Source organism: Dendrobates tinctorius, unplaced genomic scaffold (genome assembly GCF_039654945.1).
Source record: "Dendrobates tinctorius isolate UK_male_01 unplaced genomic scaffold, ASM3965494v1 ptg000230l, whole genome shotgun sequence".
NCBI lineage: Eukaryota > Metazoa > Chordata > Amphibia > Anura > Dendrobatidae > Dendrobates > Dendrobates tinctorius.
The window spans coordinates 6,159,316-6,281,211 of record NW_027361897.1 but is presented as its reverse complement, the minus strand read 5'-3'; the positions used below and the strand labels follow the sequence as shown (position 1 = coordinate 6,281,211).

Genomic DNA, 121,896 nt, shown 5'->3' with positions numbered 1-121,896 from the left:
TATGATAATAAAGCATTATTTTTTGCTTTGTTTTTTATTTTTATTTTTTATGGGGTTCGTTAAAGGGGTTAACTAATGGGACAGTGTTATAGGGCGGTAGTTACAGATGCGGCGATACCAAATATGTGTACTTTTATTGTTTTGGGGGTTTTTTTATTTCCAAAAAATGAATTTATTAGGGAATATTTTTTTTAATTTTTTTTTTAAATTTATTTAGCGATTTTTTTTTTTTTTTTTTTTATAAATTATTTTTACACTTTTTTTTTAACTTTATTACAATGTCCCAGGGGGGACATAAGTGTTATGTGACAGATCGCTGATCTGTCACATCACAGATCGCTGTGACAGATGAGCGATCTGTCACAGGCAGTGCTGGAGGCTTCCTGCAGGCCCCTGAAGGTCCCCGCCGCCATTTTGGATCCGGGGACCTGCAGAGAAGGAGGCCCCCGCAGCAGCGCTGCACATTGCGCTGCTGTGGGTGTCTCAGGGAAGCACGGAGGGAGCCCCCTCCCTGCCGATGCTTCCCTAAACCCCCGGTACACTGCGATCGTGAGCGCCGCTGATCGCTATGACGTACTATCCCGTCCATGGGCATAGGGGCCCGGGTCCCATGGACGGGATAGTACGTCAGATGTCAGAAAGGGGTTAAATGTAAGTCCCCTGCCGCCTTCATCCGTTTGTAGCCTGACTCCAGTAGGTCTCCAGTTTAGTAATATATTACTTATGCCTTGTGTATTAATGTGTTGCCCTATGTTATGACTTGTGTTAACTTGTAATGTATTGCTGTGTTAGTAATGCTTGATAATACTCACTATGATATTTGCCTGTATGTTAGAGACAGGGACAGAAGGGGTTAACCCCGGGGGTTGGGTTAACAGCCCCAAAAAGGAGCAGGAAGTTCCTGCTCCTCAGTTGGAACCAGGCTTGCCTACGGCAGGCTGTGCTCCCTCGTGGGGGAGCTGACCAAACCCCAGGAGGGATTCGCGGCGGATACTGCGTCCACACTCCACAAACCACCACGCAGTGGGACGGCTTCATGTGCCTCCTCACAGGATTGGTCTATCTCACAAAGCCCAGTCACTAAGAATCTCACAGTACAATATATCGTACATTGATGAAGGTCCTAGACCGAAACGTCTGTGTATGTATGTACTGTTGTATAATTAAAAATCACCTTTCTGCATCAGAAACCTTTGGTGTGTGCCAAGTTTATATATATTTAGTTCACGGATTGGGATCCTACTTGGGCACCACCTACAATTCTCAGGGTTGTGCCAACGGTTTTGTTCTTACAAACCCCAGGAGGGACTGCTGCCCTGGACCCATGGGCAGAGAAACGGGCATCGGGACTGAATAGTGCCCCGCCGAGGACTATAAGCATCCAGGAATCGGCTAAAGGACTGTGACTGTCGCCACGGCTGCCATTGCTACAGCCATTGCTGCTGTCGCTGATTCAGCAGCAGAACTTAAGGAAAGAGCAGGAAGGTTGATTGATTTGCTACAATTACATTTTTCTTCCTTCTACTTATTACTACCTCCTCTACGCATTCAATAAAAATTTATCTCTGTTGGATTTTAACTAAGTCCCTGGATTCTGTTTGCCTGTGCTGCAGCGACTGCAGAGAAGAGGTAATTCGTCTGGGTTATATCTGTCCTGTCCATTTCATGTGCAAGGGGCCGTGGTGCTCCATTTCTGTCTGCTCGGTGGACTCTGTTGGTGGACTGTAGCTTTAAGTGACTTGGCTAGGACTACCACCCCGTGCAACCTTGTTACACGTGCTCAGCTAACCCCTTATCCCAACACGTTTGCTGAACACTAAAGAGCATCAAACCCCTTTATCCTTGTAATCCTGCAGTCTGGATACATTAGGGTCTTTTTTTGCTGTCCATTAATTTTCACATGTATAAGTAAAATTAGAATTAAATGAAAGACTCTTATCTAGTAAAAGGATAACAGTGATTAATGCTTTGCTGATGAAATATTGATTGAGCGAAGAACACTGACTTCCTGGCTTGGCAGTCGCTGATCTGTGTATAAGCTGAGTGAGACTGTTTCTTCTCGGAGTGATGGAGCGTGCAAACTAATCATCCTCCTGCTAAAATCCTTCCACTCAGAGACTTTCAAGGGGAAGCAAAGTCCCTATACCAAAGTAGTGTTGCACAAGTGACGGCCCTCCTGTAGAAGTTTACATACCGAGCCCCAGCAGAGCAGTTTCCCCAAATTATTGACCATAGTGCAGAAGAGCCCTGATATATTCTCCCTCCTGCACCATGGGTAGGAGACTCGCAGCAATAGGTTGATAAGAGCAGCCACTAATTTACCTCTCACTTTCTACTAGAAACAAATATGGTAGCTCCAAGTCATGAAAAGTTAAGGATGTTCTAGAGCACAACTGATATTTTGACAATGCATCGTGTATATTGTTCTGAAAGGGTGTGGACTATACTGTCGCATTTTACAGGTGCAAAATGTCAAAAAAATCCTTGGCAGTAAAAGAGTTAAAGGGAACCTGTCATGTCGGAAAATGCTATTAGGCTTAACCTGCCGGAACAGAGTGGCTAACTGAAAGTGCGGCTAAAGGAAGAAAATGAACTTCTTTCCACCCATGGGGCTTTCAGTTATGGTGACGTGTGTGGAGCCACTGCAGTCACTGCTCACAATACTATAAGCGCGCCAGCACTTCGATTGACAGGTTGCTTTGCCCCGATGCACTGCAGAGAGAGCTGTCACTCAAAGTTTCCAGGGCGCGCTTACATCCGCTGCTCACTGTATACGGAGTGGTGACTGTAGCAGCTTTGTGCACACCGCTATGACTGTAAACCGACCGCTCCTTTGAGGAAATAACTTATTTTTTTTTCTTGGTAGTCACATCTTCACTAAGTTTGCCGAGCAGCATTGCAACGCTCTTTACCTGCGGATTAACACTATATCTGCAGGTAAATACTTTATTCAAAGGTGACAGGTTCCCCTAAAAGGATCTGGAACTTCCAGATACCATAGGACACCATCGGAGGTCCTTTTCTCAATGGGTTCAAACTGTTTTGGGGGCACAAAGAGGTTGCGTGAATCCTCAGATCTCCTGCTTGCGAGGGGGGCACTTGCGATACTGCTTGACTGACAGTTTGGGCTAGTAGCAGTTGCGCCGTTGGCCCAAACTATACACTCTCCAAAACTGCAAGCAAAGGCAAGTTTGCCTCTGCAGCAGCGAAGCCGTGTGCACCAACAATTCAGCAATCTACAGAGCAGTGCAGTGGAAAGCAAAGTGGTGGCCGGTAACCTAGGCAATGAGCAGTATGCAAAATAAAAAAAGCACTCCATTCTTGAGAACAGAGGACATTATTAATAAAAAGTAAATTGCAAATGTCTTGTTTTATAGGAACCTAGCAATTTTACCCTTTAAAATTCCTGCCAATGCTTATCCTATACCAATCGGGGGCAGCCAAATTGTCTTGATATTGTCTCCCCATTGTGATTGTGAGGGGCTTACCGCTTTGACCCTGACCGGTCCTGCGAATAAAGTTGCCACAGAGCTGACTTAACTCTATATACTTTCAGTTTTCTTGTACTTTGGTGCTATTGATTATTTGCTGAATGTATGAAAAAAAATGAGGTGAAACTAGCGAGAGTGTTAGGCTATGTTCACACGCTGTGGTTTTCCTGCGTTTTTTTATGCAGTCAAAACCTGTTCTCTTGGCAGTAAAAAGGCTACTTATAAAAAAGTAGGTTTTGCTGCATTTTTCAGAATCCCAAAGTTCAGCTTTGCTTCGTTCACAGAAGCATTAACAATACAAGGTGTTAGGTCACCAAAATAAGACATATGTGAAACCTCAAAACCATTTTGGAAAAAAGGGCAATTTGGTCAAGTTATTTAGTGGAAAAAGAGATTGTCTGAAAAAATAGTGACTATTCTGAAAAAAAAAGTTCATGAAAAATAAACAATTATAAAGGTAAAATCAGTGTTGGAGGTGGATTGGTCAGGAATAGTTGACCTAAGACATGGGCAGAACATTGATTTTGTAGGACACTGTTTACTTTTACACTTTGGTCTGCCCGTGAGTTGGTCAAACATTATTCAATTTCCCACCATGGTCGGCCGATGTTTACTTTACACGCATCACTAATTTGATTAAACTGTACTAATCCCAATTGCCTTTCTCAGGGAAGGAGACCAAGACATTATGGTTTAAACTTGGGAAAATCACAAAAATAAATGGGTTTCTCATCCTGCTGTACCTGCTTTTTTTTTTCACTATTAGCGCAGCACAACCTTATACCTACATTTTTTTGCTGGTTTTTTCACTTGAAAAAATGCTGCTAAAATGCTGAAAGTGACACCCTGCAGTTTTAAAAAATGTAGCAGTTTTCCAATTCAGTCAGAAAAAAAGTGTGTTCATGAGATTCCTTAAATCTCATAGCTTTTGCTGGTACTGTAAAACGGAGCTTAAAATTTGCCCCAAAAAACTAGGCAAAAACGCAACGTGTGAACATAGCCTACACTGCTCTATCTATCTCCTTATGCGTCGCAAAATCTCCTGTTCCAAAAAGTTAATTCTCGTTTGATGCTTACTTTTTTTTTTAGTTGTTTGCGATCTGTGCTTCTCCGATCCTACTTTTTGACCTAAATTTTGATCAAGAGAACGCTTACCAACTTCGGGCAAGTTACTGTTGTTGATGACCAACTAATCAAACTATGTGTCACTTGTTCTGTCCAGGGCTGCTGTACTTTTTAATAGTCTAACAATGTTTTCTATTGATGGCTTCTCCCGTCTCCTTCATGCTGTCAGATATAATGCTCTGTCAGGCATTTTCTGTGATCTCTTGAAAGCTCCGACAATCAAGCTGACAAATAATACTTTCACACCAATAAATGGAGATTGTAGAAAAGAGAACGGTTTGCTCTTTCTTTATTGATTATTTATACCCTATTTATCTGTTTGATGGATGGAATCAGCTGCCATGAGTTTACTACACAGAAGAATACTTTAATGATGTTGTTTCCTTTACAGCTCCAAAGATGAGAAAAGCCGAAAACGTTTTATGAGAGAACACATTGGTGGCCTACCCTACAGATAGATGATCAAATGTGATTTTTTTTATTCCTCTATTTGTATTGTAGTCGTTTTACATTCCTCAGTCTCTTGTCTATCACATGTGACCATAAGTCCTTTTCTTTATTCAAACCTTATTATGAGTCTCCTAGGCTTAAATAGGTATTCCCATCTCCAAGATCCTATCCCAACATGTAGTAGGTGTAATATTATTATCAGCAAATTCCTCCAATTAGAAATGTAGTATAGTTCTTCTGATTCACTATATCACTTCCTGTGCAGGGCATTGCAGTCGCTTAGCTATCCATGGATACGACCACTAACAACTAACTGTCACTATATGAGTGGTTGTAACCAAGGATAACTTAGCGACTGCAGTACCCTGCACATGGAGTAAGCGATGTAGTGAATCAGAAGAACTATACTACATTTATCATTGGAAGTATTTGCTAGTATTATTAACATTACAACTGCCATATAATAGGAGAAGATCTTGGATATTGGAATACCCCTTTAAATAAAATGTACTTCTTGTCGACTCTGGTGCAGTTTTATCAGAATTGTCTACCAGAAAAAGGGTCTTTGTTGCCCACATCAACCATCCACAGTGCACCTTTTATTTTATCATAAATCAAAGCTGAGCCCTGATTGGTCGCTGTAAGTAATAAAGACAGGTTTTCTTTTAGACAGTTTTGATTAATGAGATTAGTGTGTGATCCGAATTATCAAAAGGAGATTTACAGCGACAAGCAAAAGGTTAACAATGTTTTGAACTTCTGACTTTCAGCCTCCGTTTATCACCAGCCACTATTGCCTCAAACTTGAGACTATTTCGCTTATGATTAGTCATGCAGATTCTTATCATGTCACTGCATTGTTACTGTTTTGCTTTTAAAAATCTAAATTTTTATTTTTATTGTTAGTATTTTGTAAATGCACCTTTGGCGTTCAATATTGCCTGAATCTCGTGCTCTTGATCAGGTTCAGGCATGTCTTGAAAGAAATCTGATCTCCAGGTCTCCTCTACATGTTTCCAAAGTTGCTGCACACTGATCGACTTGCTTGGGTATGTATACAGTTTTTTCATCAACTCTACCCACAAGAGTTTGATTGGGCTGAGGTCCAAATCCAGCACCTCTGCTTCATTGTCATTGCACCATTTATTCGCCAGTCTCAAAGTATGCTTCTGGTCATTGTCCTGCTGGAACACTATGTCGTCCATTTCCTACCCATAGTACTCGAATGTACAAAGTTTGTCTTGTTGGATACAGACATATAGCTCAGCATTAAGACCACCATCGATCCTGGTCAAGTATCCAACACATTTGGCTGTGAAACCACCCCATATTAGTGACGTGCTTCCGGTGCGGTTGTGTTAAATGCCGCTGTCAGATTGGCAGTGGCATTTAACAGGTTAATGGCAACGGGTGGATTGCGATTCCAGCTGCGGCTGTTAGGGGCACATGTCAGCTGTTGAAATCAGCTGAAATGTGCCAGAAAAGATGTGGGCTCAGCGCCGGAGCTCACATCAAAGGGGGAGACCCGACATGCGCCGTACACATATAGTGCATGTCGGGAAGGGGTTAATATAAGTTATACTTTGGCGGGGGGGGGTGTTCTCGGTTTGCTCTGCCACCTCAGCCTTTCTTCACATTGTGTGGATTATATGTAATGTTTTTATTTTATTTTTTTCTATATGTTTTCTTACCATGTACCAATAAAGTATATTAAGTTTTATGATGATATATGGTCATAGTCATACATTCTTAGTTAGGATATCTTGTCATAAGTCTGATAAGTAGTAACGTATTTAAAATATTTTTTATCCTTTTGTGTTCTAATATAATTCATGGTTTTGAGATTTTCTTTGGTTTGTGGTTGGACAAAAATGTCAGTTATGCAGATTAGCAAGTTTTGTTTAGGTTCCAGAGAATACATTGAGGTTACCGATGAGTTCTCCCATATTTCACCATAGTGCTCTTCTGCACATGCTCAGTCTCACACTTTCACTTTCTATTTGAATGTTACATGTAAAGTGGCAGCCCGTCAAGTTTAGTCGTCGATCAGAAAACTCTATTTGTTTTTAACTCCAGTTATCAACATTTTGGGCGAGTCAAGAAATAATGGAAAACTTTTTAAACTACTTTGGAAATAGTTTGAACCCTTGAGCTGCCTTCTGGCATGGACTTTGAAGCCGACCTCTCGCTTGAGCCGGACATGGAGCTTTTTACTAGTGAAGGTATGCTATTGTATGCCTGCGTCTCACTATGACAGCTCTGTGCAGGGTTATGGATATGCTTGATTGATTTATCATTGTAACAAGCTGATTATCTGGGCATTGATACACTGCTGATTTTGCAAGTTTTCCCACCTACAAAGAATAGAGAGGTCTATAACTTTTATCGTAGAAACACTTCAACGGTGAGAGACAGAATCTTAAAAAAAAAAAAACCTAGAAAATCACATTGTAGGATTTTTACATAATGAATTTGAATCTTATTGCACAAAATAAGCATTTAATAGAGTAGAAAAGCAGAACTTAATATTTGGTGCAGAAACCTTTGTTTGCAATTACAGAGGTCAGATGTTTCCTGTAGTTCTTGACATAGTTTGCACACTCTGCAGCAGGGATTTTGGCCCCCTCCTCCGTACAGATCTTCTCCAGATCCTTCAGGCATTGGGGCTGTCACAGGGCAACTACTCCCTCCAAAGATTTTCTATTGTGTTCAGGTGTGGGGACTGGCTAGGTTTCTCCAGGAACTTGAAATGCTTCATACGGAGCCATTCTTTAGTTGCCCTGCCTGTGTGTTTCAGGTCATTGTCATGCTGGAAGACCCAGCCACCACCCATCTTCAATACTCTTACTGAGGGAGGGAGGTTGTTGGCCAAAATCTCCCGATGCATGATGCCATCCATCTTCAATATGACACTGTCCCCTTTTCAGAAAAGCACTCCCAAAGTATGATGTTTCCCCCACCATGCTTCACGGTTGGGACGGTGTTAATGAGGTTCTACTCATCCTTCTTCTTCCTCCAAACACGGCGAGTGGAGTTGATACTATTTTGGTCTCGTGCGACCACATGACCTTCTCCCATGCCTCCTCTAGGTCATCCATATGGTCATTGGCGAACTTCAAATGGGCCTAGACATTTGCTGGCAATGAGCAAGGGAACCTTGCACATCCTGCAGGATTTTCATACATGACAGCGTAGTGTGCTACTAACGGTAATGTTTGAGACTGTAGTCCCAGTTGTCTTTAGGTCATTGACCAGGTCCTCCCGTGTAGTTCTGGCCTGATTCCTGCTCATTCTTAGAATCATCCTTACCCCATGAGGCAAGATTTTTAATAGAGCCCTAGACCGATGAATTTTGACAGTCTTCTTGTGTTTCTTCCATTTTCTAATAATGGTGTCAACAGTTGTTGCTTTTTCACCAAGCAGCTTGCATATTGTACTGTAGCCCATCCCAGCCTTGTGCAGGTTTACAATTTTGTCCCTAGTGTCCATAGACAGCTCTTTGGTCTTGGCCATGGTGGAGGTTAGAGTGTAATTGATTGAGTGTATGGACAAGTGTCTTTATACAGGTAACAATTTCAAACAAGTGCAATTAATACAGGTAATGAGTGCAGAGTGGGAGGTCTTCTTAAAGAAAAACTAACTGGTCTGTGAGATACAGAATTCTTGCTGGCTGGTAGGTGATCAAATACTTATTTCATGCAATAAAATGCAATTTAATTATTTGAAAATCTTACAATGTGATATTCTGGTTTTTATTTTACGATTCTGTCTCTCACAGTTGAAGTGTACCTATGATAAAAATTACAGACCTCTCCTTTCTTTGTAGGTGGGAAAACTTGCAAAATCGGAAGTGTATCAAATACTTATTTTTCCCCACTGTAGATGTGGGAAGGTGAACACAGATTAGTGAAAAGTATTTATAATTTGTGAACTTTTCCATATTTTTTCACATTACATCCACAAGCTTAAATGTATTTTATTGGGATTTTATGTGATATACCGACACAAAGTAGCAAGTATTTGTGAAGTGTAAAGGAAATTGATATGTTTTTTTAAATTTTAGAATGAGTGCTAGTATTTTTTTTTTAATTATTTTACTCGCTTATGCAGCGCCATTAATTCCACAGTGCTTTACATATATTATTTGTACACTGTCCCCATTGGGGCTTGCAATCTATATTCCCTATCAGTATGTCTTTGGAATGTGGGAGGAAATCAGAGAACCCAGAAGAAACCCATGCGAACATGGGGAGAACATACAAACCCTTTTTCTTTAGTTTTTTGCAGTGCTAGCACTCCCCCTTTTTCTTAAGAAAAGGTTCTTTACCAGTCACGCGCCTTAACAGCGTAGAAATACATCTGCATAGTTATATTGAGCTGTGCTGCACTTCCCTGCACATTGTTCAGTGAAAATCTGTAAAGTGGTTGCAGCGATAGTTTAGTTTTTGGTGCAGAGGTGATCAAAGTGAGATAAGACCTCACTTTCTGGAAAAAGAACACCACCTTTACCTGTTATCTGCCGTGCAGAGTGGTGCGTAACACATCATGGAACAATGCCAGCAAGTGCCGAGCTCTGCAAGCGCTGAGTATGACAAATAGCTGTAAAATACCTCCTGGAACATGGAGACATTTTTATAAACCATTAAAGTGAACCTGTCCGCAGACTTTTGCTCAGTAAACTTCATTTTATTTAGACAAAGTTTTGTTGTAAAAAAAAAAAAAAAAATATCTTGATCAAAATGGAGCCGGCGGCCACGCCTGCGCAGTAGCAGCTAACATGTTTCAGTAGATGCTACTGTGCAGGCGCCACCGGCGCCATCTTGATGGAGCTTTTTTTTTTTCGACCAAAATGGCGCTGGTGGCGGCACCTGCACAGTAGCATCTATCGGAACGTGATTGATGCTACTGTGCAGGTGCATCCGCCGGTGCCATTCTGATTAAAATATATATATTTTTTATAACAAAACTATATGTCTAACTAAAATGAAAAGAGGCACCTTATCCTACTACAGCGCAGGCGCCTGTCTGATGAATGTGAATTTTTTTTTTTTCAAACCATAATTCTATGCAGTATGTAAAATAGGGGGCAGGTCAGTGAGGGATCAGTGAACTGTAAGAAGCCATACAGATTAATACCTAATCAGAGCACCACATGAAGACCCCTACAGGCTGCCCCAGAGCACAAGCATATCATTAACTCATAACTGAAAATAAAGATTAAACAATAATACGAGACAGATGTCATCAACCAAGGTATCATTGTAATCAGTATAACTGTGCCGACCTGACACTGTGTGTAGGTTACTGTGCCCAATCCTGCTGACAGGTTCACGTTAAGTCCTTTGTGACATGAGCTGTATGTATATATGTCACTGCTGCAAAGGGGTTCAGAAAACTTCCAGTACAGTATATTATTATACCTCATATATATATATATATATATATATATATATATATATATATATATATATATATATATATATATATATACATATACACTACATGGGCAAAATTATTCAGATACACCACTTAATCATTGAATTCAGGATTCTTATTCCTTCCCATTGTCACAGGTGTACATATTCCAGTCTCTCGCCGGGCCATCTGTTTTTACTAAAATTTGTGAAAGATTGGGTCATTCTAAAGAGCTCATTAATACCAGCGTGGTGCTATAATAAGTCACCGGTGTAACAAGTCAGTTCATGACATTTCTTCCCTCCTTAGTTTTCCACCACCTTAATTGCTGCTTTGAGATGTGGTAACAAAACCTGGTGACAAATTCCCTTTAACAACTCCTGAAGGTAGTGAGCAGTACAGAATGTATAAGTTGCTCCATATTGACTTAAAGCACCACTCCAACATTTATTTAAATTTTCCTCTGGAATGGTACTAACGTCTGTTCCCTGCCCTTAGTAAAATATTTACTAGTTAGCGTTTTCAGCTCTTCCTGGGGCTGCTCCTGTCTGGCTCCGCCATCTCCAAAATTACCAGAAGTCAGAAGTAATGGTCACAAGTTCTCAGTGTCAGTCTATGTGTTGGCAGCAGATTATTCAGGATACTCTCCAAGCATGTGACAACAGAGCTTCTTTATTCAGGAACAATATGCTTAATAGATCAGGAATAAATCATTTGTGTGTCTCTATCTGTGCAGCATCTACAGCAGGATGCTTCTCTCACACACAGACACAGGAAAAACAGGAAATACAGTCACATGCTCTCCCTCTGTGAGCCTCTGGGAGGTTTTTTTTGCTCTGACTTTATGATCAGCATACAAATCTAGCATATAAACACTTATAGACAGGAATGGAGTTGTTGCACCAAACATATTCCAACACCCCCACTCAACAACTACTTATCCTGTTAGTCCCATTGCGGTTCTGAAGTCCACAAACTTGGCTCTTGATAATGGCTTTGTCATACCATCAGCTATTTTCTTGTCAGACTTGCAATAAACAAACTCGAGTACACCACGTTCCACTAAGTCACGTAAATGGTGATGTTTTACATCAATGTGCTGCCTAGTCCTTGCACTAATCTTCTCACTGCTGGCAAGTTTAATGCATCCTTAGTTGTCCTCATAGATAAAAGTTGGTTGAGCTAATGGCTTGCCGAAATCTTCCAAAAGTTGTTTCAACCAAATTACTTCTTGACTTGCATAAGAAGCATATATTCTGCTTCTGTACAAAATAATGCGACTGACACTTGTTTTCTGCTGGACCAAGAAATTGAATTTTCTCCTAACTTGAACAAGTAACCACTTGTTGATTTCCAATCACTTGAATCTCAAGCCCAATCTGCATCCACATAACCTCTGAGAGTGAGATCTCCTGATGCAGATATCTTAAGATTTAGCCTTTGAGTTTCCTTAAGGTATTGAAGAATTCTCTTAATTGTATTCCAGTCTCTTTGTCATGTCTTGCTTACACATCGACAGAGAATTCCTACTGTGGCTGTGATATCCGGACGAGTTGTCGTTACTATGTACAGAAGCTCCCCCACTGCTTGTCTGTAACTCTCATTGCTGGGTAGCAGATCTTCTCCTTCCAACTTTAAGTAGGACGAATCCATTCTGGTTGACGCACCTTTGGCTTCTGACATTCCAAACTGGTTTAGTATTGTGGAAATTTTAGAACTTTGGTAGAGAAGAAAAATCTTCCATCTTCGTCTCTTTGGATTTAGATTCCCAAATAATATGTCACATTTCCAAGGTCCTTAGTATAAAAGTGCTGGTTGAGAATTTCACCTAGCTTTGCAATTTCTCTTTCATTGTGGTAGCTCAGTAAGCTCCCTTTTCTGGAGTTGGTGAAGGGACTCCATCTCTTCAATAGCAGCATTTATCAGCTCCTGTTTCTCGTGGACAGGCAGTTTTTGCATCTCTTGCCATGACTGTGGCTCTGGTTCAGGAAGTGTTCTGACCATATAAGGCTGTGTGTGCACGCTGCAGATTCTGCTGTGGTGTACAGTACCATTATTCCCTATGGGAATTAAAAACCGCTGTGCAGATGCTGCGGAACTTTCCACGCGGATTTTGCTGCGGTTTCAAATCCGCAGAAAGAATTGCATGTCAATTCTTTCAGCGGATTCCGCAGCGGTTTACCATCTCCTCCATTGTGGAGATGATAAGCCACAGGGCAAAACCGCAGGCCAATCCCCAGATAAACCGCAGGTCTTTTGACCTGCGGATTTATCTGCGGATTTTGCAAAATCCGCGCGGATGAATCCGCAGCGTGTGTGCACACAGCCTAAGAAAGACATCTAACTGGGATACCTTTGTTTGGCCTTTCTGATCTCCTGACTGGAGGTTGACTTGGTTCTTCTGTGTCTTCCTTGGTGGCTTTAGAGCTTATCCACATGTCAGTGTTTTCCTTTTCGGTGTCTGGGTTTGGTGATTGAGATTCTTGTTCTTGCTTCTTAAGTTGAATAACTGATGTAACGTCATGGAATTTGAGCGATACAGAGTTTCCATCAATCACTACATCTCTACTGATTGTTACTGTGTTGGTCTCTGGGTGCAGGATTTTGAGTTACACTATAGCCCACCAGGACTCCTTGCTTTGCGTGTGATTCCCATTTGGAACGTTTTTCTTTGGGAACATACACAAACGTTTTGCTTCCAAATATCCTGAGGTGCTTCAGGTTAGGCGTCTCGCAGTTCCATAGCTCATATGGAGTTTTATTTGTGGCTTTACCTGGCACTCTGTTTTGAAGATAGCAAGCTGTCATGATGGCTTCTCCTCAATACGTTGTAAGTAGATTAGCATCAAACAACATACTACTTCCACTTTCACAGAGAGTATGGTTATTTCTCTCTGCAATGCCATTTTGTTTTGGGTTGTATGGAATGGTAGCCTGGAACACGATTCCATCCTTTTTCCAAATGGTTTCCACCTTACCACTTGTATATTCGGTTCCATTATCTGCACGCAGGGCTTTTGGTATTCTTCCAAATTTGTTAAACACTACAGCAAGATATTCTTCAAGTATCTGTGGAACTTCATCCTTACTGTGAAGCAGGTGGGTGTCTGTATATCTGGAGTAGCCATCAATAAATGTGAGAAAATATCTCTTCTTGCTAGGAGTTTGAACACTCTTTGAACCACATACATCTCTGAACCACATACACTCTTTGAACCACATACATGTATCAGATTCAGTGGCTGTGCAGACCTAGTAGTGCTTATTTTAGGAAAGGATTTTCTGGACATTTTCAGATTAAGACAGCTAGTGCACTTCATCATTTGACTACACTGGTTGATTTCAATTCCCATTCTAAGTTGAGCTAGCTTCCTTACTGCTTCTGGGTCTCTGTGCCCAAGACGTCTGTGCCATACATGTATACAGTTCTTATGTAGATTTTGTCTAGCACTGTACACTCTTTCTTTGCATTTTATCTGATAAAGTTCATTGTGGATTTTTCCATCTGTAAGAGTGTGAGCCTTCTTTAAGATAATGCAGCTGTTATTTTTAAAAGTAACTACAGTACCCTTTTGTGTGAGCTTCTTTACTGACAGAAATTTGCATTCAAGGCTGGGAACATGGAGAACATACTTTATTGGGATCTTTCTGCTTTGTGCTGAGGAAACTGGACAGTGTAGGTAGAAGTCTCCTACTCCTTCTGAAGTAATATAGTGACCATTAGCTAAGATGACCTTTTCTGACTTGCTTTCATTAAGGTCAGTTAAGAAATCCTTGTTATTTGTCATATGACTGCTTGCACCAGAATCTATACACCATATCTGCTTTGCAGATTGGCCTGTACTGGTATTTAAATGCAGTTTGAACACATGCAGAATCTTCCTTTACAGCTGTTTTAACCCTTTGATGACTGTTCTGCTTTTTACGCTGACTCATTCTTGCTTTCCAAATTTTGCAGTGTGCTTTAAGGTGACTGGGTTTTTTAAAGACAAAATATTCATCAGTTTATCTTAGATTGCTCATATATTTAGGGAAATCCTGTGTCTTAAATGCGGTTTCTGCTCTGGATTCATTACTACTGATTGCATGCTGCATTTTTCTCTTGGATTCATCCACAAGTTTGCCTTAAACATACTCTAGTGTCAGTCGTCATCTGGCCATGCATCTAGTGCAGTCATGAGTGTGTCATAACTCTCTGGAAGACCACTTAATAGAAGTGCAGCAACATGAAAATCTTTAACTTCTTCTCCAATACCCCTGAGACGCTCCACAATATCTAGGGTGTTTATTATATAGTCCTGCATGTTCGGTCCATCACTAAGCTTAGACTGATACAGCTTTCTCATGAGATAAAGCTTATTGCTGAGATTTGATCTTTCATGCACTTTCTGTAACTCATCCCACATCTCCTTTGCAGTTGCACACTTACATATATGCACAATCTGATTATTATCTACACTATGGGAGATCGTGCTTTATGCTTTCTGATCCTTCTCTAGCCAATCATCTGGTAATGGATGAGGCATTTGTTCTTGAGTATATTTCCACATACCATCTCATATGAGCAGCATCTTCACCTTGAAATTCCAGGACTGGTAGTTCTGGTTAGTGAGGCTTGGCACTGAGAACTTGACAGGATTGCTGTTAGTGGACATCATCTCTGTTGCTCTGTGCTGCTTTTGCTTTGGGCTTCTGTTGCTGTGTTACTCTGGGGTTCTGTGTCACTCTTGGCCCATAACCTGTTGGCAGCGGATTACTCATGATACTCTCCAAGCGTGTGACAACAGAGCTTCTTTATTCAGGAACAATTAGGAGCAATATATGATAAGCTTAATAGATCAGGAATAAATCATTTGTGTGTATCTGTGCAGCATCTACAGCAGACTGCTTCTGTCATACACAGACACAGGAAAAACAGTCACATGCTCTCTCCCTATGTGAACCTCTGGGAGTTTTTTTGTTCTAACTTTATGAACAGCATATGAATCTAGCAACTAAACACTCATAGACAGGAATGGAGTTGTTGCACCAAACATATTCCAACACTATGAGACCTTCATTCTGGCTCTCATAGACTTACATTGAATAATGACTTCTGGCTCGCCCAGCAAACACAGGAGCAACCAGCAGAAGACCGACCGATAACAGATAAAAGACTGCGGCTAGTAAGTATTTTACTAGGGGCAGGGACATGAATTAGTGAAACCACTAAGATGGTGTAATAAAAATATTGGTGTTGTGGTGCTTAAAGGCAACATAATTTATTTGATCAAAGTTAGTGTACGTGAGAGATTGTGCATTCTGCGCCTTCACATGCTTTGCACTTACTCCATACTTGGAAACTTTTTGTAATAGCTTAGTGGGATGGGTAAACAGGCTATTGCCCTATTCACTCGCCCTGAATGTACATCTGAACATGAAGTCTGTTTGGTGACCTGGCATGCCTGCATTATAAACAGGAAACCTCCTGGGAGCTTTTCTTTCCGGAGGCTTTTGCATCTCATTGGAGATTTCACAAGTTTTCTGGGACTCTCCTGGACAAAGTTGTGACCTACCGTATATACTCGAGAATAAGCTGAGGCACCTAATTTTGCTACGTAAAACTGGATAAGCTTATTGACTCGAGTATAAACTGGGCATGCATTGTCCCCTCATCCTTGTCCTGGTATGCGTGGCTCCCCCCGTCCTGTCCTTGTATGCGTGGCTCCCCCCGTCACTGTCCTGGTATGCGTGGCTCCCCCAGTCACTGTCCTGGTATGCGTGGCTCCCCCAGTCACTGTCCTGGTATGCGTGGCTCCCCCAGTCACTGTCCTGGTATGCGTGGCTCCCCCGTCACTGTCCTGGTATGCGTGGCTCCCCCGTCACTGTCCTGGTATGCGTGGCTCCCCCGTCACTGTCCTGGTATGCGTGGCTCCCCCGTCACTGTCCTGGTATGCGTGGCTCCCCTGTCACTGTCCTGGTATGCGTGGCTCCCCCGTCATTGTCCTGGTATGCGTGGCTCCCCCGTCACTGTCCTGGTATGCGTGGCTCCCCCGTCACTGTCCTGGTATGCGTGGCTCCCCCGTCACTGTCCTGGTATGCGTGGCTCCCCCGTCACTGTCCTGGTATGCGTGGCTCCCCCGTCACTGTCCTGGTATGCGTGGCTCCCCCGTCACTGTCCTGGTATGCGTGGCTCCCCCGTCACTGTCCTGGTATGCGTGGCTCCCCCGTCACTGTCCTGGTATGCGTGGCTCCCCCGTCACTGTCCTGGTATGCGTGGCTCCCCCCGTCACTGTCCTGGTATGCGTGGCTCCCCCGTCACTGCCCTGGTATGCGTGGCTCCCCCGTCACTGTCCTGGTATGCCTGGCTCCCCCGTCCTGTCCTAGTATGCGTGCCTCCCCCGTAGCTGTCCTGCTATGCATGGCTCCCCCCATCAATGTCCTGGTATGCGTGGCTCCCCCCGTTGCTGTCCTGGTATTGCGTGGCTCTGCTCATTAAGGTAGTGAATATGTGCTCCACGCCTATGGGAGTGGAGATGCGTGCATATTCATTACCTAATGAGCGGTGCCACATGATCGCTCAGCACATGAAGAACTGCAGGAAGCCGGCACCACAAGATGCTGCGAGAGCGTCGGGACTAACGAGATGCTATGAGGGCACGCTGGAGGGTGTGTAGGGAAGGTAACCTGACAGACGGACTTGTCTGTAGGGAGAAGGGACGGTTTGTGCACTGTAGACGGATGTTTGTAATGACAGAAGGGAAACAGCTGGGGAATATGGAAAAGGACTGCAGTACCTAAGTTTGACCACAAGATGGCAGGAGGGAGCATGAGAACAGGACTTGACAGTAGCTTAAGGCTACGAAGCTTATTCATGGGGGCGGGGAGACAGGAACACAGGAGGGGATTTCCCGAGCAGGGAGATAAATAGGACAGGACAGGGTTTCAGAGAGTTCCAGTCCCAGGAGGAACTCAGGAGGAGAAGAGACAGTGAAGGAGAACGAATAGCAGTGGAGAGCTCGACCAGGGGACTGAGGAGAAAAGAAGTCAGGGGGGTGGCCCCGACATGAAGAACCGCAGAACAGACGAGGCCCCGGGGGTACCAAATTGACGACCTCGGACTGGTGAAACGCTGGCGGTAGATAGGCCTAAGGCAGCCCCAGTGAAAGAGCTGTGAGGAACGTCACAACGACAGAAGGCAGGTGCAGGTACCCGGGCCTGAATACGGAGAGCTGTAAAGGTGCTGCGGTGTATGGTTACAGTCGTCAGGAGGACGACCAATAAACTCGGACCTGTTGTACCCGAAAATCTGCCTCCGTCTCGTCTGTGTCGTCTGTGCGCGGTAAGCAGTGGACCACCCCCCAATCTGGGCCCCTACTACAGGTGAGTAGGATCGGATGTCTTCTGGAAGCCAGTGGCTGCCGCTGTCACTGTACGCACTATAAGAGTAATGAATATTCATTTCTCCTTAGCAGCCGCACAGGCTTTAGCCACAGCTGCCGGCTCCTGCCTCTGTCACCCACTGCTCCACCGCTCCCCCTCCCCTGCCGGCTTTCTGGGACAATGACTCAGATTGGCCGAGAGCTCTTGTGCTCTTCTGTGAGAGAGACGCTGCCAGACATCTCTGGCAGTGACATATCTTGGAGAGGACACAACTAATGGATGTTGGGATCCAACAGGTTAGATCCTTTACTCCCTCGGCATCATCTGTTGCGGAAGAGTATATGACTCCCCTTATATACTACAGGATATTGGTGGGTTTATCCTTATTCAATCCACTGTGTATTAGGGGTCTTTACTCTTGTTAACAAGAGCTCATATTAATTGTCTAATACAAGCATATGCTTTAGTGATTTCCCAATAATACTTATAGTAATTCTCATGGCTCTTTTTCCTGATACAAAATCGTAATCTCTGTTCTTTATCTGACCTCATATTTTTATAGTTCTTTACATAATTTGCATTCCAGCATTAGCTTTTTTTGTGGTTGATGGAGTTGGAAACCGAGACTTCAGCACAGACTGAGACCCAGGAGAGCTGACGATGGAATTCGTCAGCTTGTTTTTGTCTGGTGCTCTCTTTGTGTTGTAATGTCTGGCTGCTCAGCTAAAACCTTCGTTTGCTCACAGAGACAGGTAAAATAGTATATGTTATCCGTAATGGGTTGCGAATGATCACCCCGTACCTTTCATTAGTAGACACTTTCCATGTTGCATTTTCAAGATGTCTTGTAGGAATTGTCAGAGGCTATTAAATCTAAAGGCAGCTGGTATCTGTATTTGTAAGCGCGAATGCTTTTCCTTAAAGTTTTTATGTACTAACTTTTAGTAACTTGAATATTTTCTTTTATTTCTGAAGATCTTCCTAATAAGACTGTCACAAGATCTGCAAATGAAATCAAGAACAAGTGCACATCCAAGTAAGACCAGAGATCATATATATACATATACACAGTGGCTTGCAAAATTAGTTATCCCCCTTGGCATTTTTTATGTTTTGCTACCTCTCAACCAGGTATTTCACTGTTTATGTTAGGGTTTTCATCAGTTCATGTAAAGAGCATGCCTACAACTGTCAACGTTTGGTTTTCTTATTATTGTGAAGCAAACAACACATAGGACAAAATACTGTATATACTCGCGTATAAGCCGAGATTTTCAGCCCATTGTTTGGGCTGAAAGTCCCCCTCTCGGCTTATATGCGAGTCATATACCTTGGGTCGGCGGGGGAGGGGGAGCGGGGTGTCAGAGATCATACTTGCCCCCCTGGCGCGTCTCTGCAGCCCCCCTGCTTTTCCCACGCCTTCCATCAGCGGTCACGTGGCACCGCTCGTTAAAGTCATGAATATGTGCATATTCATGACTTTAATGAGCAGTGCCATGTGACTGCTGAAGGAAGAGCTGCCGGAGACGCAGGGGCTGCAGAGACCGCGCCAGGAGGGGGTAAGTATATGCGATATTCACCTGTCCCCGGTCCATCGCTGCACGCTGCTCTGCCCTCCCTGTCCTCTGTCAGTGACGTTCAGGCAGCAGAGGGCGCGATGACAGTTAGTGCACGCTGCGCCCTCTGCTGCCTGAATGTCACTGACAGAGGACCCAGAAGACAGTGCGGGCGCAGCGATGGACCAGGGAAAGGTGAATATCGCAGGTGCTAGGGCCCTGAGCCGCCTGCTCAGGACACCGGCACCTGTCCCCCAGCGACGAGAGTTCAGTGTCATATTTTTTGTAATTTGCAGCAGCGTCATATGGGGGCATAATCTATTTAGCATTTTATGGGGCATCATATGGGGGCATAATCTATGGAGCATCTTATGGGGCATCTTATGGGGGCATAATCTATGGAGCATCTTATGGGGCATAATCTATGGAGCATCTTATGGGGCATAATCTATGGAGCATCTTATGGGGGCATAATCTATGGAGCATCTTATGGGGGCATAATCTATGGAGCATCTTATGGGGGCATAATCTATGGAGCATCTTATGGGGGCATAATCTATGGAGCATCTTATGGGGCATAATCTATGGAGCATCTTATGGGGGCATAATCTATGGAGCATTTTATGGGGGCCTATTCTATGGGGCAGCATATGGGGGCATAATCTATGGAGCAGCATATTGGGCATAATCCTTGAAGCATCTTATGGGGGCATAATCTATGGAGCAGTTTATGGGGGCATAATCTATGGGGCATCTTATGGGGGCATAATCTATGGGGCATCTTATGGGGGCATAATCTATGGAGCATCTTATGAGGGCATAATCTATGGAGCATCTTATGGGGGCATAATCTATGGAGCATTTTATGGGGCCATAACCTTTATGGAGCAGCATATGGGGCATATTATTCTATGGATCATCCTATGGGGCCATTATTAACCTTTGTGCAGCATTATATGGGGTGTATTTTGTATGGAGCATCTTATGGGGCCATTATGAACTGTATGGAGCATTATATGGGGCTTCTGATTCAATATGGATATTCAAAAACATTTAACCTACTGATGCCTCAATTAATTTTACTTTTATTGGTATCTATTTTTATTTTTGAAATTTACCAGTAGCTTCAGCATTTCCCACCCTGGGCTTATGCGCGAGTCAATAAGTTTTCCCAGTTTTTTGTGGCAAAATTAGGGGGTTGGCTTATACTCGGGTCGGCTTATACACGAGTATATACGGTAACTGAAAACTTCAGTGTGCATAACTATTCACCCCCTTAAAGTCAATGCTTTGTAGAGCTTACTTTTGTGGTAATTAGAGCTGCAAATCGCTTTGGATAAGTCTGTCTGAGTTTTCCACATCTTGCCCCTGGGATATTTTACCATTCCTCAAGTCAAAACTGCTCCAGCTCCTTCAAGTTAGATGGTTTCCTCTGGTGCACAGCAATCTTCAAGTCTGACCACAAATTCTCTGTTGCAAAATACAGGAATATTCTTAACCAAAACTTCTTTCTGTCTGTCAGCGATTTGAGACTGGGACGGAGGTTTGCCTTCAAATAAGACAATGCCTGTAGATAATCCCCCGATGTAACCTGAAAGATAAGAAAAATGAGTTAGATTATGCTCACCCGGGGATCCGGTCCAGTCCGATGGGTGTTGCGGTCCGGCACCTCCCATCTTCTAGAGATGACATCCTCCTTCTTACTTCTGCCGCGGTTCCTGCGCAGGCATACTTTCTCTGCCCTGTTGAAGGCAGAGTAAAGTACTGCAGTGCGCAGGTGCCGGACCTCTCTGACCTTTCCCGGCAGAAGTATGAAGGGGGACATTATCGCATGAAGATGGGAGGCGCCGGACCGGACCGCGACACCCACCGCAACCGCCCCCGCCCCCCGGTGAGTATAATCTAACTTGATTTTCTTATCTTCAGGTTACATCAGGGGCTTATCTACAGCATTACAGAATGCTGTATATAAGCCCCTGATGGTGGCCGCATCTTATAGGCCAAAAATGGGGTGACAGATTCCCTTTAATGTCTGGTCTTTACTCCAACACATTCACATATTTCTCTTTAAAACACTCGATTGGTACTTTAGCAGTATGCTTTGGGACATTGTCCTATTTGAAGGCAATCCCCAGTCCCAGTCTCAAATCACTGACAGACAAAGAAGTTTTTGTCAGGAATATTCCTGTATTTTGCAGCATCCATCTTCCCCTCAATTAGAACCACTTTCCCTGTCCCTGCTGCCGAAAAACATCCCCATAGCATGATGATGCCACCACCATGTTTCACTGTGAGTATGGTGTTCTTAGAGTGATGAGCTGTGTTGGTTTCCTGCCAGAAATAGCATTTACCTTGGTAGCTGAAAAGGTCAATTTTGGTCTCATCTGACCACAGCACCTTCTTCCAGACATTTGGGAAGTCTCCCCCATGTTGTTTGGCAAACTGAAAACAAGGCTTACAATTTTTTTGTGTAACAAAGGCTTTTTTTCTGCCCACTCCTCTATAAAAGCCTCCTCTATGGAGTGTATGGCTTATGGTGATCTTATGAACAGATATTCCTGTCTCTGCTTGGGAACTCTGCAGCTCCTTCAAGGTTACCTTTGGTCTCTGTGCTGCCTCTCTCATTAATGCCCTCCTTGCCCGGGCTGAGAGTTTTGGTGGGCGATCCTCTCTTGGCAGGTTTGTTGTGGTACTATGTTCTTTCCATTTGATGATAATGGATTTGATGGTGCTTCAAGGGATCAACAGAGATTGGGATATTTAATTATAACCCAATCCTGACTTGTAATTCTCAACAACTTTGTCCCTGAATTGTTTGGAGATCTCATTGGTCTTCATGGTGGTGTTTGGTTAGTGGTGCCTCTTTCTTAATGGTGGTGCAGCCTCCGTGGCCTTCCAGAAAAGGTAAAGTGTATATACTGACAGACCATATGACACTTAGATTGCACACAGGTGGACTTCCTTTCACTAAGCATGTGACTTATGAAGGTAATTGCTTGTTCCTGAATTTTTTAGGGCCTTCAATGCAAAAGGGGTGAATACATGTGCACATGCCAATTGTTAGATATTTGATCCTACAAATTTAATTTATGTCCATATTTTTCTGTGGTTTTTTTTTTAAATTACTTTCTGTTGGTTATGAGTGTAGTAATCACTGAAACTAGGGATTTAGCTGAAGAATATATGAAAAATATTTGCAAAAATGTTTCACATGTAGTGTACATATAACTCCTTCCTCTTAGGCCATGTTCAGTATTTGGTCAGTATTTTACCTCAGTATTTGTAAGTCAAAACCAGGACTGGGTGAAAAATACAGAAGTGGTGATGTGTTTGTATTAGGGTATGTGCACATGTTGCGGATTTGTCTGCAAATTTTTCCGCACAGAATCCGCATCTCTTGGCAGAAAACACAGGTGCGTTTTTGATGTGGTTTTTCATGCGCTTTTTTCATGCAGATTTGTATGCGTTTTTGTAAGCTAAATAAAGATATGTTATTTAACAAAAAAAAAAAGATTTGTGATGTCATTTCTGTCCAAACTCCTCATTTACCTTTGTCTAAACCACATACACAGATAGATAGATAGATAGATAGATAGATAGATATCGGATAGATACATAGATATATCTATCCATATATCTATCTATAGATATATCCATAGATGTATCTATAGATGTATCTATAGATATATCCATAGATATATCTATATCTATAGAAATATCTATAGATATATCTATGTCCGTAGATATATCCATAGATATTTCCATAGATATATCCATATCTGTGTTTATTAATGAACAATATGTTTCATTTAAAAAAAAATGAAAAAAAATAATGGCGTGGGCTCCCGCAAAATTTTCTGTGCCAAAGGGGGAAAGCCGACGGCCGGGGGCCAATATTTGTAGCCTGGGAAGAGGGTGATACCCATGGCCCCTTTCCGGGTAATGAAAATCAGCCCGCAGCTGTCTGCGTAGCCTTTACTGGCTATTAAAATAGGGGGACCCCAAAAAAATGACGTGGGGTCCCCCTATATCTTATAGCCAGAAAGGCTATGTAGACAGCTGCGGGCTGATATTCATAGCCTAGGAAGGGGCCATGGATATTGCCCCCCCCCGGCTACAAATACCAGCCTGCAGCCGCCCCAGAAATGGCGCATCTCTAAGATGTGCCAATTCTGGCACTCAGCCCTTCTCTTCCCGCTCCCGTGTAGCGGTGGGATATGGGGTAATAAGGGGTTAATGTCACCCTGCTATTGTAAGGTGACCTTAAGCCCGGTTAATAATGGACAGGTGTCAATAAGACACCTATCCATTATTAATCTTCTAGTTTGAAAGGGTTAAAAAAACACACACATAAGACTAAAGTATTTCAATGAAATAAAACACAACATAGTTTTCATATTTTTATTACACGCCCATATCCGAGCGACGCCCACGGTTTCCTGTAAAAAAATAAACCAACTGTATACTTCCTGTCCGACGCAGTCCATTTAATAACGAGTGTCCCACGACGATTTCTCCTATAGAACAGTGACATCAGGTGATGTCACTGCTCTATAGGGCCTCCCAGTGATGAACTGACAGGAGACAATGGCTCCTGCAGTGCATCACTGAGGTTACCTGAGTTCAGGCTCTCACTTTACACCTGATGTCAGTGTTCTACACCGAAGATCGTTGTGGGACCCTCATTATTAACTGGACTACGTAAGGTAAGTATAGGTTATTTTATTGTTTTATTTTTATTAAAGGAGACGAGGGCTTCGGGGATTAGGTGATTGGTAATTATATACTCTATGTTATGTGTTGTATGTTATATGTATGTTTTGTATGCTATATGTTGTATGTTCTGTATGTTTGTTTTTTTTTTGGGTTTTTGTTTTTTACATTCAACACATTAGCCGGATGATGGGACTACTACTGTTCCATCATTGGCTAATGTGTCACTCACTCTCCTTGTAGCAGGCATAGCCCGATGGGACAACAGACCCCCAGACAGCCCCGCAGACCCCCCGCATAGCCCTGCAGACCCCCCCCGCACAGCCCGCAGACACTCTGCACTGTCCCATCAGACCCCCCGGACAGCCCCACAGACACGCACACACACATACACGCAGTCACCGCCTACACACCATACATGCACAGTCACCGCCCACACTCTTTCCTCCTCCCAATCTGCAGCGTTTCATCCGCAGCAAAACCGCAGATCTCTTTTAGACCTGTGATTTTGCTGCGGATGTGCCCGACTCAATGCAAGTCAATATGTGCAGAAACGCTGCAGATCCGCACGAAGAATTGACGTGCTGCAGAAATGAACCCTCAGCGTTTATGCTGCGAATTTTTCGCAGCATGTGCACAGCGTTTTTTGTTTTACATAGAATATAAAGGTAATGTACAACGCAGAAGATTCTTCTGCTGATCTGCAGGGCCAAATCCGCTGCTGATCCGCAGTAAAATCAGCAATGTGAGCACATACCCTTATACTTTTACTGTGATTGTTACGCTCCTGGTGTTTGTTTATATATACTGATGTAAAATACCGAATGTGTGAACGTGGTCTTACTCATATAACCTCTGCAAACCCTGATGCCATATGAGTTTTCGTCATAATTCATCAAATTAATTTCCTTTCAACATTTGCTCCTATATATTAATATGTTTGCACTTTTTTACATTCCTTTTAAGAGACATGAATCTACGATATATATTAATATCTTTTATATTAACTAAATATAAAAGTTTAAATCACCCGTCCTTTTTTCTCAAATGTGAATACAAAAATTTAAAAAATGTACCCATTTGGTATTGTTGTATGTGTAATTACCCAAACTAATAAAATATGATCATGTATCCCAGAGCAGAGCGGATGCCATAGAAAGTCATAATCCTGTCTCCTAACCTGTGCATTTCTAAGTGGTGGGGTTCTCAGGACCCAGACTCACACCAATGTGCTCATAATTAATGAAGCTAAAACATGATATATCCCAAAAGTTAAAAAATATCTTAATTATTTAATAGTGCTACTGCCTGCGCCTCGTCAGTACTGTGGTTCCTGCATGGCCGCGCACTCATGATGGCTGGTAACAAAAACTCCTAGTATATCCTTACCATTGTTAAAGACATACTGGGAGCTGAAATTTCATGCAGCACAATTGTATATTGGGCTGACTAGACATTGCAAGTGCTCGTTGTACTAAACTTAGTGATGTACTAACGATGGTTCTGGTGATGTAGTTGTGTACCGACAGTGGTTCTGTTGACGTAGTCATCTAGATGTAGCAATATTTAATATATTAGACCTGATAGTAGATCATTATAGGGTCAGCGTGCCAAACTAAAAATATAGCTGTCTGAATGAAGCTATATATGTCAGCTGAACAAGTATTTGTCTAAAGCATCCATACACTATAGACAGCGGTCCCACCATTTGGCTGGCAGCTATCTCACCCAACTCTCCCATACACAGTAGCTCTTACTTTGTTGAGCGCTCTTGTGTTCCCTATAAGAGAACATCTCTGGTGGTGTGCTTTTCTTTTACAAAGCAAAAGGATCCGCAGTCCCAAATCGGACATGCTGGATCCTAATCTCCCTTACAATCATTAGACTTTCTGTCTATCTCTGGGTTCTGCCAACTTTAGTATAATGTGTATGAATTCAGTAAAGTTCAGCTTCCGTACCGAACACCTACCGTTCGGCCACTGACTTCACCAGGAAGTCCGTGTTAAATCTGCTTTGGCACGTGAAAGCTACTTTGTGATTCCTTGTTATGGGACATTACTGTTTGGGTCCGGCTCCCTGAACACCGGGTGTTTGTCATGCTGCCATTTGCAAACACCGCATGTGATTGGCAGTGAAATCATCCCCTCCTGTCAGAGAGCCGCGGTTCCCACGCTGTCAAAAGACAGCGTGAGCGCTCAGCTGTAATCGGATGTATAAAGTTTTCCTCCGGTCACTGGTGTCAGCGGATGGGACTACAGCTCCCATCATCGGACACCTGTTGCCCCTAATAACAGCGAGAGGAGGAGCGGCTAATGGGTGTATTCATTAGCCGGCAACTGCGTTGTAAATAAATAATTATTAAAAAAACGGCATGGGTTCCCCTGTATTTTTGATAACCAATCAGGCAAAACTCACAGCTGTGGGCTGCAACCCTCAGCTGTCAGCTTCATCAAGGCTGGTTTTCAAGACTAGAGGGGTTCCCACGCTGTTTTTTTAAATTATTTAAATAAATAATTTAAACTATCGGCATGGTGTCCCTCCATTTTTGACAACCAGCCTTGCTAAAGCAGACAGCTGGGGGCTGGTATTCTAAGGCTTGTAAGGGGTTATGGATGTTGGCTCCCCCAACCTAAAAATAGCAGCCCGCATCTGCCTAGAAAAACCTGAACATGTTAAAAGAAGCTCAGAAAACTGAACATATGTTCAGCAGGTGCAGATGTTCTTTCTTTTTAGTGTTTAATTAGCGCTTTTTCAAATGGATTACATAGCAGATCTGCCTTTAACAGATATCATGTGGACATAATTCAAACTGAGTATCAGTAAGGAGCGTGACCACTTAAAGTGCCTATGGCAGCCTAAATGCCAACTAAAGCCCTGATTTAAGTTGAAATCTTTCAATTTATTGAAAACTTTTTGTATTTTTAGTGTCGCCACAACAAATGAAGCCATCTACCATCATGAATTTAGCCAAAGTCTTCATCAGGAAGTGGAATTCCATGAATCAATCATTACCGCAGAGAGTTCAGTGGAGACTTCGTTACATCGCTTTACTATGGAGTCTAATATTGACAATACTGCTGAACTCTTACCATCCGGAGGGATTCATAGTCATCACCATGGCATAAAAACTGCCGTCAGTGAGACTTCCCCACCACAGCTCACAAGTACTGGTTTTAATCCAAAGGGCAATGTTGATTTAATTAAAGACCATCCAAGCTCATCATCAACATACTGTCAAGGAAAGGAGCTAAGAATAAAATCAACCAAAAAATTGGCCCAACCAGGTTTGGACCTACCTGAAGGTGTTTTGGACATGGGTGGAAAAGAGCCTCATGACAATGTCACCTCGGATCTCTACAGCGATGGAACAAATGGAATACATCTGGAGACACAAAACTGCTCAGAAGACATTGAACAGATAGCCAATCTTGAGAGAAAAGCAGATGATCATGAAGATCTTTACGCTGATTCCAATCTTTATGAAAGAAAACAACGTACATTTGCTTTCGATTTTAGACAAGAGCTCAGATTAAAAATGGAAATGACAGATGATACACTGCTCAAGAGCAAAGTATGGAATGTACCAAACCCCGCTAAAAAACACAGAAAACTGTCTGGAATGAAATTAGAACCTGGAAACGTCAAACAGATAGAATCCACCAAGGAAGGTGATTATATACAAACTGGTCATGGAAAAAATGATGAAGAAACATTCATACTGAAAAATACAGAACATAAAGGACAGATAAATGGTCCTCACAGGCAGGATGTAGTCACTTCTCAAACATTTATAGATGTTCCAACAGATCATGTAAGCAATGCGACAGATGACATAAGATTCAATGAACTTCAAGATAATAAGACAAGTGATGATATTACTGTGAAACATGCTGCCTGCTATGCAGATCAAACCCAAAAGATGTCTCACCATGGTTTTAAAGAAGAAAATCAATGTGAAGGTGAAGCAGCAAATGATAAAACACTGAAAGATGAAGTTTACCTCAAAACAGTTAACAACAAGAACAATCAGAAATTAGATGTAGAAAGTAATGCAAGTAAATCATTTAATGACAATGCAAGCTCGAAAGTAAAATATGATAGCATTTCGGGCATTACGGGTATGTGCCCTTTAGGGATCAACTCCAGTAAAGTTACATTCTTATCTCTACAAGATGAAAATAGTAAGAATATGGACAAACCTCAAGGTTATTTCAAGACATTATCTTCTGAGGGAGACAGTCTATGTCTAGAAGGTATAAGTTGTGAGAATATAAACAATCCATCTCAAGGTTATTGCAGGACATTATCTTCTGATGGAGACAGCCTTTCTCTTGGAAGTAGAAGTATTGAGGATATGAACAATCCATCTCAACGTTATTTGAAGACATTATCTTCTGATAGAGATAGCCAGCCATCTCCTCAACCGAATATACCAACATTAGCTTCACAAGATTTAGAAAATCCAGAGTATCATCCTCAAATTTGCTCAAACATTGTTGTTATTGGTAGGATAGAAAATAATGATTGGAATGCTAGAGTCATTGACATTTTAAGAAACAATATTACAGATCAGCTTGAATTCCAAAAAAACGGAGCTCTTTTAACCATTTGTTCTGAAAAGGAATATTCTGAACAGTCATTGACACCTCAAGAACTAAGTAGTAGTCAATGCTATGAGATTAATAGTGTTTCTTCAGAAAGTGACTTAATATCTACTGGTTCTGCTACTGTTAATGATGGAATAGCAAGGAAAATTTCTAGCAAGGGTATCATAAAAGATTTCAATGATACTGGACAATCGGCTTTGGCTGATGAGCATCATGCTAAACATGAACCCCCAGAAGAACACCAGGAGGATTACTTTGTCATCGACCAGGAAGACCAGATTTCCTCAAATAATCTAAGTGTTAACAAGCATTGCAGAAGGGATAAAATTAATATCATAGAAATAACAATGAAACCAGTTCATTCACATGCCAAAAACTCTGGGACAACAATTCAGAAAGAATTTCCAGAAAAGGAAGACTCATCTGAGATTGTGCTGCAAGCTAGGTCAAACAGAAACCACAATGACAGTGTCACAAGTTCTAAAATGAAAAGTAATGAAAGTCTACAAATTAATAGTTCACCAATATCCATCAGATCTGTTCTCTCCATAAACTCTTCTAACCGGGCCAACAAGACCACATGTGCTTTGTCTGAATCTTCTTTATCCAGTCCAATCAAATTTTTCTCTCCATGTGAATTTGATGAGTTTACATCTACATTTCCTGATGCTTCCAACCAGAACCTGAAGAATTTCCCTGACATTTCCCACCAGTGCAAACCCATCTCTGTACATTCACTTGACCATTACAACAACATTTCTCTAGATCTTCATAATAAATGGCAAAGCACCCGTCCTCATGCGTTGTACCAGTCGAAAAGCAATTCATTTAATTTGTCCGAAATCACCTTGGATGATTCACCTAATCAGTGTACAGTCACCATTTCAGATTTGAACCACTCCATGGTAAGCCTTTTAGATCCTTCCAGTCAATTCAGAACTACAGTTCAAGAATCATCTTTTGAGAGCACAATCACTTGTCTTGAAACATCTGACCAGTTCACAAGCATCTCTCAAAATTCAACCTACAAGGACCCAAACAAATCATCTGATTCCTCTGCCTTCTGCACAACAACACCTTCAGATCCATTTTTTCATCACAGAAATAACACATCACTTTCATCTTACCAAGGCAATTTGAATTCTATACAAACATCTGATCAATGTTCAATCATTAATTCTGATTTCGCATTCAATTGCAGTACATCTTTAAATATATCTGACTTTACCAGCCGTCTTGAATACAACTCGCCTGATTTTCCGGAACTTTTCACAAGCTCCTCTTCAGGTTCATCTAATAACTGCTACAATATTGCTCCAGATCCATTTAACCAGTGTACACCGTCCATTCTTGATTCAACCTACAAGAGGAAAAATGGTTCTTTTCATCAGCTCTACTCATCTGATTCCTCTAACTTGTGCACAATGACCAGTTCAGATCCATCTGACCCATGCAAACATGACATAACACAATTACTTGACCAGGTCAAAATCAAATGTCTAGATACAGTAGATCAGTGTTCGACTACGAGTCCGGATTCAACACTCCAACACACTGGCAATTCTGTAAATCCATTTGAACAATGTACAACTTACTTTTCTGATTTAACCAATCATTGCAAAAACAAGTCATCTGACTTGTCCCACCAGTGCACAATCACTTCTTCAGACCTAGCCAATTATCGGCCAGTTATTACGCCAGATTCAGCTCATGACTGTGGGTTCACTTCTGGAGGCCTATCTGATAAGTATACAACAACCTCTTCTCATTTAACCTACGAAGGGACAAAGAACATCGCTAATTTGTCTAACCAGTGTGTGATCAACTGCTCTACCTTATCAAAGCAGTCCACTTCTCCACACTCATCAGATCAGTACACAATAATTTCTCCAGATGCACCTGTTCAGTGCACAACCACTGCTCATCCAACTTATCAATGCACAACCAACTCTTTGGATCAATCTGATCAGTGCACAACCATTGCTCTAGATTCTTCTGATCAGTGCACAACCATTGCTCTAGATTCATCTGATCAGTGCACAACCATTGCTCTAGATTCATCTGATCAGTGCACAACCATTGCTCTAGATTCATCTGATCAGTGCACAACCATTGCTCTAGATTCATGTGATCAGTGCACAACCATTACTCTAGATTCATGTGATCAGTGCACAACCATTGCTCTAGATTCATGTGATCAGTGCACAACCATTGCTCTAGATTCATGTGATCAGTGCACAACCATTGCTCTAGATTCATCTGATCAGTGCACAACCATTGCTCTAGATTCATCTGATCAGTGCACAACCATTGCTCTAGATTCATCTGATCAGTGCACAACCATTGCTCTAGATTCATGTGATCAGTGCACAACCATTGCTCTAGATTCATCTGATCAGTGCACAACCATTGCTCTAGATTCATCTGATCAGTGCACAACCATTGCTCTAGATTCATCTGATCAGTGCACAACCATTGCTCTAGATTCATCTGATCAGTGCACAACCATTGCTCTAGATTCATCAGATCAGTGCACAACCATTGCTCTAGATTCATCAGATCAGTGCACAACCATTGCTCTAGATTCATGTGATCAGTGCACAACCATTGCTCTAGATTCATGTGATCAGTGCACAACCATTGCTCTAGATTCATCAGATCAGTGCACAACCATTGCTCTAGATTCATCTGATCAGTGCACAACCATTGCTCTAGATTCATCTGATCAGTGCACAACTATTGCTCTAGATTCATCTGATCAGTGCACAACCATTTCTTTATATTCATACAAAAATATACCTTCACTTCTTAATTCCTACCAACATACATGTTCTCCAACTCCATCCCATCATTTCCTAACCAATTCTTATGAAACATCTGACCTTCATACAAATGCGTCTGATCCATCTTGCCAAACTCCTCTTCCTGATTTAAGGAAACAATGTGTAATAAACACTGAAAACCAACCATTACTGTGCAACATTAACTCTGACCAATCCTTAAATGTCTCAGCTTCTGACATATCTGATTCGCGCACAAAAGATCCAATTTATGAATTTAAAACCACATCTTCACGAACTGAAGAAATGGAATCCTCTCATGGATCCTCCTTTCAGTGCACTTTTGATCTTCCTAATGGCATAAATCAATTAACAAAAAATTCTCCAAATCAATGTAATCAGTATATGGACAACGCTAATGACCCCAGCAACCGGAGCTCAACCTGTCATCAGAACATATCTACTTCTGATGCTTCTCGTCACTGCGTTGCCTATTCAAACTTCCATACAGTCTCTGAATATGATTTACACAAGTCACGTGCAACCACTTTACAAAATTCATCTCAACAGAGCACGACCTCACCCCCAGATCTTCACATATCCTCCGATCCTGATCTACCTGGTAGGTCTGCAACCTTCTTCAGTGATTCAGATTTACCGGAATCTTCCACAACCATCAACCCAATTACAATCTGTCAGGATACGATCACTTCAATGCAGTCATCAGACCAATGCACTAACATTTTTGTGAATTCTCAGCTGTCTGAATATAATATAGATTGCAGATCTTTCAAAGAGCCAACACAAGATGAATATGGACGTGTAATTAAACAGCATGAATGTTCCTTTTTAGGAGAAGTTAGGAGAATATACTTAGATAATCAAGGCAAAGGCTTTTCATTATTAGACTCTGGGATTGTTTTAAGAAAAAGAGTACATCGATGGAAAAATGTTACCCTGATGATAATGGTAAGTTTACTGCTATACTAGTAAGTTTACTTGTACTAATACTAAAGAATACTACTAATACTACTACTACTACTGTAAAACTACTACTACTACTACAAAACTACTACTACTACAAAACTACTACTGATTCCACTACAAAACTACTACTACTACTACAAAACTACTACAAAACCACAACTACTACTGCAAAACTACTAATTCTACTACTTTAAAACTACGAATACATAGCCAGGAATGTGGATATACAAAAATACCATAATTTAATTAGGGACACTCTCTGTCCAAATAGCATATCATCAAGAAAATATGAGAGTTTAAATTCCCTCCAAAGAAAGGAAAATATCAGAAAAATACTAATAATACATTTTGTCGTCTATACAAAAAGTTCACTTTATTAAATATAAAAACAGTTCATCAAATGACAAAACATACAATTACAAAAAATATTATACAAATGTAAGAGGCAGATAATGATGCAACCGTGGTTGTGACATGGAGACATATGTAAACAAGGGACCAGAAACTCCCATGTAAAAATCAATAATTATAATGCTAACAACAATAAGTGTCATCTATTAAATATTAATGTAAACATAAATAGAAAATTATTTTAAATTTTAATAGAGACACACTACCTTAAAAAGAGGGGAGGAAACATCCCAGTATAATCCATTAAGTAGTGTTAGCAAAAAAGATCATGTGTATAAACATCAAGAGTTCCCTTACCCATAATAAAGAAATGTCGCCACGTCACACAAAACACCCCGACGCGCGTTTCGCACCTCGCTTCCTCGGGGGGCGATATAATCCCTCCTGAAATTGTTCACCTTAAATAGGCCCTCATATATGAGCCGGATCCAATCGCTCTGTGTAAAACGAGCGCATGGAGTCCGGCACCACTACATCACTTCCGGCGTCGGGCGTGCCATGTCCCAGGAGCAATTGCTCCACTGACGTCAGTGGAACATGGGCGCGTCATATCGACACCTTCCGTGATGAGGGTAACCTAGGAGCCGCCGTCAACATGCGCACACACAGAGCGATAATATTGAAGAAACAACCAATAATGATGAAATCCATATAAGATACAAAAACCGCATATCAAACTAAAACCCATACATACAAACTGCATAAATGCAAATATATACATTATTATATTTATATGTTATATATTAAATTAAATTATACCGCATCCATGCATATTATCAAGAGATAATAGACATACTAAACACCCCCACTGAAACGCATATACAAACAATAAAAACACATATAAATATACAAAGGAGGAAAAAAAAAAAAAACAACTTTTTAATAATAAACAAAAAATAATAATAATAACATATAATATACAAAAAACACAAAACAACACTCATATGGAAAACATGAAAGCAAAATAGAGATGGTTCCAATCCAGAAGATAAAGGGCCCATTCAAACGAACAAATCATCTGCTGCAATACTGTGAATATAAAATACAAAAATACATACAATTAAAATCAGGGAGAATAAAAAGACTCACATAAGCGAATATTGACTAATGAGATGCAAGGCTGAAAATAACACATGCACATACATAAGCCATGTGTATATATGTGCACATAAATTGTGCACACAATATTACCAATATATAGGTGAATATTTGTCAAACAAAAGCAAAAAGAGAAATATATACAAAAAAATATAAATAAAATCAAATAAATTGGAGGAGGAAAATGGGGGGTGGAAAAACCATATAAAATGAATCACATATCACAAAAAAGATGAGAAACTAAGTTTCTCATTTAATCCACATGGTGTCATTGTGCCCAACCTCACAATCCACTTACATTCAAGTTGGGATAATTTACGTTTCAAATTACCACCCCTAATCCCTCCATGGATACGGTCAATCCCCCGTACCTTGAGTAGGTCCGGGTTGGATGCATGTTTTAACCTGAAGTGACGTGGGATGGTCTTCAAAGAGGCTATATCCTGAACAGTTGGAGCTGACATAATGTCCCTTACATGTTCCCTCACACGCACTCGCAATTCGCGAGATGTAAGACCCACATATATTAACCTGCAAGGGCAAGTTGCATAATATACAACAAAATCACTCGTGCAGGAAATATATTCACGAATTTTATAGGTCTGTGTTCCATCCGAGGAACAAAATGTAAAGGCCCTCTCGATGTTCCTGCAAGAAATACAAGTACCACAGGGAAAACATCCCACCCGTGGCCTTCCCGTATAAAAAGGCAAAGATGGACGGGAAACATAGTGACTCTTCACTAGTAAATCCTTAAGATTATTACTCTTTCTAGCTGTCAAAAGTGGTTTTTCCGGCAATACCTTACCCAGTACAGAATCAGTTTTTAAAACAGACCAATGTTTATTCAGGATCCCTCTAATAGCGTTCCACCTATTATTATAGGTTGAAATAAACCTGACGTTATTAATATCATCAGTCTTCCCCCTACTGCCGGACAGAAGCTGTCCACGGTCCGATGTTTTAGCACGTTGATATCCACGTTTTATGCAACGCCCACTATACCCCCGTGCAAGAAACCTCGATCGAAGGTCAGCAGCCTGAGTCTCAAAACGCTCCATGCTGGAGCATAGGCGTCTGATCCTCAGGAACTGACCAATCGGTATAGCCTGCACAGTAGATTGAGGATGGGCCGATGCAGCATGCAGAAGTGCATTAACTGATGTCTTTTTTCTATATACGTCAGTCTGGATCTGAAAATCATTAGAAATCTCAATCTGGATATCCAAAAAATCGATCTTCTGCCTATGGGATCTATAAGTAAGTTTAATATTATACCTATTGTTATTCAATTGTGACATAAAGGTACCAAGATCACTTTCAGTACCTTGCCAAATAATCAATAAGTCGTCAATGTACCGATGCCAGCACTGCACCTGGAGGACGGCCGGAGCACCGTCCCCAAACAACTCCCTCTCCCAGAAACCGAGAAAAAGATTTGCGTAGGACGGCGCACAGGCCGCCCCCATCGCAGTGCCCCGCCTCTGCACAAAAAACAATCTTTAAAGGTAAAAAAATTATGCCGAAGAACAAACTCCAAAAGCTCCAAGACCAAAGATCGAATTGATGAATCCAAATTACTGGTATTCAAAAAGAACTCAGCAGCCCTGAGTCCATGATCATGACCAATACATGTGTACAGAGATTCTACATCCGCTGTGACCAGCATCATGTCCGGCTCAAGGGAAAGACCATCAAGTCGCCGCAAAATATCATTAGTGTCCCTGACGTAGGAGGGTAGTGTCTCCACCAATGGATGTAAATAATATTCAATAAAACGACAGATGGGGTCGCACAAACCCCCTACGCCAGAGACAATAGGACGACCCGGTGGAACCAAGGGATCCTTATGCACCTTAGGTAAAAAGTATAGGGTAGGTATAACCGGATATTGTACCCAAAGTCCATCAAAAATTTTTTTCGTAATAATCCCCTCTGATAATGCCCTATCAAGAATCCGAAACAGTATTTTTTGATATTCAGAAACCGGATTACTAGGCAGAGGTGAATAAGACTCAGTATCCTTGAGATGTCTAAATGCCTCATGCTCATACATTTTAACAGGCCAAACCACCACATTCCCCCCTTTATCCGCCTGTTTAAAAACTACATCATCCAGGTCCCTCAACTGACACAAAGCTTGTCGCTGGGGCCTAGTTAGATTGTCCCCAATCCGTCCAGTAGGGACCATCTTAAGATCCTGAGTAACCAATCTACAGAAAATATCAATTTGTGGACAAAGTGAAAAAGGGGGAAATGTTGTAGATTTAGGAAGAATGGACGCAGGATAATTACCTGCGGATGGACCCAAACTCTCATTCTCTAATTCTTCAAGGATACGGATTGCCTCCTGCTCTGCCATACTGTCCGGATCTTGATTAAATTTGTTCCCCAGATGTAATCTTTTTAACACAAGTTTTCTCAAAAAGAGATGTAGATCTTTTACTGTTGTAAAGAAATCATAATTATTATTTGGGACAAAGGATAACCCCAATTGAAGAACCTCACATTGATCTTCACTCAAAATATGTGATGAAAGATTAATTACCTCCAACTTATTCCCTTTACTCTTCTTCTCCATAGACTGTGGTGGAGTAATTTTTCTCTTATTAACATTCTTGCCTCTAGGCCAATTCCCAGATTTTTTCGTACCAAAACGCTCCAACAAATTAAGACTGGTACTAGTCCCCACTACAGAATCCTCTTCCACAGAAGACATTGAGGAAAATGAGTTAGTACGATTCCCCATAGCGGGTATTTTTGATTTTTTAAAGTACGTTTGACGCCACTTGTAAACATACTTTGTTTTAAAATCATTAGAGTCCCTTTGATATTTTTTACTCTTAATTTGTACCAACTCCTTTTCCCATTTAGCAAAATCAGACTCCAATTCCTCATTCAATTTCGATAATGACTCCGGGGAAAGAGATTTAATCAAAGTCTCTTGAATAGATTTAATCTCAATTTCAACCTCTTTAATTGAGGATTCATTATGTTGTATGAGCAATTTCATAAAGCCTATGGAGCAATTAGAAGCTAGCTCCTCCCATTGTTGTTTAAAAGTCTCATCCTCAATTTTAAAGGAGGGAAACACTTGTATTCGCAGACCTCTATGAATCAAACATTTTGCAACATAACGCTGCAAAAAGGCCTTATTCCACCACCACTTCATATGTTTGTTTGACAAATTTCGTAGCCTTGCAATCTCATCATCAAAATTCCCGGAGTCTGTATGCGGACCCACGGTAGGAGCATCACCAAACACCTGCTCCAATTTAGTTAACCAGGTTTTTTCCCGAGCCTGGAAATCCATCTGCCCAAGCGAGAAAGCTGTGAAAATACACAGTATGCAAATCATGAATACATAGCCAGGAATGTGGATATACAAAAATACCATAATTTAATTAGGGACACTCTCTGTCCAAATAGCATATCATCAAGAAAATATGAGAGTTTAAATTCCCTCCAAAGAAAGGAAAATATCAGAAAAATACTAATAATACATTTTGTCGTCTATACAAAAAGTTCACTTTATTAAATATAAAAACAGTTCATCAAATGACAAAACATACAATTACAAAAAATATTATACAAATGTAAGAGGCAGATAATGATGCAACCGTGGTTGTGACATGGAGACATATGTAAACAAGGGACCAGAAACTCCCATGTAAAAATCAATAATTATAATGCTAACAACAATAAGTGTCATCTATTAAATATTAATGTAAACATAAATAGAAAATTATTTTAAATTTTAATAGAGACACACTACCTTAAAAAGAGGGGAGGAAACATCCCAGTATAATCCATTAAGTAGTGTTAGCAAAAAAGATCATGTGTATAAACATCAAGAGTTCCCTTACCCATAATAAAGAAATGTCGCCACGTCACACAAAACACCCCGACGCGTGTTTCGCACCTCGCTTCCTCGGGGGGCGATATAATCCCTCCTGAAATTGTTCACCTTAAATAGGCCCTCATATATGAGCCGGATCCAATCGCTCTGTGTAAAACTACTACTATAAATCTTCTATAAAAATTGAAAATGAATGCAAGGAGATGAAATGTTGTACCATAAAAAGACTTTATTCAGATGCACATATTTTCTGCCCTTGATTTCACATTATTGTCTATGGGAATGCCCATGTTGGCTTATTTTTTACAGACCATTTGTGCAAAAAAGGGAAGATACTTGTTTGTTTTTTTCCAATTTGCAGATCCAGATAGCTTTTCTCAAGTGAATGGGTCTGTAGAAAATAAGACAAAAAATAACGGATAGCATTCAGATGTGATCTCTGTGTCATCCAAGTGCTGGTGGCTTTTTACTGTTCAATGGGTAGGAAAAGCTTGAATTTCTTTTTTCACATAATAAAAATGGACATCACAATGATGGTAAAAATGAAAACACAAACCAAAAAGGTCATGCACACACACTGATGAATAACTCCATTTTCAAATACACAAAAAATAAACCTCTGAATGAGGCTTAATAGTAATATACCATAATAACTAGTTCAAGGCTCTATTCACACAGGAAGCATGGTTTCCATTTATAACAAAAGCCATTATGCTGTCCTGTACCCATGACATTTGGGAAATAAATGGCAGCTGATGGACCTTCTTGATTTATTGGTGTCCTACAAACCTCTGGTGAAGGCTACTAAGACTATGTAAACCGAGCCTAAAGAATTCAGATCTTTACTGCTTTCACCTGTGTGATAATAAGAACCGTCACGGTCTTTGTAAATTTCATGTCTTGTAAGACATTACCAGATTTTTATTATTACCCATTGGGTATGTAACTGTGATACATTTTTACATGGGATGATGATTGGCCGAATGAGGGTTGTGAATGATTATCAGATTGGTCTTATTGTTGATCAGCTGTTAGTCACCATGTCAGCATTCCTTTGGAAAACAGGCCGTCATGGCATATTTTTGTTTGTAAGCTAAAGCTGGTTTTGTAGGACAGAAGGTGTTATCCGAGCATGCTGGGGTGCTAACTGCTATGGCTGCATGTCTTGCGGGTGTTATTTTTTTTTTTAAATAATTTTGTCCAGCATGCAATGTTATTTAACTTTGTAAAGCACTTTATTGGGAAATTTGTCTTCATTCCTATAAAAAATAAAATGCATATAGGTGGATTGCAAACCCCTGCTTTTCCCCAGACTATTTGTCTGCCTTCAGCTGCATTGATAATTGATATCATAGCGTACTCATTTGGAGTACAGAGGATGGCAGTGACCGGGTCAGCACCTGTGTGTTACTAACTCTGGAGATCAGCTGCTGCAGGTGATTGTTCTGGTAAGACGAACACTCAGAGTAGTACATTGGTGCTGACCCTGCCACTGCCATCATCTGTACTCAAAATGAGTACATTCTGATATCAATGCAGTTGAAGGTTGGCAAATAGTATGGGGAAAAGCTAGGAATTTGAATCCACTTACATGATTTTTTTTTTGCAGGAATGAAGACAATTTCCAAAATACAGTGATTTGTAAAGCTTCAAAACTTTCCATGGAGGACAAGATTATCAAAAAATCAAAATGAAAGCTGAGCAACTTTATAAAGGATTTGCAACAAGAAATATGAGAGCTTTACGTTTTCCATGTTTTTTGGTTAAGATTTTATATCAGAGGTATCCAAACATTTGGCATTTCTGGGCCACATTGAAACAAGAAGAGTTGCCTTGAGCCACCCAATAAGCTTATGTCACCAAAAGGCCTTCTTCCCTTGGAACTGTACTAATTATGCTGAACTGGTATTATCATTGCAGTTTCTTTCAGCGAGTAACCATCCCACCACACCTGATGCTGTTTAGGGTCTCGCAAGAATCCTATCTGGGGAAAGAGTTAGGGGTGATGGGGGCATGTTTGCCGTTTGTGGCCTCACCTGAAATGGTGGCTTTGCCTTTCTTTTGTCCTGCCTACATTCAGGAAGCTTACATTGTATGCAGCCTTTCTCCTGAATCTTGCCTTCTGCCTCTTTCAGGTTACTTCTCCACTTTCTCCTACTCCTATATTTATCGTACAGTAATAGAAAAGTATGTAGAAACCAAAGGCTTCCTTCATTGTGTATAAAGAATAATATCTAAGTGCGATTGTTGTTTTTCCAGAGAAATGGAAAGGAGCTGGGCACGGTGATCAAAAGTTCACAGCTCTTCCTCTACTACCAGTTGGGGAAGCATTTTTATGTCACCCATCAGCTGAACGAAGACTGGTACCACACACGAGACCGTATAACCAAAGAAACCATGCTGATGAAAAAGGTGAATGGAGGAAATGGCACAATGCGCTGCGCTCCTTACTCACAAATGTGATGCTTTGAGGAAGCTTTGGTGATAAGTGAAGTAAGCTACAAACTGTAAACTGGTAAAATTATCACTGCTAGTATTGAGAAACTCCCAAACATGGCATTCTACAAGGAGGACACAATAATTTTTTCTTTATGTCTGTGCCAGATTTAGTGCCACTCCTTGTTTAACCTATCTGTACACACTGGTAGATTTTCCATTTTCAACCATTTTTTTTCCAAATTTTACTAGCAGTCGACTATTAAAGTAGAAAGTAACATGATACAATGAAGATTTTCTTCAATTCTTAAAAATGGATCAAAAACTTTGGAATGCAACCAATATGCATAGATCACAAGCTGGAAACACCCGAGTGTGACACTACAATGTATAAACTTGGGGCTCAGTACAGTTTATACCTGTGTACTTCTATTGCACTGTAATTTCAATTTCTACAAAATAAGGCACTAAAGATCCGTCCAATAAAAAAAACCCCATCACAATAACGATAGAAGTCATACTATACCACGCTAGATTGTGTCCGTGGGGGGGTAGAGTTGGTTAAATAGTAATAGTAACAGTTATAGCAATTTGTTAGTGGCTTCCTCACATTGTCTTTGTGGCTTTTAAGTAGTTATGTCCCACGTAAACATGCACCTATAGGAAATGGCACTATTTCTGCTCAACACAGTAGAGATCCAGTGGTGTCACCTTTGATGGCTGTGATTCAGTTGTGCTCAAAAGTTTACATACCTTGGCAGAATTTTTGCTTTCTTGGCCTTTTTTCAGAGAATATGAATGATAACACCAATACTTTTTCTCCACTCATGGTTAGTGGTTGGGTGAATCAACCATGCTCATGGAAGCAGTGCAAGGTGAAGAACAAGTCAAAGAATTAATTGATGCACTTGCTGAGCATTGTCCTAGCTTCACTGCACTTGCTGCCTTATTTTCATTACACCCTACCCGCCCCAGCCAATATTCGTTTTGGCACTTTTATTTGCCCTCCCTCTCATGCAAGAGCCATAACTTTTTTTATATTGTCCTAAAAACATAACCATATGAGGTTTTTTTTTTAAAATGCAGAACAGATCTGTGATTTTTGGGGTACATGTAGATATCTAAAAAATTTTGGGGTACTTTGATGACTGTTATTGCTTCTTTTGCGCAGTATCAGTGGCCAAAAACAACAACTCTGACATTTTGATTTACAAGATTTACTGTTCAGGTTATAATATATAAATAAATATATATATATATATATATATATATATATATATATACATACATACATACATACATACATACATACATACATACATACATACACATATATATATATATATATATATATATATATATATATATATATATATAGATAGTTTGGACTTTGATATTGAACATGTTTATTTTTTTTTTCTTTTTCTCCTTATTTTTAATGTTGCAAAAGATGGGTGATTCTAATTTTTAGGTCTTTTTGTGTTATTTTTTAATATTTTCTTTTGTTGTTTTTTTTAGCCCCCCTAGGGAACTTGAACTTCCGACCTTCTGATCGGTTGTTGTATATTCTACGATACAACAATATTACAGTATTACAGATGGTCTCCCATTAAGCCCACAAAAGTAACAACATCACAGTAACTAGGGTGTTCATCAGGCTCCTGGGTGCCTATGCAACCAATTGACGACCCATGATGGTGACTTGGGGGGACTGAAAGACACCCATCATGGAGTGCCCATGCAACTACGCATCTTAAATGTCATAAATTTCCAGATGCATTTAAGGGGTTAATAGCTGCAATCGGAGCATGGCTGCAATCATTGCTGTTGCTGGTAGATGCCAGGTGTGTAATACAGGTGGCATCTGCTAGGTATAGTGCAAGCTCAGCTCTTGAGCCCGCGCCACACATTTATTTCAGGAGTCAGGGACAGGGAGTGGGTAAAGCCCCACACTTTATTTTCTCAGCAATGTGAAAATTCTTTTCATTTAAGAAGGTATGTTTGAGCTTGTCTATTACCAGCTCCCTCGATGCTGCAATCGTTTCAGTGAACCTAAAGATCCCGTTAAGAAATTATAAGATTCTGAGATTTTCCCCAAAGATGAATCCCCAAAACTTGCATTTGAATATGAGATTTTCGGCTGGGGACACGCGTTCGTTTCTTCCCTTATAAAAGTTTCACAGAAGTTCCAGTGCTTACCTCATAATTGGCATCATAAATTGTATGAAGGAGAAAATTCTGCAAGTGAAAGAGGAGAAGGAGAAACAATTCTGTTTGGCTTCCCTTATTTAAAATTATTGCTCATATTCATCTTTTTTACCCTCCTCCTCCATAACTACATCTCCCTACTGCATTTCCCTAATCATGATAAATTCATACTCATATCCTCTCCCATCTCAGACGCGATAGCTCAAAAAGGAAGTTTTCTTCCCCCTTGAACGTCTCAGCGGCCATTTGGCTGTTTGCCGTCATTATTTCTTTAAAATATTTACTCATGAATATTAAGCGCTGCTATTAACAAGGGAACCTGCTGACAGATTCTAGGATAATGGAGACCATCATTTCTAGATATTCTCAAGCCCAACGGGAGCGTGGCAGACTGAGGAGGAGGGAGCGTTTGTAATTAAAATTGGAGATTCTCAGATTAACTTGTGGTTATAGTTGTCCCTTTTTTAACGCTGACTCAGAATACAGATCACAGTGATGCACCAGGGTTTGTGAAACATGCTCTCTAGCCTCAATCAATTTGCTTTCCTTTGCTGATCAAATAATTCAGACGATTTTGTACTCCATTTTGTTGTAGCCTCTTATTTATGGCTCCATTCTGTGCTTTTAACCATTTTTCTGCTGTAAACTAAAAAGGCGGGCTAATTTACCTTGACATTTTGCTTTTGATGACATGAGACTAATGAAATGTATAGAATACAGTGATATAAGAATATGTGGTAATATCTTAAAAGGGTTGTCCAGGACTTTAACATTTATTACCTATTTTTAAGATAGGTCGTCAATGTCTGATCGGTTGAGGCACCCCCGCCAATCAGCTGTTCCCAGTGTCAGAGGCGTCCGGAACTGCTTGGGAATAATGGCCAATTTGAATAGGGGGTGGATATGTAGTGCAGTGCCCGGCAGAGGCCATTATACAGTCAACAGAGCTGTACAGCTCCATAATTGAGCAGCTCCAGTCGCTACCGACACCAGAAACATATGATTGGGAAGGGTGCCGGGTATCGCACCTCTGCCGATCAGACATTGATGATCTATCAGAAGGATTGGCCTTCAATGTTAACTTCCTAGGCAACTCCTTTAATGTAAAGTTCCTGTCTGGGACAACCAGAGAGAGACCACTTTAAGACACTAAGTTAATGTTAGGCGTTGGGTTCCTGTCACTGCACAGCAGGAATCCAGAGCCTTGCACTCGGCCATCTCCCATTCTCCTTCGGCCGCAGTGGAGCCTGCTCAGCAGACTCCTCGGTCCCGGTGCTCTGCCCAGACCAGCAGTGTGGGATCGGTTGCTGCTGCCACCTCTGGTGCAGGTACGTCAATGCAGCCTGGCCAGCAGAAAAAGACTCCAGAATCTAAGTCCTTCCGTCGCTCCACTGAGCATGCTCATGGGACGATCCCCCATTTGGGATCGAGAGTCACATGCTCAGGTCCTTCTCCAGTTCTGATTAGTCCATCAGGGGGATCTGGAAGGTTCCGGAAGGTCTCGGCTATAAAAGACTCGCATGGCCGCTCGGCCATGCGCTAGTATAGACTCTAGTTGCTATATGTGTGGATGATGACTGATGCATGTACCTGGTGAATGACTTATTAAGATTCCCCTCCCTTGAATATTACGCATGTGGTTAGGGTATCAGTATTAGAGACAGCGCCAGTCAGTGGCTAAGCTATAGGCCACAGTGCACATCAGTTCACAGCACTAGCGTCCGATGGTGCCTCCTACTACAGGGCACTATCGTGCCACGGCAGTCACAGTCACTCCGTGGCAGTCGATCTCAGTTAGCGACGTTCGCGGTTGCGTCACCGTACGCTCAGTAGGTATAGAAGGACGCCGGCCCGTGTCTTTGGCCCCGAGTCCTGTGACCCTATACTGAGCGTTCATCTCCCCGAGCTCTGTGAGCTTGAACAGGCTCGGTATTTGTGTTTAGCGGTTCGGCGGCTCTGTGAAGCAACAGAGTTCGCCCTGTGCACATCGGGTGACATTTAACCCGCTTGTGTTCCGCCATTATACCGCCATATTGTGCTTCCGCCATCATTAAGCAGCAGTGTACCACCTCTGCATGGTGGACCCCGAGCTGCGAACGCACCTACTATTATTTTAGAATTTGGTGCGTTCCGCCAGCCCTAACAGTTAAAGGGGCAACAGCAACTTCTGAACAGTACCCTGTTGGAGCTGATGAGAATCATATCCAGCACAAACATAAGCAACAGGGACAGCAGGAATGGCGGAATGTGAAGCTGAAGCTTGGGCTTAATTTGCCTTCCAACAAGACAATGATCTCAGGCAAAATGCAAAGTTCACCAAGGTTTGGTTTCCAATTCCTAGAAGATCTTGAAGTGGTTGTCACAGTTGCCTGATTTGAACCCCATAGAAAATCTTTGGCGGGATTTCAAGAAGGCAGTTTTAACATGTAAATCCAAGAATATTAGTGATCTGGGGGCCATTTCTCATGAGGAGTAAGCTAAGACTCCTCAGGAACATTGCGAGAAGCATCATGTTTGCAGCAGGTCATAACAGGCAAAGGTGTTCTACTATGTATTAAAGACACTTGTCATGAAGCAATTGAATAATGATTGCAGTAGTCATTAACCCTTTCACGCCAGAGCCTGTTTTTGCCTTCGTGACCGGTCCAGTTTTTTCAATTCTGACCAGTGTCACTTTATGAGGTCATAACTCTAGAACGCTTCAACAGTCCCGGTGATTCTGAGTTTGTTTTCTTGTGACATATTGTACTTTATGATAGTGGTAAAATTTCCTTGACTTGCGTTCATTTGTAAAACAAAAAATGGAAATTTGGTGACAATTTTGAAAATTTTGCAATTTTCAAACTTTTGATTTTTATGCCCTTAAATCAGAGAGTCATATCGCATAAAATAGTTAATAAATAACATTTTGCATATGTCTACTTTACATCAGCACAATTTTTGAAACATAATTTTTTTTTGTTAGAAGTTATAAGGGTTAAAAGTTGACCAGCGATTTCTAATTTTTCCAACCAAATTTACAAAACCATTTTTTTTAGGGACCACCTCACATTTGAAGTGAGTTTGGGGAGTCAATATGACATAAAATACCCAAAAGTGACACCATTCTAAAAACTGCACCCCTCAAGGTGCTCAAAACCACAATTAAGAAGTTATTTAACCCTTTACGTGCTTCACAGGAACTGAAGCAATGTGGAAGAAAAAATGAACATTTAACTTTTTTTCAAACATTTTACTTCAGAGCCAATTTTTTTTCTTTTCACAAGTGTAAAAAGAAAAAGTGAACCACAAAATTTTTTGAGTAATTTCTCCTGAATACGCCGATACCCCATATGTGGGGGTAAACCACTGTTTGGGTGCACGGCAGAGCTTGGAAGGGAAGGAGCGCCGTTTGACTTTTTCAATGCAGAATTGGCTGGAATTGAGATCGGACGCCATGTCGCGTTTGGAGAGCCCCTGATGTGCCTAAACAGTGGAAACCCTGCACAAGTGACACCATTTTGGAAACTAGACCTCCCATGGAACTTATCTAGATGTGTGGTGAGCACTTTGAACCCCCAAGTGCTTCACAGAAGTTTAGAACGTAGAGCCGTGAAAATAAAAAAAATCATATTTTTTCCATAAAAATGATCTTTTCGCCCCACAATTTTTATTTTCCCAAGGGTAACAGAAGAAATTAGACCCTCAAAGTTGTTGTGCAATTTGTCCTGAGTACACCGATACCCCATATGTGGGGGTAAACCACTGTTTGGGCGCACGGCAGAGCTCGGAAGGGAAGGAGCACCGTTTGACTTTTTCAACGCAGAATTGGCTGGAATTGAAATCAGATGCCATGTCACGTTTAGAGAGCACCTGATGTGTCCAAACAGTGGAAACCCTACAATTCTAATTCCAACTCTAACCCCAACACACCCCTAACTTTAGCCTAACAGTAAAACTAACAGTAACAGTAATCATAACATTAGCCTAACAGTAACCCTAACTTTAACCTAAGGCTATGTGCACACGTATGCAGAAAATTTCTCCTTCCCAGAAAACGCACGTTTTTTGCGCAAAGAAAGCGCATTTTTTATGCTTTTTTCCGCACGTCCCCAGTCTCATAGAAAATAGCAAAATTAATGAGCATGCTGCGTTTTTTACCGTGATGCGGTTTTTTCACGGAAAAAAACACATCAATATGCACAAAAAGTGCAGAATTCATTAAAATGAATGGGATGCTTCTTGTAAAAAACGCAAAAAAACACGCTTACTTGTGCACACAGCCTAAATCTAACCCTAACTATAACACTAACCCTAACAGCAACCCTAACTATAGCACTAACCCTAACCTGCCGTATCTGTTTTACTTTATGACAAGATTGCTGACTGGCACAGCTGTTGCCAGCAGCACTTGTCACACTGTTTCTCCTCTGATCTCTCACTGACAGGAGATCAGAAGAGAAACAGTGTTACTATAAGGCAGATCGCCTGGAAAAGTTCGTTGCTACAACAAACTTTCCCAGTGATCTCTCTCATTGTCTGATGTGACGCTGACATCATCAGGACCTGAACCAATCAGGTCTCGATGAGGTCAGGGGTCACAGGAAGCATTGTGCGCTGGGATCCCCTCGCTATAAGGTACGTGGGGTTCCCGATAAGATCAATACCTTTACATGGCCAGTTTATTCCTCCATTACTGAGAAATCAGCATTTGAGCTTATATGCAAATGAGGCCATAGATTTAAAGCCTCTGTCACTCCAGCTCTATGTAAAGATATTTCTGGATTTGTTTTTGAAAGAGGTACACCTATAAATTGTTTGGGGAGTGAGATTCTGCTGACAGATTCCTGTGAACACTGGGATTTCTGAGATGCTCACCTCCATGACATTCAAGATGGGGCTCTACAGAGCATAGCTTACAACAGGTTCCAGAGTCCCAATCTTGGGATCGCTGTGGTCAAAGAGGTTGGACCCCTATTAATCAGTAAGTTAACAGTAATTTACTTCCAAGTTCCAGAGGTTCGATCTTGGGAGGTACCAGTGGTTTGACCTCAGTGATTAGTAAGTTACACCTTATCCTATGGATAGGGCTAACGAACAAACCCTTAAATTGTTACATAGTTACATAGGTTGAGAAAAGACTAAGGTCCATCATGTTCAACCTTTCTCCACCAGTTATTCATTCCCTATCACTACATTATTTATAATACACAATGCCATTTGTTGTTGTGAGGAAATCATCCAGCCCTCTTTCAAAAGCTTTTATAGTGTCTTCCATTGCTACCGCTTTTGTTAGGGCATTCCACAGTCTGACTGCTCTAACTGTAATGAACCCTTTCTTATTTAGCTGCCGGAATTGACTTTCCTCCACCTGCCCCCTGGTCTATTGAGAAACTGGGTCTGAGCAGAAAAAGTAAATTAATGTGCATGCAAAATGTAATTGCATATGAACACATGACCTTTACACAGAGAAAACCAAAAGCAAAACACAAAACAAATATCCTGGAATAAAAAAGTAAAAAAATATTGCAAAAATTGCATGAAGGTAGTAATAATAGTAATAATAAGGGTATTTAGTTAACATAATTTTGATCAAAATAATGTAGAAGCCATCCCGCCACGTCACGGCAACCCTTGTGGGACAGTCCTAACTCTTGTATTTAAAACCTTTCCACTTGTCAAGTGACGTAAATGTGAACAAGGACAGAGGGACTGAACCACCAGTAATAGTATAGGCCAGACAGGATGGATTTTCCAACTCAGAAACAGGGCGGTCACACCCTTATATGCACAGAATGCACAATGAAACAAATGAGAAACTGGGTCTGAGCAGAAAAAGTAAATTAATGTGCATGCAAAATGTAATTGCATATGAACACATGACCTTTACACAGAGAAAACCAAAAGCAAAACACAAAACAAATATCCTGGAATAAAAAAGTAAAAAAATATTGCAAAAATTGCATGAAGGTAGTAATAATAGTAATAATAAGGGTATTTAGTTAACATAATTTTGATCAAAATAATGTAGAAGCCATCCCGCCACGTCACGGCAACCCTTGTGGGACAGTCCTAACTCTTGTATTTAAAACCTTTCCACTTGTCAAGTGACGTAAATGTGAACAAGGACAGAGGGACTGAACCACCAGTAATAGTATAGGCCAGACAGGATGGATTTTCCAACTCAGAAACAGGGCGGTCACACCCTTATATGCACAGAATGCACAATGAAACAAATGAGAAACTGGGTCTGAGCAGAAAAAGTAAATTAATGTGCATGCAAAATGTAATTGCATATGAACACATGACCTTTACACAGAGAAAACCAAAAGCAAAACACAAAACAAATATCCTGGAATAAAAAAGTAAAAAAATATTGCAAAAATTGCATGAAGGTAGTAATAATAGTAATAATAAGGGTATTTAGTTAACATAATTTTGATCAAAATAATGTAGAAGCCATCCCGCCACGTCACGGCAACCCTTGTGGGACAGTCCTAACTCTTGTATTTAAAACCTTTCCACTTGTCAAGTGACGTAAATGTGAACAAGGACAGAGGGACTGAACCACCAGTAATAGTATAGGCCAGACAGGATGGATTTTCCAACTCAGAAACAGGGCGGTCACACCCTTATATGCACAGAATGCACAATGAAACAAATGAGAAACTGGGTCTGAGCAGAAAAAGTAAATTAATGTGCATGCAAAATGTAATTGCATATGAACACATGACCTTTACACAGAGAAAACCAAAAGCAAAACACAAAACAAATATCCTGGAATAAAAAAGTAAAAAAATATTGCAAAAATTGCATGAAGGTAGTAATAATAGTAATAATAAGGGTATTTAGTTAACATAATTTTGATCAAAATAATGTAGAAGCCATCCCGCCACGTCACGGCAACCCTTGTGGGACAGTCCTAACTCTTGTATTTAAAACCTTTCCACTTGTCAAGTGACGTAAATGTGAACAAGGACAGAGGGACTGAACCACCAGTAATAGTATAGGCCAGACAGGATGGATTTTCCAACTCAGAAACAGGGCGGTCACACCCTTATATGCACAGAATGCACAATGAAACAAATGAGAAACTGGGTCTGAGCAGAAAAAGTAAATTAATGTGCATGCAAAATGTAATTGCATATGAACACATGACCTTTACACAGAGAAAACCAAAAGCAAAACACAAAACAAATATCCTGGAATAAAAAAGTAAAAAAATATTGCAAAAATTGCATGAAGGTAGTAATAATAGTAATAATAAGGGTATTTAGTTAACATAATTTTGATCAAAATAATGTAGAAGCCATCCCGCCACGTCACGGCAACCCTTGTGGGACAGTCCTAACTCTTGTATTTAAAACCTTTCCACTTGTCAAGTGACGTAAATGTGAACAAGGACAGAGGGACTGAACCACCAGTAATTACCCTCTGTCCTTGTTCACATTTACGTCACTTGACAAGTGGAAAGGTTTTAAATACAAGAGTTAGGACTGTCCCACAAGGGTTGCCGTGACGTGGCGGGATGGCTTCTACATTATTTTGATCAAAATTATGTTAACTAAATACCCTTATTATTACTATTATTACTACCTTCATGCAATTTTTGCAATATTTTTTTACTTTTTTATTCCAGGATATTTGTTTTGTGTTTTGCTTTTGGTTTTCTCTGTGTAAAGGTCATGTGTTCATATGCAATTACATTTTGCATGCACATTAATTTACTTTTTCTGCTTAGACCCAGTTTCTCATTTGTTTCATTGTGCATTCTGTGCATATAAGGGTGTGACCGCCCTGTTTCTGAGTTGGAAAATCCATCCTGTCTGGCCTATACTATTACTGGTGGTTCAGTCCCTCTGTCCTTGTTCACATTTACGTCACTTGACAAGTGGAAAGGTTTTAAATACAAGAGTTAGGACTGTCCCACAAGGGTTGCCGTGACGTGGCGGGATGGCTTCTACATTATTTTGATCAAAATTATGTTAACTAAATACCCTTATTATTACTATTATTACTACCTTCATGCAATTTTTGCAATATTTTTTTACTTTTTTATTCCAGGATATTTGTTTTGTGTTTTGCTTTTGGTTTTCTCTGTGTAAAGGTCATGTGTTCATATGCAATTACATTTTGCATGCACATTAATTTACTTTTTCTGCTCAGACCCAGTTTCTCATTTGTTTCATTGTGCATTCTGTGCATATAAGGGTGTGACCGCCCTGTTTCTGAGTTGGAAAATCCATCCTGTCTGGCCTATACTATTACTGGTGGTTCAGTCCCTCTGTCCTTGTTCACATTTACGTCACTTGACAAGTGGAAAGGTTTTAAATACAAGAGTTAGGACTGTCCCACAAGGGTTGCCGTGACGTGGCGGGATGGCTTCTACATTATTTTGATCAAAATTATGTTAACTAAATACCCTTATTATTACTATTATTACTACCTTCATGCAATTTTTGCAATATTTTTTTACTTTTTTATTCCAGGATATTTGTTTTGTGTTTTGCTTTTGGTTTTCTCTGTGTAAAGGTCATGTGTTCATATGCAATTACATTTTGCATGCACATTAATTTACTTTTTCTGCTCAGACCCAGTTTCTCATTTGTTTCATTGTGCATTCTGTGCATATAAGGGTGTGACCGCCCTGTTTCTGAGTTGGAAAATCCATCCTGTCTGGCCTATACTATTACTGGTGGTTCAGTCCCTCTGTCCTTGTTCACATTTACGTCACTTGACAAGTGGAAAGGTTTTAAATACAAGAGTTAGGACTGTCCCACAAGGGTTGCCGTGACGTGGCGGGATGGCTTCTACATTATTTTGATCAAAATTATGTTAACTAAATACCCTTATTATTACTATTATTACTACCTTCATGCAATTTTTGCAATATTTTTTTACTTTTTTATTCCAGGATATTTGTTTTGTGTTTTGCTTTTGGTTTTCTCTGTGTAAAGGTCATGTGTTCATATGCAATTACATTTTGCATGCACATTAATTTACTTTTTCTGCTCAGACCCAGTTTCTCATTTGTTTCATTGTGCATTCTGTGCATATAAGGGTGTGACCGCCCTGTTTCTGAGTTGGAAAATCCATCCTGTCTGGCCTATACTATTACTGGTGGTTCAGTCCCTCTGTCCTTGTTCACATTTACGTCACTTGACAAGTGGAAAGGTTTTAAATACAAGAGTTAGGACTGTCCCACAAGGGTTGCCGTGACGTGGCGGGATGGCTTCTACATTATTTTGATCAAAATTATGTTAACTAAATACCCTTATTATTACTATTATTACTACCTTCATGCAATTTTTGCAATATTTTTTTACTTTTTTATTCCAGGATATTTGTTTTGTGTTTTGCTTTTGGTTTCCCCTGGTCTATTGTAAAGTCTTTGGAAGTAAAAATTCATGTGCCCGTCCCTTTTATTGATCACACATGTATTTATACATATAAATCAGATCTCCTCTGAGATGCTTTTTTCTAAGCTAAACAAACCCAACTTTTCCAAACTCTCATCATTTGTGAGGCCTTCCTTCCAATGTAATAATCTAGTTGCTCGCCTTTGAATTAACTCTAGCTTTTGAATATCTTTAAAAGTATGTTTGGATCACATGATTTTCTTTCTTTTTTTACATTCTAAAATGTATTTGCTTTTGCAACTACTGCTTGACCCTGAGTACTGGTGCTTAGCTTATTTTAACCAGAATACCCAAGTCCTCCTTCTGTTGAGTAGTCCCAAGTATGGTCCTATTTCATGTATATGCAGCTTTAGGATTACTCTGTCCTGGGGCATTACTCTACATTTATCTACATGAAACTTAATTTACCAAGTGTTTGCCCATTTAGACATCTTATCCAGATCATTTTGTGATATTGTACTGTCAAGCTCAGTTTTTATTATCCTAAATAGTTTGGTGTCATCAGGAAAGACTGACGCTTCACTCTCAATCCCATCCACAAGGTCATTAATAAAGTGATTAAAATGAATCTAGCACAGATCCCTGCGGTCCCCACTGCTGACTATATCCCAGTTAGAGAACGTACCATTTACAACTTTTTTCTGTCCATTAACCAGTTCTTTGCCCATCTGCATAGTTTCCCACACTCCTTGCATCTGTAGCTTCAGTATAATTCCGTATAAATCACATCAGCCGCATTACCAACATCCAGAATTGTACTTAGGGTATGTGCACACGCTGCGGATTCCGCTGCGGACCCGCAGCAGTTTTAGCTGCTGTGTACAGTACCATTCAAATGAATGGTAAAAAAAAACGCTGTGCTGACGTTGCGGAAAAATCCGCGCGGATTTGCTGCGGTTTTGAAACCGCAGAAAGAAGTGACATGTCAATTCTTTCTGTGGAATCCGCAGCGGGTTCCTATCTCCACCATTGTGGAGCTGGTGAATCCGCAGGACCAAACCGCAGTCAAAACCGCAGATAATCCGCAGGTCTTTTGACCTGCGGTTTATCTGCGGTTTTTGCAAAATCCGTGTGGATTAATCCGCAGCGGATTCCGCAGCGTCTGCACACATCCTTACCTCCTCATCCTCATAGAAGCGCAACTTGTCTTTCATGAATCCATGCTGATTGTCAGTTATTATATTATTCTTTGCAATATTTCTATGCAGGTCATCTCTTATAATGCCCTGAAAAACTGCGCACAACTGGTATTAGTCTTACCGGACAATAGTTGCCTGGATCCACCTTCTTACCTTTGTTAAATATCGGTACCACATCAGCCATCCTCCAATCCTGTGGCACTAACCATATTACAATAGAGTCTAAGTAAATGAGATACAGAAGTCTGTCAATTACTGAGCTCAATTCCCTCAATATCCATGAATGAATGCCATCAGGGCTGGTGGATTTATCAATATTTAATTTGCTCAGACGCAGCCATACTTCTACATGTGTTAATTAAAGTGCTTGTTTAAGCTCTCAGCCTTTTCTTTGTACTCTATAAATATATTGTTATTATCCTCTTTTAAGGGGCCGATGTCAAATTAATTTTGTTTGGTTATGTATATGCAATCTGTATGTAACACATACGTTCTTACCTGTATTATATATGTTACCTGAAATCATGCCAATAATGTTTAATATGAAATCTTGAAGATGTAGCGTTATTGGTACTGGGATTAAACCACACCCAATTAACATATTTTATTTCTCTCTCTTAGGTCCCACTCACATCTAACTGGTTAAAAACATTACACAACTTCTTGTGCCTTCCCAGTGATCACAGTCTGCTAATCCCATATGCTGTAATCACTGATCGAAATGGATCTGTCCTCTTTTTGATGGAAGACAGAGATGTTCTTGGTACATAAAGTAACTTTTCTGTATTTAATATAAGTAATTTAGACCCAAATAGGTTGTCAGTTGTCATCTTGCTGTATCTACTAGGAGTGGCATAACTACAAAGTTATGGGCCCCGGTGTGAACTTTCAAATGGGCCCCCCCATGCCAAAATACACGCACATCTCTGCTCCATACACCTCGTACACACGCGGCTCCTCTCCGTCCACCTCATACACATGCGGCTCCTCTCCATACACCTCGTACACACCCGTCTCCACTCCATACACTTTGTAAACACGGCTCCTCTCCGTACACCTTGTACACACGCAGCTCCGCTTCGTACACACACGACTCCGCTTATCTCCTACACACACGGCTGCGCTCCATAACACTTTGTACACACACAGCTCTCCTCCATACACCTTGTACACACATGGCTCTGCTACATCCACCCTGTATACCCCTCCTGACCCCACACATAAACTTACCCTCATCCAGCACCATGACAATCAGCACAGCAGAGTCCTGCATACATGGAGGCTCCTGATCATGTGACCCCTGACTCCTCCCCTCCTGTGACCTCATCACAGGTCCTGTGTGCACAGAACAGCCATCGCGTCAGACCAATTGCAGCCTGGCAGCCAATCAAAGCACGGAGCTGCACAGCCAATGAGTGGCTGCAGAGGCTGCCACTCCCCTGACACACCCACTACACAGCTCACCTTCAAAGTGCAGACTCGCGATCGGGCCCCTAAGCACTTTGGGCCCCATCACAACTGCGACCGCTGCAACCGAGGTAGTTACGCCCCTGTCTACTAGTCTATGCAACCTATACTAGCCACCTACATGGTGTATTTAACATCTATTTTATAATATTTCAATCTTATTTGTCCATATAGAACCAAGCAGACTGGGCATGTAAAAGTATTGCTGGACTTGTGTTTGAAAGAGTTACATGTGCATATGTAAGTTGCACAGGTCAGTAGTCATGGGTGAGGGGCTGCTGTTCTCCCACACCCTGGCACCCCACAAGCAAATAATGTCCCGTCTGCCATGTGCTCTGTGTGAATAGCAATCACTTTTTATCTAGACCATTCTGTCAGTTTTGTGATTCCGGATCAGGATGTGGCTACACAGTCAACAGGAGACAGGTTTTCCTTTTTAAACAGTTCAACTTTACACAGCAGATCAAGTTCAGTCTTAGACACGGACACAGCATAATATGTTACGGTGGTCATCGTTTCCTCAGCCTGCGCTATCCCTCGCTTTGCTGGCACTTTTTGACCCTGAGATGTTACACCCAGCTCCACAGCTTCCCAGAATTCCAGTCGGATTTTCATCTGTGAATCCCCTAAGGCACGCTCCTTCACACCTTTCTCAGGCAGTAGGTCTCTCGCTTTGTGGGATGAACCACTGAAATTCATTGAGGCTGTCCTCATGCGCAGTGGCATACCGGGCCTGGACAGGTGAGGGGGCCCATGACAGCCGCTGCGGTTTGGCAGCTGTGCTGTGCTGACACAGTACTATCTCCTTTAATTAAATGTAAGCGACGGCCGCCGGCCACTGTATACCCCCTTGAAGCTCCCCTTTCCTTGTTTCCTGGTCAGCAGTAGGCTGAAGTGTCTGGCAGGATTTGCATAAGAACGCCACGCCTCCTGGCAGCCAGAGAGCAGCACAAGTGCATAGCAGGAAGCAGAAAGCAGAAAACATTCATGAGCCTCTCTCACTCAGGGAGAGGGTGGACACACACACAAGACGGTGAGCCCGGCTGGGGGTAGATTTTTTTTTTTGTTAAATGTGTCCGCTCACTGTGCTGGCAGCCTGGCACTTTGCACCTTAGGGAGGGGGGCCCGGCTGCGTGCACTGTGGAGGGTGGAGGGGGCCTTGCATGCCCTGCAGGTGTGTGTGTGGATTCCTCTGTGCTTCTGTGGCTGGGCCTCTCCTGACGTCATCTGTGCTGCTGTGGCTGGCTCCCCTGACATCCTCTGTGCTGCTGTGGTTGTCTCTCCTGAGATCCTGTATGCTGCTGTGGTTGTCTCTCCTGAGATCCTCAGTGCTTTTATCTCTGGATTTCCTGACATCCTCTGTGCTGCTGTGGCTGGCTCCCCTGACATCCTCTGTGCTGCTGTGGCTGTCTCTCCTGACATCCTCTGTGCAGCTGTGGCTGGCTCCCCTGACATCCTCTGTGCTGCTGTGGCTGTCTCTCCTGACATCCTCTGTGCTGCTGTGGCTGGCTCTCCTGAGATCCTCTGTGCTTTTTTCTCTGGATTTCCTGACATCCTCTGTGCTGCTGTGGCTGTCTCTCCTGACATCCTCTGTGCTTTTGTTGCTGACTCTCCTGACATCTTTTGTTCTGCTGTAGCTAGCTCTCCTGACATCCTCAGTGCTGCTGTGGCTGTCTCTCCTGACATCCTCTGTGCTTTTGTTGCTGACTCTCCTGACATCTTTTGTTCTGCTGTAGCTAGCTCTCCTGAGATCCTCTGTGCTGCTGTGGTTGTCTCTCCTGAGATCCTCTGTGCTGCTGTGGTTGTCTCTCCTGACATCCTCTGTGCTGCTGTAGCTAGCTCTCCTGACATCCTCTGTGCTGCTGTGGCTGGCTCTCCTGACATCCTCTGTGCTTTTGTTGCTGACTCTCCTGACATCTTTTGCTCTGCTGTAGCTAGCTCTCCTGACATCCTCTGTGCTGCTGTGGTTGTCTCTCCTGAGATCCTCTGTGCTGCTGTGGTTGTCTCTCCTGAGATCCTCTGTGCTGCTGTGGTTGTCTCTCCTGACATCCTCTGTGCTGCTGTAGCTAGCTCTCCTGACATCCTCTGTGCTGCTGTGGCTGGCTCTCCTGACATCCTCTGTGCTCCTGTGGATAGCTCTCCTGATATCCTGTATGCTTCTGCTGTGGCTGGATGTTTGACCTATAACATGCATGCCTGGAGTTAAGAGCACCTGTTGATTTTTTTTCTTTTTTCTTTTTTTTTTGGGGGGGGGGGCCATTGAGACTTTTGCTATGGGGCCCCATGATTTCTATGTACGCCCCCGCTCATGCGGCTCCCTTTCCTTTGATATCCACATGGTTTTCAGCTCTCTGGCCCCGAACTACTGCTGCTATAACTTTTATCTACTTTAGTCAGGAAACACTTCCCTTTTTATTACCCATGCCCCTCCCTAACTGGGGCTGTTCCTATCTGTATTAATTATTACCTTGTAATACCTAACTACTTCCTGATTCTACTGTGCCCTCCACTGCACTTCCCAATCCTTACTATACCTTTCAGTCTATTTCCTAACTTCTTACCCTAATACTTTCCCCATTCTTAGTACATTAGCACACTATTATAGAAATACATTTGTCATCCTTAACAAAGTACACAAGTCATCCACAATAAAATAACTATACAACCGCACATGCTATGTTATTTACATTATTACTTCTAAGCCCTACACATTAGTGCTTGTTATATTCTATGCACTCGAAATACAAAAAAAGTGAACTCTATTTAGAAGTGAGGAAAGAAGAGCACGCTTGTTTCGGGCATACTCTTACACATACAGTATAAGTAGTTTAGATCCTGACAGATTCTCTTTAAGGTCATGTTCACATGACAGTATTTTAGTCAACATTTTTGTACGGCAAAATCCGAAGTGGGTCAAAAATGTAGACGTGGTGCTCATATTTCTATTATGCTTTTATTCTGATTGTTCTACTCCTGATTTACGAATACTGATGTAAAATACTGACCAAATACTGATGTGTGAACGTGACCTAGCTGTAAACATCTTGTGTAGGTTATGTAGCTCCAATTTTGCAACTCATCATTCTAGTGCTCTAAAGTTTTTATTTTGTCTTTTACTTTGTGTTATTATGATCTTTTATCAGGAAAAATATACTTTATAAATAGGTATATTTAAATGTATATATATTGATGTCAGGATGAATTAGTAAATGACTGACAGCCATCTCTGTATACACTCTTATACAAAAAAGGCTGTCAGTCACAGATCAGACCGCCCACTGGACTTGAAATCCCAGAAAGAGCAGAGGATTAAATGATTTAAATACAAGTTATACGGAATCTTTACTTACAGAACTCTATATTAAACTACTCAGCTCTATAACATCGTGTTTGCAGATTGGGCTGCACTTTTATGCAGACCGGTCCCCTTTAAAATGCTTTCACGATAAATAAAAGGGAAAATCTTCATCTCTTTGCAAGTGTTGGGACACCACCATCGGGATTCACGTTTAACACAATGGAGAACCTATCCAGAGCTTTGTGCTTCATGAGATATTGCAGGATTCAAGGAGTGTTACCCAGGAAAATACCACCCTCCGTATTATACACACCACAGGTCGGTAGGGGCACGATCACATTATGTGTCCAGAGGTCACATGTTCATTCCCAATGATTTTTTGAAGGGAACCTGTCACCCCCCCAGGCGGTTTTAAGTAAAAGAGCCACCTTGTGCAGCACTAATGCTGCATTCTGTCAAGGTGGCTCTTTTACTTGGCGTCCCTTCCACCGCAGAAATAATCGCTTTTAAAATTGTTCAAAAATACCTGAATTTTGACAGGGGCGCAGGTCTTTCCCCCTCTGACAGACGCCTCGCATCCATCAGTCATTTCGTATTTGGCGCCGCCTCCTCAGTGTTCTTTTGAAATGCTGGCGCCTGCGCTGTACTTTAGTTTAGTGGGCATGCGCAGAGAACTACCACGCAGAGAACTACTGCGCATGTCCAAGATTTCCAGCCCCGCAGTGTGAATAAATCATAAGCGACTGCGGGGCGGGATCTGTGGCCGCGTGATATGAAGGCCAGGATGTGATCTGAGAGCACGGGCACGTCGGGCAGCGCTAACTGCGCATACCCACGAAACTAAAGTACAGCGCAGGCGCCAGCATTTCAAAAGAACACTGAGGAGGCGGCGCCAAATACGAAATGAATGATGGATGCGAGGCGCAGAGGAGGAAAGACCTGCCCCCCTGTCAAAATTCAGGTATTTTTGAACAATTTTAAAAACGATTATTTCTGCGGTGGCACAGACGCTATGTAAAAGAGCCACCTTGACAGAATGCAGCATTGGTGCTGCACAAGGTGGCTCTTTTACTTAAAAACGCCTGGGGGGGGGGGGTGACAGGTTCCCTTTAAATATAAGATGGAGGAAAACTGATGGCACAAGTGACCCCACTGTTTTTAGGCAGGATTTCCATTTCATCACTACATCAGGATAATTTTTCTCATGCCAAAACTTCTTCAATTGTCATCTGTTTTTTTTTAAATAGTTTCTACTACAAAATCATGGGGCTGAATTAAAAACACGCAAAACATACTGCAATTTTGGATCCACTCCTTGAAGGATCCAGAGCAAGAACTGATTCCGGGCCATAGAATGCTATGAGATCAGTTCCCACATCAGTTTAACTCCAGCATTTTTGTTGCTCTTATGGAAAAAAAATGGTTGCCAGTAAAAATGGAAATGGGGCCCTACTGATTAAAGGGGTTGGCCAGGCTATTTTATGGGACTGCAGAGTGCTGAATCCTGACAGCGTGCAGAGTGCGACTCCACGGTATTCCTAATGCGAGTGCGATTAGCACACTTGTGGTCAGAAGCCACAAGATTAGTTTGGCTTCTGTCAAAAGCACTGAATTCATAGAAACCGAATGTGATTAATTGTCGCATTAGTTGGCGCATCCCCGCTCACGGGGATCATGATAGTGTGCAGATGGAACACTGTCACGATTCAGCAGTTGCAGTCACATAAAGTAACTGCAGACTTTTGTCCAAAGTCTGGATAACTCCTTTAAGACTGGATGTCATTACAAAATTTGTCATGTTCTTTCAAGTGGGACCATAGGGCCAGTATTTTGCTGAATTACATTTTTTTAAAGCACTACTGCAGCGTTTTTTTTTAATTGCGCCGTGATGTGGTGCTTTAAAAGTAGTTCACTTGCCCTTTGTCTCAAACTCACCTGCCTCCCTCTTTATCCTTTCCAGAGTCGCTCTTGTCAGTCTCTGGCAAAAAGTGACCTGCCAGCGCGCTCTAGTGTTTCATTGAGTGACGCGGAGGTCACTTTTCAATACAAGTCTATGACAGCCTTGTTCTTTCTCTCTTAGACTTTTATTAAGCTCAGGTGACGTAACTTTTGATTTCCAGCCAGTGAGAAGTTACGGGCACAAGATGGCGTCGCGGGATCGGATCACCGTCGGTAAAGGTGAAGTCATCAGAAGGTGAGTATAAGAACAGGGGCTGGGGGCTTGCATTTAAAGCATCACTCCAAGGCTGAAAAAAAGGAGTTTTGCTTTAAATTCAGGTGCCTGATTCAACCACCTGGTGTGTGAACATATCCCAGAGGAATGAAAAGGGATAAGAGGGTCCAATGAATAATATGGACCCCTGTCTTGGTGCCAACTGAATCAATATGGCAGCTGCGAATCTGGACTTGTGAAGAGAGGGTTTTTATAAACTCATCAAAATAAGTGATGGGACCTACCTGATCTAACCCTTATGTGAGACTTCTCTTATTGTGGTATTTGTGACGTGTGAACATATGGAAATATCATTTTATTTATAGGGAATTTGCTTTGATCCCAGCAGCCTTTCTAATAATGAGGATGTCTGTGAATTCAACAAGTGTCTGAAAAAGTGCCTTTTAGTTTTCCTGTTTGATGGACAGCAGGTATGTGTCACAATGATTGCCCAGTCAAGCCAATCATTTACAAATGTTTTAAAAAAAAAAAAAAAAAAACAACCAATTAATCGGGGTCCAAACATTATTTTTTTATTTTTTTGAAAAATTATCTAAAAATCACAAACAATCAACATTTTTTTTACGGATGTCTTAGGCCGGTTTCACATTAGCGCTTTTTAAGCGCACGCACGGCCGGGGGTAGCTCCGCCCCCGAGCCGGCTCTCTGCCCGGCGTGCCCGCCCCTTGCTTATAGCGCCGCCTCCTAGCGGACAGCGGCGCCTGCGATCGGCGCACCCTATCTTTAGCATAGGGTGCGCAGATCGTGCGCAGGCCGTGCGCTAGTTGCGCTTTGACCTGCGCTGCGCACTTCTGACGGTGCGCCGTGCGCGCCAAAATCCGAAAAGTCCGATTTTGGCGCGCACGGCGCACCGTCAGAAGTGCGCAGCGCAGGTCAAAGCGCAACTAGCGCACGGCCTGCGCACGATCTGCGCACCCTATGCTAAAGATAGGGTGCGCCGATCGCAGGCGCCGCTGTCCGCTAGGAGGCGGCGCTATAAGCAAGGGGCGGGCACGCCGGGCAGAGAGCCGGCTCGGGGGCGGAGCTACCCCCGGCCGTGCGTGCGCTTAAAAAGCGCTAATGTGAAACCGGCCTTAAACATAATAAATCAAAAAAATCAAGCAGTAAGTGATATAATGTTTATTGCTAAGATGCCACTGTATACTGAACGTATTATCATCCTACACTGTGATAAATATAATCGTATTATTCTGTTCAAATTTAATAAAAATATATCACTGACATATCAAACTTTGGAAAAAAAAAGTCCCGTCATTTCATAGAAGGTCCAGGATTTTGCAAATGGCTGCAAAATTTTAGTATTGAAATAAATGATAAGAAGCACCAAAGTGGCCATTATTTTATGCCTACATATTTAATAGCTTATGATATAATAGATTGTGTGATGCAACAGATTAATTTCCTATATTACTATAACATTCAGCCATTCATGGAGTCATCCAGGAATAACACATTGATAACTTATCCATGGGTTGGGTCAGATCAGTGGGTGTCTGACACCAGGCACCCTCATCGATCAGTTGATATCTACTTTGGAAGTGGCTGGATGTAAGCAAAGTACAGAGCTGAACACTACAAATACTGTTTGGACGCCATTGCGGAGGACTGCAACTTATGTCCTGTCAACTTGATTGAATGGATAGGTCTTCAGTGTTAGACCCCAATAATCCCTTTAAATCTTCTAATGTTCTTCTATCATCTTCTAGTAACCAGGGGTCCTATTTGATTAATTTGTGTTTCCAGATCCAAATTTACCAATAATCATAGCAGACCTGTGCCTACAGCCAACCCTTGAGGAAGGGGAGCCACTTAAAGGGGTCATTTTAAGAATGTTGGTCCCCAAAAGCTGTTAAAATATCAATCAGAGCACATACTTGCCCTCCCCGAGCCCGCGTCGGCTCTCGACCACTGTATTCTCTGTATTTTGACTGCACTGATGACGTTGCATCGACAGCACATGTCTATGGTGCAGTCAATCACTGAGCTCAGTCACCTACCATCTACATCGGCAGAGGGAAGGAGCAGAGGATGTACAAGGGGGGTGGGACATGGGTAAGGATGTAGGACAATGGGAAGGATGTAGATGATGCTCAATGTTATGAGAGGTGCATCATTTTAAAGCCGCACTTGACTTTAAGTTTGGCTTAGCAGATGGGTAGAGTGTAAGGGGCCTGGTGATCTATACCTGTAGGCTCCCAAGATGTGAATATGAGAGTTGTCCTCTCAGTCGTTTCTGATTTCTGACCATATATCGCTATTACTTTGTATTGGCTCTCCAAGCAAAGGTTAAAAATAATGAAATGGCTGATATTATATATTGAACCTTTTCTAGGAGGAGTTGGATGGGACGGTGGACCTTCTACTTGACAGAGCTGAGCTACTTCTTGAGGAAGACTGGTCACCACAGATATGTGTAGCCAGACTGTTATCTGCATCTCTGCTTGGACCCTTTCCATTTTGCCTTCCTTTTTGCTAACAAAGAAGTTAGGCAGATCAGTCTGAAGATGTGAGTAAGAATAGCTCCTAGGCATTACTTACTCATAAAGTGGTAAACATGCATCTGCAGTCAGTTTGTGCACTGATTACCTTGACTTCAGCATATTTAGTATGTCCTCTGCCTAATCAATGTGCGCTAATTATTTACTTTGCTCATTTGATTTCAATTAAATCTGCGTTCATTATTAAATAGAACTAAGACCCGATGAGACTGGTGTACTTATTTTGACAAGACATGTAAGAATAATTGTGTAATCTTTTTTGACTGTTTCCCTGCTTACTATTAACCCCTTTCCAACATGTGACATATGTAAACCACACGTCAGATGCGGGTGTATATGATTAATGCAGAGGAGTTTCAAGCTGTGCTATACAGCCAGTACCTAATGTTTATTCGCTTAAATGTCTATCTCTAGCTCTTTAAATGACATTTAAGTGGCGGGATTGCGTGAAAAGACAGTTTCGGCACCCAAGCCCAGCACCCACCCTTGAGGGGCGATTGGGGTACCAATTTTTTGTGAAGGTCCCCGAGTGCTGCCATCTTTGTACTTTCATTGAGATCAAAATTTCGACAACATACTGCAATTCTGTAAAGGCAAGAAAAAGAAACATACTACACACCAGGGATCACCAAATGATACAAAAAAATCAGAAATTCTTTATTCAATTAACCATAGAAAAACACACACCAACAATAGATTAAAAACAATTAAACAACAAGGGCAAAAAGCCCACATGAGATGTTATAATCCCCCTGAACCCGAACCGGTCAGACACATAATAAATCTGTTTATAACCACATATATACTAACATGATCAAAGAGACCAAGAAGGGATGTTATAAATGAGCAGACAAATATTGAAAAATAGCAAACATACAATAAATACGTAAGTGGATCCCCCAAAGGCCTAAAGGAGAGGTAGACCTCCAATAAGAAATCTTTGCACAGGGATATAATGAGCTGAAAATAGTAGCTCATGAGATAAAACTCCAAATCTGGTAGGTAATATCTAATATAACAACTGGCCACTAGATGGCCACTGTAGATCCCACATAAAAATAAAGCTAGGGTAACCTATGAAAGAAGTAAAGTTCCATCCAACAAAGTATAGAAGGAATCTACACATAGATGTCCAAATGACCCATATCAGGGATGTTGAAACATCAGATTAGACCTGTGCAGATAAAAAAGGAGTGTGGTGGCCCAAACATGATAAATTAAGCATGACCAGAGTGTAACCAAAGCGGAGGGTAAGGGGGGGGCATGAGCCCAACGCGTGTCGCCACCTCAGTGGCTTCATCAGAGGCAGGGGTGGTGATTCAACTGGACAATTGAGTATTCATTACAAAAATAATTAACAAACTCACAGCAGCTGCATGGTGCTCTCGCGTGGAGACTTCCTTGTGAATGCAAGTAATGGCAAATGGCGCCGGAAGAGAGCAGGATGTGAGGAAAGGGTATACCAAAATGGCCAATTGATCGCAAAAGTGCATGCGCCTGATTGTCATGAAGCCCGTTGTAAAAGTAGCTGATGGTCACATGGAATGTAAAAAAGATGATTAATAAGGGGCGTGTAACAAAGCGCGCATGTCCCATTTCAGTCACAAATTAGCCTATCAGGTTGTGGCCGCTATAACAGACTGTACCCTGAGCCCATACTGCGCAAGCGCTACAGTCCAGAGCATCAGCACAGCCTGCCATGTCCACAATAATATGGGACCTAGCAGGAAGATAATACCATAAGTGTGCAGGTTTTAAAAAGGGAAATAAACATGCCGCATATTGAGGGTAACTAGTTGCATGCTGTATATAGATGACAAAAATCGGGCCCTCAGTTGGCCCGCTATATTAACCATAACTTGCCATATAAAAAATGCAGTGCTGGTATGCCAGATAATATAGACAAGAGTAAAGCGCCGCTATTTTATTATTACAACCAGTTGTTACCACTATATAAGGAGAGATTATTAGTTATATACTACATGCGCGCAATGTCAAAGGTCCGCAATACATATTCCCTTATCCACTGCAGTGGAGATAAGACAGAAAAACAAAAAAACAGACAAATTTGAATATGAACAAGATGGTATTATCTTCCTGCTGACCTCTTCCGGCGCCTGCGCACTGCAGTTCTCTGCTCTGCCCTCAACAGGGCAGAGAAGTGCGCCGGAGCCGCGACGGGAAGCAAACAAGATGACGTCATCGCTAAAAGATGGGTGGCGCCGGACCGGACCGCGACACCCTCCGGACCCGGACCGCACCTGGGTGAGTATAATTAAACTCGTTTTTCTTCTCTTTCAGGTTACATCGGGGCTTATCTAGATCATTACAGAATACTGTAGATAAGCCCCTGATGGCGGTGGCCGCAGCTTATAGTTGAAAAAATAGGTGACGGATTCCCTTTAAATTGCTGGAATATTTAAAACAAATATTCTCAAGCCTTTGTGTATGGTGGCTCTGTCAGCGGTCCACAGCAGCTCTAAAGTGATTACCATGAACAGGCTTGGCGCAGGCTACTCTGTTTTCCAGAGCCCTGGGGTTGCCCTGGCTTTCATCCTTTAACTCTTAAACAGGGATCACAACTTACACTGGGTCCCTGGGCAATGACCACAGAGTTATGTGGCACAAGTGCAAGAAGGACAGTTAAGTGGCCAGGTCAAAATCAAGAGGGCACCAAAGGCACAAAATCGTCAGGAAGGAGTAGACTCAATAAAAAGCCGAGGCCAAAATAGGAAAACCTAAATACAACACTGGAGCAGAAAACACAGACCTAAACTAGGGAAGCACAAAGCTATATTGGGCACCTTCCAGCAGTAAGCTGGAAGCTTAAGTAGGGTGTGGTGCCCTCAAATTGGCTGGAGATGGTGACTCCAGCTAGACAGCATGCACACCTATACTGCCACACTTGACAGCATTGCTGGTCCCAGACACTAAAATCTAAGTGGCTGGACACTGCCTGTGCCGCCCAGTGCTTTTGGTTCCATCATCTCCCATCACCATTGCCGCCCACCAAATGAATATGTAGGCGCCCAGTGACAGAAGCAGATGTGGCAGGAGCAGGTCCTAGTGGAGATGTTATACTTTGCTTTATGCATCACTTAGGATTACAGTATGTATTATTTGAACTATTTTTGCTACAATGTATCTTAAAATAATTGCATCCACTGCGTGACTTTTCTATTCACGAGATGTTTGCTCTCGTCTAAAAGCAGTTCCATGTAAAGAAAGCTAATAAATAGTATAGGTGCACAAATACTCGGCGGGGCTCAATTGATGTGATGTCACCACCCCTGCTCAGTTACTGATGTGGAAATGAGTAGAACTGGAATTACCCCTCCAAGAATAAAGTAATATCAAAAGGCAACTAGCACAACATATATAAACGCAAGACAGTATATGCGTCACCAAATAACAAAAGACTGACTGACCGTCACTTCCAAGCAGAAATCAGGTGTGTACAGGTGCAAACTAAGAGTAGCCATCTCCATATATAACTAACAAATAAAGTTGCACTCTGTATCGCTATAACATGAAAACATTCAAAAGTCGAACGTATGAAATATATATCTCATAGGAATCAGAAATAGTGCGAACATATAAATCCCTTAAAACGAATTATTTATTTAATACATTAAAAAACACCTATCCCAGTGAAAAATGGTCAATGCCAAAATTAACCAGACCTACGCTGGGATGCTACATAGACCTACTATAAAACTCAATGATACCTTCCTAGCCGTGGAGGTTGGCACCCTAAATACGAGAATTGGTGCCCCCACTCAACATGGACTATCCCTCACTCCCCTACCAGTCCCTATTCAGACAGGAGGGAAAACAATAATCTGATAGTGCAGAAATGAAAATTCAGAATGCCCTAAGCTCGAGCAAAACCTCAAACAATTGATATTGTCCTGATAGAACCCCCACATAGGGGTATATTAACCAATAAATTGCTTGTCATGTATAGGTATGCCCATCTGATATTATAGCAATGAACATTAGAGTTGCCTTAGGCTAAAGTAGGACCCCAGGATAATATAAACGATAAAAAATCTAATACCTCCACATCATGATCATATGTGACAAACTGATATGTCCGATAGACAGATAATACAAACTAACCCCTCTCAAGGGTATACTCTAAATAATAATATAATAAAGTCACTTATCATGTGTAGATCAACCCCGACGCGTTTCCCCGCCTGTAGCGGTTCATCAGGAGGAATCAATAAACGTCATATCCATGTATGATACCCAGATGATGCATGATAGCACCGGTGGTCAAGAATGAGTGGATTTAAATAACCCCCATGATGCAAAGCCACAAATCAGCCCCACCCATTATCAGGTGGGCAAATCACATATGAGAAGGTAGTGATAGCCCAAATATCTCCACATGATACCGTAAATAGTAGCTGCCCTCAGCGTAAAACAGCTCACGTCATCACAACCGCCTACGATACATAGCGGATGGATAGAGGCCCCACGTGTGCTCCAGGATGGCGCCAGCGTCCCACGTCATCAAGACGCCTCAGATACATAACAGGTAGATGAAGCCCCGGCGTGCGTTCCACACTGGAGCGCATCCAAAATGGCGCCGGGACTTCCGGTTTGGGCGCATCCAAAATAGCGCCGGGACTTCCGGTTTGGGCTCATCCAAAATGGCGCCGGAACTTCCGGTTTGGGCGCATCCAAAATGGCGCCGGAACTTCCGGTTTGGGCGCATCCAAAATGGCGCCGGAACTTCCGGTTTCGGCAGATTTAGTTAAGCTCCAATACCAGCATTCATTTTACCCTCAGACAGAGGGAGGCGCAAAGGATATATGTATCACATAGCGGGGCACAACGAAAAAGAGCAAATGGTACAGAATATTCAAAAGTGTAGAGTTTATGATTATATCACTCATATATACTAGAATACCGCCAAGTGACTATTTATTAGGAGGACAATATTGGGGATAAAAAATTATTCAATATAAAGATAAACATCAGAAACAAATAATAGATATATACCGCTTTTCAATGCTTTGTATGCCTAAAAGGCATCCTCAGATATGCCCTTCAAAATAAAAAAACCCCATTAATCCAGAATACATACATATATTAGAGAACAGTCGCCATATCAGGCATACTTTTAGTCCATTATATGAAGCAGGTATATGACATGCACTCATTCATCCCATCTGGGAAGAGGGACTGTAACCTGAAAATCCACTCACATTCCCTTCTCAGGATTATATTATCCAGGTTACCTCCCCTCACTTTCGGCTTTATTAGTTCAATCATAGTGAAGGAGATGTCGCTCACACAGCCTTGGTGTACTACATTCATGTGTCTTGCGACCGGGGTATCTCTCTTATTTTTGATATCCCCCAAATGCTCCCCCACCCTAACCCAGAATTCCCTAGTGGTCTTACCCACATAGTCCCTGGGACATGTGCATGTGGCTTTATAAACCAGACCTGTAGATCTACAATTGCCGAAATCTCTAATGTAGAAGGTTCTCCCATTATATGAGCTTGTAAAGGTCTTACATTGCAACATATATTTACACCTGGAGCAATTACCGCATTTGAAAAAACCAAGGGGTCTCCTATCTAGCCATGTAGCCGCCGCTTTTGGCCTTTGATAGAAACTATGGACAAGCCTATCTCCAACAGACCTCCCCTTCCTATATGTAACACTTGATTTCTGTGTTACAAGACCTCTCAAGTTGGGGTCAGCTAACAAGATACCCCAATGTTTTTTAAGGACATGATATACTTTATCCGCCTGAGCATCATAAGTTCCAATAAGCCTTACAATATTTTCATTTGTATCATTCCTGGGTCCTTTTTTCTGAAGCAAAGAATGTCTTTCACTTAGTAACGCCTCATGTTGCGGTCTGTCCAAAATCTGTGGGGGATACCCTCTCATCTTAAACCTATTATATAGGTCCTTAGATTGTCTTCTATAAGAATATAAATCAGAGCAGTTCCTTCGAATCCTCAGGAACTGCCCCTTAGGGATCCCCTTCTTCAATGGCTCTGGGTGATGGCTTGTCCATCTCAAAAGATTATTAGTGGCGGTTGGCTTCCTATATGTGCAAGTACTAATACCTCCATCAGCCATTTTAGTAATCGTCAAGTCAAGGAAATTAATGCTGTGCATATGACATTCATATGTAAATTTAAGTCCCACTGTGTTAACATTAATAAGCTCGATGAAGCGGTTAAATTCAGCCTCTGGGCCAGACCAAAATATCAATATGTCATCAATATATCTGGCCCAGAGGCTGAGGAATGGAATCCACCACTCATCCTCATCGCCAAATATGACAGTCTCCTCCCACCAGCCCAGGAAGATATTTGCATAACTGGGGGCACAGGGGCTCCCCATTGCAGTCCCCCTGAGCTGGTGGAAGTATTTGGAGTCAAAAAGAAAATAATTCCTAGTAAGGACAAATTTCAGCAAATCCTTAATAAATAAGTTGTGTGCCCGACATTCTGCTGCTCTGGTTTGCAGAAAATGAGTAACTGCTTCAAGTCCCCATCTATGTGGGATACAACTGTATAGTGCCTCCACATCAATGGATGCTAGCATGGTGTTTTCTTCAAGCGTAACCCCTTCAAGTATATTTAGTAGGTGCGATGTGTCACGTACATATGAGGGAAGTGCTGCCACAAACGGCCTTAGAATCCTATCCAAATAGACACCACTGTTCTGGGTCAAAGAGTCTATGCCTGAGACAATAGGTCGACCCTTTAATGGATCCAGCCCTTTGTGCACTTTTGGTAATGCATAAAACGTTGCAATCACAGGCGACTTAGGTAACAAAAACTGAAATTCTTTATGCGATATTAACTTATTAAGCCTTGCCTCATCCAAGATTATCAATAATTCTTTCTTATATTCCTCAGTTGGGTCGCCATGCAACACCTCATATGTATCATCAAGATTTAACAAAGAATAACACATCGCACGATATTTGTCGTGATCCAACACCACCAGATTCCCACCTTTATCAGAGGCCTTAATTATTATATTAGCGTTCTTTTCCAACCCTTCAAGGGCTATATTCTCAGCATGTGAAAGATTAAAAATGCCATCACGATTGACACAAGGAATTTTCCGTAGATCATCCTCCACCATCTTAATAAATATATCAATACTTGTTACCTCCTTATTGGGTGGCATTCTGGTACTCCTATTTTTCAAGGTGGTGAATGGACCAACCCCCCGCTGCTGTTCATTCTCCCTCAGGATGAATGAGTGCATGTCATATACCTGCTTCATATAATGGACTAAAAGTATGCCTGATATGGCGACTGTTCTCTAATATATGTATGTATTCTGGATTAATGGGGTTTTTTTATTTTGAAGGGCATATCTGAGGATGCCTTTTAGGCATACACTGCATTGAAAAGCGGTATATATCTATTATTTGTTTCTGATGTTTATCTTTATATAGAATAATTTTTTATCCCCAAAATTGTCCTCCTAATAAATAGTCACTTGGCGGTATTCTAGTATATATGAGTGATATAATCATAAACTCTACACTTTTGAATATTCTGTACCATTTGCTCTTTTTCGTTGTGCCCCGCTATGTGATACATATATCCTTTGCTCCTCCCTCTGTCTGAGGGTAAAATGAATGCTGGTATTGGAGCTTAACTAAATCTGCCGAAACCGGAAGTTCCGGCGCCATTTTGGATGTGCCCAAACCGGAAGTTCCGGCGCCATTTTGGATGCGCCCAAACCGGAAGTTCCGGCGCCATTTTGGAAGAGCCCAAACCGGAAGTCCCGGCGCTATTTTGGATGCGCCCAAACCGGAAGTCCCGGCGCCATTTTGGATGCGCTCCAGTGTGGAACGCACGCCGGGGCTTCATCTACCTGTTATGTATCTGAGGCGTCTTGATGACGTGGGACGCTGGCGCCATCCTGGAGCACACGTGGGGCCTCTATCCACACGCTATGTATCGTAGGCGGTTGTGATGACGTGAGCTGTTTTACGCTGAGGGCAGCTACTATTTACGGTATCGTGGAGATATTTGGGCTATCACTACCTTCTCATATGTGATTTGCCCACCTGATAATGGGTGGGGCTGATTTGTGGCTTTGCATCATGGGAGTTATTTAAATCCACTCATTTTTGACCACCGGTGCTATCATGCATCATCTGGGTATCATACATGGATATGACGTTTATTGATTCCTCCTGATGAACCGCTACAGGCGGGGAAACGCGTCGGGGTTGATCTACACATGATAAATGACTTTGTTTATTATATTATGATTTAGAGTATACCCTTGAGAGGGGTTAGTTTGTATTATCTGTCTATCGGACATATCAGTTTGTCACATATGATCATGATGTGGAGGTATTAGATTTTTTATCGTTTATATTATCCTGGGGTCCTACTTTAGCCTAAGGCAACTCTAATGTTCATTGCTATAATATCAGATGGGCATACCTATACATGACATGCAATTTATTGGTTAATATACCCCTATGTGGGGGTTCTATCAGGACAATATCAATTGTTTGAGGTTTTGCTCGAGCTTAGGGCATTCTGAATTTTCATTTCTGCACTATCAGATTATTGTTTTCCCTCCTGTCTGAATAGGGACTGGTAGGGGAGTGAGGGATAGTCCACGTTGAGTGGGGGCACCAATTCTCGTTTTTAGGGTGCCAACCTCCACGGCTAGGAAGGTATCAGTGAGCCTTATAGTAGGGCTATGTAGCATCCCAGCGTAGGTCTGGTTAATTTTGGCATTGACCATTTTTCACTGGGATAGGTGTTTTTTAATGTATTAAATAAATAATTCGTTTTAAGGGATTTATATGTTCGCACTATTTCTGATTCCTATGAGATATATATTTCATACGTTCGACTTTTGAATTTTTTCTTGATATGGCCAGCTTTTTATCGGCTCCCATTAATACTGACTTATGGGCACAGGATGCCAATCAGGTCTTTTCCATTAGTTCATCCCCAGAAGATTTAGACAACCCTCCTCTGAGAACCCTCTTTAAAGAACTTTATTATGCATATAAAGAAAATATTAAATCTTGGTGGGAGATTAGAGGCTTAGAGAGCTATATTAAAAATAAGATTGTCCCTAAGGGCCTTCGTATTAATATACAGCCCTCACCCCGAACCACTAGCCCTCATTTATTGGCGGTTTGGACTAAGGAATCTGTTGACTCATCAATCGGGTTCATGCAGCTTCTCCTCATTGAGGAGAAAAAACTGTTCGAGGAATCTACTAAAAAATTGAATAACCTTATTGAAAGAGTCCAAAAGTTGAGATCTGACTCTGATTTTGTACGAAGGGAAGAGATTCTCAAGACATCAGTTGAGAAGTTTCAAACCAATCTTAAAGATCGAAAACACTCGCAGTTTATACGTGATCTTGCTGAATTCAAAGACAACAGGGCATATGAGTATCAGATTAGTAACTCAATAGAGGTATCCTCATCAGATATTGATACATCTGACACCGAACGTACAGAGAATTCTAGTGGTTTTAAGGGAAGAGGAGGGCAGAGTAGATCAAGATGGCGCCCACCAAGAAATCAATACAGACAAAGGGGATGGGGAAGGGGAGCACAGCATCTGTCCTTAGGTCCTTCCTCATGTGCATCACAATCTTTTTTGGACAGAGGCCCTGCAGTGGGCTACGATCTGAGGAAAAGACCATAATTGATCAGGGTCAGATCATAAATCTGTCATCACACAATCTGGGGATGAATGTCTTGTTTTGCAGAAAGGTCTCAATTTTGTGCCGACAAATAAATATAACTGCTTCAGCTGGGTTAAGGATCTTAATTTGTTTGGTCGTAACCTTAAGTGGAAACTCTTTTTCAAGCAGCATGATCGTGAACAGTGCCTCAGGCTTGGTTTATCAGAGGAGGACATGGAGGGTCTTGATGCCCTGACCAGCCTCCTGAGGGAGAATGAACAGCAGCGGGGGGTTGGTCCATTCACCACCTTGAAAAATAGGAGTACCAGAATGCCACCCAATAAGGAGGTAACAAGTATTGATATATTTATTAAGATGGTGGAGGATGATCTACGGAAAATTCCTTGTGTCAATCGTGATGGCATTTTTAATCTTTCACATGCTGAGAATATAGCCCTTGAAGGGTTGGAAAAGAACGCTAATATAATAATTAAGGCCTCTGATAAAGGTGGAAATCTGGTGGTGTTGGATCACGACAAATATCGTGCGATGTGTTATTCTTTGTTAAATCTTGATGATACATATGAGGTGTTGCATGGCGACCCGACTGAGGAATATAAGAAAGAATTATTGATAATCTTGGATGAGGCAAGGCTTAATAAGCTAATATCGCATAATGAGTTTCAGTTTTTGTTACCTAAGTCGCCTGTGATTGCAACGTTTTATGCATTACCAAAAGTGCACAAAGGGCTGGATCCATTAAAGGGTCGACCTATTGTCTCAGGCATAGACTCTTTGACCCAGAACAGTGGTGTCTATTTGGATAGGATTCTAAGGCCGTTTGTGGCAGCACTTCCCTCATATGTACGTGACACATCGCACCTACTAAATATACTTGAAGGGGTTACGCTTGAAGAAAACACCATGCTAGCATCCATTGATGTGGAGGCACTATACAGTTGTATCCCACATAGATGGGGACTTGAAGCAGTTACTCATTTTCTGCAAACCAGAGCAGCAGAATGTCGGGCACACAACTTATTTATTAAGGATTTGCTGAAATTTGTCCTTACTAGGAATTATTTTCTTTTTGACTCCAAATACTTCCACCAGCTCAGGGGGACTGCAATGGGGAGCCCCTGTGCCCCCAGTTATGCAAATATCTTCCTGGGCTGGTGGGAGGAGACTGTCATATTTGGTGATGAGGATGAGTGGTGGATTCCATTCCTCAGCCTCTGGGCCAGATATATTGATGACATATTGATATTTTGGTCTGGCCCAGAGGCTGAATTTAACCGCTTCATCGAGCTTATTAATGTTAACACAGTGGGACTTAAATTTACATATGAATGTCATATGCACAGCATTAATTTCCTTGACTTGACGATTACTAAAATGGCTGATGGAGGTATTAGTACTTGCACATATAGGAAGCCAACCGCCACTAATAATCTTTTGAGATGGACAAGCCATCACCCAGAGCCATTGAAGAAGGGGATCCCTAAGGGGCAGTTCCTGAGGATTCGAAGGAACTGCTCTGATTTAAATTCTTATAGAAGACAATCTAAGGACCTATATAATAGGTTTAAGATGAGAGGGTATCCCCCACAGATTTTGGACAGACCGCAACATGAGGCGTTACTAAGTGATAGACATTCTTTGCTTCAGAAAAAAGGACCCAGGAATGATACAAATGAAAATATTGTAAGGCTTATTGGAACTTATGATGCTCAGGCGGATAAAGTATATCATGTCCTTAAAAAACATTGGGGTATCTTGTTAGCTGACCCCAACTTGAGAGGTCTTGTAACACAGAAACCAAGTGTTACATATAGGAAGGGGAGGTCTGTTGGAGATAGGCTTGTCCATAGTTTCTATCAAAGGCCAAAAGGGGCGGCTACATAGCTAGATAGGAGACCCCTTGGTTTTTTCAAATGCGGTAATTGCTCCAGGTGTAAATATATGTTGCAATGTAAGACCTTTACAAGCTCATATAATGGGAGAACCTTCTACATTAGAGATTTCGGCAATTGTAGATCTACAGGTCTGGTTTATAAAGCCACATGCACATGTCCCAGGGACTATGTGGGTAAGACCACTAGGGAATTCAGGGTTAGGGTGGGGGAGCATTTGGGGGATATCAAAAATAAGAGAGATACCCCGGTCGCAAGACACATGAATGTAGTACACCAAGGCTGTGTGAGCGACATCTCCTTCACTATGATTGAACTAATAAAGCCGAAAGTGAGGGGAGGTAACCTGGATAATATAATCCTGAGAAGGGAATGTGAGTGGATTTTCAGGTTACAGTCCCTCTTCCCAGATGGGATGAATGAGTGCATGTCATATACCTGCTTCATATAATGGACTAAAAGTATGCCTGATATGGCGACTGTTCTCTAATATATGTATGTATTCTGGATTAATGGGGGTTTTTTATTTTGAAGGGCATATCTGAGGATGCCTTTTAGGCATACAAAGCATTGAAAAGCGGTATATATCTATTATTTGTTTCTGATGTTTATCTTTATATAGAATAATTTTTTATCCCCAATATTGTCCTCCTAATAAATAGTGACTTGGCGGTATTCTAGTATATATGAGTGATATAATCATAAACTCTACACTTTTGAATATTCTGTACCATTTGCTCTTTTTCGTTGTGCCCCGCTATGTGATACATATATCCTTTGCTCTTCCCTCTGTCTGAGGGTAAAATGAATGCTGGTATTGGAGCTTAACTAAATCTGCCGAAACCGGAAGTTCCGGCGCCATTTTGGATGCGCCCAAACCGGAAGTTCCGGCGCCATTTTGGATGCGCCCAAACCGGAAGTTCCGGCGCCATTTTGGATGAGCCCAAACCGGAAGTCTCGGCGCTATTTTGGATGCGCCCAAACCGGAAGTCCCGGCGCCATTTTGGATGCGCTCCAGTGTGGAACGCACGCCGGGGCTTCATCTACCTGTTATGTATCTGAGGTGTCTTGATGACGTGGGACGCTGGCGCCATCCTGGAGCACACGTGGGGCCTCTATCCACCCGCTATGTATCGTAGGCGGTTGTGATGACGTGAGCTGTTTTACGCTGAGGGCAGCTACTATTTACGGTATCATGTGGAGATATTTGGGCTATCACTACCTTCTCATATGTGATTTGCCCACCTGATAATGGGTGGGGCTGATTTGTGGCTTTGCATCATGGGGGTTATTTAAATCCACTCATTCTTGACTACCGGTGCTATCATGCATCATCTGGGTATCATACATGGATATGACGTTTATTGATTCCTCCTGATGAACCGCTACAGGCGGGGAAACGCGTCGGGGTTGATCTACACATGATAAGTGACTTTGTTTATTATATTATGATTTAGAGTATACCCTTGAGAGGGGTTAGTTTGTATTATCTGTCTATCGGACATATCAGTTTGTCACATATGATCATGATGTGGAGGTATTAGATTTTTTATCGTTTATATTATCCTGGGGTTCTACTTTAGCCTAAGGCAACTCTAATGTTCATTGCTATAATATCAGATGGGCATACCTATACATGACAAGCAATTTATTGGTTAATATACCCCTATGTGGGGGTTCTATCAGGACAATATCAATTGTTTGAGGTTTTGCTCGAGCTTAGGGCATTCTGAATTTTCATTTCTGCACTATCAGATTATTGTATTCCCTCCTGTCTGAATAGGGACTGGTAGGGGAGTGAGGGATAGTCCACGTTGAGTGGGGGTGCCAATTCTCGTTTTTAGGGTGCCAACCTCCACGTCTAGGAAGGTATCAGTGAGCCTTATAGTAGGGCTATGTAGCATCCCAGCGTAGGTCTGGTTAATTTTGGCATTGACCATTTTTCACTGGGATAGGTGTTTTTTAATGAATTAAATAAATAATTCGTTTTAAGGGATTTATATGTTCGCACTAACATGAAAACATGAAATATAAATATTGTGGATTTTGACGTGTTTAGGATCATTATCCATTTGTAGAAGCCATCCCCTTTTCAACTTTGGATTTTTTGCAGAAGGGGTTATTTTTGTATCAAGCATTTGTTGATATTTTAAAATCCATTCTTCCCTGTACCTATGAAATGATCCCCATGCCATTGGCTGAAACACAACCCCAAACCATGATCGATCCACCCCTATTTTAAATGGTTGGTGAGATGTTATTTACCTGAAATTCTGTGCTCTTTCTTTCTCCACACATACCTCTGATCATTGTGGCCAGTGACCTCATCGGTCCACAGGACTTATTTCCAAAATGCATCAGGCTCATTTAGATGTTCTTTTGCATACTTCTGACACTGAATTTTATAGTGAGGATGCAGGAGAGGTTTTCTTCTGATGACTCTTCCATTAAGGCCATATTTGTGTAGGTGTCTCTGAACAGTAGAACAATAAACCACAACTCCAGTCTGCTACATCTTTCTGAAGGTATTTTGCAGTCAAGCGGGGGTTTTGATTTGCCTCTCTAGAAATCCTACGAGCAGTTTTCACTGAAATTTTGCCTGGTCTTCCAGACCTCATCTTGAACTCCACTGTTCCTATTAACTACCATTTCTTAATTACATTTTGAACTGAGGAAATGGCACCTTGAAAATGCTTTGCTATCTTCTTATACCCTTCTCCTGCCTTGTGGGCCTCCACCGTTTTCATTTTCAGAGTGCTAGGCAGCTGCTTAGAAAAACCCATGGCTGCTGTTTTTTGGGACACGGTTAGAGGAGGCTGAGTTTTTATAAAGCTGGGAAATTTGTATCATCTGGCAAATTCCTAATGATGATAGTGAACAAGCCATAGCCCTAAGTGGCTAATTAAGGTCTGAAACCTTGGTGAAAGTTAAATGAGCACGCAAATCTCCAATGGTGCCCAAACTTTTGCATAGACCCATTTTCCTTTTGGTAATTTTTAAAATGTAAAAAAATGAGACTTTTTGTTGCCTAAAATACTAAGGAAATGTGTCATCTTTAACTTTAGGTCTTTTAGAGATCATTTCATTTTCCGTCCACAATAGCAGTAATTTTGACCAGGGGTGCCCAAACTTTAACATGCCACTGTAACCAACAAATAAAATTGCACTCTGTAGCACTATAGCATGAAAACTTAACTTCATTACTGCTCTAGAAAATAGGAAGAAACAAGAATACTTAACGGCTGCTCGGCACATGAATTGGCCAATTTATGCGCTAAGCGTTCTCGTTTCTTCCTATTTTCTAGAGCAGTAAATACAATGGATATTTGATGCTTTCATGCGATAGCGCTACAGAGTGCAGCTTTATTTGTTGGTTAGTATATGCTCCCCCAGCAGGATCCCGCGATGTACTAAGTGTAAATAAATAGACTGTATGTGCAGCAGTTTTTACTTAGTTTTTATCTTTGCTAATGACTAAGCATAACTTTATGGGGATAATTTCCATTTGCAGCAGACGTCCTGCCACTTTGTGCTGTATTCCGGAGAATGGCATCACCACGATATGGATCATTTTAATATGTTATAAAAGGCAATGTTATCTAATACTAACCTAGCTAGTGAGACCTAATTATCTCATTTTTTATTCTCTTGTATAGAGCAGAAATTCCTATTAATATCACAACAGGAAGGTAAATGTTTTTTTGGTTTGTATTATTAAATTTTAGATTTAATTTACTATTAAAACAATTGAGCTGCGGTGGTCCTGTCAGGGTGACGGGGTTGTTGGCTACTGTGTATATACTACACGTATATATCTATAATTCTGTAAATACATCTGCCTATGTCTCAAGAAAACTCAAAAAAATGGGGGAAGCACTACAAAGCCAGGTGATAAAAAAAACGGACTATTTAAAATCCATTTTTTTCCATCATCTGACTTTATTCTGTAGTGCTGCTCCCATTTTGCGGTGTTTTCCATATTTTCTATATATGGGAGTTTTGCACCCATTTTTGTAGGAAGAAGTGTTTGTATTTTCTTTTATTTCCATATCTATCTAATTTTTTTAAAAGTTACCAGGCACAATATTCCAATTTATTGTGGACCTAGCGCAGCTGATCCTTGTGTTATATGCAAGCAGGCCTGAAAAATTATATGCAGCAACTTATGAAATTACCGTATACTTCTTCTAAGTTTTAATCATTAAAATTATAATTTTTAAGACCAGTTTTTTCACTACAGGAGGGTTTTTTTCATACTTTTTTCTAATTGACCAAAAGCGATACCAATGAACAAATACTACAACACTGCACTAAATACTACCGCAAAGCACCTTGGTTACCCTCAACAACACCAAATACCACTATGCAATGCTCATAGTAATGCATACCAAATACCACAGTGCAGCACAACATACCTCCCCGCAGTGCCAAAAAGAAACTACAGTGCCAAAAAGAAACCACAGTGCAGCACAACATACCTCCCCGCAGTGCAAAAAAGAAACCACAGTGCAGCACAACATACCTCCCCGCAGTGCAAAAAAGAAACCACAGTGCAGCACAACATACCTCCCCGCAGTGCAAAAAAGAAACCACAGTGCAGCACAACATACCTCCCTGCAGTGCCAAAAAGAAACCACAGTGCAGCACAACATACCTACCTGCAGTGCCAAAAAGAAACCACAGTGCAGCACAACATACCTCCCTGCAGTGCCAAAAAGAAACCACAGTGCAGCACAACATACCTACCTGCAGTGCCAAAAGGAAACCACAGTGCAGCACAACATACCTCTTCACAGTGCCAAAAAGAAACCACAGTGCAGCACAACATACCTCCCTGCAGTGCCAAAAAGAAACCACAGTGGAGCACAACATACCTCTTCACAGTGCCAAAAAGAAACCACAGTGCAGCATAACATACTTCCCCGCAGTGCCAAAAGAAACCACAGTGCAGCACAACATACCTCCCTGCAGTGCCAAAAAGAAACCACAGTGCAGCACAACATACCTACCTGCAGTGCCAAAAGGAAACCACAGTGCAGCACAACATACCTCTTCACAGTGCCAAAAAGAAACCACAGTGCAGCACAACATACCTCCCTGCAGTGCCAAAAAGAAACCACAGTGGAGCACAACATACCTCTTCACAGTGCCAAAAAGAAACCACAGTGCAGCATAACATACTTCCCCGCAGTGCCAAAAGAAACCACAGTGCAGCACAACATACCTCTCCACAGTGCCAAAAAGAAACCACAGTGCAGCACAACTTCCCTCCGCTCCCTCCAGACAGCGGCATTATGGCCTCTCCCACCCATTCTGTACAGGAAGAATTGTTCTTATCAGTTGTTCTTCCATTGTCAGTTACATCCATTTTTTTTACATTGACAGCAATGTCAGCATTTATCCTGCGTGATCCCTACCATTCTGGTAACAACATCCAACTCCCTAACTTTGTTCCAAACCACCATTCCCAACTGACAGCAATACTTTCCCCATCCCCACCTCTCCCAGACTGGCAAGAGCACAGTTGAAACTAGAGATGTCAGGAGAGCTCTGAACCCTGTGGTTTTATGGCCATGTTATTAATGTCACTGTATGTCCTTCTTCACTTGTAGCCTGTTCTGGAATTCCTGCTTTTGTGCTGATACCTGAGACTTGTGGCGACCTGGACCTCAACATCCAAGACGTTTGCCTTACGCATTGGGAAGAGCTGCCCTAATAGTGTCAAATACATATAATTTGCTACACTGTTCCATGGCTCCTGCTGGAAACCCATGACGTCTTGTCACTTGTCTGCTTCGGTCTGCCCTCGGTGATGTATGAAACTGTTATAGAAGCTGGGCCCAGCCTATATACACCGGGTGCCGACTGTTTTATACAACTGACCCCCGTCTGCAATTGCTACAATTGAAGATAATTCTGATCCACGCGGTTCAATCCCTTAGATGTTACAGTTGGGCCAAACTATTGCATTAAAGCAGTTAGACAGAACAAATGGCCTCTCAACCCCTCCTTTCCCAAGCAAAGTGATCATATGGTGCTGATGGATTGCAATTAGAAATGTGTGGATCGCTGTGCGTGACCCCGATCCACTGTCTAGGTCAGATTTTAATGGCCACGGACAGGAACTACATGAATTTCTCTACCCTCTGGGATACCATGCTCGACTTATGATTTGCCGTGCTAGCGAGAGACGTCACCAATGCACCGCATGCCATACAGATCATGTCACACCAGTGTGACGTGGTTTGAGATTCTTGTGTCCTGAGGTGGGGTTCATGTATGTGGTGCTCTGATTAGCTATTCATAATGCAGACTGCTAACAGGTCTCTGATTCCTCACTGATCTGCCCCCTAGTTTACATAATGATTACCTAACATTCTGAAGAAAAAGACAAAAAACGCTTCTGCAGGCAGGAGTCAGCTGTGGCCCCAGCTCTACAGCATAATCGCATGGTAAGTGTGGCAATAATACATTTTCTTGATGTTATCCAGCTAGGGGAAAAAAAACTATTTGAAAATGGCGCCCACCGCGCCTGCGCAGTAGCAGCTATCAGTGTCCACAGCTGTGATCCGATAGCTGCTTCAGCGCATGCGCCAGCGGTGTCATCTTACTGGAGAAGAAAAAAAATTCCTCCTCCAAGATGGTGCCACCCGTGCCTGTGCAGTAGCAGCTCTCGGATCACAGCTATGGACACTGATAGCTGCTACTGTGCAGGCGCGAGCGGTGACCACAATAACCATGCGATTATGCTGTAGAGCAGGGGCCACAGCTGGCTCCTGCCTGCAAAAGCATTTTTGCCTCTTTCTTCAGTATGTTAGGTGTTCATTATGCAAACTAGGGGGCAGTGAGGGATCAGTGAACTGTCAGCAGTCTGCATTATGAGTATCTAATCAGAGCATCACATACATGAATCCCGCCTTAGGACACACGAATCTCATTAACTACAAATTAAAAATACAGATTAAACAACAACCACAAGATGGATTTCATCAACCAATGTATCATTGTAATCAGCAAAAAGGCACCGACCTGACACTGTGTGTAGGTTACTATGCACAATCCTGCTGACAGGTTCCCTTTAAACACTGGGCCGGTGAACCCGTTAGCTCAGAAAATCTGTGCAGCTCCTGGCCAAGGCCAGAGAACACATCGGGGTTGTACGAAGCGTTCCGCTCATCTCTAATTGACCTAATGATGGTCCCTGTATCTGCCATGTTGGTACTCATAGGAGATTGCTGACAAGATGATACACTGAAACAAAAGTGTGTTGGACAAGTGATGAAGCAATCACAGGGTTGGGTCACCTAGTGTTACTAAATACAATGCAGTTAGTATACAAATAAATAGTAAATAAAATGTAAAAGTTGAAAAAAAGTAAGAATATTACATTATCTAGTCTGCATGATTAATGCCGTAAAACAAAACAAACCCTATAAAGTATAGCTAACAAATAATGATAATGAGCACCTATAATTAATGCAGCTACAGAAACAATGTGCAAACCAGTTAACAATATAAAAATATATTGTAAGGTTACAGCCGGACCAGTCCTGGATGGGAGGTACAGTATGGACTTTAATTTAATTTTACCAGTTTTGCACCAAGCTGCTTTGTGCCTGTTCCTACCTCAACCACTCAACTGCCACAGTCAGTGGTCCCATTACAATATATATTATCTTTTATTAAAGATCAATTAAAAGCGATAATAAAAAACACACAGAAACACAGACAACAGGTAAGGTGGACAAGAAATGTCCCCCTGAAAAAGCTGTTGGTGAAACGCACGATGGGTGGATGGTTGAACAAGTTGTTACTGTGAGCGCTTTATTGGTATCATCCATTCCTATTTCTTGTGGGACTAGTTATTTTTTTCACCGCTGATCTCTTTTCTTGTGCATTTGAAACTTTAATGTCAGAAACACCGCACTAACCTTGCTCACTGAGCCAGTGCGCATGTCCTGAGTAAAGCGAAACAGTGCTCAAAGATACCTGTGGAGCGGGCAGCAACCGAGTAGATGTGTACTTCAGAGCTGCAGGACCTGAAGCACGTGACTGCTGGGGGCGTGGCCTAAACAAGCTGCAAGGAACCAAAGGGGCGAGCAGAGAGTAGTCAGGTCACAGGCAATGAGTCATACACAGGTAATAACGCAGTACAAAATCAACAGGCAAACTCACAACGGGAAACAGAGCCGGGTCAGAACCATATAAACAAGCTATAGCAACACACAGGCACATGGGGGTCAGCACACTAGGCCAAAGGCAAAAGTATAACTGGCAGGGATTGAAGCTTCCCAGGGGTTTAAGAAGCTCTCCCAGAACCAAAAAGAGGCCACAATCATTAACCCCAAGTGTGCAGGTAAAAACCTGCACAGAGCTCCAGACATTAACCCCCGTTGTGTAGCTCAAAAACCTGCACTGGGATCATGACATTTAATGTAATTTTTAGGTTAGCAATTGATAATTTAATTGCTGATATAAATAAAAGTGTATACACATTTTTATATCGTCATTTGGGTTGCACATTATGTCTGTCGGTGCAGAAAAAAAAACAAAAGTAAAAATGTCAGAATATCTGTTTTTCGATGGCCTGAAATCCTCAAAAAATGGAGTAAAAAGCAATCAAAAGTGGTGTTTAGCTGAATTGGTAGCAATAACAACAACCAGCTCATCATGTAAAAATAGCAATCCCTACACTATCAAAAATTGTTAAAACTTTTTTTTTTGTTTTAGTAGTAAACCTAAAAGAAAAGTATGCGAACTTGGTAGCAACATAATCAACCACAGAACAAAGTTAAAAGTCAATTATTTTCTGCACAGTAAAAATAAAAATCCATAAAGCAATTGTGAAAGAATTTTTATTGTTGTTTAATACAACATGTTGTAAATTAACAATTCAGCTTTAACTTGCCATGCAAAAAACAAAGAAATAAATGCATTAATTAAAGAAAACCAGGTGGTACGTGCTTTTCAAAGCTTCTTGTCACAGTTGTACAAAGATTCAGTAGAGAAATGGTGAACACACAGCATTGCTCAGCGTTCCAAGGAAGAGGAGGTGCGATAATCCATTCCAGCAGTAGAAAATAATCCATGGCACTCAACATTCTGCTCTTAATGCCTAAAAGTCCACATTATTTTGTGCAAATACATCTGTACTGTTTTTTTAAGAAGACTTTCATAGATTAAAAGCAGAAGAGTGAGTGTGGGGAATTATTTTCTACTACTGGAAGAGAAAAAAAAAAATTATGATCCATGGGGAGCACGGATGAAAAACACAAATGAAAAAACTAAAAAGGTAACTTTTTACTTTTTGCAAAAAAAAAACACAATGTATTTACTATTGTTTATTAATAATCTCTGAGAAAAACAGGGTTTGCAATTTGAAAATAGAAAAAGCATTAAAATAAAAGAAAATCCACCTCTACGGCTCATTCAGACTCAGTTTTTTTTCCAATTACGCGAAAAATTGACCGAGTTTGAGCAGTGATTTTTATCAGCAATGCATCAGAGTTTCATCAGTTTTTTCACTGAGATGAGGAAAAAAAAAGTTTCTCCACCTTTTCCTATTTATGAGTCAGTGAAAAACAAACACATGGATGGCATTCGCGTGCGGTCCAATTTTTTCACAGACCTATAGACTTTCATGCCGGGTTTGATCCGATACTTGGCTCAGCGTCGGACATGTCTCCTTGATTTTGCTCGGACATGTGAATAGCCCCAAATACGAGTTCTATACATAAAAAATGGATAATATTTGTACATGAAAAAACTGCTGTGTGAATGAGCCCTTACTTGTCCTGAAAGATGGCGTTCTGTAATTTTCTTGTATTGCCTTATGTTTAATCATTCACCAGCAGATGGAGCCCGAAGACTAGTTTAGCATCTCGCATCTCGCCTGACTCTGTTGACATTTGATATATGTGAGGCCAAAACAGCTTGAAACAATTCTTAGCATTTCTTGCTCAAAGGGCTATTTGCTGACAAGGTGCTAATACGAATGGCAGACCCGGTGATTGGCTTTATGCTTTTATATCATTCATTGTGTGTGTTATAGCCTGAGATGTATTTACAGATTCTCCTTATACAGAGAGGGGTGCTAGTGAGGTGCCTAATATTTTGTAAAATGCCTTTCCCTTGAGAGGATCCAGCCCATCTTTCAATGACATGATTTCAATGGGTACCAACGAAATTCAGGATTTTCTTGCCCATACACTTTTCATAGCTGTAGAGTGAGTCTCATTTGACAGAAAGCTATTCCTCCCAATCCCCCTCCATACACATGCACACATTTTTGTGAAAAAACAATCCAGCTCACCGCTTAAAGACATCCCAGGAGTCGGAGCACGGAACTGCCATGTCTTGGCTTGAAAATTCCAGTAGATAGTCCAGCTCAACGACAAAGTGAGATAAAATTCTTTATTCACTCAGATTCCAATAGAGGATAAAATATCAGCAAGTATGAAGCAGAGGGTTGCGTTATCTACGCGTTTCGGGTGACGCAGCGCCCTTAGTCAACCCCTTCTTGGTCAAAATGTTGGCCCTGATAAAATAATAAAGCCAATACTCAACTCTCGTGTCTGCGCCGTTCTCCCCGGGGCTCACATGCAGTGTTGGGTGCCAAATGTAATAGTTTGTGAAAATATAAAGCGAGACCTCATTGACCATATAAAACAGACATGATAATCAGCGCGGACCCTGACCGCACTCATCTCTAAACCTACATAAAGTGAAATAACCGCTGTTTTACTGCGTGGACTATTACGTCCATTATATAATAACCATAATGATAAATATGAGAATGCAGAAATACTGGATCACTCCTGTGCGCTGAAGTTGCATTTTTTTTAGTAGAAGACTGGCACCCAAAAAAGCAGAGTGTTGGCAGGATAAATGCTGCGCATGTATGGGCATTTTTGATGCATTCATTTAAAAGGTAAAAGAAATGCAGCAAAAACACTGGAAGAATTGACACGCTGAAATTTTTTTAAAGAACGCACAAGGGTTCAGAAATGCAAGGAAAAAATATTTTGCGGCTACTGTAAAATGCTCATATATACAGTGTACAGGTGTATGATGTCTGCTCATGTAGATCAGGTATGTTATTAAAAATAAGACTCATTGAGGGTGATAATTCTTGGACATACATTCTTTGTGTGCTGGCTTGCAGACATGGCCGCTCTACAGTCACTGTACACCGATAGCATCACATATACCAGCACCCTGCCATGCCCCCGACCACACCCATTTCACAACTAGTCACACCCATGCCCAACTGCACTCATTTAGCACTGCTGATCACACTGACTGGTACTGAGGGCACAGTGGCTGGCATTATGAGCACAGTGGCTGGTACTGTGGGCACACTGACTAGTACTGAGGAAAAGAAAGAAAGAACAGAGAGAGAAAAAAGAAAACAGAAAAAGAAAGGAGAGAGAAAGAGGCGAAAGAAAGGAGAGAGAAAGAGGCGAAAGAAAGAACAGAGAGAAAGAAAGAACAGAGAGAGAAAGAAAAAGAGAACGAAAGAACAGAAAGAAAGAGGGGAAAGAAAAAAAAAACAGAAAGAAAGAAAGAACTGAGATAGAAAGAAAGAACAGAGAGAGAGAACGAGGGGAAAAAACAGAGCGAGAAAGAGGGGAAAGAAAGGGGAAAGAAAAAAAGAACACAGAGATGGAAAGAACAGAGAGAGAAAGAGGGGAAAGAAAGAACAGAGAGAGAAATAAATAAAGATACTATAGCAGCCTCGCTCCGATTGTAATGCCCACGTGAGCCTCTCTCTGCAGGACATATCATGATCCGCTCACATGGCCGGCATCCCCGATTCCAAGGCAATCCCGCTGTCTGGCTGTCGGAGGAGGACATGGTGATGGAACTGAAGCATTCCCTGAAGTGCCTCCATGGTTCAGTCACAATCTCCCGAAATTATCTAATTTCCGGTCACCTTCCAGCACATCACTTCTGGTGGAACGTCATGTGCGAGTTTTAAAGTACTTCTCGGGGCTCCACTGTGTACTCCTGTGTCCGCGGGAAAGTAAGCTCCCGGCCGGGACAGCGGGGCAGACTCTCAATATCGGGACTGTCCCACTGGATCCAGGATGGTTGGGAGGGATGAATGCTCCCCACCATACACCTTGTACACGCACGGACCGCGCACCTTATACACACGCGGTTCCGCTTGTATGCCTCATACACACATGGCTCCGCTCTGTAAACCTCGCACACACATGGCTCCACTCTGTAAACCTCATACACACATGGCTCTGCTCCGCCCTGTACACACACGGCTAAGCTCCGTACACACACGGCTCAGCTCCATACACTTCGTACACAGCGTTCTGTTTCGTACACCCCGTACACACACAGCTTCGCTCTGTACACCAAGTACGCACAAGATACTGTCTGCAATCACGCACAAAACCCTGAAAAAGTCCAACACTTCTGATACACCAAAAAAACCTGAGATCACACAATCTCACCCCGCTAGATCAGCACTCTGGTATAAACTGGCAGCAAGCAAAAAGATACTAACATAATAGGGGACTGAACAAGCTGCAACATATGAAGCAGGGCCCAGCGCTGCCCCCAGCAGGGAGCACGCTGAACCCTAACAGCAAAACAGAAAGCAAAAAAAAGACACAACCAGATTAGCTGCAAACGATTAGCAAAAGAATCACTTAACTGAACATGCAGATCAGGCAGGGGACAAAAGAGCTCCAAATGCACACAGAGGAAAAAATCACCAGCAACCTTCAAGAGCAGCCAGCTCCATTATATGCTCCCAGCCAGCAATCCCAGATTCCCAATTTCATCGTCAGGTGGAGAACCTCCATCCACCTGGCCAGCTCCACTACTCTCAGTAACCACCAGAGGGAGCAGAGGGAGCTTTGGCCCAAAAATCCGAGCAAGGGAGTTCACAACAGTAGTGTAACTGCAGTGCTAGCAGCTTGATTCCACAGGAATAGTGGGGCCCAGGGGTCCCTCCTGCAGCCCAGTGAGAAGCCCTAGTTCTGGAGCCACTAGGAGGCAGCATCACAGAATTGCTGACGTTTTCTGACTCCAATGTCTTCCTGCTGAGCATGAGTAGCTCGCCCGCCAGGGCAATGGGGATACTCAGCACTGGGCCGCTTCTTAAAGGTGAAGTGTCACAGCAGCAGTGACCGGGTCCATGGCCCTGGGCGTCCAATAAAAGGGATAGTGAAAAAGGGTTAATAAAGTTTGTAATAAAGTGTTCATGACGCCAACTGTGGTATTTGATCAGGGGACCGACGCTGCAATGCAGATCCTCTGGGGTGAAGAAAAGGCAGCAAAGATGGTTAAGCTCTCCATGGGTAGAGCTGTGTCCCAGGGCAGTTAGGATGATAAAGGTGATGTTGGTGGTGAGTGAGGTGCAGGGCAGGTGAAGCAGGAATGATTGAGAAGACACAGCAGGGTGCTGTTTCCTTTACCTTTTACTGAGCAGTGCAGGTACAGTCCGGGGCTCAGGTTACAGATAGTTCTGGAGCCATTCAACCTGGAAGCAATTTGGGAATTTCCTTAGGTGGGTTGTGAGGCCCCCTTTCTAGCGATATTCTCTGAGGTATTTGCTGCTGTAAACTCTATTCAAGTTCTTTCTGTCTGATGCTTAGGTAGAACACCACTCGCATGACAGGCAGCTGGAGCCTGCTTCAGGGGTCGCTCCTGTCTGGAGTCTCCAGCTCACACGTGCTGCTGTGTCATTGATTATCAGTCGGGGACAGAGGATCTGCGGTCTTTTACCCTCTGGATTCTGTTGCTGGGGCTTTAGTACCCACACAGGCTTGAACTCTTGTCCCCGGTCACTAGCGCTCAAGCCTGGGGTGAGCTCAGATGGAGCTCCTATCCCCAGCTCCTCTCCACATGTCCTCTCTCAACCTTGGAATTTTTTTCCATTTTACAGTACAGTGGGTACAGAGAGTATTCAGAACCCTTTAAATTTGCAAAAATTTCTACATTTCTGTTTTTTTCAGTCAAGATGGGGTGCAGTGTACATAACCCCTTTCTGCCATGTGACGTATGTTAGCGTGGATGGTCTGGAGCCGGAACTCCAGGAGTGGACCCACCTGGCCCCGGGTGAGCTGCCAGGTGGAACCGACTCCTATACATGGACCGTTAGGAGCAAACCCAGGGGTTCGAGTACCACGGTAGCCGGTACCGAGAGGGACGGCTCACAGGAGACATGGGTGAGTGTGTCTGAAGGACGGTACTGGATACTAGGAACACCAGGTGTGTACACGGAAGTGTGCTATCTACAGGATAGTGCGAGACAGGTACACGTGAGCACGTATGGCGAGTAATACGTCCGGAGGAAACCAAAGCAGGACGCGTGCAAGGAGCACGACAGAGAACCGAATGGAGCAGCAGTCATGCCAGGAGGCGTAACAGAGCACAGGGACAGAGTGCGTGCCAGGAGGCACGACTGAGCAAGAGACAGAGGACAGGATGCGAGAGTGTGCCAGGAGGCACTACTGAGCAAAAAGCAAGTGAGAGTTCAAAACGAGAGCTAGAAGCACAATAGAATGCAAGACAGAGCAGAGGACCTGAGAACAGCGCACAGCCAGGCAGGGACAAAGCAGACCCAGCCAGGAAGCACAATAATAATCAGGCACCTCCCATAGGGGGAGGTCGCCTGATATAGCACATGACAACTTCTGGTTTCGGGTCAGGTCCTCTAGCCAGAAGCACCTGACCACTACAGCTTCTGGGTCAGATCGTCCTTTACCTTAGAGAGGACCGACCGAGGCCTGGAGGACAGGAACGCGCCAATGCGAGCGCGACATGGAGGAGGCGAAAACCCGAAAGCGCGGCGTGCGCGTGTGCACCCGACGAGGGGCCCGGAGCGGGCGCGACACCGGAGAGAATGATGTCGGGACCGCAGCCCCGCCTCCTGGTGAGCGCGGCATGACAACGTACTATACCGTCCATATGACTCGGCACAATTTGAACATGGACGGTATAGTACGTCATAGCGATTGTCTGCGCACACGGATAGTGTGCGGCCGGGTGTCAGCTGATTCTCACAGCTGACACCCGGCACTAAGTGCCAGGAGTGGTCACAGACTGCTCCCAACACTTTAATCCCCGAAATGCTGCGATAAAACATCGCAGAATTCCAGGAGCAGGCAGAGTGCTGGCAGCCCCTCTCCCATTGGATCAGAGACCCCGTGGCGTGACGCGATGTCCCAATCGCTGCCATGGTAACCCGATGTTGTCATGACAACATCCGGGTTACCAGAGCTAAGAAACTTCCTGGTCATGCGCAGTGCATATCAGGAAGTCTCTCAGTGTCCGTGCACTGAGTGCAGCGCTGACAGTTTCTATAGCATGCAGATGGCAGTTCATAAAATGGGGCCACTTATGGGTTTTTTGCTGTTTTGGCACCTCATGGGCTCTCCCAATGGGTCATGGCACCTGCACATGGGATGCCCTCCCAGGACTGTGGGGTACTCGGTACCGGGCTGGTCTCTCAGAGGGAGGAGTCACAGCAGCGGTGACCCGGTCCGTGGCCCTGGGCGCCCATGTAAAAGGGGTTTGAGTGGTGAAATAAAGTTTGAGTGATTCGTGACACCACCTGTGGTGTTCGGCATGGGAGGTGTTAAGCCGATGCTGCAGACAGATCCTCTGGGACAGGTGGTGGGGTGCAGCAGTGATGTTATAGCCCTCCACAGGCAGGGTTGTATTCCCTGGTTTCTGTTGCAGGACAGTCAGTATCCATACAACCATGGAGACCAGGCTCCAGATCATGCGCTATCACTGGGAGGGAGCTCTCTATCCTCAGCTCAACCTCCAGCTTCTCTCCACACATCTACACTCTTTGCCCTCCTCACACTAACTGATTTCCCTTCCTGGCCCTCAGAGAGCACTCCTCCCCCAATTCTGGTTCAGTGCTCCCTCTGCTGGCCTGGAGTGGGAACTATGTTGCATGACATGTTAACTGCTAGAGAGACCCTTCATCGCTTCCAAGCCTGACATCACCCTCCCTGGAGGAAGGCAATGCCAGTGTGGCGACCATACTCCTGTGGGCGCCACACACACCATAACAGTAAAATCTGGCGCTCTTTCCCTTCTGAGCTCTGCCATGTGCACAAACCATGGTTTACCCCCACATATGGGGTATCAGCATACTCAGGAAAATTGCACAATAACTCTTGGGGTCCAATTTCTTCTGTTATCCTTGGGAAAATACAAAATTCGGGGAGAAAAGATCATTTTTGTGGAAAAAATTATTTTTATTTTTACGACTCTACGTTATAAACTTTTGTGAAGCACTTGGGGGGTTCAAAGTGCTCACCACACATCTAGATAAGTTCATTGGGGGGTCTAGTTTCCAAAATGGGGTCACTTGTGGGGGGGTTTCCACTGTTTAGGCACATCAGGGGCTCTCCAAACGTGAAATGGCGTCCGATCTTAATTTCAGCCAATTTTGCGTTGAAAAAGTAAAACAGTGCTCCTTCCCTTCCGAGCTCTGCCATGTGCCCAATCAGTGGTTTACCTCTACATATGAGGTATCAGCATACTCAGGAGAAATTGCACAACAACTTTTGAGGTCCAATTTCTCCTGTTACCCTTGGTAAAATAAAAAAAAATGGATCTGAAGTAAATTTTTTGGGAAAATAAGTTAAATGTTCATTTTTTATATGCAAATTGCCTCTTCAGAGGGAAAGAGGACTTTTTTTTAAAACATTCCAAAAATTCCTGTGAAGCACCTGAAGAGTTAATAAGCTTCTTGAATGTGGTTTTGAGCACCTTCAGGGTGCAGTTTTTAGAATGGTGTCACTTTTAAGATATTTTCTATCATATAGACCCCTCAAAGTGACTTCAAATGTGATGTGGTCCCTAAAAAAAAAAAATTGTGTTGTAAAAATGAGAAATTGTTGTTTAACTTTTAACCCTTGAATTTTTAGTTCCAAAATTGTGCTGATGTAAAGTAAACATGTAGGAAATGTTACTTAAGTATTTTATGTGACATATCTCTGTGATTTAAGGGCATGAAAATTCAAAGTTGGAAATTTGCGAAATGTTAACATTTTTTGCCAAATTTCAGTTTTTTTCACAAATAAACAAAAGTAATATCAAAGAAATTTTACCACTATCATGAAGTACAATATGTCACGAGAAAACATTCTCAGAATCACCAGGATCCATGGAAGCATTCCAGAGTTATTACCACATAAAGGGACAGTGGTCAGAATTGTAAAAATCGGCCCGGTCATTAACATGCAAACCACCATTGGGGGTAAAGTGGTTAATGAGGAAAAAAAAAAGAGCTTTTTTGAATTTACCAAATGGCTGCAATGAAACAAAGAGTGAAAAATTTAATGGGGTCTGAATACTTTGTGTACCCCCTGTATATGGTAAAATCATAGGTGTTAAAAGTACAACTCTTCCCACAAAAAAAACCCTCACACGGTCATATTGATGAGAAAATAATAAAGTTATGACTATGAATAAGGGGAGCAAAACTAAAATGCAAAATTCAAAGGTGGTGAAGGGGTTAATAAAAAGTATAATATGTCACAAAAAAATAGGCATTAATCCTACCAGTAATAAGTTTTCCAAGTCCATCATAACAGCACCATCAGGAGGTTGTCCTTCATATCCTTGAAAGGGACAGGAAGACACAAGAGGTTTAAAGACCCCTCCCACAACAACCACCAGTGATTTCTTTCAAATACCACACCAGGATGGATGCAACTTTATTTTACTCTGTTTCTTTCTACATATGTTACTTTCACATGTCAGATAGGAAATTTCAGGGAGGGAATGCAATGGGTGTTGTCATGATGGACTGAATAACCTATTACTGGTAGGACTAATGTCTGCTTTCCAGGACATCCTTCCTGACAGCACCATCAGGAAAATATCAGATAATTTGTTCAAGGAGGGATAACTTCTTAGAGGACCTTTCTTCTGAAGGCAATTTTTTTGGCTCGATAAAACGTTGTTATAGTGTCTGCAAAGTTTAAGATTTGTCCACGTTATGCAAATTCGGCCCACTGAGGCTCCTGCTTGCTCTGCCCATGATGTGGCTACTGCTCTAGTAGAATCGGCTCTGATGTTGACCGGAGGAAACTTCCCTTCTGATGAATAGGTCAGGCTGATCAGTGACCTAACCCATCTTTTGTAGCATTGCCTTTTACATCTTTTTCCCCTGTTTTTTCTTCCAAACTGCATGAACAGATTGGGATCTATTCGTCAGTCCTTTGTGGTTTCCAGGTATCATAAGGCTGAGTTCACACGTGGCGTTTTTTTCGCGTTTCCGCGGCGGTTTTAACCGCGCGATTTTGCTGCGAAAAATAAGCATCCCATGCATTCCTATGGGATTCCGCAATGCTGTGCTAATGCTGCGGTTTTTACCGCGGCGGAATCGCTTCGCGGTAAAAACCGCAGCATGCTCATTAATTTGCGGAATCGCGGCGATCCCGCACCCATAGGAATGCATTGTTCCGCTTACTTCCCGCATGTGGCTGTGCACACCATGCGAAAAGTAAGCAGAACAATTGCGGATGGTACCCACGGTCCGGAGGAGAGGAGACTGTCCTCCGGGCTTTGGGTACCATATCCCTGTAAAAAATAGAATTTAAAATAAAAAATATTGTTATTCTTACCTTCCGGCGTCCCGCGCAGCATTCCCGCCTCTCTCCACTCTTCCGTTCCCAGTAATCCTTTGCGAAAATGCCCGCGATGACGTCCGTTCTCGCGGGATCGCGAAGTCTCGCGGTCATTCGCGCGACGTCATCGCGAATTACCGAGAGACATCGCGATCCCGTGAGAACGGACGTCATCGCGGGCATTTTCGCAAAGGATTACTGGGAACGGATGCGCGGGACGTCGGAAGGTAAGAATAACACCATTTTTTATTTTTTTTTACATTCTATCTTTTACTACTGATGCTGCATAGGCGGCCTCAGTAGTAAAAAGTTGGTCACACTCGTCAAAACTGTGTTTGACGAGTGTGACCAACCTGTCAATCAGTTCTCCAAGCGATGCTACAGATCGCTTGGAAAACGCTAGCATTTTGCAAGCTAAATACGCTTGCAAAATGCTAGTTTTTCCGCGGGAAAATCGCGGGAATTTAAAATGCGATTTTCCCGCGGAATGGAATTCCGGAATACTCGCGGTAATTTCCGCAAGAGTTCCGGTACGTGTGCACTTAGCCTTAGCGATGCACCAGCGATCCCGACCACGATATGACCCGGTCAGGATCACTGGTGCATCGCTAAATGGTCGCTAGTGAGCTGCCATACAGGCAGATCTCACAGCGATGCTCGGCGGTCGCTCTTACCTTTCAGACGCAGCGATGATGTCTTCTTCCGCCCGCGTCCATAGCTCGCTCATCGGTGCCAGCAGGAAGACGACGACGGGAAATGGACCAGGCCGATCTCGCGCGATCAGTGATAGCCAGCGGGGGAGCCGGTCGGAGGTAAGTATCACATGTAGCGATATCGCTAGCAATATTGCTGCTGCGTCACAAAATCGGTGACGCTTTAGTGATATTGCTAGCGATATCGCTATGTGTAAAGCCCCCTTTAGTTCCTCAGTCCATACCCTTCCCCCATCCAGGGGAGAGGAGAGTGGGTAGTGCACTGTAGTAAACCAACCAGACTAACAAGGTAATACGAACAGGAGTAACAGAAAATACCAATCATACAAATATACACTTACATACAACAGCTACGCATCGGAGAGTGAAGAATGGGATTAAAACAAAGTAGGAGAAGAAAGGGAAAAGTATCACACTCTTAAAACCAAGCAACTGTCACAAATAAATCCACTGACTACTCAAATAACCACCAACACCTATCCTCCTAGCATAATAATGAAGGTACTATGGAATCTGATTGCGTAGGATAAAACGAATCTGAGACCAAAGCTGAGGTGAATAAACTGTATTTAACAAAGCAAGGAATATAACATAAACTAACAATCCTGAAGTTGCAGCAAAGTGTACAGCACAAAACAAAAATGTCCAGCAACTATGATAGCGGGGCGCAACCGCTAATACAAGCAAGTCCAGCAGTTATATGAAGCAAGAGTGCGACCAGCACTTATACATGGTTGTCCAGAAATATGCAGACAGTGTAGCCGACTCCTTTCATTGAAGTCCAGAAATATGAAGGTGGTGTCAGCAAGGAGTAGGTTTTTCAGTGTACTTCTTTTTGGGCTGAAAAGTCCCACTCAAGTCCAGCACAAGCACAGTCCAAGAGGTAATACTCAGGTAATAATAATGTCAGAAATTCTTACAGACCACAGTAGAACGAGAGATTTATAGCTCCTCTGTTTTGAAGTTTGGACAAAAGGTAACCACCAGGATCAGGAAGCAGCACTGAGGACTAAAGGCAGCTGGAAGTGATGAGGCAGAGCACCGAGTAAACGAGCAGCAGCAGGAACTCCAGAAGCAAGCCAGGAGGAAGCTCAGAAGCCAACAGCAAACAAAATACTCAGGCAAGGAGTGTTTCCTTTCTCGGACTTAAATAGCAGAACTGACAGGAAATTCAAGGACAGGGCGAAGTACCAGACTCCATCTTGGACGAGGGCAAAACAGGCTCCATGGAACATCCGGAAACTTTACACTCAGAAACCGCGGCCTTCTGGCTCCTCTCTGTTGTGGTAAACACATGACACCAGGTATTGGAAAACTACTCTTCTGACGTCTAGTGAATGAAATGCCTGTTCTTGACTATTTTTATGGTCCTGGCAGAAGGAAGGCAAGACTACCTCTTGGCTCATTTGGAAAGTTGTCACAACTTTCGGTAGAAACACTGGATCTAGCCTGAGGATAATGCAGTCGTCTATGATCCATTCCTTAGGTATGAAATTTTTATGGAAAACGCCTGTATTGCCCCCATCCTTCTGGTTGTTGTTATGGCGACCAGGAATGAAGATTTTAGGGAGAGAGATTTTATATATGAATTCTCAAGCAGCTCATATGGTGGTTTGCATAAACCAATTAAGGACTACATGTAAATCCCAAGGTGGGACATAGGCTCTAATAGTGGGTCTTATTCTGCTTGTGGCTTTACTGAGTCTCTCAATCCATGGATGCCCTGCTAGTGGATAGTCCATGAAGGCACTCAGAGATGAAATTTAGAATTTTACTTTTTCTCAAATACTGTCTGGAGAAACTCTAAAGTTTTGGGGATATTAGGAGTGGAGACTTCTACCATCGCCTCAGGTTACTGTGCACAAATTTTTTTTCAGATTTTTGTGTATATTGCCGATGTTATTGGTTTCCTACTTTTTTGTATAGTTGTTATGATGAAGTCAGAATGACCTTTAGATTTCAAGATCTGCCTCTCAGGATCCAGGCAGACAATTGTAGAAGCTTCATATTTGGATAGTGTACTGGCACTTGGAATAGTAGATGATGCCTTTCTGGAAGGATGATGGGATCTTCTATGGACATCATTTTCAGCGATTAACTTGGCTTGATCCTCCTGTATCTTCCTTAGCGCTGCTGGAATTAGGGGCAAGGGAGGAAAAACATACGCCAGGACCATATCCCATTTCTATGATAAGGCGTCCACCCTTGTCGGCATGTTTCTGATTGAGGGAAAAAGTTGTTGCTGTTTTAGCATTTTCCCTTGTGGCGAACATGTCCATCTGCAGAGTACCCTATTGATGTATTATGCGATTAAATTATTCCCAGCTCAGCTCTTGTTCCAACTGTTGAACTGCTTTTCAGCTAATAAAATCTGCCACTAAATTCTGAGACCCCTTCAGATGTATCGCTGTCGCTGATAGAACCATTTCCTCTGCCTATAGGAAGATCTTCCGTTCTACTGCCTGCAGGTGGCGGTGTCTTGATTTCTGAGAAGGGCTACTGTCGTGATATTGTCCGACAGTATTCTGATGTGTCGGTTATTCAGACTTGACCGACATGTTTTTAGCGTCTCCCAGATTATCTGTTAGGATTTTATTTTTGCCAGGTACCCTGTATGTACTGATGTACTGATGTATGTAGGCCCCCCAGCCACTGCTGCTCGTGTCTGTGTTATGAAAGGGGACAGATTCAACATAATCCTTTTTTTTAGGTTGGTCATGGAAGTCCACTAGACTAATGACTTCTTTTTTATTGCCGAAAATGTTATTTTCTTGTCTAGTCCATCTGTCCTTCTGTTCCAGGCTGTCAGAATCTGTTGTAATTGCCTCAAGTGGAATTGACTCCACCCAACCCCTGTTATAGAAGGAGTCATTAGTCCCACAATCCTCACAGCTTCTCTGATGGAAACTTGTGATTTCCTTCTGAAGGCTATAGAATGATGATAGCAGTCTTCAGCACCCAGGGCTGGGGAACAGCGCTAACTGTACTGTTGTGTGGCACTGATGACATACGGATATTATCCGTGTGTCATCAGTGTGCACGTGTGCGGGAAGTTTTGCGGCTCGTGCTGCTGGTAAACAACGGACATGTCAACGTATTTTGCCCACGGACACACCGTCCATGGAAATACACTAACATGTACGCTTGAAAAGGTCTACGTGTGTAAGTGTCTCTGTTACATGTGAAAACGGTCACCATATGTACCGGACACATTGACATCTGAAAGAGGCCTTATACATGTTGCTTTTGGGCAATTTAATACTAAGCAATCACCCAGTCTCATCAGTATTTTGCACCTGTGTTGCTGCCATCTTTACTGCATGGGTTTGCTGCATCCTGAGAGTGCATTAGCTCTGAGATCCTGGCAGTTAAACACTGCTGCCCCTTTTTTGCTGTATTTTTGAATTTTTGGAGGATTTTTAGTCCTCTTTTTGTGGCTTTGCTATTAAGTTTAGTATTAGGACTCGCAAGTATGAGGACCTTTGACGCGGGTTGTGAGCTTGAATATCTTGGCCAAATTGAGTCGCCATTTTTTATGCCAAGTAATTTTTCATAATTTTTTGTTAAGGGAGCCATGGGAAGGCTTATTTTTTGTGTGCCAAGGTTCAGTTTTTATATACACCATTTTGAGGCTCGCACGACATTTTGAGAGCTTTTCATTGCATTTTTCGGGCAAGTGCTGTGACTAAAAACCAAATACTGGCATTTTTATTATTTTCCCCTTAATTTAACGTGTAAAATGATATAATTTTATATTTGAAAGATCACACTTTTATGGACACAAAGGTATCAATTATGTTTACTTTTTATTTTATTTTACTTTATTTACCTTTCATTGGGAAATAGAATGATTTAACCCCTTGATGACTTTGCGGTTTTCCTATTTTTCGGTTTCATTTTTTTCCTCCCTTTATTCCAAGATCCATAACTTTTTAATTTTTTATGTCTCCATAGCTGCATCAGGGCTTGATTATTTGCTGAACAAGTTGTACTTTTCAATTACACCATTTATTTTGTCATGTGATGCACTGGAAAGCAGGGAAAAAAATTCAAGTGTGTTGAAAGAGCAAAAAAAGTGCAATTCCACAATAGTTTTTTGCTTTTTTTACCATCTTCATTATATGACTTGGCAATATGATTCTCCAGGTCATTATGCATATTCAGATACCAAACATGTAAAATAAATATAGGTTTTTTTAATTACCGTATATACTCGTGTATAAGCCAACCCGTGTATAAGCCGACCCCCCTAATTTTGCCACCTAAAACTGGGAAAACTTATTGACTTACGTATAAGCCTAGGGTCGAAAATGCAGCAGCTACTGGTAAATTTCAAAAATAAAAATAGATACCAGTAAAATTAAAATTAATTGAGACATCAGTAGGTTAAATGTTTTTGAATATCCATATTGAATCAGAAGCCCCATATAATGCTCCATGCAATTCATGATGGCCCTATAAGATGCTCTATACAAAATACACCCCATATCATGCTCCATAAGATGCTCCATAGAATAATATGCCCCATATGCTGCTCCATAAAGGTTATGGCCACATAAGATGCTTCACAGAATAGGCCCCCATAAGATGCTCCATAGAATAGGCCCCCAAAAGATGCTCCATAGAATATGCCCCCATAAGGTGCTCCATAGAATATGACCCCATAAGATGCACCATAGAATATGCCCCCATAAGATGCTCCATACATTATGCCCCATAAGATGCTCCATACATTATGCCCCCATAAGATGCTCCATACATTATTCCCCCATAAGATGCTCCATAGAATAGGCCCCCATATGATGCTCCATAGAATAGGCCCCCATAAGATGTTCCATAGAATAGGCCCTCATAAGATGCGCCATAGAATATGACCCCATAAGATGCTCCATAGAATATGCCCTCATAAGATGCTCCATAGAATATGCCCTATAAGATTCTCCATAGAATAATCTCCATATGCCGCTGCTGCTGCAAATTTAAAAAAAAATGACATACTCACCTTTCCGTCACTGCTGGCTCAGGACCCGACACCTGAGATATTCACCTGTCCCCGTTCCCACGCTGCTTGCCGCTGTCTGCCATGTCGTCTGTCAGTGACGTTCAGGCATCAGAGGGGACGGCAGGCAGCGGCGAGCAGCGTGGGAACGGAGACAGGTGAATATCGCTTATACTCCCCCCCCCCGGCGCGTCTCTGCAGCCCCGTTCTCCGGCGCCTGCCTTCAACAGTCACGTGATACCGCTCATTAAAGACATGAATATGCGCATATTCATGTCTTTAATGAGCGGTACTATGTGACCGCTGAATACAGGCCCCTGAGACCGTGGGACAAGCAGGGGGGCTGCAGAGACACGTGGGGGGAGGGAGTCAGTATTATCTGACACCCCCGCTCCCCCTCCCCCGCCGACCCCCTGACGTATATGACTCGCGTATAAGCCGAGAGGGGGACTTTCAGTCCCCAAAAATGGGATGAAAATCTTGGCTTACTGTATATGCAAGTATATACGGTAAGTAGTGAACAAAATATTTGGAAATTTGTAAGAAAACATGTTTCTCTTATGTTGCCATTTTCCAAGACCTGTAGCCCTGTGTGAGGGCTTATTTTTTGCACCCTGAGCTGATGTTTTTATTGATACCATTTTGGGTTAATGCTGTGCATCGCCTCTTATAGCATTTTATTGCAATGTTGCATCGGCCCAAAAATGTAATTCTGGCATTTTGATTTTTTTTCCTCGTAACGTTGTTTACCTAGTAGATTAATTTGTTTCATGTTTTGATGCATCAGACTTTTACAAATGCAGTGATACCAAATGTGGATTTTTGGCTTGTTTTATTTTTAGTGGGTCAAATGATTTGAAGTTTTTTTGTTTTTTTACTTTTGACTGAATTTAATAGTTCTTTTAAGGGACTTCAAGCTACGATTGTCCAATCACCTGATCTATACATAGCAGGGCATCAGCTGATTATGCAAATTTTCAGCTGCATTTTACAGTACCAGCTATGTCTATGAGATTTCAGAAATCTCATGCACATGCACACACATATTGTTTTTTTTTGTCATCAGTATTTTGTGCATTGCATGTTTTTTGCACAATAGATCATATCACTTCTTTCATGTGTTTTTCACTCATTGACTTGAATGGGTGTGAAAAAACACTGAAAATCTGCAGCAAAAATGCAGGTATCAGGTTTTGCTGTGTTTTTGTGTGCCAAAACCTGATTCTGTAGAATAGGACTTTTTTTGTAACTAAACTTTGTCCTACCCACTGAGGAGGAGGAGCAACGAAAACACCCAAGAGAAGACATCCATACAGAGAGTGAGTAGAAGTCTGTAAAAAAGCCCTGACATGGCAGAACAGCAGATCCTCAACTCGGGACAGTCCTGCTGAATACTTGACAGGAGCTATGACTGTGTACAGCACAGAAGGAATCTGGCACCAGGACCTCCCAATAAAGAGCACATGCGTAAGCTGCAGTGCAGTACAAGAGGACAGCAGTCTCAGAGGCCACAGCTATGGATCACCCCCAGGGCAAGTGGGGTACTTACTCAGTACCGGGCCGGTGTCTGAAAGGGGAAGTGTCACGGTGGCAATGACCCGGTCCGTGGCCCTGGGTGTCCATGTAAAATAGGAAGATGGATGCTGAATAAAGTTTGTGTAGATAAGTTTGTGACGCCACATGCGGTATCTGGTCAGAAGGGGACCAGCGTTGCTGTGCAGATCCTCTGGGACAGATGGTGTGATGCAGCAGAGGTGTAATAGCTCTCCACAGGCAGAGCTGTAGTCCCAGTGCAGATGAGAATAGATGTTAAGGTAGCTGGTGTAGTGTTCAGGCACAGAGATGTAGCAGTGCTGAGAAGATGATGCAGGAAGAAGGCAGAGACACAGCTGAATGCAGTTCCAAAGCTTTAATCACATTTCTGGCATACACAGGTGCCCGCTTCAGTGACGTATCCTCCAGGTGAGGGGCTCAGCCAACTCCCAGGCAGATGGAGTACACCCTTCCAGCACTCCCTTCTGTGTGCCTTTTCTGAACGTCTCCATACTAGCACTAACCTGAAGTACTTGTAGTTATGAATTACAGTCAAGTTCCTCTTTCTTGCTGTTACTTAGAACTCCACTTGCATGACAGTCAGCTATGGCCTACTTCGGGGACTCCTTACAATCATGTCCCGGCTCACACACGTTGCTGCTGTGTCGTCGAGTCTTAGGTGGGAATAAAGTGGTCACAACTTCTATTCCTCCGGTTTCTGCTGTAGAACCATTAGCATTCACACAGCCTCGGATACCGGCGCCCGGCCTTTGGTGCTTAAACTTAGGAAAGGGCTCTGCTCTAGCCCCAGATCCCAGTTCTCTCCTCCTCACGTTCCGTCCTTTCCTATCTTTCTTCTAGAGAACTGATCCTTCTGTTTTACTGTCCTTTTTTTCCCAGCAGCTTCAGCTTGCAGGAGGCTGCTGCATAAACATCCTCTCACTGCTTCCCCCTCTGGGGAACTGATCCTGACTACCTATCAGTTTTCCCCTCCACTAGTGCAAACTAAACTCCACCCACCTCCCAGCACCCTTCATGAACCAAGCAGGGGTCATAGAGGGTGCCCTGCTGTTCTAAGGTTTCTGTGCTGGGTGCAGGTGCTGGAGTCTGGTCAGGTGTCCCCATCTTACCTGGGAAGTGGGATACTACATCTCAGGAGGAGGTGCAGTACCTCTGTGGTGACTGAACCCTCAGGGGCGCCACAGCTACAAGATCCAGAATCCCCGGGTCCATCACCTGTGACTGCAAGTATTCAGAGACTCATTGAGTTATTGCCCTTGTGGTCCATTGCCCCTGTTCAAAACCCATCCAGATAAAGAGACTCCAAACATACACTTACTATTTTCCTTATTGCCTATATTTTATACTGAAAGTTCCCTGATCTCAACTCTTGTGAGTAAATCACTGATAAAAAATAAACCCATTCTCAGGTCATTGTTACCCATCCATCTGCATCTTACACTATATCACATAGAATCCCAATAAAATACATTTAAGTTTGTGGGTGTAACTTGAAAAAATGTGAAAAAGTTCAACCTCCCTTCCTCCCACTTTGCATTTTTTCATGTTCTGCTACCTCACAACTTGGAATTTCACTGTTTTTTTTTAGAGTTTGCATCATTTCATGAACTGTGAGCATTTGGTTTACTTCTTATTGTGAAGCAACAAATGGGACAAAATTACTTAAAATTCAGTATTAATAACTATTCACCCCCCAAATTCAGAACTTTGTAGAACAATCTTCAAGTTTCACCACAGATTCTCAGTTGGATTAAGGTCTGGGCTTTGATGAGGCCACTGCAAAACATTTACACATTTCACTCACAGACTGAAACAGATTTTGCTTAGGAATATCCCTTTATTTTGCACCATCCATCTTCCCTTTGATTCAAAACATTTTCCCTGTCCCTGCTGCAGAAAAACATCCCCATAGCATGATGCTGCCACCACCATGTTTCACTGGTTCCTCCGTACTTTTGAGGAGTCTCCCATATGTCTTTTGGCAAACTCAAAAAGAGACTTACAAGTTTTGTGTGCAAGTAAAGGCTTTTTTCTGTCCACTCTTCCATAAAGGCCATCTCTATAGAGTGCACGGCTTATTGTGGTCGCATGGACAGATACTCCATTCTCTGCTTGAGAACTTTGCAGCTCCTTCAGGGTTACCTTTTGGTCACTGTGCTACCAATCTGATTCATGCCCTCCTTGCCCGCATTGAGAATTTTGGTGGGCGGCCTTCTCTTGGCAGGTTTGTTGTGGTACTATGTTCTTTCCATTTGATGATATTGGATTTGATGGTGCTCCAGGGGATCATCAGAGATTGAGATATTTTTTTATACCCCAACCCTGACTTGTAATTCTCAACAACTTTGTCCCTGACTTGTTTGGAGATCTCCTTGGTCTTCATTGTGTTTGGTTAGTGGTGCCTTTTGCTTAATGGAGTTGCAGCCTCTGTAGCCTTTCAGAAAAGGTAAAGTGTATATACTGACCAACCATGTGACACTTAGACTGCACACAGTGGATTTCCTGTCACTAAGCATGAGACTTATGAAGGGAATTGCTTGCACCAGAATGTTTTAGAAGATTCATAGCAAAATGGGTGAATACATATGCACATGCCAATTTTTAGCTATTTGATCTCAAATTAAATTTATACCTATATGTTTCTCAATTCACTTCACCAACTTAGACTATTTAGTGCTGATGTATCACACACAAATCATATTGCAAAGATATTTGAACACATGTTGTAATGTAACAAAACAGGTAAAAGCCAAGGGCGTGAATACTTTTGCAAGCCACTGTACATATTAGGCGATGGACATCTAAATAGTTAAACAGCAATGATCGTAGCTAGCAGCAGGCACTGTTGCTGGCTGTTTAACACAGCTGGCATCTGCCCAATATGGAGACGGCTCACCACCTAAACATCTGTTGCATTTGGTACAGTTGTCCGTTTCAGTCAAAAATGGTTGCTCCAACTTGTAGTGCCGAATCCACACCAATTATTTGAGTCTACTACAAGGAGTAAGTTTCTCTGTGCAAGAGATATGAAAGGAACTAACCAAGTTATGGACTAAAAATGTGGCCAATTCAAGTTAGGCAAAAAAGTATAAGAGCTTATTGTTGTAGTCCAGGCAATGGCAGTCCTGGATAAAGCCACAGTGGTTCTGAGCACATAAGGCCCCAGAAAAATTCATGAAATCAATGATATGGCACTCCCACCCTAGCGGAATACTGCAACAAGAAGTGTTCCTGGTGGCTGTGCAGTGACTGCCAATGCAGAATTTATATGTCAAGTTTGCATTTGGTAGAAACCTGGTGGTGAAGTGGGGGGCAGATAAAGAATAACTAGCTTGACAGAGAAGAAAGGAGGAGAGCTCACCACTTTTGAAGAGTTATTAATCAGTATGCATCTTGGTGGAGTTTAGGGTGATTTCTGAAACTAAGGCTGGAGACACACTAGCGATTTAATAATCAGTTGATTTTGATGCAGGAGAGTCGGACCAGTGTAATGCAATTGTCATGTGAGTGTCATGCGTTTTTTAAGCGAGTATAATCCAATTTTTTCACACCTAGCATCCGATTTACATCCGAATTCAGTGCGATTGCTATCAGACTGCAATGCGATTTTAACTTTAGCTTTTACATAGAGAAATGTTCTAAGTCATTTACACATCGGTTTAAAACGAAAATTCTTCGGAAAAAAAAAATATATACACTGCTCAAAAAAATAAAGGGATCACTTAAACAACACAATGTAACTCGAAGTCAATCACACTTCAAGGGATATATAATTAACAAAAAAGTGTGAAACAACTGAAAATACTGTGTGTCTTATACTCTAGGTTCTTCAAAGTAGCCACCTGTTGCTTTGATTACTGCTTTGCACACTCTTGACATTCATAGTCATGAAAATAAAGAAAACTCTTTGAATGAGAAGGTGTGTCCAAACTTTTGGTCTGTTCTGTGTGTGTATATATACACTCACTGGCCACTTTATTAGGTACACCTGTCCAACTGTGTGTTAAGACTTAATTTCTAATCAGCCAATCACATGGCGGCAACTCAGTGCATTTAGGCATGTAGACATGGTCAAGACAATCTCCTGCAGTTCAAACCGAGCATCAGTATGGGGAAGAAAGGTGATTTGAGTGCCTTTGAACGTGGCATGATTGTTGGTGCCAGAAGGGCTGGTCTGAGAATTTCAGAAACTGCTGATCTACTGGGATTTTCACGCACAACCATCTCTAGGGTTTACAGAGAATGGTCCGAAAAAGAAAAAAAATCCAGGGAGCGGCAGTTCTGTGGCCGGAAATGCCATGTTGATGCCAGAGGTCAGAGGAGAATGGGCAGACTGGTTCGAGCTGATAGAAAGGCAACAGTGACTCAAATTGCCACCCGTTACAACCAAGGTAGGCAGTAGAGCATCTCTGAACGCACAGTGCGTCGAACTTTGAGGCAGATGGGCTACAGCAGCAGAAGACCACACTGGGTACCACTCCTCTCAGCTAAGAACAGGAAACTGAGGCTACAATTTGCACAAGCTCATCGAAATTGGACAGTAGAAGATTGGAAAAACGTTGCCTGGTCTGATGAGTCTCGATTTCTGCTGCGACATTCGGATGGTAGGGTCAGAATTTGGCGTAAACAACATGAAAGCATGGATCCATCCTGCCTTGTATCAACGGTTCAGGCTGGTGGTGGTGGTGTCATGGTGTGGGGAATTTTTTCTGGGCACTCTTTGGGCCCCTTGGTACCAATTGAGCATCGTTGCAACGCCACAGCCTACCTGAGTATTGTTGCTGACCATGTCCATCCCTTTATGACCACAATGTACCCAACATCTGATGGCTACTTTCAGCAGGATAATGCGCCATGTCATAAAGCTCGAATCATCTCAGATTGGTTTCTTGAACATGACAATGAGTTTACTGTACTCAAATGGCCTCCTCAGTCACCAGATCTCAATCCAATAGAGCATCTTTGGGATGTGGTGGAACGGGAGATTCGCATCAGGGATGTGCAGCCGACAAATCTGCGCCAACTGTGTGATGCCATCATGTCAATATGGTCCAAAATCTCTGAGGAATGCTTCCAGCACCTTGTTGAATCTCTGCCACGAAGAATTGAGGCAGTTCTGAAGGCAAAAGGGGGTCCAACCCCTTACTAGCATGGTGTACCTAATAAAGTGGCCAGTGAGTGTATATATTAGATAGATTAAAAGCCAGCAAATGATCTGCTGGGTACAGTATAGAATAGATAATACCAAAGATTAATATCAATAAAATAATAATAAATATCACCAGTGCTCAGTAGGTAGAAAACCACCCAAAGAACAGAAGAACCAAGGGTACCCAAATAAGTAGACAAGGTAGGCTAAAGTAATGTAATCAAAGAATATATACTGTATTTATTTAATCAATTATAAAAAGTGGTAACGGGAGTATTACACCAAAGTTTGTGCCTGTATTTAGAACCTACATACAATGATAATCATCACTAATATAATTAATGATATTAGGGTACATATATGATAAAATAGCAGAAAAAAAGGTCAATAACAATTAACAATCAAGAAAATATAAAAAAAAATATTTATATACCGTATATTTCATGTTTAATATATATTTCATGTTCAAATGTAAAAGCCCCTATATTTATAAAACTAAAAAAAATTGCTAAAAAAATCAATGTTTCTCCATGATTAAAAAAATGATATATACATTATTAAAAATGTGAAACCAAAAACCTCAATATATACCACAAGGTAAAGTGTATAAGAAAATACCATGGAATATATCAATCAAAATATTATAAAAAGTTAATATAATAGAGGGGTATCATAAAATATATGTGACAAAAAAGTGCTATGTGCTAAAGTGGAAAAAATACAAAACCGGTGCATCACCAAAAAGTGACAGTGTACAATAGAAGAGGGGAGTATAGTAAAATAGCACTCAATATACTCATATTGGTCACTGACATCTATATATCAAACTATTATGCATGTGTTTACTGTATGTAAACCATGTCTCCAATCCTGTCGGCTGCTGCATTGATTTTACAGAAGCCGACAAATTAATTAACGGCTATTCTTCTACCTGTCTATGAAATATAAGGAAATATATATGAGTCACCCTCGCTTCACCCAGGGCTGTGGGGTACTCGGTACCGGGCCGGTGTCAGGGGGATGATGTGTCACAGCAGCGGTGACCCGGTCCGTGGCCCTGGGCCTCAATATCGAATGGCGGTGGTGTTTGTTTGTAATGTAAAGTTTGTGACGCTACCCGTGGTATTTGGCAAGTAAGATGGTGTTAGCCAACGCTGCGTGCAGATCCTCTGGGGCTGATGGTGTGTCGCAGCTAGATGGTGTAGCTCCCCACAGGTGAAGCTGTAACCCCAGGGCATTGTATAAGCGATGGGCACAGGGATGTAGCAGTGCCGACAGGTTAGGAAGCAGACACAACACAGCAGGGTGCAATTTCTTTACCTTTACTTGATAACTGCAGACCAGGGTCCTGATTACAGATGGTATTGGAGCAGGCTAGCCTGGAAGCAACTCAGGGATTCTCTCTCACAGACAAGCTGTGCAGTCTCCTTAATAGCGCTCTGTGTGTGAAGCACTCCAGTCCTTAGTTACTCTGAAGTTCCACCTGTCAAATGTTCCTAGTATTCTCCTTGCACGGCAGACAGCTGTAGCCTCTCTCTCTCTGGGACTCCTCTCACTCTCTGAATCCCCGGCTCTCTATCCGTTTCGCTGTTGTGCCTCAAGTCTTCGATGGGAGCAGGGCATCTGCAGCCTCCTACTCCTCGGGTATCTGTGGCAGGGCCATTAGTACCCGTACCACCGTGGTGACTCGACTCCAGTTCTGTGCGCTCTCAAGCTGAGGGAGCTCGCCTGCTGCAGCTCAACCTCCAGCTTCGCATTCTCCGTCTGCACACTTCAACCTCCGCAGACTAACTAACTCTACTTCCTCCTGGCCCTCAGGGATCACTCCTCCCCTCAATCCCGGGTCAGAGCTCCCCCTGCTGGTCAGGAGTGGAACTGTGTTGTATGCATGGATTGACTGTGAGAGAGTCCCATCATTGCCTCCAAGCCTGGCATTACCCTCCCCTGGAGGAAGGCAAAGCCAGTGTGGCGACCGTACTCCTGGGGGCGCCACATTCCCCCCTAGTGAAAGTCAGCACTCCTGGGCTGAACAAGAGAAAACATAGATAACATATAAACATTTGAACAATAATAATTTGTACAAGATTGAAAAAGGAAAAATGTACAAAAACCAAGTGTTTCCAAAAATGGTCCTATGATGGTAAGTCCAGCATCAATGTCCATGGTCCATTCCTGGGTAACGGTAACTATTTATAAATAAAGTTTTTGACCACACACAAGTCCTGTGGTTCAGTGTCCATAAAAATCAAAGGAAACTCTTACAGGTTACCTGTAGGCACAAAAGCTTGAAAACAGTTACATATTTACATTTCAACAGTTTCAACATTTACATTTACTCTATATGCGGTATCTAACTGGTGGTATTCCCTGTGTGGTACGAGTAGATCTACGTAACACTGGTGTTGTACTGGGTACACTACTAGGGATTCTACATGGCACAGGGATATGTGATTGTCTAGTGACTGTTGGACTCCCCAGGGGTACAACAGGTTCACCACTGGCAGGGAGAGGGTTCTCTGGCTCCACTGCTGGTGTGGCTTCTGCTACCTGATTCTCCTGATCTTCTTGAGTCACGTCCTCCTGTGCTTCCACTTCAGGGAATAACAACACTGGTAACACTATTGCATCATTAATTCTAGTCCAATTCACAGGGAATTCCCCAAGCACTGTGCTGACCTTCTCTTCTGCCTCTACAGGTTGGATGTCCTCTGACTCTTCTGCTCTTGCTTTCAACTGGTCAGGGCATAACTTCAAATGGTCCCTGGATACAGCCGCTGAGGTCTCTCCTCCATCTTTACTCACAAGGCACACTTTAGTATTATCAAAATTTGAGGGCAGAATAGTGTAAGGTTCCGCTTCCCACTGATCATCCAGCTTGTGCAATCTTCTCTTTCTTTTCAAGACTTGTTCTCCCGGTGAAAAGGGGGCAGCAGGTGCGTTCTGATTGTAAAGCTTCTCCTGCTTTTGTCTTGCTCGGGCCAGACTCCTCTCCACACACTCCTTTACTCTCCTGTACTGCTGCTGCCTCTCTGTGTCCCAGTCAGCTTCTGGCGACGCTACTTCAGGCGTCAGGACTCCCATGTCCAAATCCACAGGCAGCCTACCTGGTCTTGCTCTCATCAGGTATGCTGGAGTACAGTTGGTAGAGTTCACTGGAATATGGTTGTAGAGGTCTACCAGATCTGGCAACTTCTCTGGCCACAGATTCCTCTCCTCCAAGGGCAGCATCTTCAACAGGTCCATTACTACCTGGTTCATCTTCTCGCACATGCCATTGGTCTGTGGGTGGTAAGGTGTTGTCCGGATCTTCTTACACCCATACAAGTTGCAGAACTCATGGAACACTTCAGCTTCGAAAGCTGGACCTTGATCTGTGAGTACTCTTTCAGGATACCCATGTGGCCTACAGAAGTGTTGTTGGAAAGCTCTGGCTGCTGTCCTTGCAGTTAGATCTTTGACTGGCACAACTACCAGGAATCTTGAGTAGTGGTCCACAATGGTAAGAGCATAGATGTAGCCCGACCGGCTTGGAACCAGCTTCACATGGTCCAGGGCTACCAACTCAAGGGGCTGTTTGGTGATGATTGGTTGCAGGGGCTCTCTCCGGCTGTCTCGATCCTTTCTGCGCAGGTTACATCGTCCACACTCCCGGCACCACCTCTCAATGGCTTTCCTCATACCAGCCCAGTAAAACCTCTCTCGGAGCAATGCTTCCAACTTATTCCATCCGAAGTGTCCAGCTCCTTGGTGGTAAGCTTCCAGGACCATTGATGCCTCTCTCTTCGGGACTATTACCTGCCAAACCAGCTCATGTGTGCCGGCATTGATACTCCTCCGACACAGCTTCCCTTCATAGATAAACAGCCGGCCTCTCTCCTTCCACAGCTGCGGGGTTTCTTCAGGAGCATCCGACTCCGGATGTGAGTCAGCTCGTATCAACAGCTCTTTCACCAGGCGGACTGCTGGGTCACTATCTTGCATTTCTGCCCAGTCATGGTGGGACAAAGGATTCAGGGTGACCTCCTTCAAGCCAGACCATCTGTCTCTCACTCCTTGAGCACGTTGGGCCGCCAGTGGCCTGTGGAAGGGAGGCAGCTCAATCTCCTCCAGAGCCTCAGGGTCTTCTCCTGCATCTGGTAGTTTCGGCATCCTGGACAGCGCATCAGCATTGGCATTCTTGTGCCCTGCTCGGTAATTGATAGTGAACTCGTAATTGGACAGCTGAGCCATCCATCGCTGCTCCAGGGCACCTAGCTTTACAGTATCCAAGTGGGTCAACGGATTGTTATCTGTGAAAATTGTAAACTTGGCAGAGGCTAGGTAGTGCTTGAATCTTTCTGTGACAGCCCAGACTATAGCAAGGAACTCCAACTTGAAAGAACTGTAGTTATCAGGGTTCCTTTCAGTGGGACGCAACTTCCTGCTGGCATAGGAGATCACTCTTTCTCTTCCATTCTGTACCTGAGACAGTACCGCTCCTAGTCCCACATTGCTGGCGTCTGTGTACAGCACAAAGGGTTTCTCATAGTCTGGGTAGGCCAACACTTCATCACCAGTGAGAGCCATTTTCAATCTGGTGAAGGACCTCTCTAACTCTTCAGTCCATTCAATGGTGGAATTCTTCTGCTTGTTCTTCGTGGACTGCCCCACCAGAAGGTTTTGCATCAGGGTAGCTATTTCAGTAAAGCCCTTGATGAATCTTCAGTAGTAGCCTACAAGTCCAAGGAATTGGCGTACTTCATGAAGGTTGCTGGGCTTCGGCCAGTCCCGGATGACTGTGATCTTGTCAGGATCTGGTGCCACACCTTCTGTACTGACCACATGACCAAGGCATTGTACCTTGCTTCAGGAGGTGGCATTTGAAAGGCTTCACCTTCAGGCCAAAATTAGACAAAGCTTCAAACACTTTAGCCAGGTGTTCCAGATGCTCTTCATAAGTTTTGGAGAAGACAATGACATCATCCAGGTACAGCAGGACCGTTTCAAAGTTCATGTGTCCCAGGCAGCACTCCATCAGCTGTTGAAATGTCCCTGGAGCAGTGCAGAGCCCAAATGGCATATAATTGAACTCACAGAGATCCATTGTAGTGGTAAATGCAGTTTTCTCTTTATCTGTCTCTGCCACGGGAACCTGCCAATACCCACTGGTGAGATCCAAGGTGGAAAAGTAATTAGCAGTTTTAAGTGCAGCTAAGGATTCCTCAATCCTAGGTAATGGGTAGGCATCTTTATGTGTAATGCTATTAATTTTTCTGTAATCAACACTCATTCTCATGGTACCATCCTTTTTCTTTACAAACACAATGGGAGCTGCCCAGGGGCTACAACTGTCTCTGATAACCCCAGCCTCCTTCATCTCCCTCAACATACTCTTAGCACACTGGTACTGTGTTGGGGGTATAGGTCTGTACCTCTCCTTTATGGGTGGATTGTCTCCCGTGGGGATATGATGTTGGACCCCTTTTGCCTGCCCAAAATCTAGTGGGTGTTTGCTGAATACCCGCTCATACTCTTGTGTCACTTTGTAGACCCCATTTCTCTGGTATGAAGGTGTAGAGTCAGTTCCCACCTGCAGTTGCTGACACCACTCCTCCGGCTGCTTCACAGAACCATTGTCCTCCCCCTGATCGGATGAGACCAAAGGTTCTGCTGCCTGCAAAGAGTTGTTGTTAACGGTGAGCAGCTTAGCAACTGTGGCGTACCGAAGTATTGTGGCTTCCTCTTCCCCGCAATTCAGAAGACGAACAGGTACTCTCCCTTTCTTGACATCAACCACCCCTCTGGCTGTCAGGAAAGTAGGCCTACTTTCGGAGTATACTGGTTCTACCAATGCCTGGTAATCCCTCCCTCTAAGACCTATGGCTGCCCGACACCATACCAACAGTTCACATCTGGGGGGTATTGCAATGGGGAAGGCATCACTCACTCTGACGCTGCCAATCTCGCCACCAGCGAGTTCCACTTGTTGCCTTTGCATCAGGGCTCGGATCTCCTTCTGCAGGACTCTTTGTTCTCCGGAACCAGCAGTTTCAGCCACCTGTTGCAACAAGACAATAACCTCGGACAGACAGTTTTCAATTACATTGGTACCAAGAGTCATCATAGGGTTAAGTTCACGTCTATCAATATCAACAATGATCAGACCTTGAGACTTTAATTCCACCCTCCCCACCTTGACAGGAATCTCCTTACATCCAATCTGCCGTAAGGTCTGACCATTACTAGCAACTACTGTCAGTTCATCAGTGGCACCACGGGTGAGTTCGGAATCAGCCCAATACCTCTTGTAAAGAGTATAGGGCATGGTGATCACCTGGGAGCCAGTGTCCAGCAAAGCGTTCATGGGGATACCATCAATAACCACAGGAAGGATTGGTCTCCCTCCCACATACTTGGCTCTCCAGTTCCTGGGCCTGGGGATCCTACTCCTGGAGGTTGGCCCTCTGCCCCAGGGGTTGCTCGTTTAAAGGATAGTACCTGGCAAGATGACCTGCCTTCTGACAGCGATGACAGATGGGACGTCCGTACTGGTCATAGCGATCGTTGGTCCTTCCTCGAAGTGGCGGGGCTCTCCTTCTCCGGAGCCACGGGACATCATCTGGACTGGAAGCAAGCTGGATCTTGACTTTGGAGGACATCTGTAGGGACTGCACGGTTTTAGTGAGTGCAGCCATTCCTTTGGTCAACTCCTGGACCTGTAGACGCAGCTCCTCAGTGGTATCCTTGTCCGAAGTCTGTGCATCGGCCTCCACAGGGATGGAAGGAAAAGATGTTGCTTCCTGATGATAGGTGATCGCTGGGCGTCTAGGGGGCGCTGGACGGCTGTCAGTGGATTCCTGCAGTATCCGGATAGCCCTGTCCTTAAATTCAGCAAAGTCCAGATCAGGGTTTTGCAGGGTTATTATATGCAACTGTCCTCGGTGGGTACTGGACAAAAGGCCTTCAATGAATTGCTCCTTCAACAGTTTATCTTCTTCCTTTACGCTGTCAGGATCAACTTGTTTAACTGCTCGCAGCGCCTCCTGCAGGTTGAGAGCATAGTCTCTGATACTGTCCTGTGCCCTCTGCTTGCAGCCAAAGAACCTCATCTTGATCTCAGCGGCAGTGCGGGTGTCAAAAGTGCTCTTCAGCTTGGCCAGGACCTTTGCAACAGTCTCTTTATCGGTGTCCTGCCAGGCTTTCACTACTCTCAACGCTGCACCCGTGAGCTGTCCAATCAGGATATTTACTTTCTGGCTTGCAGACAGAGGGTAAACTTTAAACAAGCTGCACAGTCTCTCTTTAAGCTCACTCAGGGTGTGGGACTCAGCCGAGTACTGCGGTAGCCAGTCCGCTCCCGTTATGTAGGGCATAGACAGCGGCATGATGGGAACCACTGTGGAGGGTGCATCTCCTGGTGGGACTGCGGGGTTGGCAGCGGCGTCCGCCGCTGCATCGCCGCCCGGCGCGGACATCTTCTCCCCCCCAGTGAACGTTAGCCAGGGCCGGGGGTTGTAGGAGGTCACCGGCGGCCGCTTCGAAGGCCCGACGCTTCAGGCTGTAGGCCTCAGCTCCTCCTCTTCTCTCTTCCCGCGCGGCACTTCACCGCTTTGCGCTCTGTGGCAGGCTCCGCCCACGAAGGCCCGCCTCCTCTTCTTCCCGCGCGCGCCAAGCAGCGCAGCAATGGTGGCAACTGGCGTCAAATTCACACAGTCTTTTTCACATACACAGTCTATGGCACACAGGACCCGGGGATACCGGGCTCCGTAATCCTGTTCGCGATGCCAAAATTGAGTCGATCTCACTTCACCCAGGGCTGTGGGGTACTTGGTACCGGGCCGGTGTCAGGGGGATGATGTTTCACAGCAGCGGTGACCCGGTCCGTGGCCCTGGGCCTCAATATCAATGGCGGTGGTGTTTGTTTGTAATGTAAAGTTTGTGATGCCACCCGTGGTATTTGGCAAGTAAGATGGTGTTAGCCAAGGCTGCGTGCAGATCCTCTGGGGCTGATGGTGTGTCGCAGCTTAGATGGTGTAGCTCCCCACAGGTGAAGCTGTAACCCCAGGGCAGTGTATAAGCGATGGGCACAGGGATGTAGCAGTGCCGACAGGTTAGGAAGCAGACACAACACAGCAGGGTGCAATTTCTGTACCTTTACTTGGTAACTGCAGTCCAGGGTCCTGATTACAGATGGTATTGGAGCAGGCTAGCCTGGAAGCAACTCAGGGATTCTCTCTCACAGACGGGCTGTGAGGGAGCTCGCCTGCTGAAGCTCAACCTCCAGCTTCGAATTCTCCGTCCGCACACTTCACCCTCCGCAGACTAACTCTACTTCCTCCTGGCCCTCAGGGATCACTCCTCCCCTCAATCCCGGGTCAGAGCTCCCCCTGCTGGTCAGGAGTGGAACTGTGTTGTATGCATGGATTGACTGTGAGAGAGTCCCATCATTGCCTCCAAGCCTGGCATTACGCTCCCCTGGAGCAAGGCAAAGCCAGTGTGGCGACTGTACTCCTGGGGGCGCCACATATATATATGTCACTGTGTTGCTATCAGTGTGTCAAAAGTGGGAGAAGAGGGTTGCATTGACAATCGTAGCATGCTGCAATTTTTTCCCAGCCCAATCGTGAAAAAAAAAGCATATAAGGCTACTTTCACACTTGCGTTTTTTTGCTGTGCGTTTTTTTGCGCACACAAACGCATGAAAAAAACGCATCATGCATTTGTGTGTGTTTCTTTGCGGGTTTTGGTGCTTTTAAAAAAAAAAACGCATGCTTTTTTAGCGCATACGTGCGTAATACAATGCACACGTATGCGCACCCATAGACTATAATGGGTGTTTTGCTGTAAAAAACGCATTGCGTGTGCATGCTTTTTTTGGGGCAAGTCGGGCGCACAAAAAATGCAACAGGATGCATTTTGTGCGCCCGAGCGCACACTACAAAAAAACGCATGCGCATACAAACGCGTACAAACGCATGTGTATGCGCACCTATGCGCACCCATGTTAAAGTATGGGGAAAAAAGCATGCTTTTTTTGCGCTAAAAAACACCACAAAAAATCGCAAGTGTGAAACCAGCCTAAGCACACAATCATAGATTAACATTGGTCCAAATTCAATACGATTTTTTATCATATTGAATTTGTCCGATTTCATCGCAAGTGGGAATGAGCCCTAAGGGTAGAAGTAGGGGTTGGGGTGGCTTAACCTTCATATTCCGCTTTACAATAAATTGTGTGTGCTTCCGAAGACTTGGACTGGAACTGTGTTACCCACCTGATGCCTTGGGGTAATGATCTTGTGCTTCACAGAATGTTTTCGACTTTTATGCAGTTAGAGGTGTAGGAGACACAAGAGCCCGTTGAGGTGAAGAGTAATATCTTTTAGTAAGTGATGCATGCAACCCCAAAAGTGGCATAAAAGTAGGGCAGGCTGCGGCAGAGGGTTACTCCTCAAGTGTGACAGAGGGTTAGTGGATGGAGGGGAAGGTGGCAGGGAAAGTTGGCAGTCACTTTGGCACAAACCAAATGTGGTGGAAGAGTTGACATAGTTTTTTGTGCAACCAGAACATCATCAGTCATTCACAAAGAAAGCTACCCCCGTAGCCAAAACCACAATTCTGTGGTAGATTTGTCATACCAAAGAACTAAATGGCATCCAATGGACCCAGTTGATGGTTAAGCACAAATTCATTAAGACTCATCTTGATGAGGGGTTGAGGTGGAATGCAAAGAACTTGATTCATTAAGAGGCACACACCTTTAATAAATAAAGAAAGGCACAAAGTGGGCCGAGTCTCTATGTGTGCCTTGTCATAAATCTTACTCCGATTATGGACTGGAATAAAATTTGTGGTGTAAGAAACGGCCCTCTCATTATGAATTTAAGACGCGAGTTTTGCCATGCTAATCATGCCCCAGCTCCTCCAATTTTGCCAGAGCTGGGCGAAAATGACACGGAAACCCCAAGTCACAACGTTTTTGGCCAACAATATTTTACGACATTTCAAACCTTTTTATCCCAGAATTCTGGTGTTAAATTTTTGATGAATCTGGGCCTTAAAGTCTTAAATGTATCATGAATATCCTAACGATTCACATCCCTATTCTCAAAGTCAGGCCCCATGACAGTGCAGGAGAAGGATGTGTCTTGTTGTATCTGTAATAAGAACGCTTCCACTAAAAATGTGTCCGTTTTATTCTTTTATGTAGGGTTTTCCTTTATGTAGGGTTTGGCTGCCATTATTTGTGCAGCCATTTATGTCCCCTTCTGTCTTTTCTTCATATTAGACATTTTTTAGTTTTATCAGTCAGGAGTTCACCCTGACTGTAATTTGCATGTTGCGTGCTCTTCACTCGCTGTCTCCGACTAATCTTCTTGAAACAAAGGCTTGAAAAAAATCTGCAGAAGCTGTCACCCACTTGAGATGTGTCAGCCTGGCAGCGCTATTCCACATTCTGATCAGAACAAATGGAAATTTTTATGTCCGGAAATAACCTGCCAGAATATGTCAAACTCAATCTCGGATCCTTTGAAGAGATTATCAGTGGTGAACTGTTTGTCTTTTGTTTAGAAGAATATAAATGCACCAGCCGCTAACATCTTAACAATGCTAGTTTGGCCTTGTCTTTGTCACCTTTGCTACCTCTCCCCCTCCCTGTAGTGCTCCAGTATTACTTGATTTATAGCTGGGCCATCCGACTCTGACCTTGCACTCCAGCTCAGGCATTATAACTAATGGCAGGTCAATAAAGCTACTGCTAAAGTGAACTGGGTGCATGTGCTGCATGTGGAGGATTAAGGGCATAAAGATAGGGGCTGGATGCCACAAAATTAAAACTGCTTTTATTGCTACTGTTTGCATTATCTCACTAGGGACATTTAGTGCAATGAAGAACAAAGAAACAATGAAGACCAAAAAGAGAAAATCTACATTGCGACACGTCGATATCGTGATATTCTTGTATCACAACAGGATCAAATTGCCTTCCTCCATTTTGTTTGATGGAAAAAAAAAAGAGTGCATTAGGTTAGCTAGTACCCTTCACTGTCATGGCCGACGTATACACAGAGAAGAGAGAGCTGACTTGGAAATTAAAATGAGAAAAACGCCAAAAAGAATAAACATATGCACAGCAATGTCAAAACGACTTTCAGCTTTTGTTACTTCTTCTAACAGCTTCAGGCTTCGAAAGCCATGAAGTGGCTAAAAGAAGTGACCAGTCCATTCTTATGGCAGATTTCACTTGGAAGCCACCACTAGGTTATACAATGGAATGTAAAAGTTTGGGCACCACTTGTTAAAATTACTGTTATTGTGAACAGTTAAGCAAGTTGAAGATTAATTGATCTCTAAAAGAACTAACGTTAATGATTGTATTTTAGGCAAGGAAAAAATATATATTTTAAAAATTAGAAAAAGGAAAATGGGAAGATGCAAAAGTTTGGTTACCATGTGTAAGGAGGTAGACCGGACCGCTGGTACCTGCATGCTGGGTACGGAACTAGAAAGGCTGCATCCTGTGTTCCCGGGGGGAAGCCTGAGTGGAGCGAACCTTCCCCTGCTGTCTGGGGGAAGCCTGAGCAAGGATGACCTTTCTGGGGATGGAGAGAGGCAGGGAGAGCCAGAAAAGAGCGCAGCAGCAGAGGCATAAAAGGAAAAAGTGCGCAAAGTGGGGCAATCTGGCACCGGTGGGGAGCAGCACAGAGAACAGCATGTAGAGCGGCGCAGAGAGCAGTGAGCAGCGTGCTCTGCTTCCCCCATCAGAGTGTACCAGTGTGGCAGCGGGCCATATAGAAGGAGCCCCTGTCGGCAGCAGAGCAGAGCCGTGCCAGCAGAGCAGAGCCATGCCAGCGGAGCAGAGCTGTGCACACAGAGCAGAGCTGAGCCTGGTGTTGCAGCAGCAAGGGAGAGAGAAGTGCTCCGTCCAGGGAGCACCAGCCCCACACAGACCAGTGACCGCTGTTGCCCGCCGCCAACCGCGGTGACCAGAGAGAGAGAGAGACGGGCAGTGAGTGCCCGGTGACCAACATATAGTCAGGAGCCAGACTCTTCAGGATCGTGAGTACCCTGAATGTGCCTTCTGAAAGGAATCGGTAGCGTGACCGTATCCTACACCCTGACTGTGCTAGTAAATCTCGGCACCAGACACTTGTGACTTGTCTTGACCATTGAATACTTGCAGAGCCACTTTGGGCTCGTACAGGACTGTAGCCTTCACTGTTGTTTAGCCACCACAGTATATGGACTAGGGGCAGTGGAAGGTACCGGAGACCGACCACTGTCACCAGAAGACGGGGTATTGTTTGCTTGCTGGACCCTGTTAATAAGAACACCGCGTCGGCCGTTGCCGGTGCCATTGAATTTGCAGCAGGAGCTGCCGTTCAGGAAGTTCCTTACTCCTGATCTAACAAACTGCAGATATTTGAACCGTTGTTCTTCACCTCAAGTTATCCTTTGTCTTTATGTACTGTTTGTCTCCCCTGTTTAACACTTTACCTCCCTGTGTGGAGTATTCCCCTGTAAATAAACCATTAACCCTTGCTCTGCCTACGTACCATCACTGCATCATTCCTGCTTGTTACCTTACACCTGCATGGTTAGTACCTAGTAACACCCACTTTTTAAAGTATAATTTCTTGTAAATGCTTTTTGCAGTCAGCCAAGAGTCTTTCACTTCTTGTTTGAGGGGTTTTCATCCATTCCTCCTTGGAAAATTCTTCCAGTTCTGTGAGATTCCTGGGTCATCTTGCAAGCACTGCTATTTGAGGTTTAGCCACAGATTTTCAATGATGTTCAGGTCAAGGGACTGTGAGGTCATAGAAAAACCTTCAGCTTGCGCCTTTTGAGGTAGTCTATTGTGGGTTTTGACATGTGTTTACGATCATTATCCATTTGTAGAAGCCATCCTCTTTTCAACTTCAGTTTTTTTACAGTTGGTGTTATGTTTGCATCAATAATTTGTTGAAATTTCATTGAATCCATTCTTCTCTCTACCCATGAAATGTTCCCCGTGCCATTGGCTGCAACAACCCCAGCACATGATTGATTTAACCCTGGAACCCATGCCTGTTGTTTTTTGGCACAAGGTAGAGAAGTCTGGGTTTTAATAAAGCTGGGAAATTTGCATCACCTGGCCTTTTGTAATGATGATAGTGAACAATTCATAACCCTAACAGGTTAATTTAGGTCTGCAAACCTTGGTCAAAGTTATATGAGCACACAAATCTCACGGAGTGCACAAACTTTTGCTTCGGCCCATTTTAACTTTTGTAATTTTTAAAATGTAATAAATGACTATATATACAGTATATATATAATATATATATTGCCTAAAACACAAAGGAAATGTGTCATCTTTAACTTTAACCCTTTTTAGAGTTCATTTCCTCATCATCTTTATTAACGGTTCAAAATAACAGTAATTTTGACAAGTGGTTCCCAAACTTTTACATGAAGGCAATGTGACGGAGGTGCCACTCATGCGCTGCCAATGATCAATCTACAGTATATCCAACGGGATTTATTGAATAGGTTTACAGAGTCAACGTGTTTTGATGCCACGCAGGACCTCTTCATCAGGACAGAAACTTAAACTAGGTTTTTATCCTGATGAAGAGGTCCTACGAGGCCTTGAAAGGCGTTGACTCTAAAAATATTCAATAAATCATTCAATATATCTCGTTGGATATACTGTGGATTCATCATTGGCAGCGCATGAGTGGCATCTCTGTCACATTGTCTTCATCCAGTTTGGTCCTTTCAAGACCGGTGTCCTTGCAGCAGCTGTGTGATAATTATATATGCGAGATACACGTTGCTTTGCAACAACTATTCTAGTTGAGTGGATTCCCTTCCTTTACACCTCATTGTTTGTCGGATAATACCCTATTGCCCTCTCTTTTGCCAGCTTTCTTCACGCACAAACTCTTACATGACACTGTATTAGGAGAAAAAAAAAGAACACAGATGGCAAAGTCACCGCAAAAGACATCCAAACAGATGTCAGAAAAGACATTTAAGGGAAAATCCTGTGGACATATTCCTGAAGTGTCTTCTGATACAAAAGCGTTGCAGGTACACCGGCGTCTAAACGGTGTAAAAGGTGTTGTGTGCACATACCCCAACGCCCCGTTTCAACTGTTCTGGCATAAAACGTAATATTGTAAAAATTTTACCAACTTTTAGCTGCACAAAAATGTTCAGACTTTTTGCATTTTTTAGGCCAGTTCTGACCAGCTACACCAAATTGCTGACTGGCGTACACTTCTTATGCTCTTAATGGGAATCTGTCACCCCATTTTTGCTCTATGAGATGCGGCCACTGCCATCAGGAGCTTATCTGCAGCATTCTGTAATGTTGCAGATAAGCCCCCCCGATGTAATCTGAAAGATAAGAAAACAAGTTAGATTATACTCACCCGGGGGTCCAGTCCGGTCTGATGGGTGTCGTGGTCCGGTCCGGCGCCTCCCATCTTCTAGCGATGACGTCCTCCTTCTTTCTTCTGCCAGGCAGAATACAGTACTGCAGTGCGCAGGCGCCGGACCTCTCTGACCATTCCCGGTGTCTGCGCACTTCAGTACTTTACTGTGCCCTCAATAGGGCAGATAAAGTATGCCTGTGCAGGAGCCGCGGCAGAAGAAAGAAGGAGGACATCATCACTAGAAGATGGGAGGCCCCGGACCGCAACACCCACCGCACCTGACCACGCCCACCGGTGAGTATAATCTAACTTGTTTTTCTTCTCTTTCAGGTTATATCGGGGGCTTATCTACAGCAGAATGCTACAGAATGCTGCAGATAAGCCCCTGATGGCGGTGGCCACAGCTCATAGAGCTAAAATGGGGTGACAGATTCCCTTTAAAGACTTATCGTTGTTTTATTTTTTCATTGATACATCAATACTACACTTGAAAAAAAGAGAAATCTGCTTTCTTTCTCCTGTAATGAACTTTCACTCTTAATTCAAAAGGTAAAATCTAGTAGATTTCTCTGATAAAATATATTACAAGGTTTCTTATTTTCAGGTGGACGATTCATTTCTGGAAAAAAAAAATAAAACAATGTTTACTCTTTAATAGATTTGGTGTATTATACTCCAGTACACCCTTCATTAAGATTGGCGTGCAAAACATTAGTGTTGATGAATCGGGGCCATATAGTTTAATGAACTTTGGTTTAAGAAAGCCTAAAAAAACTCCACTGTGTGAGCTTGTTCTTATAAGCAAATTTGTCAGGATGATTCAACTATTGAAAGCAGTCGTTTATTTTGATAGGCAGGGGCGTAACGATAGTGTCGCAGAGGGTGCGACTAGGCACATGCGGGAGACACCAGTAAGACCTGGATGTGTTTCCTTCGATGCACATTCTGGTGGATGTTTTGCGACTCAGAGACCGCCAGCTCCCTGCTCTGCAATGCACGCTGCTGACAATCAGAGGCTGACAGCTAATGTCAGCTTGCCAGTGATACGCGGTGTATGGCAGTGATGTCATGTGCTGTCTGTGCTGGCACTCTGAATTCAGCTAACAGCTCCTGTATGGACTATGGAAGATGACACAGCTTGACATGGGAACAGGGGAGGGTAAGAATAATCTTTTTTCTTTTTAAAATATGCTGGAGAAGAGAAGGGACCTAGGATGGGGAACATTATACCTGAATGTGGACATTATACCAGGATGCTGACATTATACTAGGATGAAGACATTATACCAGAATGGGGACAATATACAGGATGTAGGACATTATACCAGAAAGGTGACATAATACCAGAATGAGGACATTATACCAGGATGGGTGACATTATACCAGAATAGTGGACATTATGCCATGATAGGGGGTATTACACCAGAATGAGGACATTATATCCGAATGGGGGACATTATACTAGGATGGGGGGCATTACACCAGGATGGGGTCAATATTCCAGAATGGGGACATTATACCAGGATGGGGACATTATACCAGGATGTGGGACATTATATCAGGATGGGGACATTATACCAGGATGTGGGACATTATATCATAATGGAAGACATTATAATAGAATGGGGAGCAGGATGGAGAACATTATACCAGGATGGTGGACATTACACCAGGAAGGGGCCCAGGATGGGGGAAATTATTTCAATAAGGAGCCAAGATGGAGGACATTATTACATGAGGGGAGAAGACATATGTTTTTATAGGATCTAAAATGCCACAAAGGCCTATACCTCTGACCAACATGCAGGTGGGGACCCAGGTCAAAATTTAGGACCGAGTCCCGGACTCTACTTACATCACTGTGTATAGGACCAAGCAAACAAATAAATATGATACCTGCTTTGTAGTAAACCCATGTGTTCAGAAATGAAGTTTAAAGCCAGATTTATGAATGTCTATACATGTGAAATCCATCAACACGCCCTCAATACACTTACAGGCTAATTTGCATGTGACTTCAAAGCTCAATTTCTCAGCACACCAGATTATTACACAGCAGGTGTCAGTTTTATTGTTGCACTTTGATTTATACAGCCATGCCACTAGTTTCAGTAGTAAAATCAGCCAGACCCATGATATTTATTATGTTTTTTAGTTAGTTTTATAGTTATTGATTTTAATTAGGAAACTGCAGATTGCATTTTATAATTTTCACCTGGCTGTAGAGCATATATTTTGGTTGAGGATTGGTGATTTGACAAATGATTTTTTTTCTAACTGCTTTAGGAAAAAAAACTTCTGAAAACATTTTGAAGCTCATATGACAAAATGCAATATGCTGGGAAA

At 42.8% G+C, this 121,896-nt stretch overlaps 1 protein-coding gene across 1 annotated transcript; it reads left to right on the top strand.

Annotated features, from left to right (window-relative positions):
* Window positions 1–5,509: 5,509 nt before the first annotated feature.
* Window positions 5,510–62,735, top strand: LOC141059694 (uncharacterized). Its single transcript, XM_073555808.1, has 9 exons — window positions 5,510–6,115; window positions 7,143–7,288; window positions 18,819–18,879; window positions 27,038–32,468; window positions 40,114–40,266; window positions 53,657–53,800; window positions 57,984–58,118; window positions 60,339–60,443; window positions 62,366–62,735. Exons 2-9 carry the CDS (start codon window positions 7,231–7,233, stop codon window positions 62,507–62,509), a joined length of 6,231 nt encoding a protein of 2,076 aa, XP_073411909.1. The 5' UTR covers window positions 5,510–6,115; window positions 7,143–7,230; the 3' UTR covers window positions 62,510–62,735.
* The last annotated feature ends 59,161 nt before the right edge of the window (window positions 62,736–121,896 follow it).

Excerpts from the sequence above, each read along its gene's own strand:
- LOC141059694 (XM_073555808.1), top strand. The coding sequence starts at position 7,231 with ATGGACTTTGAAGCCGACCTCTCGCTTGAGCCGGACATGGAGCTTTTT. Across the intron at positions 7,289-18,818 it reads GGAGCTTTTTACTAGTGAAG|ATCTTCCTAATAAGACTGTC; the intron begins GTATGCTATTGT and ends TTATTTCTGAAG. Across the intron at positions 18,880-27,037 it reads AAGAACAAGTGCACATCCAA|TGTCGCCACAACAAATGAAG; the intron begins GTAAGACCAGAG and ends TTGTATTTTTAG.